At 37.8% G+C, this 142575-nt stretch overlaps 9 protein-coding genes across 18 annotated transcripts; 4 read left to right on the top strand and 5 right to left on the bottom strand.

Annotated features, from left to right (window-relative positions):
* Positions 1 to 39358: 39358 nt before the first annotated feature.
* zc3h15 (zinc finger CCCH-type containing 15) lies at positions 39359 to 49707 on the top strand. Its single transcript, XM_042010630.1, has 11 exons — positions 39359 to 39571; positions 42264 to 42365; positions 42497 to 42608; positions 43092 to 43244; positions 44211 to 44302; positions 44585 to 44767; positions 46578 to 46658; positions 46809 to 46874; positions 46949 to 47059; positions 49122 to 49254; positions 49366 to 49707. Exons 1-11 carry the CDS (start codon positions 39497 to 39499, stop codon positions 49554 to 49556), a joined length of 1299 nt encoding a protein of 432 aa, XP_041866564.1. The 5' UTR covers positions 39359 to 39496; the 3' UTR covers positions 49557 to 49707.
* Positions 49708 to 51559: 1852 nt separating this feature from the next.
* On the bottom strand, positions 51560 to 58972 carry rbm45 (RNA binding motif protein 45). 2 transcript variants are annotated; one of them, XM_042010750.1, is made up of 11 exons: positions 58633 to 58972; positions 56756 to 56878; positions 56194 to 56320; positions 55981 to 56112; positions 55713 to 55883; positions 54989 to 55118; positions 54150 to 54243; positions 53824 to 53981; positions 53466 to 53541; positions 52975 to 53113; positions 51560 to 52056 (listed from the first exon to the last, which is right to left on the bottom strand). In XM_042010750.1, the coding sequence occupies exons 1-10, from the start codon at positions 58906 to 58908 to the stop codon at positions 52997 to 52999; spliced, it is 1404 nt and encodes a 467-aa protein (XP_041866684.1). In that variant the 5' UTR covers positions 58909 to 58972; the 3' UTR covers positions 51560 to 52056; positions 52975 to 52996. The 2 variants fall into 2 exon arrangements, with proteins under 2 accessions (XP_041866684.1, XP_041866685.1); XM_042010751.1 differs by having other exon boundaries at positions 55987 to 56112; positions 58633 to 58971.
* A 4297-nt stretch (positions 58973 to 63269) lies between these two features.
* Positions 63270 to 66277, top strand: LOC121655122 (cytochrome c). 2 transcript variants are annotated; one of them, XM_042009553.1, is made up of 3 exons: positions 63270 to 63396; positions 64767 to 64941; positions 65170 to 66277. In XM_042009553.1, exons 2-3 carry the CDS (start codon positions 64773 to 64775, stop codon positions 65313 to 65315), a joined length of 315 nt encoding a protein of 104 aa, XP_041865487.1. In that variant the 5' UTR covers positions 63270 to 63396; positions 64767 to 64772; the 3' UTR covers positions 65316 to 66277. The 2 variants fall into 2 exon arrangements, with proteins under 2 accessions (XP_041865487.1, XP_041865488.1); XM_042009554.1 differs by lacking the exon at positions 63270 to 63396 and adding an exon at positions 63571 to 63593.
* A 4258-nt stretch (positions 66278 to 70535) lies between these two features.
* Positions 70536 to 82458, bottom strand: LOC121655116 (gap junction alpha-5 protein-like). Its single transcript, XM_042009541.1, has 7 exons — positions 82105 to 82458; positions 76702 to 76849; positions 75952 to 76116; positions 74695 to 74991; positions 74134 to 74199; positions 73897 to 74045; positions 70536 to 72756 (listed from the first exon to the last, which is right to left on the bottom strand). The coding sequence occupies exons 2-7, from the start codon at positions 76768 to 76770 to the stop codon at positions 72288 to 72290; spliced, it is 1215 nt and encodes a 404-aa protein (XP_041865475.1). The 5' UTR covers positions 76771 to 76849; positions 82105 to 82458; the 3' UTR covers positions 70536 to 72287.
* On the top strand, positions 76740 to 101257 carry LOC121655119 (follistatin-related protein 1-like). Of its 3 annotated transcripts, none has more exons than XM_042009550.1 (13): positions 76740 to 76836; positions 77431 to 77616; positions 83284 to 83364; positions 92568 to 92939; positions 95689 to 95778; positions 97581 to 97710; positions 97799 to 97828; positions 97956 to 98086; positions 98827 to 98945; positions 99184 to 99296; positions 99445 to 99555; positions 99674 to 99774; positions 100896 to 101257. In XM_042009550.1, exons 4-13 carry the CDS (start codon positions 92868 to 92870, stop codon positions 100911 to 100913), a joined length of 915 nt encoding a protein of 304 aa, XP_041865484.1. In that variant the 5' UTR covers positions 76740 to 76836; positions 77431 to 77616; positions 83284 to 83364; positions 92568 to 92867; the 3' UTR covers positions 100914 to 101257. The 3 variants fall into 3 exon arrangements, with proteins under 3 accessions (XP_041865484.1, XP_041865483.1, XP_041865482.1); XM_042009549.1 differs by having other exon boundaries at positions 76744 to 76836; positions 77434 to 77616; XM_042009548.1 differs by having other exon boundaries at positions 76776 to 76907.
* A 375-nt stretch (positions 101258 to 101632) lies between these two features.
* On the bottom strand, positions 101633 to 108393 carry runx2a (RUNX family transcription factor 2a). Its single transcript, XM_042009547.1, has 7 exons — positions 108186 to 108393; positions 107385 to 107442; positions 103685 to 103875; positions 103435 to 103594; positions 103042 to 103146; positions 102860 to 102940; positions 101633 to 101976 (listed from the first exon to the last, which is right to left on the bottom strand). Exons 2-7 carry the CDS (start codon positions 107434 to 107436, stop codon positions 101633 to 101635), a joined length of 933 nt encoding a protein of 310 aa, XP_041865481.1. The 5' UTR covers positions 107437 to 107442; positions 108186 to 108393.
* supt3h (SPT3 homolog, SAGA and STAGA complex component) lies at positions 106175 to 114776 on the top strand. 5 transcript variants are annotated; one of them, XM_042009543.1, is made up of 12 exons: positions 106175 to 106244; positions 106369 to 106445; positions 107239 to 107322; positions 110708 to 110792; positions 111173 to 111259; positions 111416 to 111512; positions 111601 to 111755; positions 111858 to 111933; positions 112673 to 112785; positions 113020 to 113124; positions 113230 to 113358; positions 113814 to 114601. In XM_042009543.1, exons 3-12 carry the CDS (start codon positions 107243 to 107245, stop codon positions 113967 to 113969), a joined length of 1083 nt encoding a protein of 360 aa, XP_041865477.1. In that variant the 5' UTR covers positions 106175 to 106244; positions 106369 to 106445; positions 107239 to 107242; the 3' UTR covers positions 113970 to 114601. The 5 variants fall into 5 exon arrangements, with proteins under 5 accessions (XP_041865477.1, XP_041865478.1, XP_041865479.1 ...); XM_042009544.1 differs by having other exon boundaries at positions 106187 to 106244; positions 106358 to 106445; XM_042009545.1 differs by lacking the exon at positions 106369 to 106445 and having other exon boundaries at positions 106188 to 106244.
* Positions 114777 to 114795: 19 nt separating this feature from the next.
* Positions 114796 to 123282, bottom strand: cdc5l (CDC5 cell division cycle 5-like (S. pombe)). The gene is made up of 19 exons (XM_042009540.1): positions 123061 to 123282; positions 121998 to 122101; positions 121586 to 121747; positions 121310 to 121437; positions 121039 to 121138; positions 120787 to 120913; positions 120557 to 120648; positions 120176 to 120320; positions 119853 to 120044; positions 119449 to 119597; positions 118343 to 118514; positions 118081 to 118245; positions 117864 to 117944; positions 117379 to 117630; positions 117108 to 117215; positions 116879 to 116968; positions 116634 to 116765; positions 116224 to 116304; positions 114796 to 115191 (listed from the first exon to the last, which is right to left on the bottom strand). The coding sequence occupies exons 1-19, from the start codon at positions 123103 to 123105 to the stop codon at positions 115078 to 115080; spliced, it is 2439 nt and encodes an 812-aa protein (XP_041865474.1). The 5' UTR covers positions 123106 to 123282; the 3' UTR covers positions 114796 to 115077.
* An 853-nt stretch (positions 123283 to 124135) lies between these two features.
* On the bottom strand, positions 124136 to 135360 carry napba (N-ethylmaleimide-sensitive factor attachment protein, beta a). 2 transcript variants are annotated; one of them, XM_042009551.1, is made up of 10 exons: positions 135144 to 135360; positions 132474 to 132553; positions 131894 to 132010; positions 128878 to 128924; positions 128708 to 128785; positions 128550 to 128605; positions 127950 to 128034; positions 125550 to 125654; positions 125373 to 125441; positions 124136 to 125187 (listed from the first exon to the last, which is right to left on the bottom strand). In XM_042009551.1, exons 1-10 carry the CDS (start codon positions 135239 to 135241, stop codon positions 125035 to 125037), a joined length of 888 nt encoding a protein of 295 aa, XP_041865485.1. In that variant the 5' UTR covers positions 135242 to 135360; the 3' UTR covers positions 124136 to 125034. The 2 variants fall into 2 exon arrangements, with proteins under 2 accessions (XP_041865485.1, XP_041865486.1); XM_042009552.1 differs by lacking the exons at positions 128878 to 128924; positions 132474 to 132553; positions 135144 to 135360 and having other exon boundaries at positions 131894 to 132001.
* Between the last annotated feature and the right edge of the window lie 7215 nt (positions 135361 to 142575).

The following is a 142575-nucleotide window of genomic DNA, read 5'->3' as shown; positions in this document are numbered from 1 at the left end:
GTCAGCAACGCTGTAAACGACCGCACACCGATGCTGCACGAGTATAAAGCCGCCTTTAGAGTTGGGCATCGCTTGAATTTGAAAGATTCCCGTTCCGATTTCGATTCCTCGTTATAATTCCGGTTCCTAACCATTCTCGATTCCGGTTCTTTTAAGAGGCAGCGTCAAAAAGTTTACATGTTTTAAATGAAGTAGCTAGCCAGAGGTCTTTACTTTTTATGAACTTTACTATGAATTTCCCACAGGACTGTTTTCAACAAGTATATCAATATTAAATCTATGGGCTTAAATATTTATATATATAATTTTCTTTTCACAGGGGTACACTTTTTACAGAGGAACTTTACTTTTGAAAACACATTTACACATATCCTGAGCTCTGATGCTGAGGTACTTAAACATGTTACTGTGCTCCAGCTGATGGGCTAACCTGGTGCAGAATATCAAACAATAAGGAACAAGTTGTATAACCCAGTCCAGATTAACAGCAGGTGGTGATTTCAAATATGAAAAGGATGCAGTTTTTCACAATATATGCAGTAACCTTTCTGCGGCACTCTTCTACTTATTGCACCGACATCTTTCCCTTGGCCGTTATGCTGAACGGAGTAGGCGTAGCACATCGCAGTCTCGTCAACTGCCAGGCTGACGCAAGTAATCTCGGGTCGTTTGTCTGAAAAAGGCCATGGGTTAATGTTGGCTGGGTATTTGCATTGGAGTTGACCCACCGTTTTAGCTCTAGTATAACTTGTTAGCTGCCTCAGTGTTGACATAAAACGCATTTCATTGTTTTACTTACCGGATTTGGACTGGAGTGTGTGCTAGGCTGAGGGTCGGAGCTGGAGGAAGAGGCAACGGAGGAAGGATGGTGAAGCGCATCAAAGACGGGGCACTCTGTTATTTGTACACCATAAACTCGGAGGTGTTTGATCATGTTTGTCAAGCACCCTCCTGTGCATGAAATAACATTTTTCCATATGTTGAACTGAGAGGATTTGTTAATTTTATTTAAGGTAAACCATATTTTACAGTGCTGCACACTGCCGATGTTTGCGTGGTAAGAATTCTTCTTCGTTGGTGTTCAGCAACGTTGTCTTCAGGTCGGCATACTGGGTATCGAAACTAGGAATCGAAATTTAAAAATTTGAACGATTGCGGGAGAATTGGAAAGTAAGTCCCAGTTCCAGTCGATGCTCGATGCCCAACCCTACTAGGGATACATTATGTGGAATTATGTGATTTATCTCAAGGTTCAAAACGATTGTAAGTCAGTACCTATGTTGTAGACATGAATACATAAATAAACTTAAATGTTCATACTTCTATTAGGTAGCTAAACAGAAGGCTGCGTCACAAATGTTGCACATCCATGACAGATGGCATTATTAAAGAAACAAGAAAAAGTCACAGTAACCTTTGGATTTACTCACAGAGCCTCTGAGCAGTCAGGAGTCTACAAACAATCTTCTAAGCAGCCTGCAGGACCCAAACACATGCAACCAAACATTCAAGGCCTCAGGCATGCCACTGAATTTCCAAATAGATTGCACATCTAGCAATGACCCACACCAAACAACACTTAAATATAAATTAACATGTCTAGCACCAAGATGAAGTCATTTTATTCTCATATGGGTAACAATATTTGTCTTGACTTATAACTTGAAGTCTATACCATTTTCATAATAATAATAATCCAAAAGCTTAAAAGAGACTGAAAAACACTAAATACAAAACACATTACCCTCACAGTTATGTGAAGTAAAGCCAAATAAAAATCCAAGAAATTCCCTAAAGATACTCATTGCCTGAACAAAAAACTATACAATCCTCCCCCTGGTGAAGATCGGACTGCTTTCTGCAGGGCCTAACAAGCCTTCCTCACCATGTCAAGGTTTTCTTGAAAAATCATTCTTTGATGTGCATTGCAAGTAAACACTGAATAAATACCACCTCTTTCTCTCCTTTAACCATCATGTGTTAAGAAATAGCAAGGCTAAGAAGAGGTACAATAAGAAGAAAGATAAATGTAAAAGAGTACAATTAAAGTGTCAAGAATAAAAAAAATATTAAAACTTATATAAAAAAAAAAAAGATTGCAGAGTGTATAAGAATAGATTGTAAATATTAGATGCAAACAGAATATTACTATAACGTTTAAGTTGTAAAAAGGTGAACACAGGTCACTAAGAACATAAGTTGTGAGCATTATAGACAAAATATTCCACAAAATTTACATGCATATATACCAACTACTATATTGCACAGGAAAATACAAAATACTTTAAATAGAATAGCAGCCTTTTAAAAGAAACAACAACTCAAATATGAAAACGTTTGACACTTTGTCCTCTTAGATTTCAGAGGTAGGCCTGAATGATATCTGAGAAAAAAAAGGAATTGCAATTATTTTGGCCAATATTGTGATTTGGTTTGCAACTTAATCTATTAAATTCCAGCTTCTATTCAGTGTTTAGCCAGGAATATATTTTCTATATTAGATGAAGGATCACCACATTAGATGACATCTAAATATAAACTATATTCTAACACAAGCATGTAAATTTGAGATATGAATGGTTTCTCTTACAAACTACAAGATGCAACCTGTGGCCAAAACACTGAAGCCTGAAGGTTTCATTTTCTTGAGAACAGGTTTATACTTTCTTCTTGTAGTAAAAACTAAACAATGTCATCTTATTTACACCACAGTGCATCATTTCTCTTTACATCATTTCTGTTTTGCACAGGCTGAGTTCTGCCCTGATGCCACAGACACATGCATGCACACGTCTGGCTTAAAATAAATCCAATATTCTTTGTAAGTCGTATTAATGTAAACACTTTATCTGAGATCTGAACTATAGGAATCTTTAGAGCAACTAACAAGTTTTTTTGTCAGTGTTCCACATGATGTTTAATTAAAAGCATATAGACTACCGTGTCTTCATTGCCTTATTAAGAAAAGGTGTTAAACCCTCTCACTGGGAAAAGTTTGATGGGCCCACCGGTGGAAAGCCCCTCCATGAATATGAGGAAGAGTAAAGCACACTTTCTCAGCAGTTTTGCACAAACTCTCAAGTGTCTCAGTCCTCTCTGTGCTGTGGCAGTCTCCTCTCCCCCTCCCCCTTACTGGATGTGCAAGAGTGGATAATAAAGCAAGTGAAGGGAATGAAACGCAAAGCAAATCTGATATAAACATATTAGAAGCTGAGATGAAATCCCTGTCAGACTAATTTTTTAACTCTCAGAAGGGGGACATGACAGGAATTGCGACGGAAGCGAGGTGATTTTAAAACTGGACGCTGCAGGTTTGAAACCTGGATCAGGCGCCATGTTACATGTAAATTAATTGCCCTCCTTTGTGGTTGGCTAATTGTAACATCCTGAATTGCAATTTTGATTTAAAAAGTATTCATTCAGACCCACTTGGAGACTGAGTAAAAGCCATCTGCCATCTCTGGGGAACCCACAGGAATGTTGGGCATATAAAAAAGGAAAAACTCTGGACAATGACTATTCAACCCAAGTTCAGCAGACACAAATAGACTACAATGTACAGTCCCATTGTGCTCATGTGTTTGTGTTTTCAGGTAAGCAAAAACAATGTATCAGACAGTAACGGTAACACAAACATGACTTTTGTGTGAGAGTTTTGTAAGTTCAATGCAAAATGTTAAATGCAACAGTGTTTTACTTGGCCACTAACTCACCAGAAAGTCATGGCCGTAACCATCAGTTTACCTGCTAGAATATGAAGAGTGTACGTGTTCTGGTTGCACCATGACTGAAGATTTCAGGCTTAATTCAGCATTACATTGTTCCAAAGCACAAATATTTTCCCAAAACGTGTGTCTTGTACCTCTTTGTGTGTCTCTGTGTGCTGCATCTTTAAGCTCTGTTCCCTTCTCCATATGAGCTGCATTAATGGTCCATATTTCATCATATTTATCTCACTCCTAACACTACATCTAACCTCGGCTGACTTTGATAACTCTGCATGGTACTCATGGCGAGCTGTGTGTTTTTCTCTGTATGTGCACGTGTGTGTGTAGGACTAAGTTTGACTTTCAGAGCATCTGCTGACTATGGACATGGTGGGGGGGAGGGGGGCACAGGTGGTATATTGTTTGTACCCACACACACACACACACACATGTGCACACACACGTGCACACTCACACACATACTTGCAATCATACACACTGATGAAGCTCACAGATGCTGACCTTGTACGAGGCCAGGCTCCTGGACTGTCAGCACTTGTCACACAAACATACACAAACACACTGAAATGAGGTGCCCATTTACTCTGAGCTTGTCAGGGGCTGCCATCCTTCCCAGTGGGGGTATATGTGCGCTGCTGGTAAGAGAGACAGGGGGATGAAGGTGGGGGTATTGATGAATAATGCTCTAGGTAATGAGATGCCTGATGATGGGGACAAATACACGAGCAGCCAGGAAGCTGTTTATATGTACTTTCCTGTCTTGGATCCTCTAGAAGTATTTGTCAAATCTGTGTAAAGATAAAATCTCACATTCTGGGCAGGGAGACAAAGTCACGATGCAGGAACATAATGTGATCCTAGAGTTTTCTCAGATAAGCATTTCTCTGCACCGACGAAATCTTCATACATACAAAAGTAAGGACAAGGCCAAGGAGAATCTGGGGACTGACCAGCTTGTGCCATAATTCTGCTGCTGTAAATGAGCATATGAACTAAAACAAAGAACTCCTCAACTATCACCAGACGTCTTTTCCTAATCTACTGGTGAGTGGACGAGAAATTTAACTGTTTAAAGGCCTTCCCCCTCTGTCTTCTGGATGGGTGGGTGCACATGGTTGTCATTGTAGTGGACTAGCAGAGTTTTATGCCCAGTGGTGGCTGCTAGCTGCATGATGGCACACATCATTAAATGCATCCCTTTTATTGCACTCAAATACTCACTAATGTGCATACCTTACACAATCACAGAGTTATCCTGTAGGTTTAATCACCAATAAACTACAATTATGTCTCCATGAACATGTTAAAGGCAGTGTTGTTTGCATTTTTCTCAGTTTATCGTCCTTTAGGTGCTCCTGATGATTTTCTGCTTTGTTTTCTTACAGAAGCAACAAGATGTTTGTGTTAAGTTTCTTTACAGGTGCAAGAGCTGTTTGTCTGGTTTCTCAGGTTTGTGCAGCTGCTGTTTTCCCATCTTCTGTATCTCTGTCGCATTTTTGTGCTCTTCACTCTTCTCTCTCCTCCTTCCATTGTTTACCCTGTCAGGTCCAACATTAACACGTAACTCAGCAATAACCAAAATCACTTTATATCCATTACACTCAACCTTGGCAGAGCAAATTTGTCCGACACAGAACGCAAGCCAGATCATCAATCTATCTACTATGATGCTGGACAAGTTTTAAAAAAATAAAGGAGGAAGCAAATCTACCTTCTAAATTTGACATCACAAATGGGTTGATTGCCCAGCCATACAGGAATGATGCAAACAATCAAGTAAATTACGTCTCAAAATCATAGCAAAATGAGTAGTAGTCTGAGACACTGGAGACATGTCGGCTGAGGACTCATTAACAGACCTCAAATCAGCTCAAATGACCTGCACTGAAGAGCAAAGTTTAGCTTCTTTTAACCAAAGCGAACTGCTTAGACCTGAAATCACAAAATGTACACTAAAAGTTATTTAATATTTTCAGATCAGCATCAGAGTTTTTAAGTTGCACAACATTTTTTCATGGCAGATATGTCCCAACTGCTGAGATTCAGCAGACAAACGTCAGCAGGAGGTAAAGAGACTGTATCCAGCAATAGCAGCGCAATCTCTTTAATCCTAGCTGTCTCTAGTAAAACTTTGTTAAAGTACCAGGAAAAAAAGTGAAGTGGATTTTAGCATTGAACCTAAGATTTCAAACACTGTGGTTCTGCCTAAAATAAAAATGAATCCACCAAGCATCCAGCTGACTGAAGTTACTCCTGAACCTTTGGTGCAAAGCCCTGAAACCTCCACAGCGCTGTAAAAAAATGATTTTACACTGTAAGTCCGTAACATACACATACTGCCTATAACCACCACAGTACAAAAAAGTAAACTGTAGCTTAAAAGCAAAAGCAAACTAATAAATAGGGATGCACCATTATCAGTATCGGGTATCGGCTCAATACCATGTATATGTACTCTTATTGATAAAAGTGATCCAATAACACAAAACTGATAACCAATGTGAAAAAACTAGTGCTGACAAACAGTTAATGCAAAGAGATTAATCTGTGGAACTGACATGCATTTAACAAAAAAGAAGGGAAAAAATGCATTAACACATAAAACCACATAAAAACACTAAACCAGGTGAAAAGTCCGAGGCCACGTTAATAAGCCGGACATTATAGCTTCAGACTTATAACGGGAAGCTAAAGGCTAAGCTAACTGACCTGGAGGGCATAGGCAGACGCTTAAATGTTCGGCTGATTATGGTTCCCTAAGGGAATTGAAGATCTCCAACCTATGCAGTTCTTTCAAAAACTTCTGCTAGAGGCCATGGGGAAATCTCTTCCACACCCGAACTGGACCGGGCTCACCTCAGCACGACCCTCAAACCAAAGCCTGGGGAAAAACCACAACTTGTTCCTTTGCTTCCAGAAAGGAATGGCTGGTCTGGGAGGCTCGGAGGAAGGCTACGCTACATTACCAGGATCATTCATTCAGTTTATGAAGACTTCTCCTGAAGGTGCTCGACCAGAGGAAGGAATATAAGAAACTGATGTCTTTCCTTTACAAGCTGGGATTAAAGCCATTCTCTCCTGTACCCCACAAAACTCCGCATTACCCAGTAGGACGACTCCTTAGTAAAGTAGCTCATTCAAGTATTTGGTAAACCCTCCTGAATGTTTACTTGATTAGTTCTGGGGTTAAAAATATAAATCTGACATGAAGATGACCTGTGTTTGCAATGTGCAATTATAGCTCCATTAATTTAAGTGGTAATCACAATCATTATTAGTTTTCTCCTAGTATTTAAAATTGTTCTACCTATCATTTTATTATAATTTTTTACTCATGTCATATTAAAAATCAATTTGGCATTATCGCAAAAAAAGAACCCTATTTTGGGCATGTAGAAGCTTTGTCCCATGGTGAACAGAATCCACCCCAAAAAAATTAAAATAAAAAAAAAAAAAAAAAAAACACTTCATCTTCCTTATTTGTGAAGATTCTGACAATTTTCCAGCCTTACATTTAGATGATGGCTGCAGAATTACTCATATTATACACTGCCTAAAAAATGAAGGGAACACTAAAATAACACATCTTAGATCAGAATGAATAAAATATTCTTATTAAACACTTTGCTCTTTACATAGTTTAATGTGCTGACAACAAAATCGGGAATGGAAATTAAATTTATTACCCATGGAGGTCTGGATATGAAGTCAGACTCAAAATTAAAGTGGAAAAACACACTTCAGGCTGATCCAACTTTGATGTAATGTCCTTAAAACAAGTCAAAATGAGGCTCAGTAGTGTGTGTGGCCTCCACGTGCCTGTATGACCTCGCTACAAGGCCTGGGCATGCTCCATAAGAGGTGGCGGATGGTCTCCTGAGGGATCTCCTCCCAGACCTGGACTAAAGCGTCCGACAACTCCTGGACAGTCTGTGGTGCAACATGGCGTTGGTGGATGGAGCGAGACATGATGTCCCAGATGTGCTCAATTAGATTCAGGTCTGGGGAACGGGCGGGCCAGTCCATAGCATCAATGCCTTCGTCTTGCAGGAACTGCTGACACACTCCAGCCACATAAGGTCTAGAATTGTCTTGCACTAGGAAGAACCCAGGGCCAACTGCACCAGCATATGGTCTCACAAGGGGTCTGAGGATCTCATCTTGGTACCTAATGGCAGTCAGGCTACCTCTGGCGAGCACATGGAGGGCTGTGCGGCCCCCCAAAGAAATGCCACCCCACACCATTACTGACCCACTGCCAAACCGGTCATGCTGGAGGATGTTGCAGGCAGCAGAACGTTCTCCACGGTGTCTCCAGACTCTGTCACGTCTGTCACATGTGCTCAGTGTGAACCTGCTTTCATCTGTGAAGGGCACAGGGCGCCAGTGGTAAATTTACCAATCTTGGTGTTCTCTGGCAAATGCCAAACATCTTGCACAGTATTGGGCTGCAAGCACAACCCCACCTGTGGACATCGGGCTCTCATACCACCCTCATGGAGTCTGTTTCTGGCCATTTGAGCAGACACATGCACATTTGTGGCCTGCTGGAGGTCATGTTGCAGGGCTCTAGCAGTGCTCCTCCTGTTCCTTCTTGCACAAAGGTGGAGGTGACAGTCCTGCTGCTGGGTTGTTGCCCTCCTATGACCTCCTCCGCGTCTCCTGATGTACTGGCCTGTCTCCTGGTAGCGCCTCCATGCTCTGGACACTACGCCGACAGACACAGCAAACCTTCTTGCCACAGCTCGCATTGATGTGCCATCCTGGATGAGCTGCACTACCTGAGCCACTTGTGTGGGTTGTAGACTCCGTCTCACGCTACCACTAGAGTGGAAGCACCGCCAGCATTCAAAAGTGACCAAAACATCAGCCAGAAAACAGAAACTGAGAAGTGGTCTGTGGTCACCACCTGCAAAACCACTCCTTTATTGGGGGTGTCTTGCCAATTGCCTTTAATTTCCACCTGTTGTCAATTCCATTTGCACAGCAGCATGTGAAATTGATCGTCAGTGTCGCTTCCTAAGTGGACAGTTTGATTTCACAGAAGTGTGATTGAAGAATTACATTGTGTTGTTTAAGTGTTCCCTTTATTTTCTTTTTAGCAGTCGCATCTGGTTCACACTCTTTACCAGTGAACTGTAACGGATTTATTAGTACTCACATCGGTACTCGCTATCAGCAACTACTAAAATCAAGATTTATGGTATTGGTGCATCCCTACTAATAAATCTGTTATTTCATAAATACTGTATATATCTTACTCCTTTGATATGTATTAGTGACGTTAACTTTAAAGCAACCCCACATAACTGTCCAACTTTTAAACTCTTTGCTTCTGACTATTTTTGATGGCAAACTAGCCTTTATGCTGGAGCTGTCGTTGCCCTGTAGCGTTCCAAGGCTGAAAAAAATCCCTTTCTTCCAGCCCAGGGCATCACACAACAGCTGTGTTTTAACAGCACCGCATCACATGCAACTAGATAACACACTGGCCATTCACAAGGAAACCCAAGAGGATATTATCAAAGGAAGAGTCAAAAAGAGAGAAAGAGTCAACATCGAAGTGACTTTTACTGGCTGGAGAGAGCTCAGAAGAGAAAGGATGCAAGATGGAAGCCGAATTAGCCTTTGTTAGGGGGCGCCAAAATGTAGAAATCTGCCAAAGTTCAGTAGTGCTGCTTTAATAAGAAACTGACTTAAATACATGGGCTCCATAAAAAAGTGGAATATCTTCCAAATGTAAACAGAAAATTGTCTACATTTCAAAAAAAGGCTTTGGAGCTTCTGGAACCAGCTTGATTTTTAATCCTTATTCCCATCATTTTGTGCAATAAATTATGGTCTATATTTGATGGGTTGGCGAAAATAGATTTTACAGTACTTTTCACAGAGAATTGCGGATACTTGAAGTACATCATAATAGGGAGACGAAATGTCATACACTCAAACAGCAATATAAAATAAAAAATAAAGGGTAACTTATAGTACATTATATTGTAGTAGTGCCTTAAAGGAGGGCCTTTAAAGAGACAGAAGCTGGAATCGAGCAACTGAAAGACAGAGAAATGATATATTCCAGCAACGTACAATGTAAGTCAGCTATTTTTCTAAATTGTTAAAACTTAACCTTTTCTAGTAGATACCCAAATAAAATCTACTCTGAAGTGTTACAGCTTTATAAAGTCATGACCACATTGCAGTGTTGTTTGAGAATTTATTGCTCTTACTTAAAATTTAAAAAGTTTATTATTTATATGTTGTCAAGATTACTTATGAACTAAAACCAAATTAGGTGGATTTAAATTTTGTTTCATTAAAACCAAAATACATTATTGGTTTCAGTCCATGTGTGCAGTTTCTGTTACTGGACACATTTTAAATGTAAATGAATTTACAGATCTATAGAAATCAACTAAAAATCCTATAATTAAATAATTTCAAATGAAAGCAACACATTAAATCTAGTAACAGAAAATTTTCAGTTAGAAGAAGTTTGAAATAATAATTAAATAAATTAAAAGTCTAAAGTAATTTTGTGTGGGTATAATGTTGTCGGTGTGTATTATGTTACAATCCTGCGTTTTACATGCTCTTCATCCATCTTGAATGCCTCCCTGCAGGTGTTTATTCATGTCGTACATCATGAATTGAAAAATAATATATTGTCTCTGAATCTAAAAGCATTACAACTTCCCAACACAACTGGAAGAAAACATACAACTACATTAATAATACTGGTGTCAAGTAGCATGGGTTGTGGGGATTAAAGTTAATGGGTTACAGTACTTTTCTTTTCATATTACTCCAATTCTAAACATTGACTTAATGTGAGAGGCTGCTTCATAATGCCCTTTCATTTATTCTTCATTTAACTTGCTGAGCGAGAATAAATCCCTTAAAACAAAGAAACCTCAGGCAGGGTCGGGGTTAGTGGGGATGGCAATCTGCAGCTGGGGGTCAGAGATGCACAGAGACACAAAGATGAATGTATGGAAACAAAAAACACTGGGCGAGGAAGATTGAAGTGAGACAGAAGAGACTTCGTTAATGAAATGCAATGATGGCAGAGAATTAAGAGGCAAGTAGAGCGGTGCATCATGGGAGGTTACCACAGCAGTCTGAGCCTATAATGGCATTACAAAAAGGTATAGTTCAGAGTAATTTGAGCCAGCAATAACTACATTTCTTTTTTCCAAAAAATGCATATGTTAGTCTAGTCTTATGTTAGTCTAGAGAGGTTTCCGCCTTTGACTCTACTTTTAGAAACCTTAAAACTGTAAGTAAACCTGCATCCTAATAATAATCATGTGGTACTATGAAAGCTGTAAGAGCCTTATATGTAGGGAGAAGGATTTTACAGGAAGCCAGTGAGGAAAAGCTAATACAGAAGAAAGATGATCTTCTTTGTTAGCTCCCGTCAGTAGCCTTGAAGCATTTTGGATCAGCTGGAAGTCTTTCAGAGAGTAACTGAGACAATCTGATAATAGTTCACCCTAGAAGTAACAAATACACTGACTACTTCTCTGCACCTCTTACTGAGCACTGTGACCTATCTGAAAGCCCCTTTTATACCACAAGAGCAGCTGACAGTCTTTTACTATCCTTGATATAAAGCAGACACGTTAATTACACTCTTGGTTACAATTGAGGCTCAAAATTACAGCTTGTCAGGAAGAAAATGGCAGTAAATTTTGTCTTTGCCAGATGTGGGTCACTAAAACGACAACTGTGAAATGTGGAAATATCTGAAAGCTTAAGTCTTGTTCAGTCTTTGAAGTAGAGATTTTTTTTTATCTAAACAGGGGAAATACAACCAATGTATTTTCACAAACTTGGCGGAGATGCTGATCTTGTAGGTCATTGTGTTTCCATGTCAAACTGTATTTTCCATTAGTGATAAAAGAATTCACCCAGCTCTGATTTTGGGTGCTTAATATGCAACATTATTACCCTTTTTATTACCTTTGGGGGGGGGAACTGTGTGTTGTGTGTGTGTGTTGTCTAATGCACCACAATAGTAAAGCTCTTTGTCATTTGAGTTTAATCATTATTAAAATTTTAAACGGCTCTTCTGAGGCCTAAATTTCAGTCCTTCCACTGGAGGAAAGACAGTTGGACACCCGGACACATGAAGGACAACCAAAAGTTAAGGTTCCTCCCAGGAGGCTGGAAACATGGTTCCCAGAAAGACCCTGACCACAGGGAGTGTGCTCTAGGACCATAGTTCTCAAATTCTTGTGGTACTCATACTTCCTCTGTTTGTATGCTGAAGAATTTCCTGATAAACCAAGTTACAGATTAGTCAGAGAACAATATGTAAATTACAGATAAATGTTTTTGTGTTATCAAATGAAAACCACCATCTCTCTCTTAATCCAGAGCTACACTCCCTCTCGACAGTTATGCTCTGCCAGTGAAAGACGCCTAGAGCTCCCCCCACAATGTGGCACAAAATCAGAAGCTAGACTCTTTTCTTCTGTTGTCCCCCCGGTGGTGGAACGATCTACCAAACTCCGTCCAATCCACAGAGTCCTTATCCACTTTTAAGAGCAAGCTAAAGACTCGGCTGTTTAAGGAGCATTCCCGCACTTAGCTTAACTTTTCTACTCAGGAAGAGTTAGAAAGATTTGTCCAGCTCTTTGGCTCAACTAAGTACTGAAAAAGCTGTGTGCACTTATGCCCAAGTTGATATTATTCGATGAAATCGTAATCTTTTTTTTTTTAACTTGTCCTGTCCAGCATCATAGCAGCAAAATGATAATCTGGTTGCTGTATCGTGCTGAACAAATTTGCTCTGCCAAGGGGAGGTCTATGGGTAAGGCTCCTCTTGATGATGTGATTAATTTATTTATTTATTTACTCTGAATCATGGAATCTATGTAATCTTGCTGGACCTGACCGGAGGGGACAGAAAAAGATGGAAAATAGCAAAAAGAGCAAAAGGGAAAGAAGACAGGAGACAAAAAGATCAAAGACAGAAGGCAACAACCCTTCAATTCACACCATCACCAGACAACAAACTGTTACACCTGTACATGAACACACCAGAAAATTTCCTACAACTTTTACAAAAACAGAAACACACACACAGAAAAAACAGGACTGCTAGTCATTAAGAGTTTTTAAATAATATCCAAATCAAAAAGACATAACAGCGACCAGATACTAACTCACAAGAAAAAAAAAAAAAAAAAAAAAAAAAAATTATGGCTTAGTATTAAAACCCACTAGACAACTCAGTGACTGTGTCAGCGTGCAGAGCGTGAGAAACAAGGAGTGATCAGTGATGAAGAGTGGTGAGTGAGATCATGCAAATGCGACCACGCCTCCACGGAGGCCAGAGGCAGACCAGGGCCAAAGGCCCGGGCCCTCAGCAGCAGACCTGGAGCACCAACCCAAGCCACCCCACCACGAAGATGACTCCAGCCCCACCCGAAGGGTGGCAGAGGAGAGCCCCAGCAAGAACACCCCACGGTCCCGGGGCACAGGTCCCAGTGGGCCAAGATCAGCAGCCGCAGGCCCCGCCAGGGACCGGCCACCCAGGGCAGCCCAAGCAAAGGGCCCAGGGCCCCAGGAGCCCAGAGGCGGCCGCCCCACCCCCCAAAGGCAGAGGGCCCGCAACATGCCCAGGACCAGGCCCCCCCAGACAGCCAGCACACACCCCGATGTTCCAGCCGCACACCCCGGGAACCAGGGTGCTATCGGCCCCATGAAATCGTAATCTTGTATTTAAACGAAATGACTTACAAAAAAAAAAAAAATTATATGCACTGCCTCTAGCACAGCAGTTTGACTACCACTTAATTATGATGTCCCATCCTGTTTGAACTCTTGATTGTGTTGTTCTTCCTCTCAAATGTTAGTCGCTTTGGATAAAAGCGTCTGCTAAATGACTGTAGAATAGAATAGTAGAATCTCTCTGGTTTTACATGATCCATGAAGAGCACACAAAGAAACTCAGTTTAGTTGATGAAGATGATGGTTTGACTCCAAGCATTAAAGTCGGATGGACCGGCGTTAAATTTCTTTTAATATATTTGTCATTTTGTCACTTTACTAAAACAGAAATAAGTTGTGTTTGTGGGTTTTCTATTGTTTGTGTTTTTCCTGTATTTAGATTTTATGATTACTGTCAATTTTCAGGCACATTTTGTTAATAAAGCAAAATAAATAAATTAAATACATGTGAGATTTGTAAAGTGGACCTTGTGTACCACGGAAGTACGTCTGCAAAGCTGGAACATTTAAAGAGGAGGCACGTCGGACTTGAACAACAACCTCATGCAAGATTTCAAAGCTGAAAGTGAAATAAGAGCCATTTAATAATCATGAGATACATAATACAATTGGTCGACTATTCTGTTTAATAGTCGATGACTAATCAACTATCAGAATAGTTGCAGCCCTACCTGAGACCCTACACAGGTAAATCCCCAGGAAAAAGGGTGGAGGGTGGACAGCCAAAGCCAAGAAGCTACCAACCATCCACCTCTGCTGGGCACCACTGGTAATGGCCCAGCTAGAAGAGAACAGTTTAATTCCCTATGTTAAGGCTGAATATTGTTTTATTAAACATTTATTATACATTTAGTTCATTAAAGTACATTAGCATATTAAAATCCAGAAAAAGTAAAAATTGTGGTTTCAGCCCTTTCCTCCTCCCATTAACCCTGCATCAGTGAGCTCCAGTCTGTCCAACAGCTTCAACGAATGAAATGATGGAGAACTTCAACTCAAAGTACAAGACAATTTTATCTTTTTAAAAGAGCACTACCCTTTTACGTTTAGCTGCTTTACTGTCATCACAAATATGGGAAAAAATTAATGGTTTAGTTTTTCCCGGGCAGGACTCAAGCAGACCAGTGTTTCTAAGAATTTCAATATGACATTTCAGAGAAGTACATTAGGAAAAATACTAACACTGAAAAAGACCCTCTTCAGAATTTATCTTAAAAGCTTTTTCTCTTCTGCAAAACAACACGCAACAATTTTCTTCTGGATGAAACTGAATGAGGTGCATGTTACAGGTTTAACTCCAAACACACACATTACAAAAAAAACCTGAAAAGTACCATGCTGCAGTTTCCAGGACAAAAGAGATGCAAGGCCCTGACAATATTCAAAATGAAGTCTATGCTGCATATTACAGTCTATTGCAAAATCTGATATGTTTCTCAGGTAGCAGTGCTGGTGTATAATATTACAGGCAGGCTGTCAATTAAGACATGAGGAGAAAAACAAAAAATAGTACAGGAAAACAAGGTTTTCTAGTTCAGGAGGGATCTTTCTCCCTGGATGAACATCAGTGCAATAGGTGCTCCACAGACAGAGCACTTATTGAAATACAATAACAAGGTGATTTGAAATATTAAAACAAAACTATATATAAAACACTCAGAATATACTGTGTAATAGTATTTCCCTGAGGAAAGAAGAGGATTAAATGATGAAAAAAGGCAAACTAGAGCTGAATCAAATAAATCCTGATGCATCTCATCTTCCTATCAATTTATATAACTGTGTAAACATGCGCCTTGCTTATTAAATGGGTACAGTCTGTATCGTCTTCCCCCTAAAGCTTACTTTTTCACAAGACAATAATAATTTTATCTGACTGTATGGGTAGTACAATTCATTTCAAGTCGAGGCATTTTACGTTGCAGAAAACCCCAAACCAGTCGGATTAAATGCCACTTTCAACAAGCTATGGCTTCTCAGCAGAAATGACCTGCAACGTGGCAGCAATACATGCAAAGCAACCACTTTCAACTTGAAGTGCTCTGTTTTTATTGCTCTGTGGAGCAAGTGTGGCTGTTTGAATAAAACTGCGTAGTCCTCTGCTATTTAGATAGCTATGTGTTTTTGTTCTGCTGTTCAAAACTGATCACAATGAGAGGTTTTCTGGCAGCTGGCACATCTGGAGCACAATAGCTTACATGAACTGGAAATGGATTTGGCAGGCTTTACTTTAAAAAAAAAAAAGAAAGAAAGAAAGAAAAAGAAACCCCACAGCGATTGCTCCAAATATTGATCCTGCAGATCAGTTGTGGACATAAAGCTTTGGAAGCTCCCCGGTACAACCCTGCTGTCTGGTGGAGCTCAGATGGAGCAGCTGGGGGTGAAATACTTTAGTCAAGGAAAGTGTGATTGTAGCTTTCGAGGAAGGTTTAAAAGCACAATCTAAAACAACTGGTTTTATGATGAAACAAACAAAAAAAAAAAGCAAACAGATGAAAACCATCATAATAGAAATGTGTTGTGCACCTTTGGTCGGACATTTAAACAGTTTTCCTGCAGAGTGGCTGGAATAATCATAATAAAGAAGTAGCTCCGAGGGCCTCAGTCACATTATTTTCAAAAGCAGAGAATAAAAAGCAACATTTTTAGGACAAATGCAGTAGACCCATGTAATATTATTTCTCTCCGAGCCCAGGGTCATACTTTTCAAAAGAAATGCTTCCCTCTCTGGACTTATATATATTGAAAACTGCTGAAAAAGCCATTGCGTGCCAACCTTGAGTCTCTGCAGGAAGAAACACTCAGGAAGAACAGAATGAAACAGATAGAAATTGATTTATGTGCTATTACGACTGCTTGCTCCCTCGCTGAGAAACTTCTGCTGCTGTCACCAACTCAGCTGGTGGCTGAATAAGAAGGAGGCTCAGATACCAGAGTCAATGGTCACAGGAGTTAGTGGTGCAGCTCGGTGGTTAAAAAACCTGCAAGTGTCCTGTGAAGCCTGGTGAGATTAACTGTGATCAATATGTACAGAAGATACAGCAAGACCGATACATATGCTGTCGTTTGTTATATGTTTAAAGATATCGGTATTACCATCTTACATATGAAACCTGGGGCAGATGAACATTTTATCCACACTGTTTTTTTTTTTTTTTTTTTTATTAAACCATTTCTTTGAAAATAATCTAATGCAGAGAGAACTGGTTAATTGGTTAACGTAAGTAACCCCCTGGCTTCTTTATTTAAAATTTCTCACAATATTGTCACATACTGAGAATTAGCTTGACTACTTTGTTTTAATTTAGCTGCAGGTAAAAGCAGTGACACTGGGGTGCAAAAATATGCAGAGTAAGAATTAAGCATTCAAAAATAAAAGTTTTCTATCATCAACAGAGATCATTTTGAACGCAAACAGTTCTAACATCACTAAAATCCATCTTGAAGTGTTTATTATTGGATCATGCTTCTGATTCAGCATCTCACATAAGTAAGTAATGTCTTTGTTTTATGTAAAGCACTTTGAATTGTCCTGTACATGAAATGTGCTATACAAATAAACTGCCTTGCCTTGCCTTGCCTTGCCTAAGTACACCCCTCACATTTTTGCAAATATTTTAGTATATCTTTTCATGAGACAACACTTCAGAAATTAAACTTTGACATACAGAATATCAAAGTTTAGTTTTCATTGTTTGATATTCTGTATAACAAAGTTTAATTTATATAGTGTTATCTCATGAAAAGATATTGTAAAATATTTGCAAAAATGTGAGGGGTGTACTCACTGATGTGAGATACTGTACATGCTTGCTATTCCTTAGTTGCAGCAAGTATATTAGCTTTATTTAGAGTGACCAGATCAGTGTATCTATCCATGTCCTCTTAGTCTGTTCCTTCTGTGTTCTAGATAGCTCTCATGCTTCTCGTTTCACTCTGTATCAATACCCCCTAGTTCCTTTGGTTCATTGCCAGATCAGATATATCTGTTTTTCATCAGTTATATTTGTTTTACTTAACAAGTCTGTCGTTTTTGAAATTTTGGAATACCCCCTGCCTTTGCAGCGATTTATTGTTAATTAAATCCCAATTCCTACAACGGCCTGCCTCCTGGTCTTCAGTCCTGGCTCACGACAGACATCATCTTGTCATGTTCTGCGGCTCTTCTGGCTGGAAATTTATCACATCCAATCTTGATGAAACTACTGTTAAATCCTAAAACAGTGGTGGATGGAAGAAAAAATGTATTTTCGCTTTTTAATTTGCTAAAAGTTTTCATAAACTTGGTAATACATTTGAGAACGTTTTCACACCAACCGTTTTCATCATCCTAGTCCCTTTGCCCGGAAAGTCTGCTTTGTTTGGGGGAATGACACCCAAAGTGCTTTACACTAAACATCACATTCACCGATTCACACACACATTCACACACTGATGGCGGAAGCTGCCATGCAAGGCACTGACTACGACCCATCAGGAGCAATTTGGGGTTTGGTGTCTTGCTCAGGGACACCTCAACATGAGCTTGACAGGCCAAGGATCGAACCAGCAACCCTCAGGCTACAAGACAACCACTCTGGGGCGGCACAGTATCAGTATCGGCAAGTATTTCTGTCTAAACACCATCAGATATCACAGAAATGGAATCATAATTCTGTTTCTTCCCAACACAACCACACACAGACACAGGAAGTTACACAATCTTGCGTGACCGTTGTTTTGAGTTGGTAGGCGGAGCAGCAGCTGCATGCTAGTCACTGTTGTGCTAACATTTAAAATTAGCGGGATGTTAGTATTTTGGCGTCATTACTCATAAATATTCCCCACTAGCAAAACAGCGACATGCCTCATATGCGGGGTTGAAGTTTCCAGAGGCGGCGTGAACGCTGCCAAATTTAACACCAGCAACTTTATAAAAGCATCTGGGTTGTCATTGCATGAAAGAGCATGAGTTTGTTGCCTTAAAGGAAATGCGCAACGAACCGCAGGTATAACAAACGCTGGCAAATGCTTTTAAAAAAACGTGAGGAATTTGCAGAAGAAAGCCAGAAAGCCATCGCAATAACAGACAACATTTAGGATTTAGTGTCTTGGATTAACAGCCCCTGTCCTTTGTGGAAAACATTCACTGCAAGTCTAATTTAAAAAAAGTTTAAGAAAAATTCTTTGATCCAAGTTTAATAAAGCATGAATTATATAAATAAATATTAAGGCAGTGAATTGATTCTTTCTAATCCACCTCTACTAACATGCACATTTTGGAAGACATCAGGGAAGACTGATGGTTTGAGAGGGGAGTGAAAGAAGCCATCTATGTTAAATAAGAAAAACCAACATTAAAACAGGAGGTGGCTACAGGTTAAATTGTCCAACACCTACAAAGCAGCCTTGACTCTCCTTCCCAGGCAGCTTCAAAAACATTCACACCAAGAGTCCTGTGACCAAAACACATTGTATGTTGGTCAGGCAGGGAAACAACTCCCTGGTGGCAACAATCCCGACCTACAGGAGGGTTGGGTCATGTGTGAACGGACAAACATCTTATATGCCTGGTACTCCTCACAAGTCAGTTTAGAACTGAAGAAAACTTCTAAATGAGAAGCTAAACGTTTTTAGAAACAAAAGAAATCCAGTTGCCTTCAATTCAAGCTCTTAGGATTAAGCCTTTTCACAGGAAAAAATAACCACATGTACACTCATTCCAATAGTTTCTGTGATGCATGTTCTTTCTGAGCTTGTGTAACTCAGGTAGGCCGACCCCACCCTGAGTTATTTCTTTATCACATTAGGTCAAGCTACACTAAATGTGTTTTATCTGTTGTAATCAGATTAAAATTTCTTAATCTGACCACAAGGTGTTGTTTTATATAGGGAGGCATCATTCCCTATATAAAAAGTTGGTCTTAAACTCTGCACTGAGAACCTGTTCCTTTAAATAAGGTGGGCAGTTATTTACGTTATGTTTAGTGTGGGAAAATGAGCTAGGAGTGGTCTACCTACACATGCTCTTTGTCCTCCTCCCTGCTACATGCTGAGTGAATTTGAGACACTAGAGCTGGTTCGTATGAGAGGCTAAGACATGAGGCAAGAAAGCCTACCCAGGAAATATATGTTGTTGGAAAGGTGACAACTTGGAGCTGTGACTCATGATAGAACTGTGTGAACTACTGAATTTTGGAAAACAGATATCCTGGCTATATTTGTGGAGTCTTCGGTTGGTCTTCTGCTCTGGTCCAACTACATCCCTCCTTTCTCTGATCAACTCCTCCCTCTTCAGAGGACCCACCCACATCACCACCATCTATCCCTGCAGCAACAGCGTCCCTGGACTTTTTTTGTAAAAGAGGCTGGTAGGACAGTCTGAGTGCACTCAGTTTAGCTTTATTATTTTCTCTTTTCCTCTTTTTTGAACTTTGAACACATTTTCTTGTTTGATTTTATTCATATTTTACATATTTTCTTGTTTGATTTTATTCATTTCCCTGAGATCTCAGAGGGTTTGATTTTGTCATGTCCAAAACATGGCCAGTGTCATTGACATTTAATGTGTTTATAATACATTCTCCATTCTTTTATACCCTTAATTGTTGTGTTGTGTGTTATTTGGGGTGGTTATTACAGGTCTACTTTAACAGTTAAGACAGGTAAACAGCAGCCAATCTGATGATTGAACATAGATTAGAAGTCCCCCCCTTATCTTACTTGATAATTAGCATCTTAAAAGAATGACGGAGGCAACGGGAGGGCTACACTTGCTTGAACCACATGGGGGTTTGGTGATGTGATAAGTTTCAGGAGAGAAAAACTGAATTGAATTGAAAAATTGGCATCAGAAAAATAAAATTGGAGATAAAACATTTGTGTTAGAAACTGAAAGCGTTGTTCATGTAGGTATTTGACAAAATCTTCTTCCAAATTATACCATATTGCACATGTCAAAAGCATTACCATCATATTAAAATCACTTTATCTAGTGTCCATCTAAACATGTCAGCTGGAATCTCTGATCAGATTGATTTAAATTAGACAGAAATATGTCCATGTAAATGTAGCTAGGGTCTAGGGCTGCACCGTATATCAAAAATTTATCTTCATCACGATATTAACCTGCGTGATATACATATTACAACAACTGCCTAAACTGCAATAAATAATGGTCCCTACTTGCATATTTCAAGGAAGTGATGTGATGCTGTTGCAAATGCTGCTGTGATTGCATGCAAGTGGACCTTTCCTGGATGCTCCATGTAGCTGCAAACAGCTGCAGCAATAAAGCACATGAGTGAGTGGTGCGATTGTAGAAGGTAACGAGAGGAGCAACAAAAATACGGGAACAGAAGAACTTCTGGCTAAAAACAGCACGTCAGTTATTTGAAACTATTTCGGTTACAAGAGATGACACACTACGAACACAAGTCCTCTGCTAGACATGCTGGATAATTGTGTCAACCGTGTTACGGTGCCGACATTTCTGCAAATCCAAATTATCCTTTATCTACCGATATGGACAAAAACATGGATATCTGAACTGACTAAATTAGACAATGGTCCATCTTATCTGGATATAGTCATTCTGATTTTCATATTAGACATCAGTGCATTCTTGTAAACTGATTCGTCTGACAGAAACTGCTTTAATTACTGAAAATCAACACTAGATCCCGTTATAATCTATCAAAAGTTGGTAAAGAAATAGCTTCAAACTTCTGCAAAGACTAACAATTATTTTATCTCAAGTTTCAGGCTGCAGGACACCACTGTACGTGATCTGTTAGTGTTGCTGACTCAATGTTTTTATTAAGAAGAGTTGTTAAAATCTAACATTAGCTAAAAACGCTACTTACGTTACAGCAAAAGCTATAAAGTTCACAAATGTCTGTGTGCGAGAGTTTTGTGAGTGAAACTCCACATGACAAAAACATCCAAGCGGCATCAAATGTTATTTATGCAGATCATATCGTCATTGTGTTATCCCATTTCACACGTTTTCCTGATTACATGCAGCACTGCTCATGTCCCTTCATAAGAAGTGGAAGACGTGGCTGTGGAAGGGGTGGCTGGGACATTCAGTTTAGACTGTTGCCGCCACATCATGGAAATGGGTTGAAATACTGTAGATTTAGGTAAGTTGATGACATAATTAAAATATTTCAGTGTTATAGCACATAAACTGCCTTAAGATTAAATGTTCTTTTTCTGTCAGCAGACCTGTATTCACTTTATCTGATCAAAAAGGAACATTTTAAGTAATCCATAACATGTAATTTAATCTCCCAAAAAATAAATGATAAAAGGAGTTCATTATCAATCTGTAGGTTACTCAAAGGCTCAATAATGCTCAGTCCTTCACTTTACTTCAGTCCTGTGGTGTAACAAACTCACACTGATGAACATAATCAAGTTTGGTTTTTTTCTGCTCTGCCACTGCAAGATTTAAAAAGTAAAAACATTCAGACTGTTGACAATATATATTCTCCCACATCTGATTACACCTAAGGTTTTGGTTTAAGCGTTCATAAAATCAAACATGACACTTAAAGATAATGGATGCTGCCGTGACTTGAGTGGAGAGAAAAACATCAAGCTTTGAGCGCTACCTGATTAAGTGTCTGTTGTTGCCATGGTGTAAGCAGGGTAAAGTGTCCTAATATAGATATAAAAAAATAAAAACTTCTGTCTTACTGACACTGGCTTTAATGTGAGAGCTTTGTTTAAGTTGTTGAAATCAAGAGCAAGCTGTAACTTAATTGAAAAAAAAAGATATTTTACGTAAGGGCTGGCAGAGGAGGTTATGTGATTATTCTTTAGTGATTCTTGTTAAATCTATCTTTAAAAATAAAATAGTATCAGAACCCATCTCTCGGAAGAAAAATCTTCTAGGAATGCGTTATTCTGCATATTTTAGCTGGATAACATTTCCAAAATCTTTACATATCAGCTTCAAATTTGATTTCTTTCTCTAAATTTCACCTCTGATTAGCCATGAAAAGCACGGCTGTCACACTGAGGCACTCAAAAACCCTGATCACTCAGCAGTCATCAGCACAGGCAGCTACATGTGGGCACTCACATAAGTCACTTTCCTCTTCATGAACGTACTCTTGGCAGAATTTGCATTTTGCTCCCACATCTGAGTCATTTACCATCAAGACGTGCGTGCTTTGAGTTATGAAATGTTAAAAGGCTTCAGTTATGGTGCTGGGAAGTTTAGCTTTTTGATGCTTGTTGAAAAACAATGCCAAGTTATGGAAATCCTATCCTTTTAAAGAGGATATACTAATGAAGAGTGGTTTCGATCAAGGTTTCCACAATATGAAAAGCGCTCACAATAAAGGAGGAATAACCAACTGAAGCTGAGGCTCCTTTTATCTGTACAGATCATTCAGCTTTTGTTTCTGCAACAATGAAGTGCTCCAACCTCATAAATTTGCCCTCATTTTTTTTATCTATACCATGAATAGGCTTCCTTTTTATTGTATGCATTGATGTCTGCTACTTGTGACCATATTGAGTCTGTATTTTATCAACTATAAAGACAGAGTTTAGTTAATTGTGAGGACATACAATGCTAAACGAAAATTAAGACATCTTTCTTCAGCCTGGCAACCACTGTTCAGCAGGACTAATGAACTCAGCTCTCCTGCACAGCTCTGGGATCCACTACTTGTTATAAATTATCGTGCTACATTAAAGTCTGGCTGATGTGCTGGTATTTGTCATATAGGTATGTGGTAATTCAAGTCAAAATGAGGTTATATAACGCATATACCGATACAACTTTTTGACATCCAAAACACAAACACCACAGTGGAGACTGCTATGGTCAGTTTCACCTCTTCACAGTATAAAATCAGCATTTATTTTCTTATAAACTGACAAGTTATATTCTAACTTAGATTGAATATCCAAGTCTGCATCAGAAGTTTTGTGGACTGTATCTGTCTGTCATGGTGAAGAAGGAGCGGAGCCAAAAGACGAAGATCTCAATTTACTGGTCGATCTACGTTCCTACTCTTATCTATGGTCATGAGCTGTGGGTAGTGACTGAAAAAACAAGTCTGTGAATACAAGCCACCGAAATGAGGTCCCTCCGCTGGGTGGCTGGGCTCTCCCTTAGAGATAGGGTGAGAAGCTCGGTCATCCGGGAGGAGCTCAGAGCAGAGCTGCTGCTCCTCCGCATCAACATAAACCAGATGAGGTGGTTTGGGCATCCAGTTAGGATGCTTAGACAGCTGCCCCTGTGACCCAACCCCGGATAAGCAGCTGAATGAATTTAAATTGTGATGCAAAGGGCTGTGCATCTGCACTAGTCCCACAGTTCGATTATCTCGTCAATGATTCGATTCCAATTAAGAAGAGGATATATATATATATATATATATATATATATATATATATACACACATACATATATATGCGCGAGCAGGAAAAACAAGCACAGAGCAGACTACTGGAACTACAAAACAAATGAGTCGGGTAATTGCTACAGAATGTCACACTGTCAGCTTGTTGCCAAGCAAAATGCCAAATCACTCACAGAATTTCTTTAAATGTCATAAAGAGGAAACATCAAACAAGATCTTTCAAGAAATTAAACCATGACCCACATGTGTAGCAAAACCTCTTCAATAAATGTTTTTCAGGTATTTAAGCAACAAATAACACAAACCCCTGCTGAGGGTGAAGACCCCAAAACTAGTAATGAGGATTCTGACTGCAGAGAAAACAGGAAAGACAAGTTGCTTTTTATTTATTATATATATACACAAAACCAAAATATGAGCGTGAGCCCTAACTAATTCTACTTTTCACATTTAAAAATTAAGATATATAGTTTATTGTAATGGTATAATAATAATAATGGTTAATTATGCTTCATTATCTATTTTGATCAAAGTGAAATAATTGGCCACATTTTTTTTATTCTTCCTCAAATATAAAGCGTTAGGTATTGTTATTAATCAATTTAATCTTCTCAAGGGCCTAATACAACTTAATAAGCCTATTACAGCGAATTTACTGTATTTTATGTTTTTGCAGTGGAAGTCTGATATTACATAAAAATTTAGACTTAATTTCGGGGTGTGTTGTTCAATACATGACTAGCGAGATTCTCAACACACCTTTTATTAATAGTTGCATACACTGCTTAGAAATATGTTAAGTGCTGTCTCGGTCTGATGACGTCGAAATGCGAACAGAGGGTTCGCTCCTTTTGAGTCACACCCGGGAAGAAGTGATGACAAGGGTGGGAGAAGGAGTTACACTTAAATAGTGGAAAAGCTTTTTGCCGGTGGAAAGAGGGTTTACCAAAACAAAGGAGGCATGAGTTTGGTAATAAAAAGAAAACGTTAATAATGAAGTGCTAATTTTGCACTATTTTTTTCATGTTGTAGTCTGAAAAGTCAACGGTGTCTATAGCAGGTCTCATAAATAAGGGCAATGCAGTATAAAGGAGACAAAAATTTAGCTACTGCTTAGAGCAGCTGAACAGAAGTTGGATTATTTAAAAAATAAAAAAAATAGCCACAAATTGAGTCATTAGAACCCAATTAACTTAAAGCTTCAAAAAAGCTTTCTGTTAATTTAGCCAGTACAGCTAAATTAACCTCAAGTATCAAAATAATTCATTCTGTATACACAAAGTTTAAGTGCACCCCTGCTGAGATATCAATTAAAACATCAGCACAGAGACTAACATGTAGACAAAAGATGTTTTGAGACCACATTTATCCGATGAAGCTGTTTTTTCCAGGATAAAACGATTAAATTCCAAAGTCAAATGACCTCCTCATGTACTTTTTGCTGAAAAAGACGTCGCTGAAGTTTACAAAAGTTCGTCTTTCGTCCATGCTGCTGCCTAACTAATCACCATGGCAAACCACCAAACTCTTAAAGTTTTACTCACTTTTCCGATGTTTTTCACCGTTTATTTGCCCACTGTACGATATCCTCCACAGTTCAGATCATTTGGTAAAATATTAATCAGCATTTATCAAATTCACCTGGTTTCATTTCGTCGGCTTTTTCTTAATTACTACATGAAACTTCAGTAAATCAACATTCATCATCCATCTACGTGTATATGACGCTACAACCACTGGGGGCGCTGTTTCACTACTTAAATTAGAGGTAAAAATAAACAAAAATGTGTTAAAAGTTATACAGTTATTTACAAAAGTGTTGAGCCATATCTTATTTCTTTATATTTTGATTTCAGACAGCCCACATTTATCATAATTTCATAAAGTGGTCTTCAGCTATTTTTTATGTTCTTTATTCATTTTTTTTTTTTATTTTGACATCGGCTTCTTTTGCACTAATTTTCAGTCAAGTGCTTTTATCTGGATATTTTCCAGAAACAATGCGTGTTTTTGTTTCTTTGTTTATTAAGACTTAACACTGACTGAACTCCTAACTCAAGATACCCTATGCATATCTTATTATCATGTGCAAAAGGCCCTTGAAATGTCTGAGAAAACTGGACTATTGGAGGACTAAAGAAGAGGTTCAGTCTCAAAAAAATTATCTATAGCAAAAAATACAGCCACTGAAAATTAGATTATTTAAAAATAGAGAACAAAATGAAACAAGGACCTTACAGAGGACCAGATGCATCTGGGTCTTCAGGTTATCCTTCTATTGTTCACTAAAACCTCATCAGAAGTGATCTCCATGAAAAGATGACTGTCAAGAAGGATGTTAAGGATGCTTGTATTTGTATTATATGCTAGTAAATCCATTTAAAATTGTACATTTTGAAGTAATGTGCTATTTCCTGTTTACCTGGAAATATTTAGTCTTTTTAAACAAAGACAAGTTGAGCTCATGATATAATCATATTTTATATTTATATTGATTCTGCTGAATGTTGTAATACAAAACCTAAAGTACTTCTAAGCAACTCTTTTTATGAAACAACCCCTGATATCTTAATAAGAAGATCTGGCTTCTATATGAATGAACGCCTGGAGAACCTTAATTGTATTGTCAGTGGTCACGGCAACATGCACCAAATGTGACAGACTAGTGGAAAGAATCGGGTATTTACATCTTGAGAGGCAGTTTCCACCTTTTATCGACCTGCCTGTCCATCCTGTGAGTTTGATTGACACCTTTGCATTGTTTAGCTACCCAGCAATCATGAGGGACATTGGGTTGGGGTTACCAAACAGAAAAACCATCTCCTTTCAGCAGTTTTAGCCTCACAGCACCACCTATCAGTCACATATAATACTGCAATGACAGATCATTTCAGGGGGGCATCCTAAATCATGTGACTTCAGTTCATGTTGTGGTTATGATTCACACATGTCAACCTTCATGCTTCAATAAGCCGTTGGCTCTTTGACCCCCCTGCCAGTTCACCAACTGTCTAATTTTTGCACCACTATATTTACATGTATTTGACAGAACTGGTTAGCTTACACTGCTCTTTCAAACAAAATATCTGGTCTCTTTTTAGAGTATGATAGATTATTATAAATAGATAAAACTGCATAATACAGTTTTCTTGGGACCTGCTGTACCTTTACAAGCTACTGTTTTAAAATATCGCTGATAATTCAATTTATCAGTGGCTCAAATCAAATAAATAATGCATATGATCAGCACTGATCATCACTGGAAGTACTGAGGTATCTGCTCATGTGTCATCTTAACCACTGGGATCTTTACTTGCAAAGGGTGCTGGAAACCTGAATAAGATGCCTAAATACAACAGTATTATGGTTTCTGTAGGCGTAATCCAGGTTGCAAATCCAGTTTTGTCAAAACCAGCAAAAGACCTGATGCAGGTTTCTTAATGCAGATTAACATGTTTACATGAGCAGAACATAACCAGGATACTGCTGAGCATGTAAAAAAAATACAGTCACAAAATGCCTTTAAGATATTGGGTGCATACCATATTTTAATCATCTTCAGTTGAGAGGATAAGAAATCCCTGCAGGTACAGTACACTGTCAAAGTCATGATATGACTGGCTGATAAGAAACAGCAAACCAAAGTTAAAAGGAAAGAAACATCACAACTGGCACTGAAAGGGAAAAATAAAGATACACCAAGAACAGCTCTGTGGATTAGGACTCAGATGGAAGCTTTTACAGTTGATGTTGCCCAGGTGTTACAAGCTGATCTGCATTAACTCTGCTTATCGAGGAGCCGAGAGTAGGCGCGCATACAGTAAGCAGATGATCTCCTGCTTTTAAAGGTTAATGTTTGCAAATGCAGCATTCAAACTTGGCTGTTCCCTCCCTGCTTGAAAACTCTGAGTGTGTTCTGAACTGAGAAGCAGACTGAAGCCAGCACCAGTACCCGAACAAAAGCAGTAAATCAGAGAAATATAATTTAATTTATCAATGCTCCACAGTGGTGTATTCTGAGGAACAAATAAACACACACATATCTCTGCCCTACATGCACTGAACCCCGGCGTTATATTGCTGGACTGCAGCAAAAAAAAAAAGAAAAAAAAAAGACATTTCAAAATAAGAAGAACAAGAAGGGAAATACCAGCAGAAGGAATGTTTCAGTAGAAAAATAAACCACCACACACTTTGAGGGATTATCTCAGTGGCAAATTACAGGAGTTTGTATGTTATTTTCTTTTTCATGTGGAAACAGTAAATACCTCAATCTACTAACTAAGGCCACTAAAGTTTAATAACGAGCTTCATTAACCTTTAAGAACAGTGGGCCTTATATTGATCCTCTCAATTCTTTTGCTGAATTTATATTGCCTGTATAAAACAACAACTTTTTCTTTTTTCTGTCTTTTTTTGTTTTTTGGCCAAAGACTAAATTAAGTAAAGGCCTAAATGCAAGAAAGAAACATCCTGGGGCATTCAGTCCACTTTCAGTGCGGTGGAGAAGATAAATTTAAATCAGCAAGTGTTGATTGTTTCCATTCAGTATATATATATATAGTTTTATTTTATAAGTGAAACAAGTTTTAATAAAGGTCAAGTGTTGAATCATTGTAATTCTAGTGAAAACCATTGAGCAGGAATATTGGTGGTGGAAGGTGTCACTTCCTGTACTCTCCACTACACTCATTGTGCTTTACCATTCAAACAGAGATGAACCCCAACAACAATGTCTAAATATAAACATAACACAGGCAGTAAAGCACATAACTCAAATTTATAATATGTCAATCACAAAAGGTTAAAGTCCTGCTGAAAATGCATTTCCCATGAGCCTTTGTGGTCTTTGCACACTTTCTACTGTAGATCTGTAAATATGGAAAAAAGTGTATGTCATTTGTTTACCAAAGCTATGTCAAACTTTATTGTTGAACTTTGAGGATGAAAAACTAATCTCAGATGACTCCAAGACACAAGGCACAATTTTTAAAAATATGGATAAAACTTCTGGGAAAAGTTAAAATGGAAAATTCCTTCAAATTTTCATGGTACATTTGACCCTATTTTTATGTACTTTACTTACTGCGTAGAAATTTTACCAGAAATACATTTTTTGTTGTATATTTCATGCTAATGAAGAAAAAAAATGTCCACAGTATCATTGCATTTTGTCAAATTGTCACAAAGATCTGTTGGCTTGCCGTTAACAGGTTACATTCTGAGCTGTGAAGTGAGAGAGCCATGACTGAGTCCTGTCCAAAACCATTAGTCAGTGGCTGTTTTCAAGACATAACAAGTACGGATTTTTCCTAATTGTAGTATCATGCAGAAAGTGAACTATTGCAAAATAAACAATATGCAAAAGGCACCAGATGTTGCACTAATTTGAAAAATTCTCCAGTAAGCATCTGACCAGCCTGCATTACATATTGTATCCTATAGTTTGTGTTGTATGTGATGGGAGGATTTAGAAAACAGCCATTGTCTCCTTGTATTTTCACTCACCTGTATTTTATTGTTGTTGTACACACTCCAACTTATGACATGGTTAGCATAGCTTCCACTGAAAATCCACCTAGAGTAACATATGACATCAAAATAATTTAGTAGTACCCCCTGGGCTAAACACACCAAACAACATGTTTTACACGTGTACCAGATGTACCACTGAAATTCATTACTTCATCTACATAATAAAAATTACAAAGTCTTTTGTGAAGAGATATTCGAAGTTGGGCTGGAATATTTTTCTTCGGGCTGAGTTGGCAACACAGCATGTGTCCCTCTAAATGTTAATAATTTCACACTTAACTGGCTTAATTGGCACCTTTAAACCTTATCTAGGTTCCACAAGTGCTTTTATGCTGTGTTTCTTATTCACAGATTCATACAATCTCAATTCCAGTTCATCCCCTTGGCCTTACCACTTCATTATGCAGACATAAGGGGCCTCTTCTCTTTTAGGGATCAAGGAGTAGCGGTCATCTGGCTATCCTACCGGCCCCCAAAGCCCCCGTTGAGGGGTTAGTTAGCCTTGATCCAAAGGCAAAAGACAGGAATTGGGGAAAACACTTCCACATATTCTATGTCCAGTTCATTTTTCTCTGTACAATCACACACTGATACTCCTATTGATATTTTGCTCAAGGACATTTTGACCCTGTTACAGGCTCGTCATTTTGGCTCCATACATACACCAGAGGTAAGGTGCTCCTCTTCTTTTAGGAATCAAGGAGTTGTGGTCATCTTTAGTTGGAGCTTTGGAAACCTTTCAGGTGGTTCGATGACCTCTAATCCTTGATCCCATGGAGAAATTGGGCACCTCAACTAGAAATTGAGGGGCAGGCTCGTGGGGAGGAATTGGGGTTTTAGCTTTTGAAGGGGCTGAGGATAAAATGGCCATTCCTCTTTCTATGACATTGCCTGACAAGATGTAGCTGAAGCCAACCAGATGGCTCTATTCCTAATTCCTACATAATGACTGTAGCTTAAAAGCAAAACATTTGGATGTGTGATCCTTTTCCATTGTTGTGATATTGTCTTCTGCTTTTGCTACAGAGTATTTTAGCATCTTTTACTCATCACTGAAACAAGACAACCCCACCTAAAGGATTATTATTGGTTTAATGGTCCTAAGGTTTGTTTAATCTCTCATTATTTTTCATGTTGATATCCACAGACTTACAAAGTAACCTTACAGACGGTACAGAAGTTTATCATTCTGCCGCTGAGCTTCACCTCATCAGGGGGCTTGAACAGAAAACGTTTTTTTTTCCCTAAAAAGGAGTTTGTCATTTAGCAGCATAAAAGTGATGTGGACACACATCTGAACGCTCATGCAGATACAACAGTAAGCACAAAGGCAGAAACTGATTCATGCAGTCAATAAAGAGGTACATATTCTCATACACATGCACTAGGACAGGGGGGGAGGGGGGGCGTGGGGGGCATGGAACGAGCCGCAACGCACACACCCACGCACATGCACACACTCACAGAGTGCGCCATTGGGGGTTTGACCGCCTTTCTATGTCAAATCAGTGCATTCCTTATTAACATTCTTTTTCTTCTCTTCCATCTTGTTTTCTCCTTCTTCTTTTTTCCCTCTCTTTCTTCTTCCTTTCTTCTTCTCCCCATTCCTGTCTTCTCTCCTTTTCATTCCTCTTCCCTCCCTCCTACTCCTCTGTCAGAGAGCAGATCTGCCTGAATAATTTCTTCCCCCTGGACCAGCTCTGCTCTTTAATTCATGAGCTAGAGCGCAAGTGTGTGTGTGTGTGTGTGTGTGTGTGTGTGTGTGTGTGTGTGTGTGTGTGTGTGTGTGTGTGTGTGTGAGTGTGTACTTGTGTGTCAGCAAGTAAGAGAACAAAAAAGGGAGCTGTGACAGAAAGTGTGACACTGTCTGTGTATGTAAGCAAGTTTTTTTTATTTGAAAATCCACAAAGTATAATTGTGGTGTTTTGACGTTCCCATATTCATCTGTGTGTATGTGTGTGTGTGTTTGTATCTGTGCGCATGCATGATGACAGCATTGTGTATTAACATCCATGCAAACGTCTGTGCATTTATGTATGTGTGTGTGAGATCTTTCTTCAGCCACAGAAAGCCTATTTTTAACTGCAGGATGAAAGTGGCTCAGAGTAATTTAGAACTGACTCCTCTGAATGAATCACTTGCTTCCATTCAACATTAAGCTCCTTCCACTTCTGCTCAGATGAATCATTTACTTCTTTCCCACTCTCGAAATTAATCTTTAGGCTCCTTCAAACATTTCCAAATTAAATATTTGCTTTATTTTAGTTTCATCTAAATTGAGCCATTTAGTTGATTGCGAATCTTAACTAAAACGCTCAGATCATTAACGCAGAGTTAATTTCGACTCTAATCAAAATAGTTGGAGTCAAGATGCTTGGTGTTCACACAGAACGTGACTGGACTTCAGAGAAAGGATCATTCCCTTTATAATTTAAAGTTTCCCCCGTTTATATGTGTAATTTTATACAATAGGTTGTTTTAATAAAAACAAAAGATATTTAAATCCATCCATGCCTGCGAGGGGCTGACAAGCTGCAGGAGGATGCAGGTGAAATGTTTCTGTATTCTTTTACTGCCAATGAGTACAGCCTCAATCATGGTTCTGAAACTGATTTAAGCCATAATAAATTTGTCTTTAATGTCCAAAATCAATGTGATAATATTTCAGAAACACATTTTATTAAGTCCTTAAATTCAAATATTTTTACTGAACAAATTTAACAGCAGTGAGCTTTACAGTACACCAATTATCTGCAGGAAATCATAAAACATGTTAAAATATACAGAAATACTTCTCTTTCTTAATTTCAGGATGTCTAATTTTAGAATGAAAGTATTAATATTTTATTAATGAAATGAAGTTATATTATCTCTGGTAGTTTATAACCTTTAAAGTTTTTGCTTTCAATAGATTTTAATCAAACAAAAACCTGAATTTCTAATAGAAACTGTGCAAAGGGTCAAAAGGTTTTTGTTTATGACAGCTACATATTTTTTCCACTGGTAAAATAGGCCTGTTAGCAACATAAGGACAACAAAATAACAACAAAAAAAGGAAGGCCCTTTACTTTCTGTTTGATCATCTTGGATTACCATGACCTGAATGATTCAGAATTACCACAGACGGTGAAACAACATGTAGGGTTTTAATTACATGACACTGAGTTATCAGTCATACACAATTTAAATGATGAGACATCATATAATCACGGCTGGTGACTGACCTGAGGGTATACCAAGTGAATAATAAATCAGAGGAGCATAATCTAGAGCAAAAATATGTATATCTGCTCTAGGAAGCATACATATGCAAATGTTATTTAGAACCACTGAGAAATAAAGGTATAGATTTTTGTTCCGGCTCTACACTGGCAGAGTAAAAGTGCTACACCTTAAAAAATCTCATGAAAAAAGCTCCCTCATGTTGAAGCCTTTGAACTCAGTCACCAAGGGTTTGAAGTGACCTTTAGCTGCATGTCTACCCGTTTCTCTGACCCCATTTCTGTATAAGTAACATTTAAATAAAGGCCACCAGTGCCCCAAAATACACAAAGAACATGTACTTTTATTAATGAGGATGTATTAGAATAATTAGTGTATATTATACCCGCACTGCAGCCCTGGTTGCAGTGTAGACCCTGGCTGGCCCTGATCTGGGCAGTTTCTGTGGTGGTGGTCAATGTGGTCATGGGTGGGGTGGCTCCCAGTGTGGACAGATCCCCAAGATAATGCTTCCTCACAGCAGAGTCAAGCCAGATATTAATGATTGGAGTTTTTGCTAGTGCATAATGAGATTTGATGGGGGTAATTTGTGCTTTGTGTTTATGAGTGCATGAGAGTATGAATGGTTAGGTGTGTTTTTATTTGGTTAGGTTACATACTTGGGTATGTGAAGGCTTGTATTTATTATGGAAAGCCCTTTGTGCTGCTTTTCTGGTATGACAAGTGTGAAGTGCAATTTATAAAATTTGATTTCATTTCATTTGATGTCCTAACTGTCATCTGGTGAGAGGCAGGCTTCACCATGGCCAGGTCACCTTTCTATCACACCTCTTAAGTGCCACCCCAAATACAAATAAATGCTAAGTGCAAACTGACCTTTATCTGGGTAAACCTCAGACACACTTATGCAAGTGAATGCAGCATGTAATCTACTTCTATGTGTTCTTCTACATCATTACTAACATGTTCATAATGTAGCATCCATACATTATCATCTTGCTAACTGCCTACATGGATGATATTTTCTGTTCAAACTGTTTATATTTTCTGAAGATGATGTAAAAGTAATAACCACCGAAGGTGATGACTGTGCAAAGTTAAATGACCAAAATTACTGTAGAAACACTGATAAAAATAAGTTAGCAAGTTTTCCAATTATCGATGAAATATAAGTCCTTGTGCAACAGTGCAACAGGATCATCTTAAATAACATCCAGGAGACTTCTGAGGTGCTGACCACAGCGATGGGCAGCCCTTTATGTGTTTATTTTTATTTTTATCACAAATTTTGTGTTTCACTTTTTCTTTCTCTTTGACAAGTTCCTGGACTGGTGCCATGTGCTGTCCTGTCTTCTCACCCACAACCAGTCCAAGCAGATAACCCCTTTACCTGAAGTCTGATTCTAATGGAGGTCAGCTTCCTGTTAAAGGAGAGTTTTTTTCTCTCCACTGTTGCTGACAGCCTTGTGCATGCTCAAATAGGGCACTGAATCAGTCTGAAGATTAGAAGTGATCCACTGGTAGTCTTAGCAAGGCAACTTTTTAAGGATTACTGGAACAAAACTAAAATAACCTGAATTTTCTTTGGATTGGACTGAAACTGGATTATACTTGTTTAGTTTCTCTTCAAAGTAATTTGCATTAAAGCCCTTACTAAGAGTTGTTCTTTCATTTTTTGCTTTTGTTTTAAGCTTATTAAAGGTACAGATATGTAGGTTTAGTTGCTACTGACGAGTTTGTTTGTTTGTTTTAATAAATTGTTACAGTCATAATCTTAAAAACTATTTCTGTGTACTTTTCTGATAAGCGTAGCATTGAGTAAAGAAATAAAATGCTTCTTTCTGTGTAGAACAGAGTTCATTATGCTTGTAGCATTTTCATGCATGTCATGGGTCATGTCATGACTTTACTGTCTACTGCAGATGTAAAAACAGACCGGTCACAAGAATCAGCATCCTGGTAAATAATATTGTTTTGGTCATAAAACTAGTTAGCTAGAAGCATCAAAGCAGTTTAACACAGCATCACCCCTCAAAGCTATCCGATGCCTTGTGTTAAGGTTGGAGGTTTGTTCCTCCATAATTTATACAGATGCAGATCTGCAGCTTTTGACTAAATCTCAATAAGCAGATTGCAATCAAGCTGTAAAGTAGACACTAAGATTTTCCTTTTTCTCTGAACACTTTATGGCTTGTTGTCAGTTTTCTCCACTAATTTAGTATAACCTAAACCAGTTGTTTAACCTTTTGAGCTTTGTGCCTATTTCCAGGTCTCTGTTTGAAAATTGCATGCTTATAATGAAATGAGAAAATCTCTGCAATCACAAGGTCTATTTGCTTTCTTTTGGAGTCATAGTGAAGGGAAAACTTGTGAGATTTGTTAATGTGTGTAACTATCAGTATATGTGTTATTGGTGAAGAATAATAATGGTGCATAGCACAAATGAAAAGGTTTTAGGATTGCCTGAAAAACCAAACATTTTCAGGATGACCGTGAATATCCCTGTGCAAGGATGCAGCTGTAGCTCAACATCAATCATAGAACTATATGTGAACATTATCTCGGAGCAAAGGTCAACTCAAGTAAAATGAAGCGGAATGAAATTAGAGAGATTTTACTACAAACAGTTCAGGAGAGGTTTCTAAAATTATCATTTTGGCACAGTTCGACAACCATCTGTTTTTGAAGCCCTCCAATTGGGAGACTTCATGTTTTAAAATCTTAAACATTCCTCATTAGTGTTCTAACTCATTCGTTTTTGTTCCTGGTTCTTTTTATAGTCTGTGAGTTTCTGTGAATTTTTGTTTGTCGTGTTTACTTCCTGCTCCCCTGACATATTTGCTCCTTATTCGTCATCATGGTTTTAACCTGCCTGGTTTCCTCTGTTCTCTGACAGTTCATTGTTAGTCGCTGTCTTATCTTCAGTCACTCAGTTTGTCTGTACATCCTGTGTCTTCACCACAGTTTAATTTTTTATTTATTCATTTTTTGTTAATTTAAGTTTAGTCTCTGTTACTTCCTGCCTCTGCCGTATCCTTTGTTCTTCTTTGAATAATTCTTGGTCTTACATCCACCTGCTTCGTAGTGCTGTGCCTGGGTCATTTTCTCCTCACCATTATATAATGGATCATGACACCATCAGCCTATAAAAACACCCATCCTCTACTCACCCTTGAATGGTCGAAGCAGTTCAGCTTCATCTACTTTTCCTAGAGAATAAAATAGTTTGCAAATGGAGTTATAGATGTAGTAAACAATGTAGTAGATTTTTTAAGTATATCAAAAATGCAGTAGAATATAAAATTAGTAAAATCCTAAAACTAATTAACACTTTTATATAGAGATAAGATTTTATGCAGAGAGATAACGATAGAAACAAATAAAACCCTGAGGGGAAATCAATGGCAGAAATTATGTGTTTATATATTGAATTGCAGGAATGGAAAAATTTTCTGTCACAAAGTGACTATTGGGACGGACAAAAAAAGAAAAAGAAATCCCCCTGATAACATATTCACCTTGTTTTGATATAGCCACTGATGAGTATTGTAAACTTTTTGGCCCTTTTCATTGTTTGATATTGTGAATTTCTGTGAACAACATCCCTTATTATGAAGTATTTGCAGTGCAGCTGCAGTAATATCAAAGGTTACAATGATTACAAATGCAGCAACAACTTTTAGACTCATCTCCAACATCAGCAGCAGACTAAACATCCTGTTTTGGTTTCAGCCCCTTGGGATTATGGAGTAAAGCACCCCTCTCTGCATTCTTCATTTTGTACAGACTTTCAACCACCACGCAGGGAGAAAGAAATCTACCAAAAGAGAAGAAATACACAACAATCTCTCCACCGACAGTAGCCTCAAGGGACCAGAGTACAATGCATCCAGCAAAGCAGTTGTATTATCAGTAAAAGGATACGATTCTTCCATTTCCCTGAATGAAGAAAGCATATTCTTTTGCTTCACTATCACTCCTGCTGCTGCTATTGCTCATTACCTGAACATAAAACACAAAGCTAAATAGAACAAGTTCACATCTGCTCTCTTGGGGTTGTGAGAAATGTAAGAAATCCTCAACGAAAGTAAATGGAAGCAAGTTTGAGAGGAATGTGAGAAAAAAAAATATTTTAGCTCAGGAAGAGCCCTGGACTGAAAGGAGCATCAGGACTTGATGGGATCTCAGCAGTGTGCAGAAAAGAAGCTATTGAGGTAATGGGTGGCCCAGGTCTTCAAGCAACAGTTCAGCCCTTTTCTAGCTGAAGCAAAGCTTGATTTTATCCTTTGCAGCGGGTAGTTGCCTTGGTGGGACTGGCTGGAGGAGATCCTTCCTGGCCTTTTCTGTGCCCTCGGTGTGGTGCAACTCCTTGATGGGGGAGCAGTTGACAGCCGATGACCTGCCCAGCAGTCAGCTGTGCTGACGAGGTGCTGCAGTTTGTCCTTGGAAGCAGGAGGAAGCCGAGCCATACCAACTACCAGGATGATCTTGATTATTACCTCAGAAAAATTGAAGTGGGATAGGTTGTGTGGTGTCAAATTTTCTCACCGTGAGAGGAAACTCTACTATTGTGCTTTGCTAATTAGGCAGTAGATGTTTTCTTTCCATCTGCAGGCATCACTGCAGTCAAGAGCACTCGAGTGTGCACAAGTATGTGTGTATATGACATCCATGCCCTCTGTAGAAAAGATCAATGTTGGGATGAATATAAGTAGAGAGGTATTGGAGAAAATGTTCATGTAGTAGATATAGTGATTTATCAGACTGCTCTCAGGCACAAAAGATCTGTGCAGAAAAAGAAGGATGCAGTGAGAGAAACACAGAAATAGAAAGTTTGCTTGAGGCAGTATCACACACCTTTGTTTGCCTTAAGCCTTCAGCCATATGGTGAGTTGATGCCATGTCAATATCACTTACCATATACACAAACATTCTGGCATTCTGCAGTTAACTAGCATGGTAGAAAGGCCCTGTGCTTGATAAATGTTATAAATAAATACCTCCACCTCAGATAAAATAATAAAATCACATCAGAGCGCACAAGCAGACAGCCCAGAAGCTGCACACACATCGCTTGATAACATATTTGCAGCCAAGTATGCTGTTACCAGAGTAAATTCGTTGTCGCACTCTGGGACTCATTAAAGCACACTTCTAGTACTGCCATTATATGTGCACCCAAAGTACATAAATGTTGTCCCCAACCCTCAAAAATCAAAGCTCATTAAAACACACGGGAGTAAATGAGAACCCAAAAAGGAGCAGGCATGTGTGACCCATTTCGGTTGATGGCTGTGCTGTAGTTTGCTGTACAACACACACACACACACCCTCAACAGTGAACTGACAACTGAACTGAGACAGGCCATAGACGAAGGCCACATTTCAAATGTGCCAAATGAAATCGCATTAGTAACTTAAGTGAAATCTAATTGAATCAAGTTGAATCGGCAGCTGAAGCGGTAAAACCCCTGCTGGTTGGCTCTTTGCCCTGAAGCCATGAAGAAAGCTCACACTTCTCTTTACAGAAGAGGTTTTCTTCGAAGCAGGAGTTCAAACACAAATGACTGCAGACCTGATGTAGCTCCTCTTCTTTTTGTGCCTTACTCGATTTCCTTCACAGTTTTCAGAGTGCAGAGATCTTACAACCAGAGCTTTGTAGAGGTCTAAAATTTCCTCCTCAGCTGGTAAAAGTCATTCCAAGGGTGTATTAAGTGGTGCAATCAAACTATTAAAGAATTTAAAAAGACTAATAAACAGCCTTATATTAACAGGCCAGATGGCAGCCGTGTAACAACATTTTTATGTGCCACCTGCCAAGAAAACAAAATTATTTTCTTCACAATGTCACAATTTGAGGCAAGTAAAGTTCTAAATAATTCATCCATATTAGTACAACTTTGGCACAGTTTACTTACTTGCAATCAAGTGAGTGGTATGAATGTTAAAATACATTGTTGTTAAGGAAAAACATTATTTTATAAGTAAAAAAATGTTGAATGTGGTGCTGTAAACATCTAATTCTCATAACTGAATGTTGGTATTCTTATGTAAAAATAAAAATACAGCTTGCTGAATTTATTAACAAAAGTATTTGTGTTTTTATTCTATTGACTTTATATTCAAGGATTTTGTTATCATTCTTGATATCTTAAACAGGCAATGCCTCTCTCATGTAACACCTTTTGACCTCGACTGTCGCATGTTTCAACACTGACATCTGATGGTTAAACAGTAAAACTGCAATCAAATGAGTGAAACCTGGGTGAAAAAACCCTGTGCCTTTACAGACAGATAATATCCCCCCAAAATATGGGCTCTTTTCATATAATATGAAGGATCTTTTTTCTGTTTATGTTCTTGTATCTCTTAACGTGAGTTATTTTGCAATTGTTATTTATTTGCCAAATATTAAGCAGTTATTAAGAATTGGACAATTATTAATTATTTTTTTGCAATAGTTATTTTCTGTTTTAAAAAGTGGTAAAAGTATTTACGATTAACAAGGGTACTATTGACAAGATACATCAAGATACATCGCATGTAGGTGGGAATGACTTTTTCTGATGTTTTAAACAAACAAGCAAGCTAACAAACAAGCTAACAAGCAACAAACAAACAAACAAACAAAAGCCTTACTTACCATGAAAACAAAAACAAAAAAACGACCAAAAAAGTCTACAGCACTGAATTTGTTTTTTGAAAACTACATTTCCCATCATGCTTCTCGAGCTGCGTAATGACGCCAACGAACATCAACAACTCACATGTGGCCTAGAAGGCGCCGCCGTTGCTGCCGTGCTAGCAACCACTGCTTAATGTGGAGCTGCTTTTTCAGCTCGAAATACCTCATTAAAACAAAAATCACACAGCTAAACGCGTTTTCTGTACAGCTGTTCCTGAGCCAACATGCCTCCCAAGAAACCAGCCCCGGCCGGGGGGAATAAAAAAACTCAGGAGAAGAAAAAGGAAAAGATTATTGAGGTAAAAGTTACACGAGTTAGCATCTAGGTTTTTCAACGTTAGCTTATTAGCTAATATTGATGCTAATGCAAATTCCGATAAGGACATATTAAGTTATTCTTGCCTTTTGGCAACTGTCAGTTGTTCGCTGTTGATTATAATTATCTTTTGACAATGGTGTCATTAGTTGTGATTCATTCTAAAGCCTACCAGCTGTCATGAGGCCAGTTATACGCTGGCAACTCCATGTAGCATAATGAAACGGTTAGAGGCTTGTAGAAGGGCCGTGGCGCCGAACAAGCGTTCTGCTTTTTCATAAAAGTTTTATATCCGTGATATCAAGTCAGCGGACATAAGTGATTTTTAAAACTGAAATCCAATGCAGTGTTTCTCATAATTAGCATAGTTGTGGTTTTGGTACATGAAAATGCTTAAAGGGCCGCTTTATTGGGCCTGGTTCTGGTCGGCCCCAGGGATAATGAGGACATCAAAAGTAAGTGAAAAGTCAAGCTAATTAAAATTCTGATTGTTTACTTTTTATTTTTTGAGTAATTCCAACAACGCAGCCGTTGTTTCTCGTAAAATAATTTTATCTCTTTTACAAAAAAATCAAAATCACAAAACAGCTTTCTTGCCACAATTGGTTCCCCTTTAAAAAAGGACTTTCCTGTTGTCTGTATAACGTTAAGTTATAGAATATCTCAGAAGAATAAATATACTTGATTTATGTTAAAGACGAAGATAAAATTAAACTGACTTGTAAGAGATAATTTAGTACTAGAATATATCCATGTTCATCTGTTTATTGGGTTAAACAGCTATTTTGTCAGCTAATATGCCATCAACTGACTCCTATTAATGGGTCTAGCTAAAGGCACCCAGGCTTAAAACCAATCATGCTGCTAAGTACTGTTTGCTTATCCAAAGCTAGCATTATACCAAATCACATAATCATTAGCTGATTTAAGATTTGCAGCTTTTTTAAGTAATATTGTTTTAAAAAACTTATTTATATATCTAGGTTTCAGATCATCGTTCATATCATTCAGTTTTGATCACCTGCTTTGTAAGAACATGTAGGCGACTCGGTATCAGCTCTGTTGACAAATATTAGATAAGAGTTTTTATCAATATTTTAATAAAAAAAGATTTCTAAATAACATTTTTTAACTTAACTAATCCCCATTCACATGTTGATGTCTATGAGGAAAAAAAAACTCACTGGCTTCATCCTGACGACCATTAGTTGTTCTATAGCAGCAAATGTAGAGGTTATCTGTACATAACTCTCAAGTCTTATCTATCTATCTATCTATCTATCTATCTATCTATCTATCTATCTATCTATCTATCTATGTCTAACATTGTAGTTGTGGATTATTTTTAATTAACAGCCAAAGATTGCCTAAAAAATCTTATAATGTGACCATCAACATTGCTCTGCTACACTCCAAATTTACAGCATCTGTAAGTGCTTTCAAGTTCAGACTAACCTTTTTTTTTATGAGGAGCACAGTGGCCTTCAACTTAAACTTTTAGGAGCGCAAGCAGAAAATTTAGGGGCGCACACTGAAGTCGACTTGCAAAGCAAACGTTCACATTTCCTCTAGTTTTCACTGTATTAGTGATAAATACTTGAACAATAAATTCAGAAATTACAATGTTTACAATTCACATTTTTTGTGCAGCAGTTGACACAACATGAAGAAAAACATCAGACTGGCTGCACTAACACAAAACGAGTAGACATAGAAGCTTAAAATCTGATTTGATTATTTGATTGGATTTTCACTTTATAGTCGAAGCAGAACGGCAACTTTGTCACCATCATCCCCCACAGGGCATGGTATGACTGGTCCATGTCGTTAAACAGCTTCAGGGACTGATACTCCTCTCCAGCCACTGTTCCCAGCTCCTCAGTAAGAGAAGTAGCTATTGGCTGTCCTAAAAGTCACTAGAAATCGCTCATTAGCATAATCAGCCTAGTACATATAGTTGTAATGGATTCTGCCATAAGATGTAGTGGGTAAGGCAAAAATTGATTAAAAAAAAAAAAAAGACAACCTAAAAATGTTTAGAACAGCAAACAATAAATAAAATACCAATAAAAAATAATTGTCTATTTTCTTTATTTTTTAGTTTTTTAAGTTTATTTTGTTTTTTAATTAGGAGTCTGGAACACTTCACAACACTTTTAACTTTTTAAACATTTTTGTCCACACTCTTCATTAATAAACATTACTCTGACGGTAAGCCAGCACAGGTTCATTCAGTATCAGCTTTGTATGTTTCATTTTCAGCCTGGTTATGAAACGGAAGTGAACGTCGTCTGCTGTGAATGCAGCTGGAAGCTCTCCTGTGTACAGGGAGGGGTCTGCACAGCACCTGCCCCTCATTGGGAAGAGTAAACTACATTTATTCACCTCAGTCTCCAAAAGTCTCCAGTAATACCCGAAAAGTTGCTAGATTTGTTGTTAGTCGCTTTTTTTTTAAAAAAAAAGTCGCTAGAGGAGTCTGAAAACTCGCTAAATATAGCGGCAAAGTCGCTAAGTTGTTTTATAACAATTGAAACTTAACGCAGAAACTTCTTGTTGGATGTTTTCAAGCAGATGTTCTTCAATGTTAATTATAAAACTGGCAATCCATTTACAGGTTTATTTTCTTGTTTATTTATTCATTCTTTTTTTTAATGTTTTTCTAAATCCTGTTGTAGGACAAAACTTTTGGTTTGAAGAACAAGAAAGGGGCCAAGCAGCAGAAGTTCATCAAGAACGTTACTCAGCAAGTCAAGTATGGGCAACAAAGTGCCAGACAGGTAAGTAAAAAGCTCCTGTTTTCAATTCATCCATCCCTTTATGCTTCTGTTTCTTGCTGGTCCACACAGCAGACATATTGCATTTAACAGGACCAGCTCACGTTTTAATAAATTTAAATGTGTGTGTTTAGGTGGCCCAGACTGAGGCAGAGAAGACCGGAAAGAAGTCTGACAAGAAGAAGGAGATTGATGAACTCAATGAGCTTTTTAAGCCTGTAGTTGCTGCCCAGAAAGTTGGCAAAGGTAATCAGCACATGGGGTAAGACTGAACATCCAAAAAAATTAACACCTTTAGTCTTTTCCTGGAATCTTTCTTGACCTTGTTGGAAAATATCACAGGGTTAAGGAAAGGTGGTAGGAGAAGTTCAGAAGTATATGTGAATAAATATAAGTATTATTTTGAAAGCTGCTTGGAATTGTTGGATGGAATACTCTTCTTTCTTTCATAAAGGATAGTCCGGTATGGTAGGCTATGTGAAAGGATATCTTAAAGGACCTCATTTCTTTAATATTAGGAGAGTTTGAAAAGCTCTTTTTCACTCAGAAACATCGCTAAGTAAAACAGACCACTGGACGGTAATTTCTACAACAGAGATGGACTAATCCCTATTTAAGTTGCTATTTTTTATCCTTGTGAAATTCTAGATGTTTGCCTTCTAGTCCTCGTAGGGGAGTGATCAGTGGTCAGTAATAAAGATTAATCACTCACTCATCTCTCTTCTACAGGTGTCGACCCAAAGTCAGTGCTGTGTGCGTTCTTTAAGCAGGGCCAATGTACTAAAGGTGACAAGTGCAAGTTCAGCCATGACTTGTCAATGGAAAGGAAATGTGAGAAGAGAAGTGTATATGTGGATGAACGAGATGAAGACCTGGAGAAAGGTTAGTACCGACGGTTGCTCAAAAATGTTATTCTGTGTAGGACCAGATGAAATTAGTCATCCAGTATGACCTTTAGTTAAGTTCCAAAAAACTTTCCAAAAAATGTTCATAATGGCTGAAATAATAGAGAAATTGGTTGTCTCCTCAAAACTTTCAGTTTTTAGGAATTTAATAATAAAACCAAACAAAAATTTTATTTATTTTTTTTTATTTTGAAAGGAATTCTTCATAATTTGTATTTCTGTGTGGCACTGCAGCTTCTCAAAATGTAAAAGTGTTTATGACATTGCCTTTATTGTGCTTTGTGAAATTGATAAATCTTCTGCAAAGCTAAGTAGAATCTGTTGCCATTAAGCCGTGGCCCCAATGTGGCACCTGTGTGTTACCATGGAAACCCATGCAGATAGCTTGGTGATGTCTGGACCTTCTGATCTTGAACAATTTTTGATCTGTCAGGAGACTTAAAAGCTGCTAAGAAAAAATAAAATAAAAAAAAATCCCTAAAAGGCACCATGAGTCTCACTCTGAACACCAGTTCAGACTACAGTATTACAGCTGCGACTTACCTTAAATTTGGTCCAGATCTTTTCTGGCATGTCTGTCCATGGCTTTGATTTGATTGACTTTTACATAAAACACTCTTGTAATAGAGTTCCACTGTCAAGAAACTGAAGCAGTTGTTTGGCATTTTGGTGATTGGAACTATGCATGACCCACTGCTAAATGCAGTTTCTCAGTCACACTGAAGGTTAACAGTTAGAGGGACTAATGAAGTCTTTATTTTGATGGACACTTCTGCATCAACACACAACTCCATACATGTTACTGTCTGAAGTTTCATGCAAATAAATTGTGATTTCTGTAAATAACCACTAAAATGTACCAAAGTTGTTTGTCAGGAAGCATGCAACGTTTTCTTTTGCTTGTTTGAGTTGTTTAACGTGAGACCTGTTGTGTTCGGTTCAGACACGATGGAAAACTGGGATGAGAAGAAGCTGGAGGAAGTGGTCAACAAAAAACATGGAGAGGCTGAGAAGAAGAAAGCCAAAACTCAAATTGTAAGTCTGATCTTATTATGGTAAATAAACTGATCAGGAGCGCAGAAAGCTAATCAGGCAGGTAGATGTATTTGGAGAAATTCTGTTTTTGTGAAGTAGACTTCACAAACCTTTGAGTTCTTGCTTGGTTCAGTCACAATTTGTAAAGCTAAACTGAGCCAACTGAATTGAGGATTTATTGGCTAGTTGTGCCAGTCATATCAATAAACCGATTTACAGTTAAGTCAGTTAATTAAAGCAATTGTCTGCTCTAAAATTGCCTTCTTCATTCTTTGTTTGCAGGTGTGCAAGTACTTCTTGGAAGCCATTGAGAATAATAAGTACGGCTGGTTCTGGGTTTGTCCAGCAGGGGGCGACATCTGTATGTACAGGCATGCCCTGCCACCCGGATTTGTACTGAAAAAAGACAAGAAGAAGGAGGAGACGGAAGAGGAGATCTCGCTAGAGGAACTCATAGAGAATGAGGTTAGAACAGATGCTGTGATGTTGAAGATGATATTGGTGAGCTGTCATATATCTGCTATCCACCTCTGAGTTTAGAGGTTTAGTGACGTGGTGTAGCATCAATACTTTTAAGACACAAGCTGACCAAAGGTGGGTAGGTGGGTTATGCCAGAGTGGTGCCGACAGTTTAAACAATCAGATGTAGTAACAACCATCACATGACCAATCAATCTAGCCATGTAGTCACATGACCTCACACACACAAACCAGACAAACTACATTCCTGGCAGACAAAAAAAAATAATAAAATAATAAAGATGCATGAAAACATTAGAGGCAGCTGTCTGTAATGTCAAAACTGAGGAGGATGAACACTTCTGGCCTCGTCCTGAACATGTTTCAGAGTTTCAGATCTGAACTTTGGTGTGAAGTTCACCAGTGACCTAGTTTTGTTGTTGCGGTGCTGTAAAGCGGTCACGTGATCCAACTGTGCCGACCTGACCACAGATCCAAAGATATGGTGATACAGGGGTGCTAACCTGCTGGTTAACTTGAACCTGGTTTTTTTTAGTTACCAGATATTTTTCAGATAAATTAATTTGTTGTCACTTGTTTTACCGCTTATGTGTGGCAGGATAAACAGGTTATCCTTCAGGGGTCTCTTATTGACACAATCCAACCATTTTAATCAAAATTATAATAGTTTGCATGTTCTCCCCGTGTATGCGTGGATTCTCTCCGGGTTCTCCGGCTTCCTCCCACCATTCAAAGACTTGCATGTTAGATTAATTGGTCACTCTAAATTCTGCCTAGGAGTGGGTGTGTGAGTGTGAATGGTTGTCCCTATCTGTGTTGGCCCTGCGATGGACTGGTGACCTGTCCAGGGTGTACCTGCCTCTCACCTGCTGGGATAGACTCCAGCTTGCCCGCGACCCGTAATGGACTAAGCGGTACAGAGAATGAATAAATAATAATACTAGGTCATCTAGTTTGATGCTGATAGACCATCTAAAATTGGAGATATGATTTTTAATTTTGAGTTATAATTGAATAATACAAAAATATTTAAACATAAAACTGAATTGGACGTGTGCTGCGTTTCTTTCCATATACTCATTTTATTAAAAGCCAGGTAAAGGTGATTAATAGTACCTTTTTCATTTCACATTAAATCATTTGTGTATTTTTGGCCCAAACTATATTTATAAAATAGTTTAAAGTGCAATGACCAATTATTATTATTACCAGATCACATTCAAACACTCAGTTCTTGTTGCCTTTTCACCGACTTTTTTTTTTTTTCTCAATTTTTTGGGATGACTGCTTTACCCACCTCTGGAGCTCATGGAAATATAAATATTCAATATAAAACAAAAACATATAAAAATATATATTTTAGCAGGGCTGTTTGTGAACAGATTTAGACTTACTAACCCAAGGTTAAAGAAAACTTTATACCAAAAGTGGGATTTAGTTCAGTTCTTTTTTCCAAAGCTAATATCGTAGTTCAGCAGAGTTCAGCTGATGTGAATTGAACCTCAGGAGTGAAAACTCTCAGCCTCAAGTTGAAACGTTTGAAAGGGGTCTCAACTTTTTATTGGTTAGCTTACATTTCTCAGTGTTACCGAAGTACTTGACATTAGTTCTGGTAAGAACAGCAAGTAAACTTTAGTTTTAATCTTTTGACACCTTTACTGCCGTCAATCATAAGTAAAATCAATACATAGTTTGAACCTAGAAAACTCTGGTGACACCAAATCATGAAAATAACAGAAATAAATGAAGTTAGTTGACGGGTCCTGTCTTGTACTGACTGTCTGCCTCTCTCCAGCGTGCAGCTCTGGGTGTAAATGTAACTCGGATCACACTGGAGACTTTCCTGGCATGGAAGAAGAGGAAAAGGCAGGAGAAGGTTGGAGCATGTTTTAACAATTTTAAGCATATCAGTTTTTTTAGGGGCAGCACCAAAAATGCCTGATCTGATGGCACATACACTTCCCCTGAGGAACGTAGGTCTCCTTTATTCCAAGATTAAACACTGTAACTGTGCTGTTATTAATAGATGGATAAGGCCAGGGAGGAGATGGAGAAGAAGAAGGCTGACTTTAAGGCTGGAAAATCACTTGTGGTGAGTCATGCTACTGACACCGTTGCAAAATCCACAGAAATGTGTGATCTTAATTACATTTCACGTTTCTAAAGGTGAGCGGCCGTGAAGTGTTTGAGTTCCGGCCAGAGCTGGTCGACGACGATGATGCTGAAGCTGATGATACTCAGTATGCCAGCTCAGATGAGGAGGTGGTTGAGGATGAGGTAATTATGAAAAAGCAACACTTTGGATAAAATTAAAGATTTTATTGGAGGCAGATTAAAGGGGTAGTGCACCCTAAAATGTGTTTTTTTTGAGTATTAACTGTGATGAAAAAATAAAATTTGTATTATTTTTTTTAATTTATTTACTTAAAAAACAGGATTTTGTGGGTCAAAAATGGCTCATAACGCCCCCTACTGGGTAAAACCAGGTTTTGTTTCTCGTGATGTAGTCGTACTTGGTGCTTATTTATGTCACAAGAAAATTTTAAAAACCCCACAGCCCCTCCCTCCTGATGCAAACAGATGGGTCCTCGCCTTGCAGACATAGAAAGCCACGCCCACCGACACAGATGAAGGGGTGCGAACTTATCTGGTGTAGATTTGCTAGTTTCAGACTTCTGTTCTTTCACAGAGTTTCTGATGAAATATTCCTGCGATGGGACGGATTTGTGCTTTTTTTAGGGGTGTAAAAGTAAGACCAGACTTTATTCTTTACTTGCTGATCTTCATCTAACAAGAGACAGCAGCTCAACTCGGCAACGTACAGCAGCACTTCCTGCAGCTGCGACAACCTGCGGCGAGTCTCCACAGCTTTTCAGAGCTGCTGGAACTGCTGACAGGTCAGCGTAACAGCGCTAAAGGCTCAGACTGATACAGTTCAGGACCACCTTGTTCATGTGTAGCTGAGGAGAGTCAGGAGGGAAAAGTCTTCCACCTCAAAGACACTCTGTGGCGTAGGCACTTTGTGAATCTCACTTTGCATCTTGCCAGTGAGCTGAGCTGCTGTCTGTCAATCATTTCTATCTGTGTGTCCTGGCCCGCCCACTCTCAGTTCCCTGATCACCCCACATCTCCCATCCCAACCCTTGCAGTTTCAGGCATTATTTAAAATTTGGTAGTATGTATAGTTACACAAAAAGTAGGGGGTGTGGTTACACTTTTGTGCCTCTATAGTCTGTTGAATTGATGTCCTCTGCACCTCACACTTGGACTGACGCAGTAACCCTGCTCTCAGCATTGCCTGGTGACTGATATAGTTTACATCATAGATACAAAACAGGGTTGCAATGTTGACACAGTTTTCCCAGTTTGAACGAGTTAATTTGGTTAAGGAGTGATGCTGGTGTTGTCCGACAGGCCCTGAAATATCCTGGAAAAGTTTTTATACATGGGAATATGAAAACAGTAAGTGTTTAAATATTTAGAATCAGAGGCACAGAGGTGATAAAATGTTCCCACTCCAGCACTCCAGGAAGGGAAATCTGTTTGCCTTCCAAAACATGTTTAAACCGCTAGTAGTGTGGCTACACCAGCTAAAAGTAAGACTGTTTTAATCCTCAATGCTCTGAGAGCTGCAGTGTATTCAGAACTGGTTCAGGAACTACCAACTCCCAGGAGACAAGTCTGCAACTACGACAACATGATGAAACTTTAGTCTATAGGCTGTTGTACAACAAATAGTAATAAGCATAATTTTCTAATATAATTAGACTTGTGTATTTTTTTTTATTATTAATTTTTATTTTTTACCTAACCAGAGACATCAACCTAACACAGCAGAATTGATGATGAGGTGCCGGCTGTTTTTGTTGACAGATAGCATAAATATATCTCAGGTAGCTTCGCCCTTGGGGCTGAAGCCAATCAAAAACCTCCAGCTATTGCGTTGTTGTTTGATGCAGGACTAGATGCAGACTGAACACTTTCCCACTGCACTCAAGTCCAGATATTTGCTGGTGTTTGTGGGTTAAAGAAATATTAATATGTTTGAGATTGTAGGTGCAGCTTTGGTAAATCAGAATTTTTATTTTGTATGCTAATTTGCATTTCAACACATTTGACTTAATGTATGATAAATATTTACTGTTGAAAATTAATGGTAGCATTTTACTGGGGCACAGCTCATTTATACTGGGGCATGTGCCCCAGTAAATGGGGTCTGGTGACGCCTCAGAGTAGGCGTACTCCAACCTAGGAGCCTTTTTTTTTTTTTTTTTTTTTGGTCCAACTTAATTTCTCCTGTTACATTCTTGTCTGGGCCTGCTGTTTATTTTTGTTTCAGGTTGAAACTACAGATGTCCAGGACATAGACTTATCCCGTTTTGTTCCACAAGAGGTCGACAATACAGGCATTACCGTAGCATCTATGGACCGATTCACCTTGAGGAATCACACGGAGACAAAAGCAGAAGATGGTAAGAAAACCCCGGTGGTTCGATTTCACTGCTGCTCAAAAACCAACAAGAAACCAAGGAGTACAATCCTCAAACACAAAATAAAACATGAGTTTTTGTTCCTCCTTACAGGGGAGCAGCTTAACGGAGCTTGTGGTGGCACCGAGGCCAACGGGCTTTCGGGAGCAGAGGGCGGAGGGGAGGACAGCGGAGGGGAGGATGAAGAAGAGGAAGAGGAGGTACCGGTGGATGAAAACCTGTTCACAGGAGAAGATTTGGAGGAACTTGACGAGGAACTTAACACACTGGCCCTGGAGGACTGAGAGGCAGGGCATGAGGAGGGGTTAGGACGGACTACGGGACAAAGGGATGGACTAGTGGATGCATGGAGCTAAACATCAAAGAGACCAGACGTTTGAATGATTTTAAATTTCAGAGACTCCAGTAATAAAGCCTGATTATATTATGACATCACTGCCTGTCTCTGCTCCCTCTGTTTTCTGACACAATCATTCTGCCCTTTGAGTGTCCAGGTTTCCTCAGCAGGGCTTCTCAGAGTTCATCAGGGCCGACTTCACGAATATTCCCACTGAAAGATTGTATAGCTGCTGTTGGCTTACACTGAAATTTCTTTGATTCATGAAGCTTCCGGTGCTGCTCTGATCAGTTAGACGTTAAATTTGGTGAATGACACAGTGTAAAGGGTTTAAACCTGTTACTGTGACTCTGAGTAAATTTAATGTTTTTGCAACCTGGCTGTAAGAAATGGGAAAGAAGTTTTCACCTCCTCATGCCAAAATTAGATAGGTGGACTTTTCATCATCTAGTTGATTTCAACATACCCAGTGTTTCTAAAGCTGAGGTGAAAATTCTTATGTAAGATTATGAAGGAAATAAAAAGACCTTTATTTAATGTCGGCCCCAACTCTGAGACTCATTGTCAGCCGAGTACTGTATATAATTTTCTCGAATTTCCTCCCAACAAAAATAAAATGGCTGTACATAAAATGTCTGATTTTTTTTCTATGATGGATCATTATACTTAAGAGCATCAAGTTTCTAAATCCCCGAACACCCCAAAGGAAAACCTTTGCTAGTTTTCATTCGTGTTAACCACAAGTCTGGCTTTGGTCTTCTCATACAGGTCAGGTTAAGTGCTTCTGGTCCTTATGGTGACTTCTAAATGTGTTTGATTTGTACTGTTTTTGTTTTTTGGGGGGGGCCTTCAGGTGGGTTGACTTTAGCTTGAGGCAGAGCTTCTTGCTTAAAAGTGAAAAGTTCTTTAGAGCAAGTGGCCTTAAAAACTGTCAAAGGCACATTTTTTATATAAATATGCATATAAATTTCTCACATGGCAAAAATAAAAGACCATCTAGTTATGAAGTCTTTATTAGTTTTAGTGTTTGCTCACATCTGTGTTAAACTAATGAGCCACACCACACATGAACAAGTTTACCGGTTTAAAAATGTAAATGGCAATTGTGTGAAAAACAAAAACCCATTCATGAAACCCCAAATTTCCCTGAGGACTCTCCAAAGGGATTAATACAGTATTTCTATTCTATGTTTATCTTTTTATGGACCACGGGCTAGGTTCACCATGGATAGGTCACCAGTCCATCGCTGGGCCAACACAGAACGAAACAAACAACCATTCACACAAAGTCACTCCTGGGGAGAATTTAGAGTGACCAGTTAACTAACAAGCATGTCTTTGGATGGTGGGAGGAACCCGGAGAGAACCCACACATACACGGGGAGAACATGCAAACTCCACACAGAAAGGCCACTGCCCCCAAGGTTTGACCCCCCGCCTCCCCTCCGAGGTTTGAACCAGCGACCTCCTTGCTGCGACCACCACACCACCGTGCAGCCCTCAAGAACAATTAATTTAATTTAAAACTTTAGATATACAGAGGCTAAATTGCTACAATGAATTTAAATTTTTTTTTTACTGTCCCAATAGCAAGAATTGTCCATAAATGAGACGGGCATATAAACACATAGAAAAAGTTTAGGGGAGGCATTAAACTCCCTCAGGCTGCCAAGTATATATGAAAAGAGAAATACTAAAAATCTGAGCTGTTTTGAGAAGTCAACGTGACCATGAACATGCATGTAAATGCAGTCGAATTACGCACATTCAGCCACTCATTGTAATGTATGTAGAAAAAATAACTGAAGTCAGATTAGAACTGGACTTTTAATACAATGAGACCCTTTGATTTAACAGGTGAGGCATTAAACCAGAAAAACTCATCCTTAGAACCTGATTTTATTAAACTCATGTTCATTAAGAAATTAAAAAAAGACAAGAGTCTGAAAGCAGTATTGAATGTCATTTTTATTGAGACATTAAATTAAAACACAGTCAAGCATCTATTAGGTGAGCATAATATGGGATTACAGGGCAGACTGAGAACAACAGGAGGGCCAGGTCTGATCTGAAACGTTCAGGTTCAGCTTAATAAATCCTGGTTTTCTAAAGCAAAACACTGCATCTTTTGCTTTCATTTCTAATAGAAGAACAAAATGCTGCCCACCATCTCTAGAACATTATGATTTTTAACTTGAAATGAAACATTTTCGGTGTTATTTTTAAAGTAAAAGCTGAACTTTTCCACATATAGAACATAAAAAACACACTGCACATGCTCACAGGCTGAATACGAGTTAAACTCCATTTAAATGGTGGATGCTACTGTGCACTTGTTCTAGCAGTGAGTCAGACGGGTGTCAAAAAGGTCGGTAAGAGGTCGGGAGAAGGTGTTGATGTCTGTCGGTCTGTCAGGTCAGGTGTCATTGTGTCATGACAACAGTCGCCTAGGGGACAAGAAGCTGCAGTGTTACTCACAGGTAGGCAAACAACAGTTTTCACAAATCTGTCCACATCCTGTCAAATTAATTGGCTCTTTTGTTAGAGACTAGATTTCTACAAAAGTCCGCAGTTCAGAGGTTGTGTGAAGGAACTCTCACGGTATATTAAAGTGTCTTCACTCAGAGGTAATACAGTTGTGTTGCAATTGAGAGCAGAATATGCTGCCAGATTTCAGTTTTAATTGAAAAGCAGCACTTTTCCTGACCTTGAGTTGTGCCAGGGAGGTTAAAAGTCTGCATGCTCGGTAACACATCCTCACCATCACAGTTTGAGCTGTCTTAAAGATTGCAGATGCAGTACACTCAAACTGCCACCAATCTTTTCTGGCTTTTTCACTGATAAAGCTAATTCATTTTAAAATACGAGTAAATCATTTCATACCATTTATAATAGGTCTTTTGTGTTTAAACGTTTCCTTCACATCAGTCAGCACATTCATTTCAGACAGCTGATTCTAGATCACCTGAACATAAGTGAATACATTCTTTAAAATAAATATTTTGTTTGCTCTGTCTGCATGAGCACAAACCACATTATGCCTCAGAAATAACATGGTTATTGTTTATTAAAAAAAATAATAAAAAAGCATCCCAATACAACAGGGACTTTAAGGACCAGTCCTCGAAGGACCCCGTCCAGCAGGCTTTAGATATTTTCTAGCTCCAGCACACCTGATTCAAAATAATTAATCCAACAGCTTACTGTCAAGTTCTGAACAATGGCCCACTAATTTCAGTCAGGTATGTTGAAACAGGAAAGGATCTAAAACCTGAAGGACAGTGCTCCTCCAAGTGTAACGTTTGGACCCCTGCAACAGAAAATTCCTCCCCTGTGGTCCCTGCTGAAGTGGACCACACACTTACCGGTCACTCCTGTGGTTCAGTCCTAGTAGGTACGAGGACGTTTGTGAGATTCCTCTCTAGGAGGATCGGCCAGCATCACCTTCATCTTAACTCCGTTAACAATCCGACCATTGAGCGCTGCCATGGCCTCATCTGCACACTGTTAGGAGATGAAGAACAAATGGACTCATTTAGTCTGAAATGCAGTTTAAATAAATGAAAACTAAGTGTACATGAGCATATCTGTAATTTGACTTTTTTTTACTCTATCATTTACGAGTTTTCCATTTTTTTTTCTAAAAGAAAAAACTGAAAACTGACAAAGGATTAATGTGACAACTGTAAGGAAGATAAAATAATGATTATAAAAGGGGGGAAGGAATAAATTAGTTTTTTTACTTTCTGCTCCTTTTCAGACTCCATAGCAACAGTTTTTTTCTTTAATCTGTGATTAATTTGTGTTATTTTTTGTTTGAAATAAAGAAATATTAATCAATGTATGAGAATTTTACCTGTTTGTCTGCATACTTCATATATCCAACTTTTCTTCCAGGAACCAAATGTACTTCAATGAGGGAACCAAATCGACTGCAGACACAGACAGAAGGAGACACGGCAGGAGAAATACCGTTTAACTGCAAAGCAGAGCCATTTGTTAATGCTGACTGTCAGTTTTATTACAGTATTACAGTCATTTACAATCACTTAGCTGAATGTTCTCAGGCTGAGCAATTGTTGTGAATGACCTCAGAGTTCGAACAGACTGACCCTTTGACCCTTCAGTTAATGGGCCTCCATTCTCAGTCTGGTCATTTTAGGATAGCATGTGTATTCTTCATATTAACTGATACAGAATATAAAGGTGTTTACCAGAAAACATCCTCCAACACATCAGGGGGCAGCGGTGAGGGGCTGAACACGACAAACAAGCGCTCCTTGGGCTTGCTGTCAGGTGGAGCGAGCTTCTTCAAAGAGGGCAGGTTGACGTCTGTCTGAATGCGAGACATTTGAGCTACAGGAGGGTAAACCTGGTAGAGACAAACACACCATCAATGATGTTTTGTCATGGACAAACACTACACATCATGAACATCTGTTCCGAGGCTGGTTGTGTTAAATTAAATCGAATTAAATTAGTATCTAAATTATGAGCAGAACATGGTCTAAAACACTGGAAATCAGGAAATAAGACTTACAGGAGGTTTCATCATTTGGCTGGTGGAGGCTCCGTTCCACACTGTAGACATCATCTGAGCTGCAACAAACTGCATGGCCATCCGACCTACAGGGCTGCACACAAACAAGCAGGTTGTTTCAAGCCGTTTTTCAAAGGTTCATAGCTGTTTCAGCATCAACACAGCAGTAAAAGACAGGGCTGTTGAAATAAAGGATAACTAACTCTCCTTTGATATTTGTTCTAGTAACAGATGCAGATGTTAGGAAAGATGAGGCGTGTGCATGAAACAAATATATGTAATAATGAATATTGGCCAGATTTCAGTGCTTGAGACTATTCTCATGATCATTTTCAATTTACAACTAAATGTTTTTTTTATACATGTGCACTAAGAACAGCCAACATGTACCATAAGTCAAATTTCAGTTTTTCTAAGAACATTTAGCACCACTTACAAGTATTTAAATTCTACATACTTTCAGTTGTTGCTAGTTATTTCAGCCTTTACAAATACAATGGTTTATTATAACTGCTGGGTGCTATAGACCACATACCCGGATATTTATGTTATAAAAGCCGCTTAGAAGCTGTGGAAAACAACTGCCTAATCACTATGACCCACAGAGGACAGCACTCACATTCAGCCATGAATATTCAACAAAGAAATAGTGGCTGAGAGGATGTGCAGACAAGGTCAGGGTTAATCTTCAGTGGCATTTTGGTCCTAATTTTTTAATTAATGGATATATTAAATTTGAGAGGCAATTATTCTCCAAGCCTTCATTAACTTTTGACCCTTCTGCAGGCATTAAGTAAATGCACACGGTCTACGGAGTATATGCATGCACGTGTGTGTACCTGCTCCTGTCTTCTCCGTCGTCAAAGAAATTTATTACTAGTCTGTTTCCAGGTGGATACTCAAAGCCATTCAGCTTCTCTTTGGCGTAAACTGCTGATCCAAGATTACTGTAGCGAATCAAAGCGTGACCTGGAAGCATAAAACAAACAGAAAATACTAGTTTTATTTTAAAAAATTAAAGGGAATTTTAAGTGATTTTTTTCTGGTAAGAACCATTTAATCTGGTTTGCTTCTAACTGTCCAGCAGGGACGCATGCAAGTCCACAACCAAACAAACACGGGCATGAACACAGGAATGTCTCCAATTAGGTCAGCTGGAAAGCTATCCTGGATGATAGTAATACATTACCTTGCTGAGGTACTCATTTATTTGTTCACAAACAAGTCAGTTCTTTCATGTCAGTATTGGCAAAAAAAAAAAAAAACTCAGAATTTGTCACAGAATTATACTGCAAAGATTTTGCAGGTGCACTATGAGGGATTCTCACTCAAGGGGTCAATAATTCAAAAGATTTTTGTGTCCAACTAAAAAAAGGAAGCTGAAAAAGAGGAGAAAATGGGCCCATGGTTTTCACATACTGGAATTTTACTCTAAGCTTGAAGGTAATTAAATATATTTAAATGTTTCACTTTGTTTGCTTCTGAATCCCAGATACTTAAATTTACTTTTTACTTTGTGGGTTCCAGGCTACTTTAGCCCATACTTTGCATTTTACTTCTTACCTTTGCTCATTCCGTAAGAGTCTCTCTGCAGCTCGCAGTACTCCATGCCAGGGATGATATCAAAGAGAGCAAAAATCTGCTCCTGGGTGAGTGCAGCCCGTGTGGACATCATCAGAGAGCGTGTGAAGTCATTGGAGCGGTAGTCTAGGACTCCGTAGTTCATGGGTTCAGCTGTGCAAAAAATATACCAGGGTCAACAAAGAGCAAGGGAAGGAAATTTGATGTTCAATTAAACTTTTCTTTTCTTGAAATTGGATATCAAACATACACATACGCATAGGGAAGCTATACTGGTTCATTGATTCAAGACTGGGGGTGTACTCCCCTCTGCTTCCCCCTCCGCTATAGTCCTCTGAGGTGTTGTTTTTGGTGCGAGGTTCAGCCAGGATGGCCCTGTAAGCTAATCACACAACCATACACTCAGTTTCTCACAAACCAGCTAAGAATGTTCTTTCAGCAAAATAATCTCACAAAAACTTACATTTGTCGCAGTTCTCTATTGCGAGGGCAGCCTGGGAAGGTTTGTAATATCTCACATAGCCGAGTCCTTTACTTTCGCCCGTGAACTTATTTTTGATGATGACACAGTACTCGATATCACCGTACTCCTGAGACAGAGATAACGAAGGGAAACATGGGTTTAAGATTCGTATGATTCCTCGACTCATTCCAGATTTATTCATATAAGCTGTGGGAAAAGATGTCTGTTATATATTTTATAGAGGGTATAAGAACCTGTCTAGAGACAAAAATGTCAATTTAGTTCGCTTGAATTGATCTAAAACATTGTTATCAGTAAAGGCATGTGTGGCCTTTATCTCTAATAGCTACTTTATCTCTATGGCCTTATTAGTTTACCTGACCTAGTTATGACAAGGTAAGTAAAAGCAAATCACCTAATATTTTGTATAATAAACTGCAGTCTTAGTTTTATTTTGCATACAGAGAATGTTTAAGTTAAGGAAGGAGAAACAGACAGGCAAACAAGACATAAAAACAGCAATATTAAAATGTGTAACAAAGATATGTATGGCTTAACTTGCTTTAAATGTGTTTTTGAGATCTTCCTCTGTGAAGGTTTTAGGGATCATGACAAAGATCCTGGTCAGCTCCTCATCCTCAACGTCTCTGTGTTTTGTTGACGAACGCGACTGAGCAATAAAAACCTGCACAGAAACACAGAAATTAGTATAAACAAAATGTACACAAATAACTGTTATCCACTGTTGTCCAGTGATATATTCATAAATACAGAGTAAGATATCGCTTCCCAAAATTCTCCTTGAAATGCTCCTTTATGTAAATAGCAAAAGTAGCAGTAGGGGAAGAAGAAGAAGAAAAAAAAAAGACCACAGGAGCCGCCTCATGCTGATTGACCCCCTCAAAGCTGGCTGGACGCACAAGTTGTGGCCCATTAAGTTTTTGTTTTTTTTCCTCCAAAAAAGAGGACTAGGATATATATTTTAAAACACTGTGGAGTAGCAGATTTTTATGACCACATTTATTCATTTTGTGACCTGGTTTAAAATAAAAGGAAAAATAAAACTTAATTGGATTCACCTCAGTGCTTCTGTATGGACATGACCTTCATTTTAAATCGCACTGCCTCTGATCAGTCAAAATATTTACTAATTAGGGCTACTCAATTCAGTCCCATGAGGGCCAATGAGTCCCTGCTCTGACACACCTGACTCAAATTAAATGGATCCAACAGCCTAAGAAGTTCTGCAAAGTGACTTTAATTTGAGTCAGGTTTGTTGGAGCAGGGAGACGTTGAAAATCGGTGTTTCAAGACAGGTTTCCCATTGAATTTAACCCATTAAGACTCGGCCCATGAAAAAATGGTGAGAAAAGTCCAATTTTTTAATATGAGGTCTTTATTTGGCCCTTTAACAAAATGTAACAAAAAATTAACATTTTTTTGGAGGAGGGATATCTACCAATATGTCACGTCGGGCTCTTATGGGTACTATAGATACTCGTGGTAATTAATATCTAACTAGATGCTTAATTTAAGAATCGATTATTATCTGAGAATCAACTGTTTGACAATTCTACTCAGAGGTATTAAAATTTCCGGATTTATTTTTTAAAGTGTAACAAATTATCATTATGAATGTCAGTTGTGTGTGTCTAAACTGAATTTCCGTCTACTAGAATCAGAATGTGCTGCCCCTGACCAATAATCACCTAGAAGTAGAGGGAAATGTCAAGATTTATTAAAAGTTCATTATGAACTTTAAAATTATTTATTATTTTAAATTATGAGTGGATAGGCTACGTCATATTTTATTTCAAAATGAAATGGCAGTATTTGTTACTGTTTGCGACATACGTTTGTTGAGAATATAAAGGTAAAGAAAGTCCTTTTTTCGACGAGGCTTCGGAGGAGCTGGAGGGGAAACTGGTCTCGACAGAACACCTACAGGGCTGCGGCCTGGTGGTACCAAATTGAGTATCAGTAAATTAGTCATAATTTTAAGGGGTCAATGGAAATCTACGACACTCATGTCAAGCCATTCAATATCCCTTTGTTTTTCACTAGCACCCTTCCTTCCATTGAGGTCTGAGTTGTCCTGAAAGTGCGATTGCGTGTTTCTGTAACGGCCAACTGCAGCTAACTGTCAGTAATCTTTCATCTGTTTACAATATTATCGCATCCGTTTTAGGGAGGTATTAAATTATTCATTAGGAATGGACCAAATACAAGTGCTACGTCGATTGCTTACATTTGCTGGCCTTTATTCGTCAGTAGATTGGGTTTTAAAACACATTAGCGCTTCTTTTCTATGTAGCATGTTAGCAGGCTAACGCACGGAACGCTTATTTAAACTGAAACCAACGGAATGAAAACGTCGAGGGATAGCACTGCTTCTATCAGCTACATCCAACGGCTCCTTATGTTGGATGGTAAACGTACCTTGATTGGTTTAGTCCCGTCCACCAAAACTTTTCCGTGCATTTCCTCCATGGCCAAACAGGCCTGGGAGGACTTAGAGAACTTCACATAGCAGATGCCTTTGGACTCCTTTGTCTGCTTGTCTTTGACCACCCAAACTCCCTGAACGTCGCCAAATTTACTGAAACTATCCCGAAGCTCATCTTCTGTTATGCACCGACTTGTGACTGCGAACAACCGGCTGTTTGGGGGATCGTCGAGACTTTCAGGGGTTTGCTTTGCGGGACATTCCTCCATCTTTGCTTCTTTGTTTAATGCTCCTTTCGTCGCTTATGCCGCCTTCGGGTAATCCTCGGAAATTCTGCTTTTTCTTCTTCTTTAGGTTTGGCAGGTTAGACACATCTATGACGTATTGCTGCCATCTACCGTTCGATATCATCCAGGTAGTTTTTCAAAATATGGAAGCACAACGTAATTCTCAGACTCTCAATAGTTTACATTATGTAAATATTGAAACAGTTTCTTTGTCTTGTTCCAGTTATTCAGGATATTTAAACATTCTCCCATAATGGGTGTACTTCTAATACCCCCATAGTCACATTTACCATCTGGATGTTTTCCTGTCTGAGCCAGCCCACTTCTGTGTCCGCAGTGGCCAAGTCTCAATCTGACATGACAAATGAATATATTGTGTTTTTCTTTTGTTTTTTGTTTTTTCAACACACTGTCTTTTTTTGTCCTTACATTTGTATTCCACATTTTCCAGCTAATGACCTGAAGTCAGGATCCTGGGCATCCTATGATGGAGTATTATCACATTCTTCTACTTGTGTTTGCTATTGTTTTATTAAATTAAGTATACTTGTATCATAAATGACGCTCATGTTGCTGAAGCACCCAAATGTTAAAAATTGATAGAATGATTATCGTATGACCTGCTCATATAGGTTCATTTTAAATGTCCAGGGTTGCTATGTAAAAATTATCCAACACAGGACTGCAAAAATAGCATTGTTTAATACCATGTACTGTATGGGGAAGGTAAATGCTTTAATCAACATTTCAAAATTCACATGGAAGATGTTTTGTGACCAATTCATCTTCATTAACTTAAGTAATGCATTTCTTTTTCAATGTTATTTTTATTTTATTTTACAAAAAATATTTAATAAGCAACAATATCCCCCTTTTCTCACCATCATCTGTATCATTCTTACAAGCAGCTATTATTATTATTATTATTATTTTTTTTTTTTTTTTTTTTATTATGCAGCAAGAGTCTTAAAGATACCTGCGAACCTTAATGGAACAAGCGGTACAGAAAATGAATGAATGAGTCTTAAAGATCTATTTTTATTGACAAAATGAAACAAGGGATTCTGCAGCAGACAGTCTAGCTGCTATGGAGTCCTGACCGCAACATGAGGGTCTCAATCTGGGATTACAGAAAGAAACAGATGACACTTGAAGACAAGTCCTCCAAGTTGCTTGAAATAACCGACCTGCTTATCACCATGAAAACTATGCTAAAAGGTGGTCACCTAAACATTCCTGCCACCTTTTGTTTTAAAGGTTTAATCTATTTTTGAAATATTATTCACTATATGAGTGTGATTATAACAACATTATAACTTTTGAAGCACCAGTAATTATTATAACTGTGACAAAGATGTAAACTTGCTATTTGTCTGCATTTGTATGATAATTTACTTCTACTCCTGGGACATTGGGGTCACCTTCAACAACAGCTCAGAACCCTTCAAATCCGAATAGTTTTTGTTTAGTTTAATTGTGTTTTGTTTACTGCTCCTGTAATTTGATCCATTTTCATGTCTTAAACCTAGAGGGGCGTTTAAATACTTAAGTGCTATTTTTTAAAAATGCTTTTATGAACACAAATGTCAGTTACATGACAAGGTTCAAATAACATAACTGAATGTGGGGGTACAAAAAAAAAACAAAAAATCAACACTACAAGAATAAACAGATGAGCACAAACACAAAAGAAATGACCAAACAGGAATGAAAATTATACCAAAAAAGTTGAAAGTCCTTAAAGTTTTAGAATTTTTGGAGTATTTAATCGACACAAAATATATTTTTTAAATCACAAATGAAGATTGGAAAACAATGGTTTACAATTCGTACATCATTCGTACACACACACACACACACACACACACACACACACACGTGTATATATATATATATATATATATGTGTGTATGTGTGTGTGTGTATCCTGTTGCTAAGTGTCTAAATGGCCTTGGCCCGCCTTACCTCTCTGAGCTTCTTCATCCCTACTTGCCTTCTGGGTCCCTGAGGTCAGCTGACCATCTGCTCCTGCAGGTACGGAGGTCCAGGAGGCTGCTCAGAGGGGACAGGGCCTTCTCTGTTACTGCCCCATAATTGTGGAATAATCTGCCTTTACACATCTGAGAGGCCCCTTCACCGTCCATTTTAAAACTAGACATGTTTAGACATATTACATTCAAAGTGAGATATTTCAAACATTTATTTGTTATAATTTTGATGAATATGGCTTACAACGCATGAAAGCCCAAAAAAATAATAATTTCAGATTATTTAATTATGTTGAATCGATTTTTAAAACAAAGGATTTTGAAATGCAGAAATGTTGACCAACTAAAGAGTATAGTCATGCATATGAACTCAGAACTTGAATTACTGGCTCAGTACAGTGTGGCATAGATGTTATCAGCCTGTGGCACTGCTGGGTGTAATGGAAAACTAGGAATCTTCAATAGCTGCCTTCAACTCTTCTGCATTGCTCAGTCTCATGTCTTATCTTTATGTTTGCAATGTCCCCTTGATTTTCTATGGAGATCAGGTCAGGAGAGTTTTCTGGCCAATCAAGCACAGGAATCCCTTGGTCACTGAACCAGGTTTGAGGTTTTTTGGCAGTGTGGGCAGGTGCCAAGTCTTGCTGGAAAATAAAGTCAGCATCTCCGAGAAGCTTTTCTGCTGAAGGAAGCATGAAGCACTCTAAAACCTCCTGGTAGACGCTGCGTTGACTCTGGACTTAATGAAGCCCAGTGGACCAACACCGGCGACTACATGGCTCCTCAAATCAAGACAGACTGTGGAAATTTCACGCTGCACTTTCAGTGTCTTGGATCGTTGCCTCTCCATTCTTCCCTCCAGACTCTGGGACCTTGATTTCCAAATGAGATGCAAAATTTGCTCATCAGAAAAGAGCAGTTTGGACCACTTCTCAACAGACCAGTTCATGTTTCTTTTAGCCCAGGTAAGACGCTTCTGACGTTGTTTAGTTCAGGAGCAGGACTAGAGAAATATGACATGTGAAGCCATGTCCAGGATCCGTCTGTGTGTGGTGGCTCTGGAAGCATTAACTCCAGCCCCAGCCTTGTGAAGCTCCCCTACATTTCAGAATGGTCTTTTCCTGATGACCCTCTCCAGGCTGCAGTCATCCCTACTGATTATGTACCTTTTCCTCCACATTTTTCCCTTCAACTCAACTTTTTATTGATGTGCTTTGACAGCTCTTTAGGAGCATCCAACTTCTTTTGCATTTACATTTTGAGGCTTTCCCTCGTTGCGGAGGGTGTCAGTGATGGTTTTCTGCACAACTGTCAGGTCAGCAACCTTCCTCATGATTGTGAATTCTACTGAAATAGACTGAGAGACCATTTAAATGCTCAGGAGTCCTTTGCAGGTGTTTTGGATTAATTATATGATTAGAGTGTGACACTTAGAGACTACAGCATTGAACCTTTGCACACATTCTAATTTTCTGAGATGTTGATTTTTGGGTTTTAATAAGATGTAATCTATAATCATCAAAATTAGTAGTAGTTTTCCAGTTTAAGTTGAATTACTGAAAAATTAAGTTTTATACATTTTTTTTAGTGTCACCTATGTGTGATTATATATATATATATATATATATATATATATATATATATATATATATATATATATATATATATATATATATATATATATAAAAGAGAAAAGCCCGCATAAAACATTCTAACATACGTCCATTTATAAAACACATGACTGCTACGTATTCATCTACGTCCCAGACGCTGAGAATGTTCCAGCAGGTGCGTAATTGTCCGGTGACGTGCCCAAGCAGTTATCCGGATCCACAATGGCAGTTGTGGAATGCTGCAACAGTCGGGTATCCATACCAAAACTTTCCCTTCCTTCCTTCCCATTCTCACTTGTCAAAATTAATATGCCAAGTGAGAGAGTTCAATATTTTTTAGTTCACCGTTTTACTGTAAAGATAGCAATTTTGCATAAATGCAAAAAAAAGAAAAAAAACACTCGGTTGAGAGACGTGAACACATGATGCTAGATTCATAATTACTCAGAAATAAGAGAACTCCCTCAAAGTTACATCACGTTCGACCATCATGTTTTATAAATGGACATGATAAAAGCAGGGCCACTTTCAATTTTGTTTGGTAATTTTTCTAATAATAATATTTTCCAAATATAAGATCCTCACTCATCTTAGAAACCTGACTAATAAAAAAACACAAAAATCGTTCCTCTGATTGTGGTAGACTACTTTCTTGTCGGCGTCGTCGTTTTCGCTTTCCCAATTGTCACTAAACGCACCACAAGAGTACGCGAAATTGTTCCGCACGTGATGGGTTATGACGTAAAAAACCGGTGCCTCTTCAGTAAAGTGACCTTCCTTACGCCCGCCACAAATCGCTTGTCTACCGAGAGAGGCAGTTCAGACCTACCTCTGGAGTGATTTTAACCCGGCATATTTTAAGTTTAAAGGTAATTGTTTTCATTTTCTACTGAAACGTATTCAAAACAATCTGAATCAACGAGCATTTGTTCAGAATAATGATGTGAAGGAACAGAGACGGTAAGGAGATGCTGCGGCTTACTGTTAGCGCTCGTGTTGGTGAATAGCTCAGTTGCTCTCTTTGCGTGGAGAAGAACAGTTAAGTAACTAAGCCCGTTATACTAAGGTAATGCAACAAACTTACTAGTTAAAATGATGTTTTACGTCTGTTTGGAAACTAATATTTTTTATGAAGACATTGGGAAACGTAGACCGGCGTCGAATCCGCTATTCGGTCAGCGACATTGAAGCATCCTTGACAGTCTGGTTGGGAAACACATCCCCAGCTAATTAGACTAGCCGGCTAGTTCAGCTGAGCTAAGCTCAAAGTTAGGCAGCTTTCCTTTGCGAAACAAAAACTGTAGGTTTGTATACCTCATTATTTGCCAGCATATGAGTGTTGCTTTTTCATCACTCGGTAGGGAATGATAAAATTACCCTTAGATGTTATGTAACTCAGGAGCTAGCATCTTCTGCAGTAGTTTCCGTCTAGATAGCAGGCCGTTAGCTGAATAATAGTAATATATGGATTATATCATGGTTATGTGGAAAATCAATACTAGTTTATAACATATAGAAGACCCGTAGATAGTTTGTCAGAGGTCACGTGAAGGCCGTTATTAGGGTGAGTATTCTAGTGTTGCGTTTAAATGCTTCCACTCATGTATTTGATACACTATTCGTAAATTTTAAGCTAAACAGTTTAATGTTAGTGATATCATAACTTAAAGTCACATTGTTTTAAAAGAAGGGACGCTATCGACAGCTTATATAGTACAAGTTACGTGTTAAGGAAGCATTTCCCCTTAAAGTGTTGGACCGAACAGCGGTCTCTGCGGGGGTACGTATCATTATATGCCCTCTGTTAAGTTCGTTAGTGTTTGCTCTCCTCCCTAAGAGCCACGCATTAAGCCTGTTACCACCTGGTATTATACTGTTATACCTAACCTTACTTACCTATAAAACCTGGCATCTCTTCCAGTGAAGTAACTCCACTTAATACCAGTGTTTATGTTGAGTGCCCTTCTCTGGGTTTCCTCGTAATAACCTGGGCAGGGTGCCATTGCAGAGTTACATGACATTACTTGTTATACTGGTATGTACAGACAGAAAACATAAAAGGTTTTCTCCTCAAACGACCTTCACAAGATGGCGCTGGTCAGATGAGAGAGGAAACTTCTCCCTATACTTTAACTCCATGAATAAAAGATTTACAGTTACCCAATGATCTGCCATAAGTTGGTGTGTTTGATTTCATATACATTTTATATATTTGAGTATGACATTTTTACCCCCACAGCTGATTATGGGAGACGTTGGCAAAGGAAAGAAGGCTTTTGTCCAGAAGTGTGCTCAGTGTCACACAGTAGAGGAGGGGGGCAAACACAAGGTGGGCCCCAACCTCTGGGGTCTGTTTGGACGCAAGACTGGACAGGCAGAGGGCTACTCCTACACAGATGCTAACAAGAGCAAAGGTTGGTTCACTGGCTGTTAAATGAGCCTTAGAATAGCTTAGCACTCCAGATGCAGATCAATTGAAGAAAGATGATTTTATTTTCTGGAGTTGACATTAAAATATGATATGAGCTGAGTTTCATGCTATTGGTAATTCATGTTGATTAAATGAACAAGTTATAACCTTTCTTAATTTATCACTGGTATCCTCTTTTTTTTATTATTATCTTTTTTTCTTTTAACCTCAGGCATCGTTTGGGGTGAAGATACCCTGATGGAATACCTGGAAAACCCCAAGAAATACATTCCTGGAACCAAAATGATCTTCGCCGGCATCAAAAAGAAGGGAGAGCGCCAGGACCTCGTCGCTTACCTCAAATCTGCAACATCATGAAGAAGTCATGAAAATCAGAATTTTTAATATTGTCTCTTTTTTTGACTCTTACATGGTTAATATCTGGTTTTATGTTCAGTCATTTGTACAGAAGATTTATTTATATTATCCATGTTTGGAAATAATGTCTGTTCATGTGAGCCAATGAGTTCACAGCAAGTGTCACTTTAAAGAAAGTGAGTAACTGTTCAAATGACGCAACATAAAACTGCAGAACCTGTTTTCTTTTTTTTCTGTCCTAACAAATGCTAATCACATATTTAAAAATTGCTTGCCATGATGGGTTATATGGCCTGTTTTTCATTCTGTTCTCCATGACCACATGTGTCTGGTACTTTAGCTAGTTGTACTATTACCATCGACTTGCTTTCAAAACTGTAACTTCTCAAAAGTTATGTTATCGGTTACAGCAGACAGTGTAGAAATGTTGGGATATTCGGTGCTGACTCTCAATTTTACCCCAGTGTTCATGTTGAGTGACGTTTCAACCAATTTGAACACGGTTGTTTTTAGACTGAACCTGGGCAAAACCTCCTTTTGTGTTTTGTTACTCCTGAAGGTGCTCCTCAGAGCTCCTGTTTTATCCCCACCTGGCATCCAATCCAAGTTGCAGAAAACCCATGCTAAGGGTGGCACTGATATCTGCCTCTTCACAGCTAATAACCGTGGAGTGTATATACTATTTATTGCTGCCTTCAACCACCACCCATGCTGAGGTAATGTGTGAAATCAGCTGGCATACAATCACCATGCCTAAAGAATGTTGTGGAACTTCTATGTTCTGAAGAAGAATACCAAGGGCACCATCTGAAGCGAAAGATTTTATTTACCTGGTTTCACAGGGTTGAAAAGAGTGTCAGTTTTATTTTTACTGTGATCTGTGTTTTAATGACAATATGGTAGCTATGTTTGTGGACAGAAAGGTTAAAGGATCAATTAAAGGAAAACTTCAGAAGTGAAAAGATGACTTCTCTCTTTTTTTTAATAAAAGATGTTCATTTTAAAATTACTCAACTTCTTTAAAGGGACATTCAGCTGCTAAAGGTTTCCTTCTGTTTTAAATCCCCACTGAAGCATTTTTTATTCAAACCATAGGCTGACACCAGACCGGTTTGACTGTACTGACATTTAATGGGATAAATAGTAAAACCTTAACAATAAGAAGTTCAGATATTCCTCGATGTCCTGATTACACCAGAGCACGTTCAAGTCAAGTTAAACTCTTCCTGATAGTAGAAATGTAATCACACTTTTCCAGATAAGACCTGAACTTAAAAGCGACTCTTTGTCTTGTGTAAATTCAATCTTTACAAAGGTGATGTAATCTGTTCTCATGGAGTTGGACTTAGGTAGTATGAACAACCCAACTGCACATTTACTGTCCGTGTCAAATGACCCCCCCAACACGACTCATGGGAACTGAGTACCTTCCCTCGACCAAAGCTCATCTAACAGCAGTGACGTGACTGGAATGTCCTCAAGCAGGCTGCCAGGCGGCTGAGTCGGTGCTGTTAAGCTGTAAACCCAGGAAATTATTTTTGGACCATGTTTGTTTTAAACTATGAATAAAATTGATACCAGTTAAGGTTTTGCTTCCAATGCTTATGATCTGCCTGTAATGATAATTATATTTATCTTAGAATACGATTTTTCTGTCAGTAGCATTATTTGATAATAGAGTTGGGATTAATTAATTCCTAATATTTACAAAGTTGATGAGCAGGAACTGAAGGATAGTAAGGAAACACTTGTGGATATACAGTGACACCTGGTGGCCAAAGTCGATACTGCATACAGTCTCTTTTGCAACCTGACTTGTAATGAAAGACGGGGGCACACAGCTCTCGTGTCTGCAGCAGGAAATAGAACATGGGCTTCTTTTATTTGGGTCAACTGTCAATCTCGGGGTCAGATCTAGAAGTTGGCAGATCTGATGAAGCCTGCAATGACATCTCAAGTACAAAAAACAACAACAACAAAAAAAAACAAAAACATGTGAAATAAGGTTGAATGCAGTGATTATATCTTACATGATATTTATGCACAATATGTCTCGTTATAAACAGAGTCACAGGTTCGACACCTCAAAGTTATCTATATTGTTGTAATAATTCTTCTTGGCCATAAATCTTTTACTGTTGGAAAGCCTGTGTGTTAAATGGAGTCACATTTGTAAGGAAAATGTATTTGTGGGATGAGCAGCAGAGTTGAGAAAGTGAGTTGTGCCCACATACAACAGCTTGTTAAACGAGTTTGCTAAACGAGGAAACTGTTAAATTACTAATATGTTTTGTTTCTTCAGACTTCAATCATCCAGTCCAATAAAAGACAGGAAACAAGTGAAACATTAGAATTCACTCAACGTTGTTAAGAACCATTTCCACCCTGTCCATAACCTTTTTGGACTCTTGCCATTTGGTATGAGATACAGATTCATAAAGACTCACATCCTATAATTCCTGAACAGTTTTTACCCCTCAGTCATAACAACTGAACTCAAAGCCACTAAACACAAGACTATTTTTTTAATATGCAATATTTATCAATTTTTCGTTTTTTCCTACTTACCTTTGCATACATCAGCGCTATTGTATGGCTTATGAGTGTATGCATGGCATCTCATTGATTTACATAGGTATGAGTCCGTATCCTGACAGTGCACTCGAATTTCATTGTACATTCTTGTACAATGACGATAAAGTACCTTATTAAACTAGCAGAATGAGCTTTTTGGCAGTGGCAACAAAGATTTGGCAAGTTTTTATGGGAGGAACCTACATTGTCAACTCTGCTGCCCATCCCACAAATACATATTCCTTACAAACAGACTTTCCAATAGTTTCAGATTTTTTTGTTCTTTTACCAAGAAGCATCATTACAACAAATACATAATCCACCAAACACTAATTCCCTTACTTGTCGTGGTAAGGATAGTTTTTTAAGCAATTAAACATTTAATGTATTGTTTAATAGCATGGCATATCTCCATTCATTCTTGCTTTTTTCTACCCGATAGTAAGCTTTTCACTAAATAGCAATGATGTAAAGTCCATGTTTGGGTTAAACAGTGTGGATAATTATGTTGGATGCATTTAAGATGCTCTTATACCAAGTTGGAGCCATTTAAATGTGTTCATGTGTATAGAAACTACATTAGAGGATCAGCAATGTCAAAGGATTTTAGGAATTTAGTGATCTTTGTGGGATCTAGTGGGTGTTTTACAATAAAAACTCAGTAGACACACATGTTGTGTGTGACTGTATGTCAGTCACAAAGTTCACAGCTGGATTATATCAGCAGTAAGACATGTCCACGTTAAGGTGGGAAGCTCTAAAGACAAGTTTAACCTTGATTTGACCCAAGGTTTCAAAAACAATGTGAAAGCTAATTTTAAATTTCACTTTTGATGTTTTTGTAATTTATGATGACATTTACAGGAACACACGGGCAGCAGTAAAGAAGCTCTATTTGGGCCCTAAATATAGATGAAACACAAGCTATGTGCATTATGGGATGGTGGATGACAAACAGGTGACTGCGTGCGTGAGCTTCGTCACAGGAAACAAAATACAGCGTGCAAAGAGATGCAGCGTGCATGTCAAGTGAATGTCAAGAATTCTAACAAACGTATGGTGTAAGCTGACCTTTATTTTTGTAAGTCTCAGAGGCCCAAGTGCAAGTGAACGCAGCACATAATGTACTGAGAGAGCATGTACTCTACCAGTTTTTTCAGAATTGTGTGAAGGACTTTGAGATTCTTCTTTCATTGAAAGTAGTTGACTCTACTATAATATTTTAAAATTGACTTAAAACTGGTGTAATAATACTGGTGATCTGTGCATGTCTGGAAATACATTTCTGTTCTCCCCTAGTTACCTGTCAATCACCTGAGATGGCACCTCTGCGGTCCAATCAGATTTCAGTGCCTCCCTCTAGCTCTGCCCCTGGAAATACTTTTGTAAACAGGATATTTTATGCTTTTATATTTAACACACACACACATAAAAAACAAAAAAACAAAAAAAAAAAAAACTGTATTTATCTCTAAAATGAGAATCTGACAGGTCGAAAACTTTCTGTCTATTTTGTAAAAGCCTAAACAAAATGTTAAAGGTAAAAGTTCTCATAAAGTTTTTTTTTACTGTAAATTTACTGTAGTTAAAATTGATTAAATTGGTAAGCAATGTACAGTAATGTAAATTCATCCACAGCTCCACTTTAAATGGTCGGAAGATATAATTTCCTCAATATTTATCTTAACCATAACTATTACTGACTTCACTATCCTTAACCTGACCCTCCCTCTCCTCCAGTGGCAGCTGGGATAAAGGTCCTGAAAAGGATAAAGTCGGTGTGGAAAACGGATGGATGAAACAAAAGTATTTTACCTACGTTGTAGTTTTTACGGTGCATGTATTCAATAAGGCCACAAGAGGGCACTGTTCTAAAACAACGTTGTATCACATCACCATTCACTCAGTAATTGCCACTGATTTTAATAAATATATTAAACTCTGATCACTTTCTGAATTTTAAGCTTTGACTTTAATCACAGTTTTCTCTATATTTATATTAATATAAAAAAAATACGTTTTTGTTATCTCTATATTTGTACATACACCTCAGACTCCCAATACAACTCCGAGCACTGTCATCTACTTGACTCTGATTACAGTTGTGGGGTGTATCAGTGAGTGCAGAGAACTGTTCAGTCAGTTTGTGAGATGGTGCAGAAACATTCTCCTCATCTTGAACACAAACAAAAGAGATAATTGTTGATTTTAGGAGGAACACAAATAAACAAAGCAGCTGTTTCACGGCAGTTTGGCTGGACAACAGACCCATCTGGAGATGCAGCACATCTTTCCATGTCTGCTGATTGCTTTTTTATGTATTTTTAGTAAAGGCACAAGCAGGCCTTGTTATCAGAAGGAGTGAAACAAGAAGGTGGGCAGATCTTCAAGCTTCCCTTTTTTCTTAAAAAAAGAGAAAAAACAGGAGCTAAAATTAGTGTTTGCAAACACAACATCATTGACTATTTATGGCTCCATGACTGTGTAATAATAATAATAATAATAATTATAAAATAATTTATCATTTATTATATAGACGGTGTAATGTTGGCAAGAGTGCAAGCAGATGTTCTGATTCCTTTTATGGTGGACATTTTGTTCACAGCATGATGCTGCTGTAGATGGGAGAGAAGAGGAAAGGAAAATTAAACCCTTTAGTGATGCAGTTCCCAAACATTCCTAATGTATTCAGATGACCTGACTGGGAATTCTCCCATCAGCCCTTTTCCTAAAGTGGACACTGGCCATGGGAACAGTTTGTTTTAATCCTAGAACACCCCTCTCTTAAGCAATTCCCATGTGTCCAGCTACTTTCTGTCTAGTTCTGAAGTTCCTGTTTGTAATTAAATAAACCAGCTTGGTTAATTAATGCATGAACATTCAGAAGTTACTGACCCTATAGCTACAATTACATCAAATTTGTCGCCTTTCAGATCATTTATTCAGATTGCTGTTGACTGTGGCATTCCTTTTAGGAACATTTATTAATATACTAAACCAGAATTTTGAGATACAAGTACTTCAGTATGAACATGTTATGCTACACTGTCATATTTCTATTAAAACTGAACTGAGACCAAAGTTTAAAAGTTTTAACAAGTAGATTAAATATGATTAACAAGTTTTAATTGTACTTTCATGAGAAAATCTCTTTAAACATACAAAGAATTCACATTGTTTATGTGGTATAATAAATAAACAATCTGAAACTAGACATGACATAATAATACTTTAGACTAGTGATGTAATGCTATTGCACAACCTGAAAACAAAACAATCCCTAAACTGCGATTGTGTTTGTAGATGCTTTAAAATAATCCAGGTATTGATTGTTAGAATGATAATAATACAGACAAACTGACTGTTTATGAGTTACACTAAGCATGTCATTTAAAATGTGGTGATATAATAAAAACTGTGCTGGTGTGAAGCAGCAACCAGCATCAGAGAAACAGGTGACCAAACGTCTGCATCCCATGTGATGGAAAACAAACACTGCTGCAGGTAAAAGTCAAACAAACCCAAAAGGTTTTGATTTTCACATAAAGAGTAAAAACCGGAGTTTGCTTGTTCTCCCCGTGTATGCGTGAGTTCTCTCTGAGTTCTCTCCAGCTTCCTGCAACCCTGAACTGGGATAAGTGGCATAGAAAAATAGAACAAACAAAATGTTTGGTTCAGTTCCAGTGAATCATGTCTTGTAATAAGATTTCAGGGCCATTTAACAACAATCCCAGTCCAGCCAGTGAGTCAGTGGGTTCAGGATTTGGTCCAGAGGTCCAAGGCTTTTGTAGTCCAAAGGTGTGATGCTCACCTCTACAAATCAGTCTGATATGGAGGACAAACAGCTGAACTGTGAAACATTGACCGTGTAACACTCTTTTAACGTCTAAACTAAGAAATGACGAGATAAATTTGATGAATTTAAGAAGTGGATTTCTTTTTCTGTGTGATTAAAGTACATTTCTGTGATGTTAAAGTTTGTCCTGCTCTTTTGTCAGGACAATATTAATGTGAAACAAATATGGCAACAGGTGTCTTCCACTCATAAAATTACATAAATTATTAAGTAAAAATACTCCTGTATTCAGTTTAGCCAACCGTTTGTGTCAGTTCTGGTCACGATCCTGCAAATTTTGCAGGATTTTGGGTCCATTTAGCACCAAAATCAAACATGGCTGCCCATTTGTTGAGAGTTTTGTGCTCCTTCCTGATTTCCTGACCCTCAATCAGTTTAAAGCTTCTACACAAGCTTTAAGAGCGCTGTAATGGCAAAAGGAAATAATTCCAGTTTGTTTAAAAATCAAGTGGAGCTTCTTGTATTAAAAAACTGAGACATTTGGTGCTCATAAGAAATCTGCAGACTTGGATTCCTGCAGCTTGTTTAAAGCTGAGTTTTATCTAAACAGAGAGGTCGTCTGCTCTCGTTCGGCTGCTCGTTCCGCTGATTTTGCTGAATCGTCGCTTGTCTTTCAGCAGGAGCCCGTCCGGGCCTCCATTCTGGATCTGAAGACAGCTCAAGTCTCTGCTCTCAGGGCTGTAGCAGTTAGGGTCAGACCTCAGGTACGCGCCATCTTGGTTTGGAGCATCTCCAGAGTTCTGCCATCTGGATGAATAGCAGTTCATCTGGAGGAAGTTTGCCTCCTCCAGCGAAGCAGCTATTTTGTTCTTCTCTGTGACCATGTTTTCTGAGTTTTGCTGGTGGGCCAGGCGATGGTTGGGGAAAGGAAGGGCGAGGAAGTGTGAAGAGCTGGTTACACACTGGTTGAAATCTGGAGGTGGGGTCGATGGCGGAGGAGGGGACACAGACAGCTGTCGGGTTGGAGAGGTGTTTGCAGGAACGACGGCCTTTTTAGAGAAGAAGAGCCGCCTGCAAACAAGAATTTACACAAGTTACTTCACAGGTATGATGCAGTCTCACTGGAAATATTTAAATTGGTAGATGTTGGACTTTTTAGTATATGAACTCATAAAATGAAGTGAGATATGAAAGGGGCATTACGTAAAAGGACAAAAACCGATATAATAATAATAAAAAATAAATGAATACAATAAATATATGAATAAAATAAATATGACAATAAGTGTTGCTTAAGAAAGAAACAATCCAATAATCTATATACAAAATGCTAAAGTGATATAACTGCTTTTATTTTCATTCTTTTGTTAAATTATATTTTTTATTTGATCTTTTTCTCCATTCTTTTATTCATCTAAACTATTAATTCTTTTTTCTATAATTATACAATGTATTTATAATTAAATAAAAGATTTATAAATGTACTAATTTCTATATTGACAGCACAGCTTCCTAGTGTATTTATTTTTGTTTTTTATCACATAAGTATGCCAATGAAGGCGGGTTTCAGACGTCCTAACAGTATTCATTTATCTTTGTTTCAGGCCCTCCTAGAAATGACACATTATTTCCCAATGTGAACTGAATCAGAATTTAATATATTTGTTGTCACGAACAGCTTTTGGTTCACAGACTACCTAAAATACAGGTATAAGTTGTAGAAAACAATCTGGGTCACATCCTATTTACTGTACATGTCAGTTTTAAATAAGAGGATAAAAAGTCTTTCTAGTCATTTCAACCTGTAGTTTATTACTTTTCTGGCCACTTGGGGGCAGTAGAAACACCCGGTGAAGACATACAGTTCCTTATCTTATCTTATCTTATCTTATCTTATCTTATCTTATCTTATCTTATCTTATCCATAAAACTAAATAATTGAAAATAACATGGGCAGCCAATTTTATATTTCATGTACAGATGAAGTAAATGATTTCTATGTTGAGTTGTTTTTCTCTGAGATTAAAATAAAAAGTAAATATTTCAGAAAGTTTAAACACAAATTGATTTAAACTTGATAAATAAGTACATGGTCTTGCAACCAGGTCTTTTGAAACATAACTCAGACCAGCAGTCTGGCTTTTGGACCTGCAGTAAAGCTCAGTGATCATCTTAAATGGAAATTTCTCTGTGGAAAATGTGAGCTCTTACCTGCAGCAGTGCCTCCATGCCAGGTGATGCAGCTCGAGAACACTGAGGACCAACGAGACGGCTGACACCACCAACATGAACACTATGAAGACATTTTTCTCTGTTGGCCTGGAGACATAACAGTTGACGGGATGTGGACATGGCCAGGACTGAGAGGAAAGGTAAGAAGAAATGATCACACACCTAAAGAAGGGACTTTACTTTAAACAATGAGATTAAAATAATTTCTGATGTTACCTTGCACACATACAGAGGATGAAGAAAGATTCCATACAGGAAATACTGGAGACACAAAAACACTACCTGGTGAAAAATGAAGAGAAGTAGAATTTATTTACAGATAGAGGAGGTTTAGTGGCTGCCAAAAATGTTCTTCATATGGTGGGGGTGTCAGACGTGTTAAACAGTCAGGTAGCCTGTTGTAAGAAGTAAACATTAATACGTTATGACAAATTCCTACTAGACATTTTTAAGATTGTGCATTTCTTGCGATGTAACCCAAAGTTCCTCTGAAAATTCTTCTGTATTAACCAGTATGTGCAGCTAATACAGCATCCTAGCTAACAAAGTCAAAAATCGTCTGAAAAGTAACTAAAAGAAGTAAGTAAAAGAAAAGTAGGGATGTAACCAACTTAATCTTTAATTAACATCTTGCAGTAATTAACTGATAAATGCAGCCCTACTTTTAATTCTGCTTTTGGCCTCTACCAGCTTCAAGCTCTGCAGCTGAAGACCAAAGAGTACGTTCTGAGTCTGAACCCTGAAGTATACGTCCAGAACAAGTCCAGACATATTTACCTCCATGATGCTGCGGATCAGTATACTTAGTATGTATGTCTTCAGCAGAGCTCCCCTCAGCCGAACTCGACCCGTTGATGATCCTTCATTTTTCTCCTTTTCTTCATCCTTGTCTCCTTTTCGCCCCTGTTTTCCCTCTCGTCCTCCTTCTCCTCCTCCTCCTGGGTCATCTTCCCCCCCTCCCCCGTCTCCCTCCTCATCCGCTCTGCTCCTCCTCTTCTCTTCTTGGCGAACAGTGTGCATAGCATGGCCCATGTAGATCAGACTGGGTGTGGAGACGAAAACAATTTGGAGAACCTGTGAAGACATGAGCCAGATTTAGTTTGATTAAAGGTTGGTGACGCTCAAATGTAAAAGAAAAACACAAAAGAAACTTAGCATATATAAGCCATCAACTGCCATTCTTTTATTCAATTCTATCTAGACCAAAGTTATATGTAAGCGGACAAGTAAAACAATGTGATACTTGGCAGTGACGGTTCTGGTACTCAATAAAACCAGGAACCTGTTTAAATGCTGCATTCAAGGACATGCCAGCATCTGAAATCTTGATAAGCACTGCAAACAAAAACTATTGTTTGGAAATGAAACCTGGAGGTTTCTGCTTACAGATGCAAAGTTTCCTTGAATTCACCAGCAAGGAAGAAGCTTTAAAACAGCTGTGCTCCGAACTGCAGCATAGACTGTAGAAAATGGGGTTGACGTTTCACAGAAGTTGGATTCTGAGAACTTAATGCCCATGCAAACATATTCTAGCATGCAAAAGGGCATCGTGTATTCTCTACTGATTTCCTGAAAGGACACATTAAGTTTTTCCTACCATTGGAAAATGCTGCCATATTCCTCAATATATAGCATATGTGTGAGTGATGTGAATTTAGCAGAGCATAACTAACTAAAGAAAAACTAAACTATATTCATCCATCTGCTGTCCAGTAACCAGACCTGAATGATAAAGAAAAATGTGTACTGTCCAGATGAATTTATCCACTGTGGGACAAATAAAGTCTCATCTTATCTTAAAATCTATCTTTTATCAGATTAACAACACTCGATAAAAGCTTGACATCTGCACTCCGGATGCTGACTGGTTCATTAGTCATAGTTCATAGTTAATCAATAGTTCATAGTAATATGGTAATTTTAGGATCTAAAATAACACTCATTTATTAGATTTTTTTCTCAGTAAATTCTGAATGATCCATTTACTTTCTGTTTTTGTCCCATGGCAGATCATCAGGCTGTGCGGTGCATTACCCAGTATCGTATGTGTGCTATGGGGAAGGCTTGGTCGTAGCAGACGTTCTCGCAGCCTGGCTGCACTGTGTCGCAGTTGAAATCCTCCTGTTCGTCTCCCCATGATGACTCAGCCGCCGTCCCGAGAACCAGGATCCGGAAGATAAACAGGATGGTCAGCCACACCTGTGGAGCAAAAAACAACAAATAAAGTCAACTAAACCTTCCAAACAACAATAGTATGGAAACAATATAGATGCAAATAATGATAATAGTCTTTATACTTTCAAACTGCTTTAGCAATCAGTGCTCACTGTTAGAAAAATCGTATTAATTAAGGTCTTATTTTAGAACTTAATTACATATAAATTTTTTCAATATGTCTCACCTACAGCTGTTTCTTGATTCATTTGTAATACTTGATTAAACTGTACAATTAATCTAAAAATGCAAATCATGCTTGAATTTAAAGACTCAGAAAACATATTTCAAATTAAAATAAATATCTCCAATTTCCTTTTCAAGAATTCCCTGTAAATTGTTATTTTTTTCATACTATTTATATAATAACACATCTGTATCAACATAAACTTAATATATGCATATTTTTAGAGAACTGACAGATGCCAAGATGTGAACTGTAGGTCAGGATATAAACAGGAAGTTTTAGAAATACATTTACAATCTATTTTGAGTGTGTATATGTCAACCTGGTGCCTCGCTGCCTGGCATGAAATGTGTGTTTTGGGGGCGTGTGTTTGTGTGTCATACTTTGCCGACAGAAGTGGAGTGTTCCTGTACTTCCTCCAGGAAGTTTCCCAGCAGGCTCCAGTCTGCCATGACCGACTAGTTCAGCAAAGACTTTCCAACTTGTCCGTTAATGAGCTCTGAGCTATAATTCCACAGGTACGAGATCCACCTGAGTAACAGAGAGCATACAGGTTTAGATGTGCAGCAGGGTCAGGTGGGGCGTTCAGGTACCTATCAGTTCTGCTTTGTTAACAAATGACAAAGCTAGGTAGCGTGTTTAAGGTTAAGATGCTCAGTAAGCTAGCTCTGTCACACCAGAAACTATGTTATACGTTTATTTACCAAACTTGTTGAATTGTTTCTAAGTGATAATGGTTTTGTGGTTTTACATTATGCCAGGGCAAGATATCCGTAGGATAGAAGTTTCTGCTTGGCAACGTTTATGTGACGTGATGGGAGTTAAAATGCATGAATTAGGACGTGTTAGCTGTAATCATGTGTGCTTTTATATCAATTTAAGTATGTTTTCTTTCAAAACAAATACCTACATGTAATGCATAACCCTGCTCCTGATGAGAGTGAAGGACAAAAGGAAGGAATAACAGGAGGTTAGACTGAATCTCAAACAATGACAGCTTGCAAAAAATATTTTACGAGTATTAATTAGATGTGCTGATTAAAAATGTTACCACTGCTGTGGTTGAAGCTACCAGCATGAAGTTGTCATGCCTTGATTGGTGCATCTTCCAGCAGCTCGACTGGTCCGTGTAGGATTGCTCTAAAGACCTGGACTGAGGCAAGAACTCACTCATCTCCTTCCAACAAGCCATGTGCTACACCTGAACCATTCAGTAACCTGATGGATCCTGTAGTTCGCAGGGGAGGGCTGCCATTCCATTTTTGTTCCCTATTCTTCTGTTTTGTTAGACTAAGAAGGTAAGGAGTTGAATTTCAGTTTATTCATTGTTTAATAAAGGTAACCTCATGTTTTATTTAGATATTTTTTCTAGTTTATTTTGGCCTTAGCCCACCCTGAACTGTATTACGTTCTGCTTTTGTTTCTAATTTCCCACTTTTAGAAATGATTCCTTTACCAAAAGTAATTTTAAAAAATCTCTAAGAGAAACATGGAACAAATATCAATTTATCAATCAAACCAGGATGACTTCAAAATTTCCCTACTATGCATGTTGCTTTAAAAGTGTAGATTTAAGTTGTATAATATACAAAACTCTGCATTCAGTCAAAGCTCTTTTCAAGTTTAAGCCCTGACTTGCTGAAATCTCAGGTATGCAACATGTATACCATCTTAGTTCTGTCATTTCTCTGGTTTGATAAAGTGCTTTTTAAATCTCAACAACGCATAGGACTATCATTGCATAAGGTCCTAGAGGGCCTGTGTCCTGCAGGTATTGGATGTTTTGCTACTGCAACACACCTGATTCAAATACAATGGATCTCCAACAGCTTGTTGTCAAGTTCTGCACAAGTCTCCTCATGATACAGTCATTTGAATCAGGTGTGTTGCTGCAGGGACACATCCAATACCTGCAGGATACCGGCCCTCGAAGACCGGATCTTATTTTATCATGATTAACTAGCAGTCTTTTCTTCTTACTTTTGTTTCTGCAGAATTATGGCAGAATGGCCACTGTGGAAACTTGACCACATATTAGTCAACAATCATTCCTGCAGGGATGTGTGTGTATGTGTGTGTTCTTTTATTATCTTGACCTTTCAACCTCCCTCTCCAGCCCAGCTCTGACCCCATTAATAAAATGTCTGTGCCCATGTCTTAGTTTAGCTTCACTCTCAGTTCCCACACTCCGTCTCCGCCTGTCTCTGGGGAAGGAAAACTAGACATTTACTGTAAACACGGCTAACACACACACACACACAGACACACGCACACAGACACTGCCTCTATCATTGTGCCACTGCACACATGCGCTGATAATGCCTGATTTTATATCTGAATACAGGTAAAAATACATGTAAAATGTCTACATCTGCTTTCAAAATTGTAGCATGCCTATATTTTTGCATTATGTTAAACGGTAATAAATCCTCAAAACTTGTGTAATGACACAAGCTAATGTACATGTACCATGGCAAATCTGTCACATGTTCAGAAGCTCTCATGGTGACATGGTAGAGGATAGACATCATGGGATATCATGTCAAGTCCCATCCCAGAGAGTAAAAAAAGATTTGAAACCAGATATGGCCCATGTCTGCTCTTTACTTTGGCCCACATTTGCCCTTTACTAGCTATGTTGATTCAGGATGATCAGACACAGGCCATTTCTGCATCTGCTTTGGGCATTTGGGCCACGGCCGGCCCACACAATGCTCGCCATATTTAGCTCACATAAACATAAAATTACAGGATTAAAAAATGTTGCATAAAAACTTCCTTATATTAAACAAAATGCCATTGAAAAATTTTGCCATCTCAAAATTTATGCACCTAAATTCTAACTCCACTATGTTTGGGACTGTAACGCCAAATATGATGTCAGACCAAACTAAGCAAACTGTGACATCAATGAAGTCAATGCAAAGATGCTAACAGATGTAATTTTGTATAAAAAATTGTGTGCCGCTTTGTCTTGTCAGGCAATGTAAATTTATATTAATATCGTACTTAATTCTTAATCCACCCCTTATTTCTTAATAATAATAATAATAATAATAATAATAATAATAATAATAATAATAATAATTAGATTTTTATAGCACAGTTGCAGGAAATCTAAAACACTGGTGCAGTTTTTTTTATTTAAAAACTTGCTGGGCAGTTTTCTGTCATTAATGGTTTCTAGACAGCCATCCTTTCATGGAGACCATTTCTGATGGAGCTCCAGCCAAAAGTAGATGGATCAATTGAAGGTCCAGATGCATTTGTATCTTTCATAATCATGTTCATCTGTTATATACAGTCTTCCACTTGTCCACTTGTCCTGCACCCTATGCTGAGACATACCAGGTTTTCAGCTGATAACACTTTGGGGATCATCTTGTTGCTGCAAAATTACTATTTTCTGTGTTATTTTTGGTGTTCAATAAATAACAAATGATCAATCTTTGTGACAGGCTGCTAGGAACAAAGCTCCCAAAGATCTGACTGAAAACAGGTTCTTTACAAAATTGTCTTTTATGTGTCAACACATAGTTCATCCCATAATTTAGGAGCCTTTTCATGCTTGAATGATTCATATGTCAGTGTGGCTTAACAAACAAAAACTGCATTCCTCTGTAAATAGTCAGGTATAAGGATGGGACTGAAAGTAAATATAAATGCAGCCAAATGTCAAAAGAAATTTTTTGAAGGATCTTCAGAAAGCCTTGAGGCTAACTAAAGAAAGTCTGGTTAGTCTGCTTAGAAGTACAATATGAAGAAATGAGGGGTGGATCAAGACTTTTTGCACATTCCTGCACTTCACAAATATCTATAATTAATATGGTTTTAGAAAGTGTGATAAAGCTGTTGATCCCATGATAGTTTCCCCTTGTCACTGAATTTGTTATTTTTATATGTTGGTTTTCCCCTCACAGAATTACTCATTAAATGGTCTAAGAAAGAATTTGAAGCTGTAAGCATCACCGCGAGGCATGGGACATCCAAGTTCCAGAACAATGACAAGCATTTTTGGGTGGAGGGGAAATTAAGTTGCTTAACACACAGAAACAGCGTTATCTTTTGATTTGTGTCATTTCTCTAATCTCAGGGTAAGTGTCACAAATAGTGTTTTACTGAATAGACTGTTTCTCTGCTTCTGGTTTTCACTGATAACTTACATGCCAACTTTTTTTAGACTGATTCAGGGTTTAAACTCTAAAGATAATCCAAACTTAAAAATCTGCTGCAGAAAATGAGACAAGAAGCATATCTTAATGGGACATATAAAAAGTTTTCACCCATTTCTTTATGAAAACTCCCTGAAATGCCCATCCCTTCCTGTTTTTGTAAGACCTAAAGGCTTTAAGAAATGTGTGTCTTTGTGTGTGTGTTCACATCTTTCAAAAGTGCTCCCAGCATCATTAATAACAATATTACTTCCCTGTATAGACTTTCGCTTAACCTTTGTCTGGGAATGTGTGTATGTGCCAGTGTGTGTTCATTATAGTGCACTCAGTATTGTTCTGCATCCTGTCTTAATACCGGCCACACACACACACACACACACACACACACACACACACACACACACACACACACACACACACACACACACACACAAAAGAAGACCTCTCTTCCCAATGTTAGTCTACAATAATAAATGATGAATCTATTACATCGACACGAGGATGTTTTTAATCTGATAAAAGGCTTTATTTATAACTTACACAGTTAATAAAGCATTAATGGTTCAGCTCCGTGAAATCAGAGACATGAATGAAAAGCTCAGGTGATTAGCATCACATGTAATATATTTACTGTGACTAAAGTATTTATACTAAAATTTTAATGTTGAAATTTATTTTAGTTATAATTTTTTTCTTTGTTCTCTCTTTCATGTTATTACCAATACACAAAGAAGAAAATTATTATTGAATTAAGATTGTTCAACATATCAGATCTAATGTATGTTTTACTGATAATGTTCTAAATTAAATGAATTTGTCTTTACATGCTTGAAAGCTCAGAAACAGCCTCAAATTTAATACAATGTAAACGGCTAATGACAATGTAACACCGAGGTTATTGAACAAATTAATTTCTACCCAAGATATATGCATTAAATGTGGAGCTATGGAAATGCCCCCAAATACAAAGCCTCTGGACAGAAGAGCTAAATATGCTTCCATATGTCACAGGTGTGAAGATAAAGCTGTGCCCAACACTGTGTATTCAGGGATTTATGCCTCTAGAAAATGTATAAAACAAGGTAAATCTTGGAAGCCTATTTATAAACCGAGCTTTCAACTCCTTAGCACTGGAGAAACTTACTTTTAGAATTAAACATCCCACCTTTAAGAGTATATGTGGGACATTCTTCTAATTTATAATGGGGGGGGGGGGGAGTCATAGGGGCCTTATCAAGCTAACTGTTATTGTGTTTTGTTGTCTATCTTTTTGTCACAGTACTTTATTGCCTCTCAAATCTGCTCTGGACTTAGACTGAAGCGCAAGGTATAACCCCGTTGCAACGACTTGTGTTGAGTGTGAAGGTCCTGCCCGGACTTTTCTGAGTGACAAATTGTTTTTTTTTTTTTCAAATCAAATTGTAGGAGGCTAAAATGTTAGTTTGGCGAAATTTCCCCTTTCACAGGTATGAAATTCATTAGAAAGTGGTGATCAGTGGTGATTTTTCATAGTTAATGCCTAAGAAAATATATTGCAATTTTATTAAAAAATTAATACATACATTTCTGGCCCACTTAACATAAAAAAGAAAGGGATTCATATACATGTTTTACCTGAGTTTCAACAGGTGGTCTGATGATGGCAAACTGAGAAGAGTTTTTTGAGGCGTTAGAGTGTTGTTGTTGAGGTGCCTTTGAGCAAGGCAGTCTCCTCCCCTCAGAGGTGATCGTCAAGGTCAGATAGTTGCAGGAGTCCAGATGTCTTCCAGTTGTCCACAGCTTGTTTCAGTCCAGCCTGAAAAACTGAATGTGAGGAAAAAGTTTCTTTCAGTTTAAATCGATGAGCATCTCATTCACTTGAGTTAATAGAGAGTTGGTCCAGCTGCTGACAGATGTGAGCAGTTTGTGTCCAGAGGTCTGAACAGAAATGAAATGACTGAGACTGTAGTTTATACTGGCCTCTCCCCCTCCTTCCCCCTCTGCCTCTCCTTCATCCACATCTCCAGAGGAAGTGGGGTTGGTGCCTTGCTGCCTGCTATTCAATGCTAACGTATGTTCTTCTGTTTGTTTGTGGCGTCTGGCATCTAAAGGAAGTCACATATTGTATGAAGACACAATGGCTGAAGGTCCCAGACCCTGCATTCCTCTGTGTCACTCTAGTATACTCTATATGTCTCTCTTTGGCCCTCCAGCTCTCTGATAAGGGATTGCAGTGACTGAGACAAACTCAAAATATGAATTCACTAACAAAGTACGAACTTGCCACCCAGAATAAAAAATCAGGAAAAATCAGGAATAACATTTAAGCTTCAGTGTAATGAAACAAAAAATCCCTGACTTATAGGGATAAATCAGCTCAAATCTATCACAATCACAGACTACAAGCAGAGTATGTACTGCTGTACAAAGTATGTAAGTTTAGGTTAGAGATGATGTAAAGATGGATGCCTCTGCTCTGATAGCACATTTTAGCTTGTTCCACCATCGTAGAACCACAAGGCAGAAAAGTTTGGACTGTGTCTGGATCGCTGTTCCAGCTTATGTTACTGAGAAAAATTTAATATGTCATGTGAGTAATGAGCCCAAGTGTATGGTTTATTATTATTATTATTATTATCTGCACTTAACCATAGATTTGAAATATAACCTGATGTAAATACTGCAAGTACTGTAAATATTTATCTATTTGTTAATGCCTTTGTTCATATTTGATTTTTATTTAACTTTTAGATTAATAAACTTAACTTTGCATGCAGTGTAATTTTTTTTCCATCATTTTATTTCATTTTGAAGCTTCCTGGTGGAGCTGAGATCATCTGTAATCAAAAGGAGACAAGGAAGGATCCACAAGCAGGATTGGCAGGCAAGAGACAGGTGGGTAGAGAAAGGAAAACTTTATTTAAAGAAACCAAAGGCGTTGCACCAGTAGGACAGACAATAAGAATTTGACCCAAAGTTAAATTTGAAAACTCATAACTGACTAAATGAAGTTAGGATGACATGATGGTGTGTTAATCAGTAACTCAGAACCAGGTGAAACAAGGAAGCAGGAAGTAAATACAACACAGGAGGAAACCTCTACATAATAAAGCAGGAAGTAAGACCAACAATGTTAACTGGACCAAAGAATACAGAACATAGTGGAAACTAAATAAATAACCAAAACACAGAAAACCCAGCTTAAACTCAAAGAAACCTTTCTAAAAAAAATAAGGAACACACACAATAAGACTCCAAATAGAAATCTAACAGGTACTGAACCAAAAACAGCCAAAAAAAATCATGACAACGTGTTAGCAGAATACATTATCACACTAAAAAAAATAATCTGATGTTTCAGGTAGTTAATCATATGGAACCATCTGCATAGTCAGGCACAGAAACAGCTGTTTCACACCATCACAACTTTTAACCAATCAGATCCAAGATGAGCTGGAGATGTCCCACCTAAAACCTTCCTGTGGCGGTTGCTACGTCAGTAAGGGTTCTTGCTGTTTTGCTTTCATTAATATAGAAATAAATGATCTGCCTCGTAATATAAGATACAAGCAGTGATGATGAAACGGTGAGAACACAGGTTGTTGGCACACTCCGCACCTGTAGACAACATAAAGTCACTGAATTATGTAAGACTTTAACAATAAATATTACAATGAAAACTTTAAAAATTTTAAAAAGGGAGGGATAATGCATGTGAATAAGTATGATATATGTATGCTGCAAGAATGCAAATGTCATATTGCATATTATATTATAACTGTGTTGTTATAATGTAAATAAAAGCAGGCTATGCGTGGAAATAGTAGGAAACAAGCCAAACAGTCACTGCAGACTAGAGTTCATAGGCCATAGTTTACATTGTGGTGTAATGAGACTCGATGTTAGCAAGCCAGTTAACTCTCCAGTGGAGCCTTTGGCAGAATTATAGCTGTTTACTATCTATGTTTTCCATAAAAAAAAAAAAATATCCCAGAGTTTCTGACTAGCCAACAGACAAGCTGGTGACACAGCACTACTTTGAGCTATGGTAAGTTAGCATGTTAACAACAACAATGCTAGCACGTGTCAATAACAATCAAGTGGTTAGCATGCTAACTTCTATTAGCTTTAATTTAATTTAATATGAACATCAGGACAAGAGTATCATTAATCAGTTTTGACCCAAAAGTAAAGAAGTCAAGTTCTAAGACCTTGTAATTAAACTCGGCAATATGATTAAGTGTGTGAAGAATATGTTTCATGTAGCCTATAGACACAGTATCTATTTTCCCTGTTTTAGATTATAGTGCCAAGCTACCACACAAATATTTTAGGAAGAAAACATAATAAGCACACTACGTTATCATAATAGAGAAGCAAAACATGTTGATACTGAATATATCATTAATTAATATTTTTGATGATTAATATTTTTTCTCTGTCAACATCAGAAGTTTGTACAGTATTCAACAACAGCAATTTTTTTTTGTTTTACAGCACTTTGTGAACAAAGGAGAAAAACATGAAAAATCAAGCTTATTTCATTCCTGAAGGTGTGGTGTCCTAAACCTAACAACATATCAGAACCTGTGTCAACATGAGTCATTGACTCAGATCACTCTTATGCAACCTACAGTTGTGGGACTTATATTTAACCATTATAAAATGTATAAATAAAAATAACTACCATTCATTAATATTGTGTTAAAAAAAGATAAGGTTGTAGTAAATGTTATTTATTTTGAAAATACATAGTTGAAGGGCTATAAAATGATATGAAATCTAATGCAATTTTTTATTTCTGTGCTGATTTAAGTCATGGTAATCTAGCAGTTCGCTTGTAAAAAAACTAAAAAACAGGAATGTTTACATATGGACAGAGACATCGGGTTTGAGAGACGAGTCAAGGAATCTTTATATTTCAAGCTGGAGCAACAATCATAAAACCAAGGAGGCAGCTTATCACACCAAGTATCAAACTAATACTGAGGAAGCCTTTTGCATGAGAGAGGAAAAAATTCCCATGTACCAAAAACCTGTGTGCCCTGAATCAAGTTCTCAGGTTTAAGTTTTATTCTTAAAGACCATGTGCTCTTTTGTATCAATACGCTCTTGATATCATCTCTCAGCATATCAAACAGTCTGCTTTTTTATTTATTTATAAAACACACCAAACACGAGTGTGAAAATTCCCAGCATCAGAAGTACTTTATAGTGTTTGTGGGTGGGAAACCAGCAAAGGATCCTTGTACAAGAACAGTCATCCTGTTCTCTATGTGCTTCTGTTCTCCTTCATGAGCTGTTAATTTCAATTGAATCAGGTCAAATCCAGTATAATTAATATAGACTGAAACTGAACTGAACTTGATGACCATCTTTTAAGTTCACTTTTAAAAAGTTAGAATAGCATTTTTGCTTAAGACATAATACGTAACAAGTGGTCCCAGTTTATGACTTCCGACTTACAGAAGGTTGACTCTTTAAACAGAATTTTGCCTGAAGCTTTGTTTTTCAGTGTGGAAAATTTGTAGGGTTAGGGTCTCTTCTTCCAAGAGAACTTGTGATAGCATCAAATGCACTCTGTTTTCCCACAGGCCATTATTAGTGTGTCTTATCTGCAGCTTCTGGAGCTGTGGTTTCACCATGTGACACTTAAAACATGGTGGTGAGCAGCACTAAACAACCACAAGCTTTCAATTTTCCAGCAAATGTAAAATCTAAAGCTATCTTTTGATGTTGACATGGCTGAACTGTGATTAAATTGTTTTCCAAGTGTGTTATGACAGTTTTGACCTGAATAAGACTAACAGTGAATTAAGACTGCTGCAGGTGGTTAAATGGTGAAGTCATGCCATTTAGCTCCACTTCGGTGGATGGTGTGGATTCGTCTGTGTAGTCCAGAATGGATGACAAGGGTGATCTCATTCTGAACAGCTTTAAAGGTCCCATATTGTGCTAAATTAATTTTCTAAAGGTTTTCTAACAGGTTTTCTGTGTCCTCATAGCCTGTGTACAAGGCCCAAAAATGAGAAAATTCTGTTACCTCTTTCATTCTGGAGTACAAGCCTGTAAATCTTTATTCTTGGAATATAAAGAAAGGCCTTTTGAGGTTGTGTCCATCCAGAATTTCATATACTGACCGGTGTTTCTATTTGCCATCTCACCTAAACCTAACTCTATTATTATACAGTATACAGAAGAATCTGTGTTTCTGCGGACCAAGCATGGACAATATATATTCAAATCTAGAAAAAAATGTTCAATTAAATAATGCAACATAGATAAAAGCAATAGAGCTATGGAGGTAAGTTTTATAAGGCAGAGTAAAGTGCTGCAACAGTTGCACTGTACATTGTCTCTTGCTAAATGACCCATTTTCTGTGATCTGTTCTGAATATAATTTGTCTATTTTGTATGAAGCACAGTGATTGTCTACAGTATGTGTGGTGTAGGTTGAAGAGTGAGCTATGAAAGTTGGGTGTTGGATAATATCAGAGTATTTATGGAGTCTGACAGAGAAACTGTTGTAGAACCTTGCAGTGCAGGACCTGGTGCTGCAGAACCTCCTGCTTTATGGTAGAAGGTCTGTAGATCCTTAACAATAACAGAGGCTCTGCATGCCTGGAACATGTCCTCAGTGCAGGAGAAGGGGATCCTTTTAATGGTCTCAGCCAGGAAATTAAAAACAAAAAATCTTTCTTTGTCGTCTCTATATTGGCATATTGTTGATGTGACACCAGCTCTTTAAGGTGATTCACTGTTGCTGCTGAGACCCACCTCCACTTTGTGATCACTGAACCTGACAAAGTTGGACTTTAGCTTGGTGGTGCAGTTATGGGTGAGCAGAGAGAACAGCAGATTAGTTTTATTCTAAAACTAATCTAGTGCTAGCTAGAATAGCATTGCTATAACAGCCTTACATAACATTACTAGTTGTACTTGCACAGGAATAAAATGCCTTCCTGAAATGCACAGCCAAATGTCAACAAATTTAAAGAATGACTAATTAGGAAACTTTCTTTTCCTTTGAAATTTAATACACATACAACAAAACAAAAACATCTAACTTCACACTTGATATAATTACTACCCAACTAATAAACAACTATTCAAAAACAGTTTTGGAATATTTTCTTTCACATTTAAGTAATCTTATATTCAGGGGAAAAAACATCCATGCCTACAAAAAATAAAAAAAAAAGAAATATAAATAAATAAAATAAAAATGAATGTCTATAGGCGTGTTTATTAACATGAACTTGCTTCTCAAATAATTGATGTTCCCTGATGAAGAGCCGAGAGTGCAAGCACACTTTTAGCTCCTGTCATCACCTCCTTCCCAGCTCTTCTAAGTGTGTGTGTATGTGTGTGTGTGTAAGCATTTCAGTGTGTTTTTGCATGCATCACACCTCTGTTATCGTCTTACATTAAGCTCATAAGAGCAGCAATAACATACCTTGCCTTAAAAGAGAGCACACACACAAATGTTATGTGCACAAACTCGGCTGACCCCTCTGGACTATTTATAGGAAATGCTCAACTGGTGTTGCAGCGCACACCAGCAGGGTGGGTTTATCTGAACCTCGCCACCTCCTCTGGCACACAGCTGACACCAGAGACTGACAGATGCAGGGAGGGTGACAAAGAGGAAGAGAGATTATTCAGTATGAATGTGGTGTAGATACACTAAGCAGGTTGTTGAGGACAATTTATCAGACTAAAAAACAAACAATCTTGATTATTATTAGTTTCAAAAGGTACTTTACTAAGTGCGAAATGAACAGAAACCATCAGATAATATGGAAGAAAACAACATGGACTCATTCAATAACGAAGAAACTTTTAGGGAATTATTAAATCAAACTGTAAATAATAATAATAATAATAATAATAATAATGATAATAATAATAATAATAATAATAATAATAATGAAAAAATCAGAGTAGCAACTTTATTTTAGCTCCTTTGACTATTATGACAGCCTGAATACTTGAAGCATAGATTTAACCAATACAAGCAATCAAACAAACAACAAAAACCATAGCAATATTACTCATTTTACATGGTATATTTGGACATCTCCCTACTCATTTTTTTGTAGTTAACTGACTGGGTGCAAGCCACATTTCTTGCCACGCTATTCCCACTGACAGCTCTGTTACTGGGGCCATGTTTCTTGTTTATCAGCCAGGTCCAACAGCTCATTAAGTTCTGCAAGTGTTTTCTTTTAATGGCAGGCTAATTAGCATATTAAGACTCTTACAGGCTTTTGTTTTAAAATGCAAATTACTTAGTAATTCCATATTATTATCTGGATTATCTCATTTGGATCTAAAAAAATGCAGTAATTTAAACAGTTGTAATGAATATGTTTAGATTTTAAACGTGTGCAGCTGTAATATGTGGTATATATAAATAATGGGGGTCAGATCGTACCACCTGCTGAAGAGAGCAGCGTGTAACAAAATGAAAGATCAATCAAAAAATTTAATATATCATCAAAAACTATTGTGTTGTTATTCTCTTAAAATGATCCATTTATATGTACTCGTTAAGGGTCTACAAATATGTCAGCTGCCATATTTGTGCCACTATTTCTTACTACATTGTCTCTGAATGGACAAAAACTCTGTGTTTGAAGAGCTAAACCTTTGAGTTTTAATACTGCAGCAGACAAGTAATGCCAATGGTGTCATGGCTGTAGCAGAGGCCACTGGATCCACTCACAGATGAGAACGTGTTTTTGTCTGGAAGAATTTTGGCCGCTGACAACCACTTTTCACAACTTGCAATGCCCATCTTTACCACTAGATGTCAGTAATTCTGAGTCAATGCAACTTTAAGCTCTGACACATCAAGACATGGATTCTGCAAGATGTCTGAGTGTTCTGTGGTATCAGGCACCAGAATCAGCCACTAACCACTGTTTCTCCATGGTCCATTTGTGTCTGTTTCATTCATTAGTTAAAAACTAAGCATGAGCCATCTGATATTGCTCTTGATGAGGAGACAAAGCTGAAACTTTGGGCTTTGATTCCTTCCCAACTGGAGGAAATGGAGCTAGGTTCTAATCATCCAGTAATAGGCAGGTGGAGCGCCTCTCTGGTGGAGTGGAGTATCCATCCTGATTACTAGACTGTCTCAGATTAGGAGAACCCTCCTGCAGCCACAGCTGCACACTGTTAACATTCAGCTGAGCGTGCCGTCCCAGCATTGCTGGATACTCTTAGTCGCAGCTCTATAAAAGAAGAATCTGTGGCAGCTCGGGAACCACAGAAACATCAATTATCATGAACAGCTGCTTCACCAGATCTCAAACTGCTTGTCTGTCTTAAAGCGTGTTGTGTCTACAATGTTGTTGCTGAAGAGTCTAGAAAAAGAGCAAATCAGAAAGCAGACATTACTTATTCAGACTCAACAACATGAGTTCAGTTCACATCAGATTACCCATGATTGCTTTGTGAGTCTCTAGGCAGAAATATCCTCACTGATGATGCACTAACAAATGTTTACTCACCACAGTGTCAACGGAGTAGTCGCTGGAGACCAGCTGGAGTAATTCATCATTAGAGGCATCAGTGATCTTATTTGGACTCAGACTGGAACAAAAACAGTGTTTTTATGAAGCAAAGGCCTATAAACACAATCCTGCAGTACAGATAAAATAATGATAATAATAAACAATTGGATCATCCAGACCCTGAAGTGGACTTAGGTTCCCCATGAATGTGAATGCAGATCATCGCTCCCTGAAGGCATGTTTGGGCTAGTTGAAACTATTAATTTGTGTTTGTCTACCAGAGAGGGAACAGTTACTGACACTCACTCCAGGACGTGGACCTTGTGCAGGTTTGGGATGAGTTGGAGCAACATCTGGTCAGTAAACTGACAGTGACTGATGTTCAGCTCTCTCAGCTCTTCACAGAAATTCAGCATCTGGACCAGGGCTCCACAGAGCCTCTGATCCAGTGCAGTGTGGCTCAAATCCAGCTCCCTACTAAGGGCTTGACACGGGACACTGCCTGTCTTTTTGTGTCCTTTCAATGTTCATAGGAAGCAGGGACAGCAGCTGGAAGAGGACAATCTTACTCACTCTGAAAAGAAAGAAGAAACCAAAAAGAAGACTGTTAAGATGTAGCAACATGAATATGAACAAGGTCGTCTGGTCAGGATTTAGTGGCGATTCTTTTTCACCTGAGGCGGACCCTGCGTAGGACAGGAAACAGGAAGTGCAGCCTGCTGTCCTCCACCTCAGAGGCTGGCAGGTGGAGCTGTGTGCCCTGGCGGCTGTATCTCAGGACGGTGCAGATTTACCTGCTCCAGCACACCTGACTCAAATTAAATGGATCCAACAGCCTATTAGGATCTCCACAATGAGTCGTTAGTTTAAGTCAGGTGTGTTGGAGCATGGAAATCAGGAAAACCTGCCGGATTGGGGCCCTCGAGGACCAACATTGGCTACCCCTCCCTTAGAAGGCCTGATGCTGCTTCCTTGTGGTCATCAGAGGCAGCACAGCATTGGACGAACCTCAGCAACTCATTCTAAAAGTGGGTCTAACCTGATACCAGGAAAGTGTACTTGATAAAGTGGCTGCTGGATATGTTTTCAGATGTAGAATGCTCCACTTACCCCAAATGTGAGCTGTAAGGCAGGCATTGTAGGAAACTCCTTACTTCACTCTCGTCATGTGAACAACCACCAAACTTCAAGAGCTGACTGAAAAATTGATCACAATGATGGAATGGTGCTTATAAATCCTCCACTCTTGATATATTGATTCAAATCAAGAAGGATGCTAATCAAGTCACCTTTAACAGGAAACAGTGACAGAAGCATTTCCACTACACTGTGAATGTTTTGTTTTCCACTGTGTTGTGCTGCTTTGATGCATAAATCCAGCAACAGCCTTTTCTTTTCCCCACCTAGTATCTCATGGTGTTTTGCTTTGGTCATTTTGAAGACCTGTCTGTTTTAAAACCTCTCCAATTTTGTTCTGCTTGATAAGTTCAGAGCTACAGCGGCATCCTTTTAAAGAGATAATCATATTTATCCTTAATGTATTTTATAAACTAAGCCTGAAACTTTCATTTGTGCTGTGTGCCACAAGTGCTCCCTTTACTATGACTCCAGAAGCATTCAGGTAGACTTTGTGACTAGAGAATTATACTAATTTCATTTTTTAAAAAAAACAAAAAACCTAAACCTTCCGGGATAGTTGAACTTTTGAACCCTTCCACCTTTTTAAAAGTTCGTGTTACACCTGAACTATGGGAGATATTCAATTCATGTGGTGCAATTATGAAGGCAAGTTTGTACAAGTTATAATAATAAGCCTGAACACACATCCTTTTTAAATGTGAGCCTCTTCATGTTGTACAGTGAAATGGGAAAGCGGAAGCTCAGACCAGTGAAGTTTATTCTGACTCTGGGAACAGAACCAGACATGGAGAAGCTGCATTCAGCTTCTATGCTCCACATGTCTGGAACAAACTCCCAGAAAGCCTCAGATCAGCTGAAACACTCAGTTTATTTAAATCCAGGTTAAAAACCCACCTGTTCTCTGCTGCATTTCAATAGTTTTAATTTAGAAGTCAAAATCTGCATCTGGTTCTTTTAAGCTGGAATCATGTTTTAACATTGTCTTTCCCCACACTGGAACTTTATTTCTTGCATTTTATCATCTTCCTTCTGTTTTTATTTCATTAATTGCACTTGTATTGCTTTCTGCACCCTGCTGAAATGTTTTATGTGAAGCACTTTGAATTGTCTTGTACATGAAATGCGCTATACAAATAAATTTGACTTGCCTTCTTCCCCAATTAACATATTTGATTAAAATACAGTCAAGTAATCTAAAATCTATTCATTTCTACTTCTTTAATATTACCTGTTTTTTTTTTCTGTTTAAAACTGTCTGAACACCTCAGCAACATATGAATCCTCCAGAAGACACATGCGTGTTTCAGAGAGCTGGGGGTGGGGGGTGGTAATAATTGGACAGCTGGTCTTCTTTCTGTCCCCTCATCCCTCCCCATTCTCCTCCTCTTCTCTCTCCTCCTTTTTTTCTTCTTTATCCTAACTCTGCCGGCTACTCAGATCGCTGGATCTAAACTCTCCATCTACACGGATCCATGCTGACCGGCTGTTTAGATGTTTGGACAAGAATTAGCGTCTGACTTCCTGAAAGTGAAGTGACTGAATCTTTGGATGCGGAGTGACTGGTTCTTACAGGCTGTTTAAATCCTGACTGGTTCATAGAAGGAATACTCACGGTTTAAGGCAAGTCCATCATCACCATCGCTGACTGTGGCAGTGTTAGCAGTAATTACAGCAGTTTTCTTACTGTAAATATTCTGATATCTCTCTGATGGCTGGAATCTTCCTTCTTCTGTCCAGATGTTGACCACCTTTGTGCTCCTCTTGTCATTGCTGCTCTTCTCTCTTTCTGCGTCCTCTCCTCTTGCAAAGGTAAATTCTGAGTATGAATGTTTTATTTCTAATTTACACAAACACTGTTGAAATTGTCCTAATAATCAGATAATTCCTCCATCAGACTAAAGCTGATGATGATGGTAATTTTGATGACAGCTGTGAAAATGATCTCGCTGCTTTTCCTAGTTTCTGTTTGGAAAAAAAAATTAATGCTTGATTTAAAAAAAGAAAAAAGGATTCACAATTTAGGAATGTTCAGTGTTATCTACTAATTTTATCATTTATATTGTGGTTATACTTGAAACTAAAGAGGGAAGATTGTTAAACATTAAGTCATTTAGGCTTTAATTATTTTTCTGTTTTCAGTTGAGGAAAGCTTATCTCATAGGCACAGCACAAACCTCTTTCCCTTCTTTAACAAACATCTTGCAGACCTTGGAATTTGCAACACAAAAAACAAACAAGTATTTGGAATTTAAATTAATGCATATAAGTGCACAGATAAGTTGTTGAATTAGAAGGTATAAAAAAAATTCAGAAACTCTAGTGTTGTTATCCACTTTTAAAGCAAGCTAAAGACTCAGTTGTTTAAGGAGCATTTCCACACTTAGCTTAACTCTTTTACTCAGAATGAGTTAGAAAGATTTGTCCAGCTCTTTGGTTCAACCAAGTACTGAATAATCTGTGTGCACTTATGCCCACGATGATATTGTTTGATGAATTTGTGATCTTGTATTTAAACAAAATGACTTAAAAAAAAAAAAAAAAAAAAAAAAAATTAGCACTGCCTGTAGCACTACATGACAGCACCTTGGTCCAACTGGGCTCACTGCAGTCTGACTACCACTTCATTATGACATCCCATCTTGTTTGAATTTATGCTTGTTTCTTTGTTCTTACTCTCAAATGTAAGTCGCTTTTGATAAAAGTGTCTGCTAAATGACTGTAGAATAGAATAGAATAGAATAGAATAGAATAGAATAGTGTTGGAGCTTGTAAACGATCTGTGTTATTAATACAAACATCCAAATTATTGCGTCCTTGTGAGCTTAAATTCTGTTAAAATGCAAATGTTACTTTGCAAGTACAAAAAAAAGTACAAAACCAAAGAACCTTCGATGCTGGTGTCAGTTTTGAAGAAGATGAAGAAACAATGCAGGAACATCATTTGGATTTTTTTTTTTGTGTGCATGCGTGTGTGTGTGCGTGTGTGTGTGTGTGTGTGTGTGTGTGTGTGTGTGTGTGTGCAATCTTTGGGTTCAAAAGGGAAGGTGGAGGCATAAGGAGTTGAAGCAAGTAACAAATTCTGCTTTAAAAACTGAATATTTGCAGTTTTTTTAAAAGAAGCATTTAAATTGCTACACACACGCGGCCGCGCGCACACACACACACGCACACACACAGACACACACAGACACACACGCACGCACGCACACACACACACGCACACACACAGACCCACACACACACACACACTCAGACATAGTGAGCAGGTCCTCAGGTATGTGTTTGAATAGAAGTGTCAGTGGTTCTCTCAGGCTCACAGCTGTAATTGTGGTTAAAGGATGCTGCCGGTGTGATCATTTCCAGCAGAATTTCCTCTGTAGCTCTTTTATCACCTTTAAGAGAAAAACAAAAAAAAAAAAAAAAAAAAAAAAAAGAAAAAAATACAAAAAGCATCAGATTTTTTTGAGATGGGATGAATCTGCTGGTTAAAACTTTGACACTAAAGCTGAAGTGTGAAAAGGGGAAAAAAATGTAACTTTGCAGCTTTTCTTACGTGTTATATTTGTAGAACATGAATAAATATTCAAATTAATGAATTAATAATATTTCTAACAAAGAGATGCCAAAACATTTAAATTAATTCTAAAAATGGATTTGCGAGTGTTTTATTGATTTTTATTTCAAGCTTTTTCTCTTAGTGGAAAAGCAGCAAAACATTTTCACATTAATTAAAAAGAAGCTGACAGTGAAGCTTTTTTCTGCTGGAACAGAAAATTAAAGCAAAAATAAAGAGGAAGCTGAAGTGAAAACTATGCTCAAGAACAAATAGTTTTACAACCGCAAACAGGGTCAGACACGAAGTCCTGGTTCAAACAACAGCAGTATGTATGTGTGTGTGTGTGTGTGCTACAGTCAGCTGGTTGCTAACAGCAGGTTTTCAGGGCAGCAGATGTCAGCTGGAGGCGACAGATGTATCTATTGTCTATGTGAAACAGCTTTGAACCCTGCATGTGAAGACTTTTAGAAAACAGGTTTGCAAAGCGGCATTTATGTTTTTATGTTCCCTTAGAACTTTTCACGTTGATGTTGATGTTGATGATGTTGATGTTGTGACATGCAGTTGCCATGGTTACAGGTCTGTAAACACATCATGTCACATTATAATGTTTATGAGATAATAATAGATAATAATAGATAATTATGACAGGTTTTCTGTGTAGCTGCATTCCTCTTCTGTTTTGTTTCTTTTTTTTCTAATGACAAACAAGATTTGATCAAGTGTTTGTTTGTATCAATGTAAAAAAATGTTGGAGAAGAAAACAATAAAAAAAAACTTGAATAAGAATGAATTGAAATGATCTTCGCTGTGCAGCTGCTTCAGAGATTAGTTTGTGTGCATATAAGTGTTTTTTGAGCCTTTTGAGCCTTTGTCATTCATGTGGGAGGTCAAAGGTCACCATCTGGAGTGGGAACACACACACCCACACACACACACAAACACATTCCTTTCACTACTATGAAAATGTGATGCATCTGTTTTTATTTGTGTGTGTGTTAGGATCAGTCAGTGTGTTCCAGGACTTTCTGCGGTGCAGGCAGAGAGTGTGTATCGACTGACCGAGGAGAACCAGTGTGTCGCTGTTTGGAGGTAAAGTCTGCATCATCTTGACCATCTCTGTGAGTGACTACCTTAATGTGATGAAGGGTTTGAGATCATCCATGATCTTGAGGGCAGCATCATCAGGGAGCAGTAGCCCCTGGTAGGATGTCCTATAGCAACGTGGTCTCAAGTGAAATGGGGTCAACTGAGAGTTATCTCACTTCAGTGGACTTGAGCCAATATCTCTCTCCCAGAAAACGGAAATTATTATCACTGCATCACTAAATCTTTTGTTTTACACTTTTATGCAAAGTCCTCCACTAATCTGTCCTTTAAAATTCTTTATTTGTATAAGTATAAAAGTATTTGAGGCAACATGGAACAGAAAAATACTGATAAACTCAAAAGCAAGTATGAACATCAACATATAAAATATGATACTGGAAAATGTTTTGATTTAGTGGATACTTAAAAAAAAATACATACATTTAAATAGTTTAGATATAGGATTTGTATGTTTGTAAGGCCACTTTATTAGGTTGGACCCCTTTTACCTCCATAACTACCTTAAATCTTGGTGTCATAGATCGAACAAGGTGTTTAAAACATTCCTCAGAGGTTTTGCTCCATGTTGACATGACAGCATCACACAATTGATTCAGATTTGTCAGCTGCACATCCATAATGAGAATCTCCTGTTCCGCCACATCCCAAAGCTGCTCTACTGGACTGAGATCTGGTGACTGTGGAGGCCGTTGGAGTCCAGTAAACTTATTGTCATGTTCTAGAAAGCAGGTGGAGATGATCTGAGCTTTGTGACATGGTGCATTATCCTGCTGGAAGTAGCCATCAGAAGATGCTACACTGTGGTCATAAAGGGATGGACATGGTCAGTAACAATACTCAGGTAGGCTGTGGTGGTTGAACCAGGCCACGTTGGTGCTAAGGGGTGCAAAGTGTGCCAAGAAAATATCCCCCACACCATAGAACCAAGGCAGGATGGCTCCATGTTTTCGTGGTGTTTCCACCTAATTCTGATCCTACCATCTGAAAGTAGAGCTGAACAGGAGGCACCAGGTGTGGTCTTCTGCTGCTGTCGTCCATCTGCTTCAAGGTTGGACATGTTGTGTGTTCAGAGATGGTATTCAGCAAACATTGGTTGGAACGAGCGGTTATCTGTCTTTCTATAGTCTCCAACCAGTCTGCCCATTCTCCTTGACCTCTGACATCAATAAGACCTTCTGGGCCAGACAACTGCTGCTCACTGGATATTTTCTCTTTTTCAGACCATTCTCTGTAAACCCTTGAGATGGTTGTGTGTGAAAATCCCAGGAGATCAGCAGCTTCTGACACACTCCACCAACCATGTCACGTTCAGAGTCACTTAAATTCTTTTTCTTCGCCATTCTGATGCTCAGTTTGAACTTCAATAAGTCGCCTTGATCATGTTTACATTTCTAAATGTATTGAGTTGCTGCCATGTGATTAGCTGATTAGCTGTTTGTGTTAATAAGCAAATGAACAGGTGGATCTAATAAAGTGGCCAGTTAGTGTCCATGTAGTTTCACTAGTAACGGCACATATGTGGCCAACAACAAAGATCAGCTGTTTCTCTGATAACAGACGGCGACGAGTCCTTTAAAAACGATTCATGTTGTTTCTGTATTCGTTTGCTATTTTGTGAAGACATGCTGCACGTTTTGGGAATGTTTTCTTTAAGAATATGAGTGTGAGATAGTTCAATACAGGTCCTGTTTATATGTGATATTTTAACTTTTCTCTTTTTGCGTCTGGGCCGTTTCAACATTTTGACTTAAGCTGCAGAAGTTTCTGTTCTTTTCTCTCTGCAGCAGTGTGACGAGTCAGAGCATTGGGTGTGTGGCAGTAATGGCAAATCCTACAGGAATCACTGTGAGCTGCACAGAGACGCCTGCATCTCTCAGACTAAGGTACACGTGGAGCGCCGAGGACACTGTGTGGGTCAGTACGCACATACAGCTACAGACTGAAACAGCTGCCTGTATGACATGAGTTGTCACAGTTGTTTTATGTGTTTCTTTTTTCACAGAGAAACTGACAAAGACAGACGTGAGTCCCAGTAAGTCGCCAAGTCTTAAAGATTCAAACACATATCAGTAAATTCAAACTTTTTTTAGACAGTGAGATTTAATTTTGTCTTTTATTAATCTGCAGCCATGTTGATGTCTCTGTTTATGCTTCTGCAGTCGTTTGTTTCCTGTCTGATCGTGATTGGCTGAGAGAGAGAGTGATCCAGTGGATTCAGATAGAAGTGGAATCGGATCATCTGACCTTTAACTTGTCATCAGCCACTGACGTCCTGCAGATGTATTTCCAGGTCAGACTTCATCAAATTGTTTATGAATATTAATATTTTTAAATGTAAAAATGATCATTTTACAGAACAATATAGAGCAACTTTCCAAAAAAAAAATCTGATTAGGATCATTTCTAAAATCTTAATTAGCTGCAATTATAGACCTTGTTGAAAGTTTTTTTTTTTTTTTTTTTTTTTTGCTATTTAATTCATGCACACATCATTTTTAAATTATTAGCTATTTCAAGACATTTTGTTTTTAAGGAAAATCAGAGCCTCCTGTAAAACACTGTTTGACCACTGCTGTTTGCAGCCTTGAATATATAGATATAGGTGACGTCAGTGGAGCTGTTAATATTACATCTTCAGTGTTCAGTTGTACAATATTGTATGAACTGATAACTGTCAAATTGAATTATTTGTTGAAATAAAGTTGTCTTTGACTTTGACTGCGGGTTTTAGATGTTTCCTTATTTCAACACACCTGACTCAAATTAATAGGTAATGAAGAGGCTTGTGCATAACCTGACAGCAAGCTGTAGAACAAGCATTTCATTTGAATCATAAAACCTGCAGGACAGTGGTCCATGATGTCTAGAGTTGGTAATCTGCGGCCTAGAACCTACGTATCTATAAGACATTTGTCTTAATGCTGAATAAATCCATTAATTACAGTTTTTTAAATCCCTGAAATCCCTAAAAATAACAACAAACAATGTGATAAATGTAATAGCACATTTTAATGTAATTTTATGTTACAGACATACGATAACGGGGATTATCAGCTGGATTCTAAAGAGTTCCTGCGCTTCTTGAAACACAATGACACGGCTCTCAATCTCACCTTCTCTGATTCTCTGGAAACTAACCAGCTACTCAGGTGCTTCATCAGTTCCACAAGAAGTTGTTTCTACTTTGACGTATTTTATCAAATGTTTGGTGTTTAGTTTATGTGTTGCTTTTAACTTTTAAAAAAATAGTTAAAAATCTGATAAAAGCTCGGAATATTTAAATTTTGACATCATTTGAAATATGTTTTGTTCATCACAAAGTATAAACTGTCTAATAAAAATGTAAATAAGGTTTCTGTTTATGAGATGATCTTTTGCCTCTTTCAGGTCGCTGTGTGTCGATGCTTTGATTGAGCTGTCAGATGAAAATGCCGACTGGAAGCTGAGTTTAACCGAGTTCATCAACTGTCTGACACCCACCTACCATCCTCCAGAAAGAAGTAACAACACACATGTTCACAAAACCTAGCAAACTGTAACCCACGACACATTGCTGCTCTTTGTTGCACTTGTTTAATTTAGTAAAGATTAAAGATTAAAAGAATGCCGTTGTATTTTTCTAAAAATAAAACCTATTTCTTTGTGTAGAGTGTGCTCTGGAGGACGAAGTGTTTGAGGACGGTGCTGAAACTCAGATGGAGTGCAACAGGTGTGTGTGCGCTTGTGGAAACTGGGTCTGCACAGCTTTAACCTGCAACGGTGAGCGCCAGCAAGAGCACATTTATCTCAAATTATATGCAAAAAGTGCTGGCTGCAAAGACTGGTTGCTTTATGTGACATTAAGAGTGCAGAGTTTTTGTTCATCCTCGTATTCCAGGGGAGCATCAGGTAAAAGAGGATGTTCAGGTTGGAGAAGAAGAAGAAGAAATGACAGAGGAGGAGTGGAGCAGGAGAGTGGCTGAACTCAATGCTTTGCAGGTTGGCATTCTTCATGAAAGATTATTTATTACTGACCTCTAATTCTAACAAAATTATTATCCAAACATAATTTTACTTGCTGCCAGAAAGTTGCAGAAAAATTCAGAACACAGATTTTTTTTTTATTGATATTAAAACAGTACAGCAGCATGCAGTAATTTCACCTACAACATTTTATTCCATTTTTAACAGAACAGACTAAACAGAACTGAAAATACTTAAATTTGAAAACCTGGCCAATTTTAAAATGGTTCAAATCATCTGCAAAGCTCATAACAGCTTCCAGATGTTTTTCCAAGTGAGGGAGAATAAATTCAGTCTAAGAAAAAGGTAAATGTTAAAACAAACAAAAAGAAAGAAAGAAAACAGGATTAGCAGCACAAAAACATGTAAAAGATAGTTAGGTTTAAACAAAAAATAAAAAAAATACAATAAAAAAAATATTATTGAGGTTTAATGAAAACGTGTATATTTTGTGTTATTACTATTTATTATTATTATTATTATTATTATTATTATTATTATTATTATTATTATTATTATTATTATTATTATTACTACGACTACTATTTATTATTATTATTATTATTGTTGTTAATATTATTATTACTATTTATTGTTATTATTTCTATTTCTATTTATTATTATTATTATTATTATTATTATTATTATTATTATTATTATTATTATTATTATTATTATTATTATTATTATTATTGTATATCATGGTCTGTGATGTGCAAAAAATGAGGAAATGCTGTAAAACTTTTAACATTTTAGTTGCTATGGACAAGAGGGTTGGAACTAGTATAGTTACTTCATCATTTGCCTTTTTCGAACTTTGAAAGCTTTGATTTAGTGCATTCACTAACTGCAGCCGTTGATGTAATGATAAATAAAGAGGACTGCATTTCTTAGAAATTAAAGAATTTTTTGTATTTTTTACTCATTAAGCATTAATCAAGAAGAGCAACAAAAATAGTTCTGATATATATATATATTTCTATATATATATATGTACATGTATATATATATATATATATATATATATATATATAAGAATTTTCTATTCTCAAGTACAGATGTTTTACTGACAGATGAATATACTTCTGCTCTACCAGGAAAACTTCACCCTCTGATGCCTGAAGCCACGCCCACGGAACAGCAACAGCCAATCAGCAAATAAGTTTTCTTAAACTCAATAAAACCATCTCATAGTTTTAGTTTGGTACGACCACAAACTCCAACAGTTAGTAGCGTTGTTACTCTGCTTCAAGCAAGTTACTTAATTTCTCATTTTCAGAATATTTAGATTCACAGATTTTATTATTTTTATTTATTGTTTTTAGTTGTTCTATTTCAGGACTGGACTTTGGTATTTTTGTGTCTCCTACTTTGTAATGATTGTGATTTTTCCACACTTACATTTTCTTTAAATTTTATTCAATATTTAAGCATTCACAAGCAAACGCGTTGCAAATTAGCATCAATTTAAATAATGTTTATTTAATTTTCTGTATTGTTCAAAATGTGTTCAAAGATTTGTCAAATTCTCAGCAGATGATTTCAGGTCACCTCTTGTTATTAATAATTTACTTAACAACAGCTGGTATGTTCTTGTTGAAAATTGATTCAGATTTGTTTTCTTGAATATTGAAAGCTGCTATGTGATTTTTTTTTTTTATTATTTATCCTTTACACATTCTGAATGTAAAATTACAAAACATATCTGTCTTCATTAATAAAAAAAGACAAAGACATCAAAGTGGACAAGAAGAAAAGTATTCAGCTTTAGGTGAAAACTAAATAAAGCTGGATAAATATTCATATTAATCAGAGAAAACTAAACATCCAGTCATCAGTAAGGTCTCCAGACAGGCTCCTCCCCTCTCATGGAAAGACACGCCCCATCTATGTAATTAGTCAGAGCTGTGATGATGTTTCGCTCCTCTCCCATGGTTTGGAGCGGTTGGTTCGGTCCGTAGTAGAAGCTGCTTGGCTGGAATGAACCACTGTGGCTCAATGGAGGGGGAGCAGGGGGAGACGCCAGGTAGGAGCTGTTCGGAGGAGGCTGAGTGGAGTATGGGAGAACAGGCAGGTGGTGTATTCTAGGTGATGGAGTAAAGGGCGATGTAAGAGAGGTCACCTGACCCAAATACGTTGGCTCATTGGTCCACAGAGTGGAGGACAAGGACCTGCAGTCTGAAAAGAAAGAAAGAACGGCCATGCAAACATCATCAATGGATTGATTTTGCTCAGCTTAAAATACATTGTCTCCTCCAAACACTGCTAACTCTCAGCTCATGGACCGCTGTCCTAACTTTTTATTTTTTATTTTTTTATTTTAGAAAATTTCACTGTGTAATTGTGATGCTACCTCCACCATGCCTTACAGTTGGGATGGGGGCTTTGGTTTTTATTTACCTTGCTTAACATATCCAAAGAAAGTCCTCTTTAAGATCTGTTTGAGCTACAGATACTGGTGCTAAACAGTTTGAAGCTAATTAAATTTCAAAATGTTCTAAGAACCAATATGGTTCTTATAATGTATTGTTTGTACAACCCTCGGGTGTAATTTCAGTTTCTAAAGATGACTGAAGTGAAGGCAGACGATTTACCTCAACAGATCACAGTGTTTGCCTACTTTTTGAGGGATTCAAGATGCTGAAGTTCTTCACCTAATCAAAAATGTTCAGTCAAGCAGTCACAGTCCTAGAAGTTCTTAGAGTATCTGGCATTTTCAGAGCAGCACCTGTAGACTGAACATTTCTGATGCATTTACTTCTGAAGTACCCAACTAATCATACAGGTAAAATGTCCCTGTAGTACTTTGTTCATCTCTTGGTACTGAAGGGGGTAAGCAGTTCTACTTAACTTCATTTAACTGGCACATTTTATAATTAGTAACTTTGCAGAAGTCTGTTGGCATAAAATGTTTTACTTTTCTCCAACCTGCGCTGTTATTGTGTTGAATAAAAACATGAAAAAAGTTTGTATGTTTGTATGTTGTTAATTATGGCAACAAAATACATTCTGTCATTTAAAACCTCATATCTGACTGCATTTCAGCTAAAAATACTCGCACCTGATGAGCCTGTGCTGCTGCTGTTAATGCTGGAGCTGGAAGACCTGAATACTCCTGGCTTCAGCTCCTTTTGTCTCTGTCCTGAGACAATAAAAAGTGAAAAGAAAGTAGATGTGCATCACATCACAGCTCTGATAATCCTGCCTTAAACCTTTGGATTATTCTCTTTTGTAGCTACTAACGTCTTGGCAGCCGAGGTCCATCCACGGTGATCTTGATTGCTCTGTGCAGGGTGGCAATCTGAGGAGGCGAAGTCATCACATTTATTGACAGGGTGAAACTCTTGCCTGAAAAAAAAAGATTCACATACAGGAAAATGAATAATATTGTGAAGGAAACTTTTGTAACAGTGAAGGGTCTTGATGAGGTTTCTTGGCCTCTTTCAAAAGAAAAATGTAAGGTTTAAAATCTGGGTATTTGGATGTTGCAGTGACTCATTTAAGGAGCTCAAACAGACATTTATCTTATCCAGATTCCAAAATTAAACAAGGGTCTATTAAAAGGAAGACTTGAAAGTGGATAAATATCTGAGTATTATTTATGTATATGAATTACTTTGACAACTCAGTGTTTACCTCTGCCACTGCGACCAATAAAGCGGAGGTCATTGAAGTGGGCATAACCTTGCTTCATAGTTGTTGTGGCATTGCGTAGCTCAGCGCTGTTGTTGTCATCATTGCCCGCCATCACTGTCACAACCACACCATCTGGCACATCGTTGCCAAGAGCAACCACCTGGAAAGAGTTGAAATATTTGCAACTATCCTTTGTGGGATTTGTAGTCTTTGAGCTGAGAATGTATGTAATGATAGACAGGTTGCTCACAGTGAAGGATCTTGGCAGGGTCTTGTTACACCTCCAGTGTTGTGGCAGGCCACTGCAGATGAAGTTTGGGCTGTCAGTCCGCACCAGGCCTCTAGGAGGCGCTGTGCTGCAGTGGTGAAAAGGTCTATCCTCCTGCTCATTGAGTTGGCGGTTGGCAGGTGATTGCGCCAACCTACATTTCCCCACTGGATCTGAGACCCAGTAGACATAGAGATTTTCTTTGATATATATATTTTTTTGTCTCTTTATTCTAAAACATTGGACATATTAGTTTTTTATGTATTTTTTCTTAAATCCTTTTGTTTTAGATTTAGATTGTTAAAGGACATTAAGATATTAAAAATCAAATAAAAGGATTAGATGTAAAAATTTGCTCATTTAACATAATGTGGTTAAAATGCATAAAGTTATCAATTTGTGAAGACTGAAAATGTAATAGATTTCAGTGTGTATACAAGGAAACCCAGGAAAGGTCTGACCAAGTTTAAGTCGCAACAGGCAAGACTATAATATGTCACTATACTATAATAAGTACTACTCACAAAAAGATGGGGACATTCAGCTTTTTGTATGAGGTCAGAATGTACCTGTAATGCACTATAACCTTTACAGGTGAACTTCATTTGACTTTTCTAAACTTTTAAATGCACATGTACAACATGTATTTATTGCACAACAAGCTGCTCTCTAGCAAGGTATTAACCACACACACACACACACAATGTCTGAACCATGAATAGACCGCTAAAGGTTCTAATTCAATGACAGCTTGTATTTAAACAGTCCTCTTCATCAGACTGTTTATATTTTGACATCATAAGACTGAGATTGTATTGATACATTGACATTTTTATGTATTATGGTATACATTTTACTGGTTTAGCTTTTGTTTCAATAAATAGTCTGAGATGAAGGAATTACCATTGCACAATTTTACTTAAATGTCCCATAATCACTCCAGGGTTTCCCTCAGAGATAAAGAGAAGATCTCAGACTTTTTCTGGTGATTTGGGTAGACTTCATTTTTATTGTCATCATTATCATCATCTTTAACATAATTGTTGTGATTTACATTTTTTTCTTTTCATCCCTGTTTTATCTGTTTTATTTTTTGTATTGTTTCTAGTTGTCATTGTTACCATTCAGCTTTGTCAATATTATCCATATTATTTAGTTATCATGAATGCTTTTTATGTTGGAACCTGCCATTAGTTAACAGAGTTATGTTTTTATTATTATTATTATTATTATTATTATTGGTTTTAGTAGTATTCTTAATAATAAGAATAATTTGATTATTTATTAATCTACAGTATGTTGTACTGTAGAGTTGTACTACACAGACAGACCCACTCGCACCACACAGTTTTTACACTTCACTATATTCTTTTAGGTGATATACAGTGTAGCAGGAATCTTTTAAATTTTACATTAATTCCACCTGAAAGTTGAAAATCTCACATTTTTTTTGTGAGTAGTGTCTCTAAAATATTATTTCAAGTTAGTAAAAACACAGGCTGTTTGCAACAAAATTGGTTGAAAATGGACACCAGTGTTTTAACATGTCAGGTTAATCATATAGAGAATCAGAAGATGGATCATGCCTAGTTGCATGTTAAGACATCAGCACCGTCTTCCGAAGAATGTCCTTCCATTACCTGCTTTTACAACCATAGTTGCTTGTTTTGTTTGGCTAAAAGGTAAATATTTTGTAGATGGTGAGAAAATGGAAAATAAAAAAGTGTAAATGAAGATAAAACTGATCACAATCACAACATTGAATGCATATTTAGCTAAACTTATTAACAAGCTGAAATCAGATCCCTGTTGTTTATTTGGTTAAAATACATCTGCCAAATACATTCAGAAATCTGTTTACTTTTTATAGTCATGAAGTTGGTTTTATAAATCAGTTATTGATAATAAATATATTTAAATATTGAAACATAAATATTTATCTTTTGTTTATGAGGATTTGAAATGGCCTGAAATATGAATTTAGAAGCTGATCCTACATTTTGAAAAACACATCCATAAAGTCAGAAGTCAGTGTTTGTGCATTAAAAATGTAATATCAGGCCAAAAGAAAATAAAATATAGTATCTAAATAAACTGAAGTCAAAGTTGCATTTTCTTTGAGTCTTATTGTCTAATCTTGAACGGGTTGTACTGGAAACACAAATTTCCCTGAGGAATTCCAAAGGGATTAATAAAGTATTTCTGATTCTGATTCTGAATTTAAAATAATCTTATCTTAATCTTTATAATAATCTAAAAATTTAATTTGGCCAAATTGATCCTCTGTTTTACAGATACTAAACATGTCTAAACCAGCTGTATTAATCAAATTACTAACTTATTCTATACCGTATAGATGTGCATAGTTTAGCATTTCGCGAAAAATAAACCGCTGAAGAAACCATTTATTATTGAAACGGTCAGAAAAGGAAGAAAACTACATTTACCGAAGTTCTGCACTCCTCATACGTCATCACACTGCGCCAACAATCGAACCAACAAATCAAGAAATACAACAGTGGCGTCTGTTTGATAAACTCCGGTGAGAATTTACACTTTTCCCATTATCTTCTACGTGTCTTCGCTTTAATTCTGTCTATCCTCCCACCCACCTTTCCCCTTTTTGTTCTCTATATTGTGTTTTATTAACCGCAGTGTTTGAATAGGAGGGGACTGCGCTATATTATCATTCAGATTTCACTGCCGGACGGGAAGTTACTGCGGTCACACCACCTGTCCAACTGTGAGTGTCTGTGTGCATGGGCGGTGTGTTTATTCGCCTCATATATGTTCTGCTATGTTGTTATTTTAAGGCGTTGCTCTTATTTCCCTCGGAGTTGACTTGTTTTGTGTTGGTGAAGTGACCAGAAAAGCTAACTGCAAAATCCGTATGAAGTATAAACAATGCCGCAATGTGAGGCAATATATTTAACACTCCAGTGCCAAATACAGTGGCCTGTTTTCTGTTGTAGTCACCTATGTCTAAGTAACCTAAAATTAATTGGAACTTTTGAGAGGAAACACGTTTTTATGGACCTGTGGCGGTTATATAGAAAATTGGCATGTTCATTTTTAAAGTAATTGCTTTCTTAAAGCAAACTGATTTCTGCAGTATGTGAAATATTAAGTTTATCTTACAGCTTTTAAAATAAAAACAAAAGCTTTTTGTCTTCTTCTTGCCTCTAACAGATTGTAAAATGTTAAAGTTGCAGTACTCCAAAAGCTATGTCTTAAGATGTATGTACTAGTTACAGTTGACCTTTAATATTAAATTTTGTGTTTGGGAAATAGTATATTTGGACACAGTATATTAGTATATTTTAGGAGATCAGATATTAATACATAATTTTAGCATTATTCAGTTTACTGAAAATGGCATAATGATAAAGATTATGGAATCATGCAAGAAAAAAGATGAAAGAGAAGGACATATTTAGTGGTGATGCAGTGAACTGCAACCTTTCCCCTGTAACTTTTGGTCTTTTTTGATTTCTTTGTCTTTGTTTCTTTGTCAATGTGTATGTGGTAATGAGCAGCCCTATGGCTGGCTCTGCTGCCTCCAGTTCTAAAGACCGACCAGCTTCCAGGACCAGTTTTATCCCAGAGCTACAAAGCATGATGTAAGACACAGACACACACACACACATACTCTGCATATACATAAAGAAAAAAAGAGTCTCACCCCAGTACAGCATCGGACTGCTGCTGCTGCTGAACAGACTGTTTGAAGCCATGGAAACCTATTTAACAAACGACATAGCCACAACCGTCACATTGGGATGTGCTCTGGTTGATGGAAGCGCTGATACAAACACAGACATTGTGTTATAAATCTTTTTTACTTGTCAAACCTAACCTTTTTAATCTCTGTTTGACTTATAGCTTTATTTACATTTGAGTAGGAGTTAAAACAATTAGACAATAAAATGGTTTTAAAAATGAATGAGTAACATTATATTTTCAGCATTAGACTTTTAGTCTCTTTGCATTTAGTTAAAAGACTTTAAAATCGACTGCAGATGTGTAAAAATACTCAAATAAACACAGAGAAGTGGCAGAATTTACCAGTAATGATGAACATTGTGAAGGGTGAAAATAACTTTAAAAAATAAAGAAAAGAAAAAAGTTTTAGCTTTTAAATTTTGGGGAATTTCCTTAATTTTTCTTTGTACTCAGTAACTTGGTAAATGTATTTGAGCTTTGCAATCAAGAACAAGCAGTAAATAAGGATTTGTGATTAACAATTTTCAGCAGTAAGAGGATAAAATGGGAGATAAGTCAATAACAATATTTTGTGGAGGAAAAACGAAAAGCAGGGACATTTCACATTTAACCATAGAAATTATTAGAAAAGAGAAAAAGTGAGCAACTTTATTTATTGCTTAAGTTTAAATTATTTTAGTTTACAGCAGAGTGTGCATCCACTACATTTGCCCTGTTCTTATCATTCGGAGGAAAAATGGTGCGTCCGTGAAGTACTCACCTAAAGTTGTGTGTGGGCTGCAGAGGTTGTTGGTGGTGGTCAAAGAGGCTGAAACCCAACTAAACCCCAAAACCTACAACCAGCGCTCTGTCTGACAGCCAGATCTCCGAACCTGAGGCCAACCTGCCCGCAACCCCAAACCAGAGCTGCCCTCACCTGCATGACTGATGGCTGCACGCAGCCAATCACAGCACAGATATAGAAGGGAAGGTGGTGCCTGTAAAGTGTGTGTATGTGATGGGAAAAAGAAAAGAGACAGAGGGAATGGATGAGATGGGAGAAGGAAAGAGCTGCAGGATGTGGGTTTGGCTTAGTTTGCCATCGTGGAAGTGGTCTTACTGGATGCAAATTGAGATTTGACCAAACTGTGGTCAAAGTTTGTGTGTGTATGTGTGTGTGGCCTTTTGACCTCAGTGTGTGTGTGGGAACATTTGCAAGCTCCTTTTATATGGACTGAGACTTTGAGGAGTTACAATGGCTTCAGTTTTATTGGAAGTTTTTAATTTGAATGTAGATGCAAATTTTTATTGGGTCTGAAGTTTTATGACTTGGGTGATTTCAGTCATATGGACCATTTAATTTCAAATAGATGGTCGTTCCTCTGCCTGGTTGTTAGTTTGTACTACTGATGCAAGTACAGCATTGAGGTTGAGGAGGTAAACAGAAGCACAAGAAACAATGCATATGTCTTGTATTGGATATTAGGAGTGTAAATATTCAAAGTTTACCGATATCACAAATTTAGCCAAAACATTATTTAAATTAGATTCAGGATTCAATGATCAGTATTGGAAATCATCATCACAGTGATGTGCTAGTATAACATAAACACTTCTATTCATAACTAAAAATATTAGAAATCGATTTAATTCCTGAGCTTAGTCAGACATTTAAATCAAAATCTGTGTTTTCTTTTCACAAGAACCGGCTGTACCTCATTCTGCATGTTGAGCTAATGCAAATGTTCACTTTATGTAAAAGAATTTCTATTTGTAAACATTAAAGCAGGATATAGAGTAAGCCTTACTCCTATTTAGGATCTAAAACTAAATAATTTTGGGAACTTATAATAATCAAGATAATACAGACTGAACTGATCACAGTTAAAACACCTTTGGATATCAATATTTTCCTCATTAAATTGAAATAAGAAATTATATTCCATTAGGGATGTCTTACTAATTATGACTTTATTGATATATTATTGATGTTTTCCATTTGGATTTATTCCATTGGATTTTTGATCATCCAATCAATGTATTTATTCAGATGGATGTAATATTTCTTGAAATAAGAAGTAAGAAACAGGGATAAAAGAACAAAGTTTAGGTCTTATCTATCTTCAAACATTGGTGTGGCATACAGCAAGAACAAAAATGAGATATTTCTGGTTTAAAAAATCACTTTAAGCTGTTGTGAAAGTGTTGAGCTAAAAGGGATATATTCAGAAATCATGATGATTTCAATGTGCAGCTGCTATATCTGTCAGACAGTAACTTGTTTTTTAGATTCCTGGAGAGCAGCTCTACCTGATGACCTGCAGCACGTATCAGTGTGGTTGTGCACAGGCGGTTGGTCACCACAGCCAGGCAGAATTAAAAAGAAATGGAAATCATTAGCAGCATCTGTTGGGTTTGGGAGTTATTCATGCTGCTGCTCTGTTCCAAAACCAATGCTGTATCAGTTTATGCTATTTATATACTTTCTGTGAGCATTTTGGGGTCTTTAAGTCAGAGTCGTAGCAGATCACAGCAGGGAGAGGAGGCATAATTGAAGGTAAAGGTACAGGAAATACCAGCTGTGCTACTGTAAACACAAATATAAACTTTCCAACAAGTGTCAGATGATGAAACATCAGATCTGAACATGATGTAGGATTTGCACCACCAGACCAAAAACTGCTAAATTAAACACTGCATGTGGCTGGATTACGTCCCATCAGAGGCTAGCTGTGTCTTTGAAATAAGATTACAAAATGAGACAATTCAAAACACTTTATTTATCCTCAGGGTGGCAATTAAAAGACACAGAGAGAGCCCCACATTGGACACAAATCATTAGAGGTTATTATTAACATAAAAACATTAGCGGTAAAACCAATAAAACTCAAGTAAATAAATAAATAGCTAAAGAAAAACTGCAAATACATGACACAGCTTTTTTTTTTTTTTCACAATACGAACCTGTTGTGTATTTAGTGACGGTGATATTACTGCTTCACAGTATACTGCAGCAGGGAAATAGAGGTTACTGTATATCTGTTAGCTTATCTACAATATTAGAAGTAAATGTAAGCAGATCAAGAACCCCACCTCCTCCCTAAATGTCAGACTCAACCTTTCAGTTAATAACAAACCTTCTTTATACAATAAAAGTAACAATATTGATTAAATATTGTGTTCTGTTTCAGATAATTAATTCAGAAATAGAGCTTATGAACACAGTTTCAGATTTACTTTATTTTCTGTTTAGATCTTCATCACCAGGACTGATATGTCACATTATTGTGTGTGTGTTTTCAGGTTTGCTCTGGGAGATGCTCGCAGGCCGTTGCATGAGACGGCAGCTCTGGTGGAGGATATTGTGCACACACAGCTCATTACTATGGTAACATAGATTATGTATTATGTTGAGATCCTGAAGTTGCTGAAGAGTTTACTACATGTTTAATATTGTGTAGTTCTTTTAACTGCCTACATTATAGTTTTTTATTCAGTGAATCTTCCGAAATGTTTCTATTTATACCAAACAAGTAGATGTGTATTATAAATGTAGACTTTTAACAGGATTTATTCTCATTATTAAATGAACACAGTCTGTTGGATCGTTGTCACAGTTTCAGACTTCTGGAGGCAGTAATAGAGTTGTCGTTAAGTTTAATTAACCTCTAATTGATTTGCTCAGCGCTGCCACATGATTGTCAGATGTCTGATTGACAGTAAAGTTGTGCGTCTGGGTGATTCTGATGCTGCGGGTTGATTTATTAGCTGCATCAGGCCTGTGAGGGTGCGGCGCTTCGTGGTTCAAGGGTCATTTCAGCTGAGGACATCTTGTTCCTGATGAGAAGAGACAAGGTATCCCCCCACACACACACACCCTCCCAAAGTGTGGCTGAAAACTAAATATGAACTCTTTCCTTATCGTTAATCTTACTGATTTGCAGTTTTGAAAATAATTATTGTCCTGTCTCTTCTGTTTTCGTTTCCTAATTTCTAATGTCCATTCATTAGAGGAAGATGGCACGGTTGCTAAAATATCTCCAGTTTAGAGATTACAAATCCAAACTCCTCAAAACTTTAGAGGATGATGACGCTCAGCAGGAACCAGGTAGACACAAGGGCATATTTATCATAGAAACTAGTGGCTTTCATCTTTGATTTGAGTTTTTTCTTCATATGTGTGACACTGTTTGTAGACAGGTTGGGTGGTGCAGGCACCGCTGTTGCCGGTGGTAACCAGCGCAGGCAGCGATTGGCCCAGGACTTCCTGGTGTGGATGGATCAGACTGGTGAACTCCTGTCATTAGCAGAGCATCAGGAAGTAGACTCCGTCAAACAGGAGAGGATGGAGGTCAGATATTTCTAGGAAACACCTGCTTGACTGTAGAGATTTTTACTTTGAAGCTCAGTGTACAGAACGAGAATGTTGATGCTCATGTGTCCTCATATTCAGCGTCTGGATCGTCGGAGTCAGAACATGGACCCGGCTCAATATGCAGAGTTCTGTGAGAGTCGACAGCTCAGCTTTGGTAGGATTTTAAACAGTTTATTTTTTCTGGTTTCATTTCATTTTTAGAATGTTGGTTAAATATAAATTCAATTAAATTTCTTTTTAACTTTTTATGTGTTTATACTTCCTTTATCTGCAGAAATTGTGCCTGTTATAGCTTAATCTTAGGACAATAAACATAACATTTTAATAAGTGAATTCCTTCTTTTAACTGTATATGAATTTACTGAAGTAGTCAGTGCTGCAAGATGATGCTCTTTATTCTTCTTTAAACTAGTTATTTTATATATCAAATGTCATTAAATTATTATTATTTGAATGATATATTCTCCATTAATAGGTCAGTTAGTTGGTTAACCATCAGTCCAGAATTCACTGATACACACTTACTTAAAAATTAAAGCAGTAAAAAGCTTTAAATGTAGTTTGCTGAATGAATGCATATGCATTTTCTGCTCTCATCCCTTCATTTATTCTTCATTTATTGGTTATAAAACAGTCTGAGATGGTCGAACTGTTTTGTAATTGAAACTCTTAATGAATGAAAATAATTCCATCATTTTAATTGTTTCTTGATCATTTTTGTAAATAAACTTAACATTATTCAACTTCCAACCCTATTTAACTCACTGATTTGTTAAATATTACATTTATTTAAACTGATTTTGGAAAACATTTGCTTAGTTTTAGTGTTTTGAAAATCACAGCACTCATTCTGGTAACTTGTGTCTGTTGTGGTTTGCCTCCTGCCCGTGCAGCGAAGAAAGCGTCGAAGTTTCGGGACTGGCTGGACTGCAGCAGCCTGGAGCTGAAACCCAACAGTATCGCCATGGAGGTCCTCTCATACCTCGCCTACGAGACGGTTGCCCAGGTAACACATGAAGACATGATGTTGCAGAGAGTAGTTTGTTTTTGGTTTAAAAAAAATACTATTACTAGATTAATAGATTGTGGCCATATTTTATATCATGAAATGTAAGGATAATTTTTATCGGTCAAACACTTTTAATTACCTTATTATGAATTTTATAAATCTGGATAGACATAAACATAGATGCATATAAACAGCATCATGACTGACTGGCAGGTGTTTGTTTTTCTACAGATTGTGGATTTGTCTCTGTTGGTGAAGCAGGAAATGACCGCAAAGATGGATCCAGTCAGTCATGTGATCTCTGCCAGCTACATCCACTACAACACACACACTGAGGTGCACACACACACACACACAATTATTTCCTCACTTTTAGTTGTTTTCAATGATTAAATCCAGATATTGTTTTAGATGTTTAGAATAAATAAATCTCTCTTGCAGGTGAAGAAGGATCCAGATTCACCTGAGGCCACGCCCCCCTCCACACCTGGATCCTCACTCTCTTCAAAGCCCCTCCTGCAGGGTAACGGCAGTGTGGACAGTCGCGCAAGACAGAGGAAGCGCAAAAAGGTGTGTGGGCATGTTGTACAGATTTTTATACTGTTATGGATTCCACTGTGATATTCAGTTTAAACATGCTCATGCATGCCGTTTCCTAATGTTTTGGAAATAAAGTAAAATATACTGATTGGTGGAAGGTACCAGGGGTTAGGCAGAACGTGAAACATACAACAAAATGTTAGAATTTCTCGCGTTAAATTTTCCTTCATAAATAATCTGAACGCTGTCAAAGTTCTCTAATGTGCCATCGATGAAGTTCATTGTTCCACATTTACTAAATTTTTAAATGAGCTAAGTTGAACAAATATATGAATCCTAAGCATGTTCTCATTGTAAAAGCTTCATTAACTTTTTATTCACCACAGAACTCCTTAACTCCAGTTGCGTTCAGCATTTCCAGAAGCAACACTGGAGTCATGCACCTGCTGTCATTTGTTGTATTAACTCTGAACTGTGTGTTGCAGAGCTGCCCAGCTACAGTGGAGCTTCCCAGTGGAGCCATCCAGCCCAGTCACATCAGAGAGGCTATTAGAAGATACAACTACCGACACACAGTATGTACACACACGCAATTACATGTTGTGATAAATTGTAGTCAGGATGTTTACCTAAAGCATTAAGTCAAAGACAACTTTATCTCTCAAGGGTAATTTAGTCTGACAGTCCTTGGTTAAGAATACATGCGAAACACATTTCTGTTTTTTAAAGGAGATTTTCATTCATGCAACATGTGCTGTATGGCCATTGTTCATTAATTCAACAGAAGTCTCATTTCCCGCAGCTAAATGCTAAACTTTAAAAGGATTTTGAAGAGATAGAAGTTATTAAAAATTTCTTAAAGATTCGAGACTTATAACTCTTCTTCTGTATCATAGTTTCTGTACTAAACCCTTTTCTGCAAGGCTCATATTGTGTGCAAAACCCAGACAAAATACAGCCCCGTTTCCACCAAGGGTTCCTGCTTGGGATGGGAAATCCTGATTTTTGTGTTTCCACTAACAAGCTTACCCAAACCTGGGATGTGGGCTATAATCTGTCTGCTGCATAACAGCACGACACCGCCCTTGAATTAAACGCAACAGAAACAAAGGAGAATTGCAGACACTGAAAAGTTTGTGTTCTTTCTTCTTGGGATGTGGCTTTAAAAAAAATCCACAGCATATTTAAACATAGTGCTGTTTCCGCTTTGTTCTTAGTGCTGAGGCACACAGGAAGTAACAATTCTTTCAACCAATCAACGGATAGCAGTTAACCACCTTTTAGGGTTGTACTAAACATCTCATCTCTCTTGGTCAGAGTGCTTATCGGAGGAGCGGGATGTCTTTCCTCAGCTGCTGACAGCACATCCACGTATCAAGCGCACACCGCTGTACGTACCTGTACACACATTTTTGTTCTCTTGTTTAATAAAGATAGTTTTCCAGTAAGCTGTGTGTGTAGTTTTGTCCAACACTGAATGAAGCTGATATTCTGAATTAGTTTAGTTAAAATCCATCATGTTATTCTTGGGGGAAAAAAAACAACTTTATTGGTCACTAATACAGAAACAATGACTGAGCATGCTCAAACAGCTTGTGACATCAGCACAGGAGACGGGGGGGGGGGCTTTTCTCTGGGATTTGCAGCAATAATCAGAAAACATGACGACTCAGAGGTGGACAAAAGAAAACTAATTCAGAGCTTCTGTTAGCTTGATATTAACGTCTTTCTGATGGTAAAGTGTGTTGCTCAGTATTTCTGAGCGCTGTTGAGCAGCGACTCCCTTTCCATCAGCAGCTCTCCGTATCTCTGCTGAAGCTCCCTCTCTCTCTCCATCTGTCTTTCCACGTCCTCCTGCAGAGCCTGAAACATGATTTAAAATTCTGATCAGATTAGGGTAAGAAACTACATATTTCATTGTTTACTTTGCATTAAAGTGGGAAAAATGACAAAAACCAATCTGTATTGCCTCTGACTTTTGAAGTTTGTGCATCCTTGTTAAGTTTTAATCATTTGGGCTCTTGGTACCATGTTAAGTGATTTCATTACCGAAAGACAGAATTAATTTATTACGGGTAAGCTGGAGCTGAACCCAGCATTTTAATAAGTGAGAGGCAGGGTACACGCTGGACAGATCACCAGTCCATCGCAGGGCCAACATAGAGAGACAAACACCCACACCACCGCCCCCCCAGCGACCTTCTTCCACCGTGCACCATGACGATAAAGGGATGAGATGACATCCTACAGCAGAAATGTGACCAGCATCAGGAGGAGGTGCCAATCTGTTGTGTCTACATGTGGATCTTCCTAGTGTTACTGAGGTCCCTGACAGTGTGGAATAAATAAAGTGTAAAAACGACAAATATGTGTTGTTTTTTCCTTATTACTATGGGAGAGTGCAAATACCCAACTCACTAAGTAACCCAAAACAAGAGTGAATACCAATGGGAGGACAATGCAGGGGATTTGGGCATTTTTGGGGGTAATTACCAACACGTTTAACTGTGTTGCTTATTCCACATAAATCATAATCCTTACAAGTTATACCTCATAAAGGTAATGAAGGAGCCTTTTCAACAATTAATCCTTCAAGAATGGAAAAAAACTGACTAAACACAAATTTCAACTAGATAGTTCTGATAGTTAAGACCAAAATGCAAATGAGTAAAAATCACCAATGACAGTGGAAACAGGATCACTTTGCATTTTAGACAAAGTGGCAGCCTAAATTATTAATTAATTTATCAATTAGCAGAACCGATGAATAGATGAAGCAGGTATTGTCAGCATGGAGGCTTTTTGGTCACAGCAGTGTTAAGTATGTTTGAAACAAAGTAGTACATGACCAGCAGAGATGCACAGTAACATAATGTGTGTGTGTAAATGTCTTACTGCTTGTCTCCTGGGAATGGCTGTATCCTCCTGTTTCCTCAGCTGGGTGAAGGTCTGCAGCTCTGTGGCTGCCTGCTCCACCTGGTGGACACCACAAGCACAACATTATTTTAACCTCAGATATCACATTTACTTAAAGTCTGGACAAGAACTAAATACAATCATTATTAACTAGCTTACGTCAAGAAAAATCAAGATGATTATTCTTTTAATTTTTAAATTTAAAGTTCTTATTAGTGTCACACTGCTGAATCTATGTTCATCTATGTTAGTAACACAAAGACATTTGCTAATGAGCGACTAAAAACGGCCAACTTCATTTTTTGGAAACCAATTAAAAAAGAAAGAAATGGGTTTAATTTTTTTTATTTTAAAAGGTAATTAAAAAGTAAATCTTGGCTGTTCTGTACCTGTTCCCAGAGTTCATTGTGCTGCTTCAGGAGTCCCAGCGCTCTGGACTGAAAGCCTCCCAGCAGGATTTTCAGTTTCTTCTCCAGTTTAGCTGCTCTTCGAGCCTCCGCTGTCATGTGACCACGGTTCACCTGGAGAACGTACAGATACACCGGCTGTAGCGCTTGGACCAGAACTCTTTTACATGTTCACAACCTCAATGATTCATACTAAAGTTGAATAGTTTTTATTTGAGCCTTCTCACCTCTAATTTCTTTTCAAAACTTTCAATACGATCTTTCTTTGATGCCAGGTTAGCTCTGGTGTATCTGTTTTGACCAGGTAGATACAACACCTGTGCAACACAAGAGGTAGACAATATTATTAGTGTACCAGGCAGATGTAAACAGGTGGAAAACGGCAGCACGTGGGGAAGAAATGAACTATAACTGGGTTGGATGATTCTCTGACTACTTTGGGGCGAGAATGCTCACCTGTCCATAGCATTCCTCCCACACCTGGCTGTAGGCCTCCATACTGAGATCACCGTGACCCATTCCTGCTTTGACCACCTCCATTTCTGCTGCCAGTATCGCCTTCGCCTGTTTACAAACAGGAAGGCAACATCATAAACAACCACTCCAGTTAGAAAAATGTCCATCAGTCGCACATAAAAATGCACTGAAACTTGCTTAAAAGTAAATAAAGATCAAACATTTGAATAACTTTTAAAGCAGAAAGCATGAGAGTGGTGATGTGTGTTACCTGCTCCATGTCCTCTGTGCTGACTGGCTTGTAGGAGTGTGTATCCAGATAAGCTATATGTGAGGCATTGTTAGACGTCGAGGTGGGACCCCTGGTTTTTCCGCGCTGCAGCTGACTTGCCGCATTGGCTGATGGGTGGTGCAGGCAATCAAAATGCAGCATGGTGATCATCTCCTGTTTGATGAGCTCCTCGGCCATCTGCAGGTCAGACAGCGGCTCCATGGAGGTGGGACGGAGAACGGACTCGTTCACCTGCACAGATTAACGTTAAGAAATGGATTTTCTTCATGGTGAGAAAAATAAAGATGCTGTGTTAAAATTACCACCACATTATTAACATTTATACAGGGTAAGTGGCTTTTAATGTAAAACAAATAAACCAAATGTTAGATTTTGTTGCAGGGCTTTTGTTTTTTCACACAGATCTGCGACATTCTGGTCGACGTTGGTGGTGTTTACATTGTAAATTTATGTGATCAAACTACCTCAGAAGGTCTGGGGAGGCTCCTCTGAACAGGAGTGTGCCGCAGTTTCAGCTCCTTCTCCCTTTCTGCATCTCGCTGAGCCTGAGAAAACACGGCAACATACAGTATTCAGAAAATTTCAGAGAAGGGGAATAAATTTAAATTTATATCTTGTACATTTCTGAAGTGAATAAAATCATATTCTGTGACCAAAAGAATTTGGTGTGTGTATATATACCTGTTTTCGGGCCTCTATATCAGCCGAATCCTCAATAAATCCCGCCTCTGTCTCTGTTTCTTCAAGTTCTTTCTCAGCGTTTTCAGGAAGAACAATCTCAAAGTCGTTCTTAGGGACAGGAAGTGACATCAGACCTTGCCTCAGGTGCTGCAGACTTTCCTTTTGCTGTGATGAGAAGAATTCAGATGTGAGCATTCAGTATTTTTGTTCGTTTGCAATGCTCCACATGTGAACAGTATTTACAGTAACTTTTTTGTTTTACCAGGTGTTTGGAATATGCAGGATCAGCCAGTTGCTCCTCAGTGTTGATGTTCAGTTTGTCCCTCAGTGGCGTGCGGCCAGGGGTCAAACCTGGTGTAGGCGCTCCACGTGGGGTCATCCCAACTCCAGCTTGAGGAGTCATGCCATCTGAGGCCTGTCCTGGCCCAGGAGTTCTGTTGAATATAAATAACAGCATTTACAGCAGAGTCAGGTGATAATATGGAATTAATTAAATTAATGCAACAAAAACTAGAAAATTGCAAAAATAATCTAAATTAATTATGAACTGTCTGTAGTTTCTAGAACAAGAAACAAAGTTAGGAGTCATGGCAGTAACTTCATGAACTGAAGCATAAACCCCAGTGACATCATTGCTAGATAAAGATACAGATTAATAAACCTTGTTATAGGTAAATGCATGGACCACTGAAAAGTGGAAAAGAGTAGCCCTTGCTTGCCGAAATGAACAATATGTGAACAACTTGTATAACAAAAATCAATAGAAAGGAATCCGTTCCTGAACTTGCGCCAAAGCCAGCCTGGAGCAGGTCAATAAAGCCCTTTTCACCACAAACATCCTATGGTGTTCCTTGCTCTTATGTGAAAAATACTTTCCAGTTGTGCTATAACTGATGCTTTTTATATCTAAGCAAACCTCTCAGGAGCCTCTGCTGTTGTCACAGCCACTGTAGCTGCTTTAAATGATAACAGCAGATCGACAACAACTAGCATCAGTAAAGGACACAGTTTGAAGGATAAGATGGGTCTTATGCTGGTAATGCGAGGAGAAATCAAACTGCCTTTTACAGTGTGAAATAGGTGTTAACGTCACATTTACAGACATTAGCATTACCACTAAACAGCCATTATCAACATCAGCTAATAACAAGAAAAATATGACCAAATGGTCACAGACTTTATGAAATGGTCATTTAATTAATTCTCAGGTTAAAACATTGTGCTGTCACGTCTGTAAAAACCCAGTTTCAACTAAAAGGAAGCAGAAAAACTAACTCATTTAAACGGTCCAGGTTAAGTAAAACTGGAATAAGAGTAATGTGTGTTTAAATAGCTTCTCTATAACAAGACACGACTCTGCAGTCTTACCTGAACGGTGTGCTGAGAACAGTGTTGGGTGTCTGAACCAGCTGCCGCTGAGGCGTCACTCCACTGAAGTCGCTCTCGTGCAGCGGCGTGTTGAGTCCTCCCTTTAGAGGGGTGTCGATGTTGGTCAGCGCCATCAGGTTCTGGGCTTCCTGTTAAAACACGCACATATATAAATATTTGCATTAGTATACTGTAAACAGGGAGAAATTTAAAAAATATGATGATATTAATTGATCCGGACAGGATATAAAAATAGAGAAACAACTTAAATGAAATTCATCACCTTGTGATGATATTAGACTTTACTCTTATCCCCATTATCCTTATTGATAAAAGAACAAAATAAAATCACATCATTCAGAGTGAACGTATGAAGCAGTCCTTCTCTGTGTGCATATAACAACCTGCAGTATCCTGTCCTGTGCAGCAGGGGTGCGTGGGGTCCGTAGTCCTGTTGTCATGTTGTTGGTGATGCTGTACTCTGACAGGAGGGTGGAGGAGGCGGAGTTACCACTTTCACTCTCCTCAGCAGTTTGACGGGCGACCTCACTGGCAACACCCAACTTGACGACCTCCTCTAACTCAGCATCACTGATCTACATAAACAGACAAGTTAAGCAATTAGAGCATAAACTGTTCATTTATAATTAGTCTGGATCAGGATCAGGCTGAACCAACTCCAGCTGCCTCAGGGATTACAGGTTGAAGTACAATGTATAACTGTTACCTGTGGTGCAGGTAACACCAGTTTGGAGCGTTTCTTGGTGAACTCAGCCACTCCACTGGTCTGCAGGATGGCAGATGGCAGATCACTCTCTTTCTTCTTCTTTATCTTCTGTTTATCTTTCTTTCTGTCTCTCTCCTCACGCTCACTAAAAACAAACAAGGTTTATCAATGAGAACCATAAACTCATTCTGTTGTGAGCATTTAATTTGTGTCCATTTAAACATTCATTTATAAAAGCACCACCAGTGATAAAGTGACTGTGTTGCACTAATACAAACATGTATAAGAATATAACTTGTATGTGTTCAGCTGTTATTAAATATACTATTTGGTGTACATTTTGAATTTCAGCTTTATAAAATAGTGTGTAGTGTTACTGACTTGCGTAGTTCTCCATCTAAGTGTTGCTGTCTGAGCCGTTTGAAGTTTGGCTCCAGTGCATCATACTGCTCCATACTGGTGTCATAGAAACCCTTAAGATGAACAAAATACAACAGTTAATATTGTAAGAAGTCAAAGTTAAATCCCCTGCTGTTGTGAAATCATTCTGAAATTACATAACTCTATTATTACTGAATATAAGTCTAGATATATAGTTCATAGGCAGATACCGGTGCAGGTTTTTTCTCGAAGGGGATTTCAGCGTTGTAGTCCACACCTCTCTTCTTCTTTCTCTTCTTCTGAACATCGATTCCTGCTGCTCTCAGCTCCCTGCGTTTCTGCAGAGCAGCCAGACGTCTGCAGCAGAATATAAGTACATAAAGTGAATTATGCTGATAAACTGCTGTGTTAATATTCTTTTTATTTCCATCTCAGCCTGTTGGAGACTGTGCAAGTCTGTGAATACATTAAATAAGTTGAACCTGGCTTCTTCCAGCTGTTTCTCTCTGGCCTTCCTCTTGGCTTTCTTGCCCTGGGTGTTGGCCAGTCGAGCTCTGGCTTCTGACAACATCTCCAACTCATCTATAGACAAACATGCAGAAAAATTATTATTATCATTTTTGGTCACACCGCTTATCATTTTAAACTAGCAAAAGAAATGATTATTTTATACTAAATAGTTTCTGAGTGTATGAACAACCATCCCTTACAATTCTTCTCATCATTGTGACAGTATTTGATGTGTTACCACACCTTCGTCCATGTCCACGGGATCAGGTCTGGCAGGTTTAGTCTCAGGATTAGGGTCTATTTCTCCTGGTTTTAACTTCCTGGGGTCATCTCCTACCTCTTCCTCATTGTCCCTCTGTGCTGCTTTGTCTCTAAAAAAATCACAAATGCACATCAATCAACAACAATATCCGTGGTGTTCTACTGACTGCATCATAAATTATGCTCCAAAGTCAGGAGAGTCTGCCTTAATTTAAGCATATTTAGTGTACAAATGTGCTTAAAATCATAGAAACATACAGCAGGTATTCATAGTGCTCCAAACACTGAGCAGCAGTGCGTCCGATGATGGGAGCAATGGTCCTCCACTGAGTAGGCATCAGCTTGGCCAAGTGCAGCAGCTTCTCCTCTTCTTCCCTGGACCATTCTGTTTTCTTGATACTGGGGTCCAACCATTCATACCTATAAAGAAAAAAGGTCAGTGTCTATTTTTCTTATTTAAATAGGTAATCTAACAAAGTTCTTTTGAAAATTGTTACCATATGACATGGGCACAGAAAAATTGGAAATATTTAAAAAGGAGAGAAAAAAAAAAAGAAAAAAAAAAAGAAAAGTAGACAAACAAAACTGATAATATACAGCAAACTAAGGTAAGGTTGTGTGAGACTGATTAAGCTGATCTTTTTGATCATCTCTCTCAGTCAAGACTTACCATCTGGCTTTACACTGTTTGGCAGACTTGCGATGCAGCAGGGAGGCGATACGAGACCACTGGTTTTTCCCATATTTCATCACAGCTGCCTTCAGGATCTCATCCTAAATAAATGAGCAGGAAGTCACAATATATTATACTTAACATGTGTTCCCACAAAACTTTTATTATCTTTCCAGCATGACAATAAAACGCCATCTCTGTTAAGAAATTTGTCAAAACTCTAGTTTGTCCTTACTGTAAATTCACATGCGAAAAGTTGTTCGACAACATGAATAATCATGGGTTGCTGCACTGGGTTTGCTTCTTAAGTGTATGTGTTTATTTGGTTTTTCTATCAAAGTGTATTAACCTTAAAAGAAAAAGCATGTACATCAACCAAAAGCCACTTACCTTTGTTTATTTGTTTCAATATTGAGACTACTAAAAGAATGCTGGCAAATCAAGTGTGTTGTCATTTTTTAAGTTATTATTTAGTTCTGTTAAAAATGTGCTGAATTCACACAGAAATGTGTTTCATTTACTGCAGTCTTGGAAATGTAGACAACTGTATGACCTCTGCACCGCTAATTTGTACTGAAGGGCCAATGTGACTGTAATAGCTTTAATTTATTTGTTAAAGTCAAGTCTTTTATGTATAAACTGACGTCCGAAGTGATGGGGGTTATTGTTTCACACTGTAGTAGATAATGTTTCGATTTCGGGATTTTTGAAAGCCAAATAGCTTGTTTTGTGTTTATTTATATAGTCACGGCGGCATGTTTCTCTCTAACATCAGCTCTATTGCTTAGCAAAGTCTTGGAGCCTGCAGCACTGTTTGCTAATGAGGCTGCTGTCCTTGTAAACTAAGTGCGCGATTTAAAGTTGCCGTTTCAGCATCAAATACACAGCCCTACACAAGTACTAACTAGATTTTTTTAAACTTATATAGTAAAATAGATAAATAAACAAAACAAATAAACTAAACATGCTATACGAGATGAAACCTGCTTAAGCAGCTTGCTTCACGCTAACTTATACCCAGCAGTTTACTGTCTGAAATTAGCATAATGCTAACACGTACCTCTGTGTTGCGCCAGACGCCTCCTTTTATCATAATTCGTGGCATCTTGACGGCTTGTTGATGTCTCCCCTTTCAACAAAATGTACTGAATTATTCTTAAGCAGCTGTGGATCAGGATATTAATAATGATTTACAATAGTAAAAATCAAATACACGCGTTACTGTGGAGAAACCAACATACACGACTACACCGGAACTTGTGTCGCAGAATCGTAACGGATAGACCGAAAGGTATTGTGGGTAGTATGGTCCAGTGTTAAGGTAAAAATTGTTACCATGTCCACGTTTATTTGTTCTTTCGAGTTTGCTAGATATATCACTTTGCATTACCACAGTTTGTTTTTGCTTTTTATTAACGTAAATGCAATTGCCACATTATTTTTACGAGTTAGTTTGGTCAGGCCAACCACTCTGGCCATTACTAACTAACCATTTAGCTGTGGGCTGGCGCAGGAACGTCCATGTATATTGATTCGAAAGGGTGTTATAATTTTGCACATTCTATGCTGGTAATGAAAGTAAGATAAAGATATTACAAACATTAGCTAGTTTCTGATACACAAAATCCCTAATGTCATATGTGCATGGAAAGTTAATAAAAAATGACAGAGATAAAAGGTAGATAATAAATTAAGTTTCAAATAGTCTTTGTAATATATATCTTTCCATTAAGGTATTTTAATGGTATTTTAATTATTATGTAAAATATAATTTTTTTATTTTATTTCAAGGCCTGCTTAATTAAGATATATATATATATATATAATATAATATATATATATATATATATATTATATATTATATATATATATATATATATATATATATATATATATATATATATATATATATATATATATATATATATATATATATAAAAACCTGCTTTTAATTCAAATACAGTTTAAATGCACATTGGATAACATTAATGCTCAACCAGCCTTTGTAACATTTCACCATGTGCTTTATTTCCAAGTTGTGTTGTTACAATAAATTGAAACCATAAATAATTATAATAGTGCACTAAAGTTAGGTGGAGTGGTTGCCATCCGTGTTGTGAATTAATAGCCAGATGCCTGGTGTGATGATGTTTTTATTTCAACTCGATATATGAGGTACATATTTACTGATTTCACACAAATGATACCAGGCTACACGTATGTTCTTCACACGTTAGCACAACACGGAGAACACTTACATCAACATGACAGCAGACATGCACAAACAAGGCAGCAGCAGGAGTTGGCTTTGGTCACCAACTGCACCGCCCCACCGTTGGCCTGAACACAAAGAACCAACGGATCACAATGGGTGATTTTACTGACTCTGATGGGGTGTTGGGAGAGAGGAGAGGACGAGACAAGGGCGGTGGAAGAACGAAGAGGAGGAGGAAGTAAAGGAGAATATGAGAAGAGGGGACTAATACCTAAAATATTAAGACAAACCGTAACACTGAGCACCATAGTAAATAATAAATATTTTCAGTATTGACAATAAATATGGATATTCTCATAAATAACATTTTTATTCCTTTACAATAACTATATCAGTGTATTTCTCACCTCCCAATCTAATAGTATAATTATCTTACTGCAGTGGACACACACACTCAAACACACACTCTCTCACACACATTCATCTCTCTAACACATTTTCTATCATTCTTTCTCTTTAAATACAATTCTGTCCAGTGTTACGGAGCAATACGGTAGGAAGGGGCACAGGGTCATCTAACAGTGGTTTAAAGTGATGCTTAGCTGATTGGGGGTCACATGCAGACTGATATGTACAACTGTAAACTCCCTCAGTCCCACCATCCCTCCCTTACACTGGCTATCTACAGTTTTATTCAACCTTAAATCATCTTTCCATACCCACCCTTTCTTCAAACCTCCTCTACCCCGATTCTTCCCCCTCTCTTTTGTCACCCTCGCTCCCCAGCTCCCTCCATGTCTCCCCTTTTCTATATTTAGTCTACTTCAGATCCCCAGCATCTCCTTGGATGGTCTTTTTGATGCGGAGCAGCATCGTGGTCAGCCACTGGTCCAGACGGGACACAGAGTCGAACTCCTTCACGGCCTCCGTGAATGCCTCGCTGTTCTGCTCCTCATGGGCGTCCAAGAGTTTCTGTTTCAATAAAATATAAAAATGAATGAACCAGTGCAGAAGAGTGCATAGTGTATGGGATTTAAGGTTTAGATCACAAGCTTTATGGCGATTTTTCATGAACACTGTATATTGCTGGCTTTTAACAAAACCAGTTTATATTACTGTTTGTAAAAATAAAAAGTGTAGAATAAAAACAAATTGACCTTTAGCAGTTTAAGCTCTCTTGAGTCTGAAAAGGCTGGAAACATCTCCTCATACTTCTCGATGGCCAACTGAAACACATGAGGATGAGCATTAAAGGCACACACACTGTAATCTCTGGATGAACAAACCTGTATAATTGTGACTGTGTGTAGTTGTAGCTGGTGTGTGTGTGCTACCTTGGCATTGAGTTCATCCACAATGAAGTGGCACAGTGACGCCTTAAAGAAATACTCTTTAGCGTTGTACTTCAACAGAGGATTGTCCATTGTGCTCATTGCAACCTGAAATACACAAATTATTGACTGTTTAAGACCACAATGGTGTTTAATTGTTTTACCAGTAATTTTACTTTAGAACTGAATAAAAATAAAAGCAAAAATTAAATTTCATAGGGTAAAGGTAATGGAAGGTCAGGGGTTTGAAAGATTATTATTTTACGCAGTGCCAAAGATGACATGTTTTTAGCTCATAAATATAATCATGAGCTAAGTTTCTTTAAATTTAAATGTATCCAGATTTAATAATTTACATGTTTATTGTTGGTTAGGAAGACAAAGCCTCTTGTAATTTAAAATTTCCAACACTTTACACTTAGTCAGTGCTGATCTTTAATGCAGAGGGTACCCCAAAAGCATCAGTCTTGGATTCGCAAGACTTAGTAAATTGATTAGAGTATTTAGATGCATTGCCGTGGAAATTGTTGGCAACAGTTTATGATGGTTGCTATTGATGCATAACTGTGGCCAAACAATCTTGTGACCTTCTGCTTGCCTTTCAACCTCCTTACACAGTTTGTATTACTTTTGGATAAACCAGAGCTATAAAATGATGTTTCCTGTCAGAATTTACTTTTGGCATAGCCAATATGTCAGTTACTGGAGGAGAAGGATAACTGTTAATACACAGCTGTGGAGAGCTTCACTGTGTGTCTGAAAAAGACAGAAAAGTGGTACCCAGTACATTCAAACTGAAGCAAAAGGCTCTTTTCCAAGTATCAGAAGGTGATGAGCTGGAGATGATTACATTTTCCAGGGTGTTTTAAAGCATATTTTTGTCTTTGAGATGTGCACAAGTTGTTCTTTGGTTTCTGTGCCCCAACACAAACATCACCTTGGAGTGTTTACATGTAAAAAAAGCAACAAGATGGCTTCAAGTAGTAATAGGATAGACTCCCCAGATGTTGGGACACCTAATTTCTTTTTTTCTAATTATTTACAATATAGTTTGGTTAAGTTTTGAGTATCACAAATAGAGGGTAACATATTGGTAACACAATTTTCCAGTTAAGACTAAAACTGCTTGGTTAGGTTTGGGACAAGGCTGCATTTCACTGTTTTTCTGCTGCGATTAGCACTGGCACTTACAATCTTTTGCTTGTTATATTAACAGTCCTAACAAAATGGCAGTAAATGATCTGAGAGAGAAAAGGATGGAGTTTCACAGTCAAGCAGTAAATCAATAAAATAATCAGCAGATAATTATCATCAGCTGCCTGCAAGTGCATGCAACAGCGAGCAGAAAAACACTGAAAAAAACATGCAATTTATTTTACATGTATTTTATTAATGGAAATATATTACATGTAATAGAGTGTTTTTACAATGTGGTGTAATACTTGGTTACATTCTGAACTGTTTTCGTTCTGATATGAATGTTTAAAACTTGTGTTTTAATAGAACTCATCTGGCTCAGTGTGTCCTTCAGCTAAGAATATCCAGCACATGGTGACAAATAAGCAAGACTGTGATGTAACTACAAACCATCAGTTAGATTTACAGACAGTGACATAGGCAAGAGCCAGATGTGACTAAGAATCATCAGTTATCAGCCAGGTCTGCTGCATTAGATGCACGCCTAAATTCAACATTCACACACATTGAACAGCACATCCTAATCTATTGCATGAGCAGTGGGTGGCCTGCTTATGTCTATGATAACTGGCCAATTAAAATCAGTTGTGTGTCAAGCCATCACACTGTACGAAGCAGTCTCCCGACCTAAGAAGATAAAATGTGATCACGTCCAGCGTTTGGGGCTCAGCAGGATGACCAGTCCTCTGAGCCCAGTGCTGCATACCTGTGACCCGAACTAGAATAAATCTTGGCTGAATAAGAGATCTTCTCTTGTCTTTTTGTTTTCAAGCTTCCAACAAATGAATTGGGTTCTAACAGTGGTATAAGTGGTACTTTCTCATGCTTCCACACAGACAACCACACATTTCAGTGATTCATTTGCCCAAAAAAGATGAGTACTGCAGCCGGGAGTATGAAAGGAAAAAACCAGGAAATATCCAAGAAAAGGTTGTTTGACAAAGAAGGAAAACATCTTATATGTGCATCAGCTGTGCTTTCACAGTTTCTTCCACCACTTACTGTATGTTTTGAAAATGTCTTTAATGAGCCATTTTTAAATCCCTCCTTTATCCTTTAATCTTATTTCTTATCAATAAAACCCCTTCACATTCTTGTTTCAGTTTTCCAACTTTTAATCTGCATAGCAGGGTAAACCCCAGCTGCAGCAGTAGACTAATATCTAACAAGTGCATCCTGCATCGCTTTCCTGCATTCAGCTAGTACCTGTTCGTAGATTTCGATGGCTTTCTGGTACTGCTCCAGCTGGGCGCTGTAGTGTCCGACCTTCAGGAGACATTTGTTGGCTGAGCTGAAACATGAACAAAGAAACTCATCAGGCCATATATAACATAGTTTGTTGTCTGTCAGATTGTAAAAAAGAGCTTTTTTTTTTTTTCTTTCCCGTGACCTTTCCCACTGAGATCTTCATTCAAATTCTGGATGACCCTATAAAGCCCACCAGGCACTGATGTGATAAATCTACAGAAGTGTGAGTCAGCATAATTCACTGACAAGCTCATTATGCTGTTACAAAGTGCCACCTTTTCAGATAAAATATTTCACCAGGGTCAAGAACTAAGAACTGATGTTTTAATATGAGGATAAAACTAATGTTTATACTTTCATTTTAAGTCAGTTTCACAATTTGTTTTGGGCTATTTAAGTATTTTTTTTAGTCTGTAAATCTACAGGACACATTTTTCTAGTATCCAAAACAGGATTTTTAAACTGCATTGTAAAATGTTGAATGACTTATGTTTAAAGAAAAATAAAATAAAATAATAACAGCATATTTGTTTTTTAGGGGAAATACAACACATTTACCTGTTAGATTCTTCTCCTTTGTAGTAATCTGCTGCCTGCTCATAGTGTGCAATGGCCTGAAAACAAAGAAAGGTGTTGCATGTAAGAATATATATATATAGTTTTAAAACAAAAGAAAGGAAAAAAGATCTAATAAAGATAAAGAAGCTCCAGTTTACCTTCTCAATGTCCACCAGTTCAGACTCATAAATCTCTGCTATAGTGATGTGATGTTTGGCTGCGATGGTAAACCGACCCTGTAATCAACACACATCCAGAAACATTCAGGGGTATTATTCAAAGATGAGAACCCCATCGGAAGGGATTTAACAGCTGAGGGAAGGCTTACCATGTCAGTGTAGATGTCAATGGCCTGGTTTAGACAGTTGATGGCCTCTGGAAGGAGACAGGTGAGAAGGTATGTTTTAATGTTGGAATACAAGGAACCTGTTGAAGTCCTCTGAGTTTACTGAGTGAAATTACCATCCTTCTATCTCGGTGTACTCCCTTTGTGACTGCTAACCTGTTAACCCACAGTATTTCATTAAGTCCATCATGAAGAAGCAGGAGGACTATTGCAACGCAACCCAAATATTAATTTTCCTTGAGCAACACAGAGACTCGTTTTAATCTCCTAACAAAACACTTCTGGGTCCTGAATGTGTCTGAAATTCAGCAATGCAGAGATTTAAGTAATGTTCTATGTCATCATTATGCAGACAACAAAGGGTTGCAAACACTTAGTCAATGTTTCAAAGTCTGGATCAATTTGACATTAGTTGTTTCGGCTTTTAAGTTATAAGATTGGAATCAGAATCCACCAAGACAGGAATATTCAGAAAATTGTGCTTTTCTGGTATCTCGTTAAGCTTTAAAGTTCACTGTGGCATGCAGACAGTTGGAGACCTCTGGTCAACATTTTGTTAAATAGTTAAGAAAATGGCAAATGAACTCATCAAGGCCGAGAGTTACGTTTGAGCATCACAAAACATTAGCATACCAAGTTTAACTGGAATCTCACTTTTAAAATCTTCCTCCGATAACATTCAGCCACTAGCTTCTCTGAGCATCTGCCTGCACATCTAAAAGTCCAAATAACTGATACCCACAAAGCAAGAGTGTTATTTAAGAAAGCTAGCCAATTCCTGGGATTATTATGTATTTAAGTAATAACAGTTAAGTGGAATAATGGAGCTCAACTTCAGGTCTGTAAAATGAACAAAGCTTTGTGAGGGAACTGCTTGTAAGATTGCTAGAAAGACATCAAAAACGTCTTAGACCACAACAGACCTTCAGACATATTTTGGAGACTTTGATGATGGAGTTAAAATATCATTACTTGGCTGCATTAAACAAATGTATGTTTGGAGTTAAATGGCTGCAGAATTGAATGACAAGAAGATGTTTCTAGCTGTTCTGCATGAAGACGGATCCATCATGCTCTGGGCTCGTGTTGCAATTTGTTTAATAGCTGATTAAATCTACTTCAATCCCACAAGGGATTACCTTGCTGAGAGTTTTTCTTTCTTCCCTCCTTGGCCCTCACATTCTATTTGTGGATAAAATCTGCCGACATTAAGCCTAAATCTAAAAACAATAACAGCATCACAGTGAGAGAGGTAAAGAAACTGATAAACTACTAAAAGAAGTCTTGCTCTGTGCTGGGTACTGCGCTGCAGCCTCTATGCTGAAAGAAGAATCCAACTTAATCTGCTCAGTATTAAAGACAACACTGCACACTCCCTATTCAGCACACTGATTAAACAACAGAGGATCTGCAGTCAGAGGCTTCTTTAACTTTACTGCAACAATTTCTGCAGACAGCTGCCACCTTATGCATTACAATAATACTTAAAAAAAAAACCCATTGACTAAGGGGATGTACATAGCATGACATCCAATTAAAGTTAATTAATGAAGGTGAGTTAGCTACAGTTAAAAGCCAATAAGAGCACTGGCATTCTCTGGTGCTAATCCATTCAGAGCCTTAAAAGCCATAAAAAAATATTTTTAAATTATTCTAAATTTGACTGGAACCCAACAGAGAGATGTAAGATCATGCGTGATATTTGGTCCTTTTTTGTTACCAGATAAAAGTCCCAAAGTTCTGAACCAGCTGCAGATGGGATAAAAGAGCCTGGGTGACACCCTAATACAGAGAATTACAAGAAAACTGTCATCTCTAGTTTTATGTTTTTTGAAAGTCAGGTTGTCAGAATTTTTATCTACTTTTAGAAGAAAGTAGTCCTCTATCAAAAAAAAAAAAAGAAGAAATGTTGCTATATTACTTTCTGAATTGAGCTTGATATGTTCTGTTTTTCTGCTTGCAATGGACATAGGATGATAAAAAACAAAAGTAACATTTATAGGTGGTGTGTAACTCAACTGATCCATGTACAGAGGTTACAGGTTGAGTCCCAGCCTGGGCTCCTTTGCTGCATGTCATACTCTCTCTGACACCCCTTCCTGTCCTGCTACTGTTAAATAAAGGTCACCAGAGCCCTTGTTTAATAAAAGTAATATTTAGAGAAAATTTATACAGATAAAAGAAGAAAAGGAAGCTTGTAAGTCAATGAATAAACAGCGTATAAACCTACACTTTCCTGAGCATTGCTGGTGGAGGAGTCTTAGAAAGACAACCTAAGAAGAAGTTTAAGTTCAGGAGTAAGAGTCTAACATTGTAAAAAAAAAAAAGTCTGCGGAGGCCACAGACCCAAACTGATCTTCATACAAAGATTTATGGTCTGATACATGATAGTGGAAGCATATTTTGAACAAGTGGATGCATAGTGGTTCGAAATCTTACAGGAGCATACATTTTGCATGCAAATTAACCAATTTAGGTTTGGAAATTCCTCTGTAAGAATTTCCTCTGCTTATTTATGCAGAAGTTTGTGATTGTGCTAAAAGAAAGTTAAGGCAAATTAGGGTAAAATGATGTATGGAGAGATATAAAACTGAGTGAACAACAGGAGGCCTCATCACATTTTGATTTATATGCCAATTCTCTGCAAATCTTGGTCTGATCGGAAACTGAAATAACACTGATAATTATCATGATTGTCTGTGTACTCAGCCATATAGATGTTTCTGAACAAGCATGTTTCTTTTATGAAAAACCTAGTTTTTGGTCCAATGCTGTTGGTTCTGTCTAAGAACAAAGAAGATGCTATAAAAAGTTGAATGTTTTACCCGGAGACATCTTGTTGGATGATGTGGCGTCACTGTGGCAAAGCAGAGCTACTGTTTGAGTCTGCATGTAGTGTGTGTGTGTGTGTGTGTGTGTGTGTGTGTGTGTGTGTGTGTGTGTGTGTGTGTGTGTGTGTGTGTGTGTGAGAGAGAGAGAAAGAAACAGCAGCCCTCACCCTGTGGGTCGGCCTTCTTGTAGGCATTTCCGGCATCGACGAAGCTGGTTGCAGAGTCCAGTTTGTTCTGAAGCTGCATGTGGAGCCGAGCGGCCTGACAGAACGCATTCCCAGCAGCTTTACACACACACACACACATACACACACACACACACACACATGCATACACAGTTTGAATGTGACAAGCAAAGGATCCAAATACAAGTTTTTTTTTGTTTTATTCTACACTGAATCAAGCCTATCTCATTTTTTCTTTTTACTCTTACACTGTACTCGCCTGTGTTCACACATCAGGCAGCAGGACCATCAAAACACACATCAAAACATCTAAATTCTGCTCGGCTTGAGCTATTACTGGCACATCTGCTCTATCTGGAGCCCACACTGGTCTCTGCAGACATGAGCATCATACACATTTAAAGCTAATACTGTTAGCATGACATATTTTAACAGAATGTTTAAGTGTGGATGCAAAAAACAGACATACAAAAAACACTAAAATAATTGTGTGGGAGTTTATTTGTGCAAAGCTTGGATCTTGAATGTGATGCCGGTCTGTATGTGTGCTTGTATCACCCACCGCTCCAGTTCTTTGCCATCTTAAACATGTTGGCTGCTCTGGCGTACATTTCGCAGGCATCTTCAACCTTATGGTTCCCACTATAACACAAAGCAGAGATGAACAAAATGAATAATATCCTCTTCTTTTTCCTGCTAATTTAAATTTTGTAAACTGCTACTGTCTGAATAAGCACATGGAATTAGCCTGCAGGCTTCCCAGCTGAAGGACATTGGTGAGGAAATCCACAACCTGCAGCTGAAACTCTAAAAATTCAGTTTCAGGTCACGAGATTTACTGCAGCATGAACACACAGCAAGAGATGATGCTCTCCATTCGGATGTTTACAATACACACATATATATAGGTTTTGTAAATGACAGTGTTAAAACACGCACAAATAAAAATATACATGAAGGGATGATGCTGCACACTGCCTGATGCTTTCAAATCACAACAAACGGATAAAGCCCAACAAGATTTTCCTCAGAAAGAATCATTGTCTGGTTGATAAATAATGATAAATAATTATCTAACAGTGCTTTGTTGCCTCCTTTAGTATTTTGATAGAAGTACATCTTAAAGCAGTCAAATAAACGCTACACGGTTCAACATCAGAGAACAATGTGCAGGAGCAACTTCTGGATCAACCCCATCAATAGTAAAAGACATGCAGCTTTTATTCAATAACAGGTGGCATCATACATCTACAACCTCCCTCTAAGCAACCGCGGCTCCGTCTCATGTAATAAACATACTGGTGCTCGTGATGAGAGCACAGATGTGACCCAGTTCAGCTCACAACTTTTAGGACATTACCTAATTACAGAGCGTTTGAGATTTGAGCTGAATTGTTCTGTGAAAAATCTCAAGGCTTTCATGTCTTCATTTGCTTTCAAGAAGCCAGACTTTCTCTAAGCTTTCTGGAGGTCTTTGAAAGTTTGTCTTTGGACAAGGCTGCTTTTTAAATAATTTTGTCCTTGAGTATTTTAAGAAGAATACAGCATGAGTTGTTAACATCGACCTATAAATCAGTTTAGCAAAAAAAAAAAAAAGCTTGAAAAGATCAACTAAAAGGATGCTATGTCAACATATAAAAGATAACGTATAAAATAAAAAACAGTTTTAAATGAATCTTCAAACACTTTATTTTTCTAGCAGCCTGTCACTAAGGCACCTCACCATTTTAATTTCTGTACTTGCATAAGTGAAAATTACCAACACAATGATGACCAAAGAACTATAGATGAAAATGTGGCACATATAAGCAGTGCCCTGTAGCCTTAAAACATTAGAAGAAAAGGAAAAAGAAGAGGCTGTGGCTGTCAAAAAGCCTTCCTCAAGGAAGGGAAACAAGCTATGTTTTATGACACAATAACTGGACTTAAAATCAGTTTATCTCCCAGAGCCTGGACCTCACCATGGCTGAAGCAGTGTGGACTCATCTGGACAGAGAACAGAACAAAAGGCAGAAAACACCCAAAGAAGAGTTTTGGAAAGCCTTTCAAAATGTCTGAAGAACTATTCCTGAAGACTATAAGAAATTATAAAAAACAAGTTGTTTGAGATGGTTCAGACCGTGTTAAAGAATAAAACGGCTCAGACCAAATACAGCCTTTAATATAGTATTTTTTCCATTTATGTTCGCACATGTTTAATTAAATGTCTGCACCATTTTCCTGACAAGATATAAATAAATGAACAGCGAAGCTGTTTGGAAACTTTGTTCTCCTCTTTTTTTATTCCGTGACAAAAGAAATTGTGCAAATATTCTGAAAGATTGGGTTAATAAGATGTTTAGATGTTATGAATATGTTTGGACCAATAATAAAAAATACTCTGAAGGGGGCGTTTTAATAAAAAAAAAAACAAGAAAATGTCAAATAGCCTGATAACCATCATGAATTCCCAATATTTGCTATATCTTTTACATCTGATGACTAATTTTAACATTTAAATTATCTACCTGGACCACCTTAAGAACCCTTTAGATCATTTAATCAAAGAGCACAAAATCAATAACCAGCCAATCATTTGGAGCTATTTACCTCGTATTTAGATACATCCTCTCCTATCCCATTTTCCTTGTAAACATGCGCTTCTCTGAAATTAATGAAGGCCCGCTCCTTCCCATCCAGTCACACATACAAAGAGGAAAACCTCCTCCGCATCAGAGCGTCTCCTCCGCTGTTTCCCCGCCTCTCTGCAGCCTCAGCTCGGTCTCGCACTCCATCCGAGTCCGCTGTCTTCCCAAAGCAGCAGCAGCCGCAGGAGGAGGAGGAGGAGGGACACGATGTGCCACATTTACATTTCTCTGGTGTTTCAGGCCACAACACAAAGACCGCAACATCTGCGATGACTGCTCACATTTGCGTTGCGAGGAGAAACGTTTAAAAAGGTCATTAAATTAAAATTAGCACCTCCTGCAAGGATGCTGGGATCATTTATTGGAATATTACGATGATGAAATATTAGAAACAAAAACCAGATGCGGCCCGTTTAACTCTGATTACTGAGCATCGTATGAGCTACTGCTGTATGATACCATAGATACATATGACGATTTGTTTTGGTTAAGAAAAAAAATAATTTACAACATTTAAGGGGCCCTGCATGCAGAAATCCATCCTCCCCCCCTTTCTCCACACCAAAATGAGCGACACTGGTAAACATAACGAGAGCATCCCTTACCCGAACATTCCTCCGAGGAAGGATCCGGACGCTTTGACCTTTTTATCGGCTTCAGCCATCAGCTGCATGGCCTCCTTCTCCTTGCCGGAGTTGTCCATGGCGGGCTGGGTCTGCCGCTGGCGGAGAGACGGGAGGAAAACGGGCCGAGGTTCCGCAGTGGACGGAGAAGAGGAGCGGAGGAAGACGTCTCTGGTGCTGATGCTGAGAGGAAAATGTTGCTCTTCTTCGGCAGAGACACTGAAACGTCATTTATGACTCAATTGCACCACCTGCTGGCCTGAAAAGGGAACTGATTTAAGGAAATGGACTATGCTGAAGTCAGTCATTATTTTTTGTTTTTTGTCGGTCGTTTCGTTTGATATCACCTGTGTGCTGCTGCTTCTGCACCTATACTGTTGCAACAATGCAATTTCCCTACTGAGGCACTAATAAAGGTTTTCTTATTTTTATTCTTATTCTTATTAAATTCTTTGCTGTTCTTCAGTTTGGTCCCTCTGTGGTTAATATGGGCAATTTTACATATTTTCATAGCCATGTTTTTTCACAGTACATGCATGGAGGTCCACAAAATTAGGTTCAGCAGATACTGTTGCTTTGATGCTGCCTTCAAAGTAAAATATGTCAAATACATACAGAACTACAACAACGAAACATAAAAAACAACAACAGAAACAGGAAAAGCCTTCTAATTTGTATGAGCAGAAAGAAATAAGGAGAAATACAAAACAAACTCAAGGAGCAGGGACTAGGACAAATGATAAAGCTCTGGCAACAACAAAGAAAATAGATTGAAGGAGGTAATCAGAAGTGAAAAGTAGGATTGATCAAACAACATTGCAGCCCTAAACCAAGCAATATTATCATAAAAATGACATCAGTCACAGAAGGCAAAAGATGAACCCCACACTCTCTTCTTGGTCAAGATATTTTGTTTGCTTGTGTGTGTGTGTGTATGTGTGTGTGTGTGTGTGTGTGTGTGTGCGTGTGTGTTGTCTTTCAGTGATTATATTAGTTGGAAATGAACAGAAGCCCTCTGACTTTGTGAGCCCCGGACCTCCTCCTACTGTTTATTGATACAGGGCTCAGACATTTTCATTGTAGACATTTCTGACTGTACATAATCAAAATACAAACACAAACAAAGTCAAAACACAGAATCATGATTTTTTTTTCTAGGTCATATTTGTTTAGTTTTTGCCATTTTACCTTGAAAGGTTTCATTGTTCACGTTCCTGTCCCTCTATGGAGAATGTGGGTTATTGTTATAAATCCTCTTTCTCATCTAGCTTTTGTGATATAATCTGATTAATTATTAATTCCAAATGTTTATGTTTTGTAGTAAATAATTATTTATTTGTTTATAAATTTTTTAACCAGTGGTTGGTTTACAAAACTTTCCTCAAATACTGAACTTGGATCTGCATTACCTATTTGTGGTCACCAGAGGGCAGCAAACCCAAGTTTAAAATAAAAGGTGTCAGAATTTAATTGTTTATCTGCTCATCAGAAACATTAATGTTGAGATGAAGTGAAACTGGTTAATACATTCAGCTTTGTTTTAGCTGTAAGTACAACTCGGACTACCTTTTAGTTTTGTAGATTAATCAAACTAATCAATAAGATAACAAAGGTTTATTAGTATCAGAGTAGTTCTAACTTTAGGAAGGTTTTCTTTAGGCAAGGCAAGGCAGTTTATTTTTATAGCACATTTCATGTACAGGACAATTCAAAGTGCTTTACATAAAGAAAAAGCATTACAGATATTAAGAAATAGTAAAAGGCAGCAACACATAGCAAGAACCACAATAAAATAATAAATTACATTAAAATGATTAAAAGCAAGATGAGTTAAAAAGTTACCGTGCAGATTTCATGCCTAGGCGCATGAGAAAAGAAATGTTTTTAACCTGGATTTAAAAATGTCTACATTTGGTGAAAGTTTTATCTCCACTGGCAGTTTGTTCCACTGTTTGCAGCATAACAGCTAAATGCTGCTTCTCCATGTTTAGTCTGGACTCTGGTCTGGACTAGTTGACCAGAGTCTTTGGATCTAAGAGCTCTGCTAGGTTTTTATTCTCTGAACATATCACAGATGTATTCTAGGCCTAAACCATTCTGGGATTTGTAAACAATCAGAAGGGTTTTAAAATCTATTCTGTGACTGACTGGAAGCCAGTGTAAAGATTTCAAAACTGGTGTGATGTGTTCAGATCTCTTAGTCCTGGTTAAAACTCTAGCAGCAGCATTTTGGATGAGCTGCAGATGTTTAATGCTCTTTTTAGCAAGTCCTGTTAAAAGGCCATTACAGTAATCCAGCCTACTGGAGATGAATGCATGGATGAGTTTCTCTTGGTCTTTCTGGGAGACTAAACTTTTAATTCTGTTGATGTTTCTGAGCTGGTAAAAAGCTTCTTAGTGACAGCTTTGATGTGGCTGCTGAAAGTCAAGTCTGAGTCCATCAACACTCCAAGGTTACGAACTTGGTCGGTGGTTTTAAGAGCCCGAGTCTCCAGATGTTTGCCAATGCTGACCCTCTTCTCTTTGCTACCAAACAGAATAATCTCAGTTTAGTCTTCATTTAATTGTAGAAAATTCTCCCTCATCCAGGTGTTTATTTGCTCCAGACACTGACACAATAAGTCTACTGGGCTGCAGTCGTCTGGTGACAGAGACACAAAGTTGTGTATCATCTGCAAAACTTTGATAATTAATGCTATAGTTCTGTAATATTTGACCCAGAGGGAGCATATACAAGTTGAACAGAAGAGGTCCAAGGACTGACCCCTGGGGGACTCCACAAGTCATGGCCACTCGCTCAGATTCATAGCTGCTGATCGTAACAAAATAACTCCGGCCTTCTAAATAGGACCTGAACCAGTTAAGGACCGCTCCAGAAAGTCCAACCCAGTTTTCCAGCCTGTGCAACAGGATTCTGGGATCTACAGTGTCAAACGCAGCACTTAGATCCAACAGAACCAGGACCGATACTTGACCAGAATCAGTATTCATCCTAATGTCATTTAACACTTTGACCAGAGCTATTTCAGTGCTGTGATGAGGTCAGAAGCTGGACTGAAATTTATCAAGATTTCCACTTTCATTTAAAAAGTCATGAAGCTGGTGAAATACAACTTTCTCAATAATCTTGGAAATAAAAGAGAGGTTAGAGACGGTCTATAGTTGTTCGTTATAAAGGCGTCTAGAGTCCTTGAGTGTGTCTCAAACCGCACACTTTTTTGCCACAAACCAAACATGTCTAGTATAGAAGAAAATTCCTTGACATTACCATCCATCATGTTATCTATGTATAATCCCCAGTAAAGATGACATGGTTAAAATCAATAGAGATAACCGACAATAACTCAGAAAATTCATATAAATAAAATTTGTTCAGTGTCCTGGACGTCTGTAGATGATTAGAAATACGATGTTAGAAATGCCCCTTAAAATAAATACAATGAATGTTTTAACAGGAGTTGCAATGAATCATTTTTTACCTGTTTGTTTTGAAACTGTAGAATTTATTAAATTTAATAGATTGTACTGTGTTTGTCTGGTTACTGGCCAGTTCTGATTTGGTAAGTTTTGAAACAAAGTCGAACAGTTTGCAAAAACAAACAAGCAAAAATGAAATTTGGATAAACATGTTTACATCAGTTACAAATGTTGGCATTCTTATTAAATAGTTTTTATCATTTATAACAGAAAAAGATTGTGTAATTTCATAGATCCTGACTTTAAAGCTCATTTAATGATGACCAGTTCCAGCAGGATAATGCACCATGTCACAAAGCTCAGATCATCTTCACCTGCTTTCTAGAACATGACAATGACTTCACTGGACTCCAACGGCCTCCACAGTCACCAGATCTCCATCCAGTAGAGCAGCTTTGGGATGTGGTGGAACAGGAGATTCTCATCATGGATGCAGCCAACAAATCTCCAGCAGCTGTGTGATGCTGTCATGTCAAAAAACCGCTGAGGAATGTTTTCAACACCTTGTTGAATCTATGAGACCAAGAATTGAGGCAGTTCTGAACATAAAAGGGGTCTAAACTGGTACTAGCACGACATACCTAATACAGTGGCTTGTGAATGTGAACCTTTTATGTGTCAATTAAGAGGGAAGGATACGTCTGGATATGGGTCCTTAGAAACCATCTAATCTTGATTTCTGTACAATAATTTTGTCTTTCAAATTTTATATTTATAAATTTATTTATATAAATAAATAAACAAATATATTCACATTTTAAAATTTCAAAATGTCTTTTTTTTTTTTTTGTCTGGTCATTTCATTTCTTAGAAATTTCAGAGAACGCTTATTATAGTCCAGTAAATCCACCATGATAGCTTGAAAATCCCTCTCCTCCTCCATGACAAAGAGCACTGCCTCTTTGAGAAATCCCACATTATCCTGTTCATACACAACCCCACTATAGCAAAGTTTTTGCAAACATACGTAAATTCTGAGTAGATTTGCCTGAAAAGCAAATTTTCTTTCTAACATGGCTCGTCTGAGAACAGCGAACCCTAAACAAACTGAAGACAGACCATTTTAAATCAAATATTTTAATAGCTTTTAAACTGGTCTTCAAATAGCATTCGATAAAACAAGAAACAATTCAACTGGTGGAGAAATCCAGCACAATAAAGCATGCTCAGTATAATCACTGCGTCCAACAAGGCATTTTTACTGGGAATCTGAGCTACTTTGCATACTTAAACATGCTTTAACAGATCATTTATGAAATAATGAGGTTCTCTTATATTAGCTTGAAGATTTAGCATAATCATTAATGAAAACGTCAATAGGCCACCTGCTGACCATGAGCCGAAACGTTCAACTCAATCAATTACTGCTTAAATCTAAAGAAAAGATTCCCTGCAAAAAGGTTGTTGAACGCAGTTTAGGCTTTAGATGTTTAAATCCAGAAACAAAAAACAGAAGATGGAAAATATTCCAGCAGATACGGTTCTGGAGGACCACTGTACAAACAGGGACGAGCTCCATTCACTTCACGTTGTTACGGCAACTCTGAAAATGTTTAAAAACCACGTGGCTGTTTCTTGATTCTCATGAAATGACTAATAAATGAAAACATCATCAAAATGTGGACTGTACGAATTTCACACCAATATAAAGAGATCATGCAGCGGCATAAAAAGTCTGAGTTGTTTGTGAGGCAGTCCGAGGGAGCTCAGAGCAACAACATCATAAGGATAAAAACCAAAATAATGAGTCAGCCTGACAGATTTTTCTAACTTCTTTCTGAGGAATTCATCCTCCCTCTGGTTAAATGTTACAGATGCCCATACATATTTTGATTTAACAGTCATTTTCAACAACTTCCTAAGTCTTCCTGTTCAAATCTTCCAATATGTCATAAACAAATAGAAAAACAAGTAAATAAAAAACAAATTTCTGCAAAATTCACCATTTAAAGTCACATAAGAGGTTGTTAACATCCTCAACAAACTTTTCTTACCTGTTATATCAGTCTTGCTGACTCACTCTTTCACACAGACACACTCACATGGTTGTATAATACTCCTGAAATACAGTTTATCCTGTAGTTACTCTGATGTATCATCCAAAAAAGGTAGTTAAACTGATGCTGTGAACTTTAGCTTGTAACTGATAAAAGTCAAGAGGATCAATATTACTATATGAGGATCTTTTGGGTGTTTTTCACTCTTTTCTCCATGAAGATTTCCCTTTGTTACGTCTCCAGATGTGGACCCCAATAGTTTAAATGGGGAAACCAGTTGTTCTTTTTCATTTGAAAAATATGTGGGAACCAATTTTAGAGCCAAAGCAATGTCCAAAGGCTTCTCACTTTGAAGCCTGATGCATTGTGAGCAACTTTATATCAAGTCATTGCTTTTAAATCAAAGAAATAAAATATTTAAGCTCTAAAAGGTTTTAACTTCCTGATTTTTTTTTTCTGTCAGAAGCTGAGAAATGAAGGATTGAATTTAGGAGGTTGCTTCCTCACTGCTGGTTTTTGTTAATTATTGTCCAAAGGTTTAAAGAGCTAAACTGATAACTTCTTAAATTAAAAAGATATTTACAAAATTGACCGTACATTACACATCAGATTGAAACTGACAAGACTTGATGAGAGGAAAGGTGGTCTTTTTTCATTGATGTTTATGTAGTGCCTTGTAAAATGAATTCACCCCCTCTGCCATTTTTCTTTTAATTCTTCTTTTTTTGCTACAACCTGGAACTAAAAATGATTTTGGAGAATTTGTATATTTTGAGCAATAAAACATGCCCACCACTGTTAGGGTGCAAATAAATAAGACGAAAAGCAGAAAACTTGCAGCCTCTCCAGTCCATGTCCCCCACTCCACACAAACACACACACACACACACACACACATACACAATTTGCCTGTATTTAAAACTCTACATCAGTCCTTCAAGTCTGACTAATTTCCCATGCTCTGCTAATGAATGAAATCCCCACAGCATGATGCTGCCACCACCATGCTTCTCTGTGAGGGATGGTGTTCGGGTAATGGTTTTGTGCAAAATGCAACATTTTTCTTTATGGCCAAAAATTCCAGCTGTAGTGTAAACATGCCAAAGAAACGTCTTCCACATATTTGGGGAGTCTCCCAGATCCTTTTTAGGGAACTCCAAAGAGGCCTTTTTTTTCCCACCATTCTTCAATAAAGCCCAGTATTGTGGAGTACCGGCCCTGATGGACAAATATTACTCAGCAGCTCCTTTAAGGTTACCTCTTTGTTTGCCTGTCTGATTGATGCTCTCCTTGCATAGTCTATTCTTTCCATTTCTAGTTATGGGTTTAATGGTGCTCTAAGAAATAAAGACTGTAAACCTAATAAATTTTAAATAACTTCTACAAAACTTTGTTCCTGACTTGTTTGGAGAGCTACTTAGTTTTCATTGTGCTGCCTAATTGTTTTTTTTTTTTTAGACTCTCAATCTGTGTAAATAAAGGCAGAATAGTTCACAGTGAGCCGAAGGACCTAAATGAATTAATTATACGGCTTCTGAAGCAAAATGACTATAAATTTCTGTTCCATACACCTCATTAATTTGGACTATTTTTCATAGGTCACCACATAAAAAGACAACAAACATATCTAATCCATTTAACAGGTTGTAATGCATAAAGATTCAAAGAACATTAAGCATGGGGGCAATTTCTGGCAACTTTAAAGACAGTTATCAAACATTATGATAATGATAAAAAGTAAAATCAGGGTTTATACAGTAGCTGAAGGTCCTCATAAGCACACGCAGAAGAAATTTAAGTATATTTTCCAATTCCCTATAGAAGTGCACATAATTCATTATGTGTGTGATATCATCTTCAACTGTACTTTATTTTCCCCAGTCTTGACAAGTAACATTTGACAGATGTATGAAGGAGGGAAAAGTAAACAAGGAGACTTT

Source organism: Melanotaenia boesemani, chromosome 16 (assembly GCF_017639745.1).
Source record: "Melanotaenia boesemani isolate fMelBoe1 chromosome 16, fMelBoe1.pri, whole genome shotgun sequence".
NCBI lineage: Eukaryota > Metazoa > Chordata > Actinopteri > Atheriniformes > Melanotaeniidae > Melanotaenia > Melanotaenia boesemani.
This window is presented reverse-complemented; position numbering and strand designations above follow the sequence as displayed.

What these genes read in the sequence shown, in the direction of transcription:
- cdc5l (XM_042009540.1), bottom strand. Translation starts at nt 123,105, where the DNA reads ATGCCACGAATTATGATAAAAGGAGGCGTCTGGCGCAACACAGAG. An exon ending in GAGCACTATGAATACCTGCT is followed by an intron (nt 121,438 to 121,585) that starts GTATGTTTCTAT and finishes TGATTTTTTTAG; the next exon opens with AGACAAAGCAGCACAGAGGG. An exon ending in ACAATGAACTCTGGGAACAG is followed by an intron (nt 116,305 to 116,633) that starts GTACAGAACAGC and finishes GGTGTCCACCAG; the next exon opens with GTGGAGCAGGCAGCCACAGA.
- supt3h (XM_042009542.1), top strand. Translation starts at nt 107,231, where the DNA reads ATGAGCAGCCCTATGGCTGGCTCTGCTGCCTCCAGTTCTAAAGACCGA. An exon ending in GAGTCGACAGCTCAGCTTTG is followed by an intron (nt 111,934 to 112,672) that starts GTAGGATTTTAA and finishes CTGCCCGTGCAG; the next exon opens with CGAAGAAAGCGTCGAAGTTT. An exon ending in ACTACAACACACACACTGAG is followed by an intron (nt 113,125 to 113,229) that starts GTGCACACACAC and finishes TCTCTCTTGCAG; the next exon opens with GTGAAGAAGGATCCAGATTC.
- LOC121655122 (XM_042009553.1), top strand. Translation starts at nt 64,773, where the DNA reads ATGGGAGACGTTGGCAAAGGAAAGAAGGCTTTTGTCCAGAAGTGTGCT. An exon ending in AGATGCTAACAAGAGCAAAG is followed by an intron (nt 64,942 to 65,169) that starts GTTGGTTCACTG and finishes TTTTAACCTCAG; the next exon opens with GCATCGTTTGGGGTGAAGAT.
- runx2a (XM_042009547.1), bottom strand. Translation starts at nt 107,436, where the DNA reads ATGGCTTCAAACAGTCTGTTCAGCAGCAGCAGCAGTCCGATGCTGTAC. An exon ending in CAGTCCGATGCTGTACTGGG is followed by an intron (nt 103,876 to 107,384) that starts GTGAGACTCTTT and finishes ACTGGGTCTCAG; the next exon opens with ATCCAGTGGGGAAATGTAGG. An exon ending in CCCTGCCAAGATCCTTCACT is followed by an intron (nt 103,595 to 103,684) that starts GTGAGCAACCTG and finishes AACTCTTTCCAG; the next exon opens with GTGGTTGCTCTTGGCAACGA.
- napba (XM_042009551.1), bottom strand. Translation starts at nt 135,241, where the DNA reads ATGGACAACTCCGGCAAGGAGAAGGAGGCCATGCAGCTGATGGCTGAA. An exon ending in GATGGCAAAGAACTGGAGCG is followed by an intron (nt 132,011 to 132,473) that starts GTGGGTGATACA and finishes GTGTGTGTAAAG; the next exon opens with CTGCTGGGAATGCGTTCTGT. An exon ending in TTGACATCTACACTGACATG is followed by an intron (nt 128,786 to 128,877) that starts GTAAGCCTTCCC and finishes TGTTGATTACAG; the next exon opens with GGTCGGTTTACCATCGCAGC.
- LOC121655119 (XM_042009550.1), top strand. Translation starts at nt 92,868, where the DNA reads ATGTTGACCACCTTTGTGCTCCTCTTGTCATTGCTGCTCTTCTCTCTT. An exon ending in AAAGACAGACGTGAGTCCCA is followed by an intron (nt 97,829 to 97,955) that starts GTAAGTCGCCAA and finishes ATGCTTCTGCAG; the next exon opens with TCGTTTGTTTCCTGTCTGAT. An exon ending in TCCTGCAGATGTATTTCCAG is followed by an intron (nt 98,087 to 98,826) that starts GTCAGACTTCAT and finishes TTTATGTTACAG; the next exon opens with ACATACGATAACGGGGATTA.
- LOC121655116 (XM_042009541.1), bottom strand. Translation starts at nt 76,770, where the DNA reads ATGGCAGACTGGAGCCTGCTGGGAAACTTCCTGGAGGAAGTACAGGAA. An exon ending in TAGCACACATACGATACTGG is followed by an intron (nt 74,992 to 75,951) that starts GTAATGCACCGC and finishes ATGTCTTCACAG; the next exon opens with GTTCTCCAAATTGTTTTCGT. An exon ending in ATCCTCTGTATGTGTGCAAG is followed by an intron (nt 74,046 to 74,133) that starts GTAACATCAGAA and finishes CTTTCCTCTCAG; the next exon opens with TCCTGGCCATGTCCACATCC.
- rbm45 (XM_042010750.1), bottom strand. Translation starts at nt 58,908, where the DNA reads ATGGAGGAATGTCCCGCAAAGCAAACCCCTGAAAGTCTCGACGATCCC. An exon ending in TAGCTTCCCTATGCGTATGT is followed by an intron (nt 55,884 to 55,980) that starts GTATGTTTGATA and finishes TTTTTTGCACAG; the next exon opens with CTGAACCCATGAACTACGGA. An exon ending in CTCTTACGGAATGAGCAAAG is followed by an intron (nt 55,119 to 55,712) that starts GTAAGAAGTAAA and finishes TTATGCTTCCAG; the next exon opens with GTCACGCTTTGATTCGCTAC.
- zc3h15 (XM_042010630.1), top strand. Translation starts at nt 39,497, where the DNA reads ATGCCTCCCAAGAAACCAGCCCCGGCCGGGGGGAATAAAAAAACTCAG. An exon ending in AGGAACTCATAGAGAATGAG is followed by an intron (nt 44,768 to 46,577) that starts GTTAGAACAGAT and finishes GCCTCTCTCCAG; the next exon opens with CGTGCAGCTCTGGGTGTAAA. An exon ending in GGAGACAAAAGCAGAAGATG is followed by an intron (nt 49,255 to 49,365) that starts GTAAGAAAACCC and finishes TCCTCCTTACAG; the next exon opens with GGGAGCAGCTTAACGGAGCT.